This window comes from Mercenaria mercenaria, chromosome 18 (assembly GCF_021730395.1).
Source record: "Mercenaria mercenaria strain notata chromosome 18, MADL_Memer_1, whole genome shotgun sequence".
Classification (NCBI taxonomy): Eukaryota; Metazoa; Mollusca; class Bivalvia; order Venerida; family Veneridae; genus Mercenaria; species Mercenaria mercenaria.
The window spans coordinates 33,912,181-34,031,478 of record NC_069378.1 but is presented as its reverse complement, the minus strand read 5'-3'; the positions used below and the strand labels follow the sequence as shown (position 1 = coordinate 34,031,478).

Sequence of the window (119,298 nt, the reverse complement as noted above, 5' to 3'; positions counted from 1 at the left end):
TGTCAATTATGTCCCCGTAAGCAGGATTTGAAGCAAATAATTTTGATATTCGTTACTTTATAACAGTTAAGTTATCATAAAAAGCATCAGATGTCCTCAGATTAGGCATATGAGGTCAGAAACTTCCATTTTTGTTGATTTCATACTTTTTTCACGCTTCGTGTCGCCTGAGTTTTTGTGATAATGGAGCCGAATCATAAATTACAAACCAGATATTTTACACATATGATGTATTACTATATTTGTGTCGAATAGCATTTTGCTTTTTTCGAGAAAATTTATTCTTGTCTCATACTAAGCAAAATCATAACTTCACATACCTCAATTTCGTCTTTTTTTACGCGCAACACCAGCACCGGACGTTGCGCAACCCATTTTAAACGTATTCCCGGCGGGAATTGGATTGCGCGTTTACCACCCGTGTATTACTGTTACAGTACTGATTTTCAATTGAGCTATCCCTTTTTGAACTGGAAGTGTGAAAGTGTGAAAATTAGTTTTACAAGACATAAATTGTGTATGGTGTGAAAAGTATACTCTGCTTGACTGCGGAACGTTACTGACCTCCCAAAGTCCATCCTATTTTATGACTAATATATGTGTATAATTCATGATGATATGCATGTTACTTGTTTTGTTATGTATGTCGGTAAATAGCTATACATAGCTAATGTTTTCCTGTTTACATATATGCACCGACTTAAAATAAAATTTGTATTGTATTGTATTGTATTGTAAAAGTAAGTCACGACTTTTTGCAGATGACACTTTTGTCTATCTGACGGTTAAATCCTCCCTTGATTCCCAATCCCTACAAAATGATCTCCAATCCATAGAAGCCCGGGAAAAAGATAAGTGTGAGGTACTGAGGATTACTCGAAAGAAAAAGCCTAAAATCTACAATTATACACTCCATAATATAGCACTAAAACTACAGAAGCTGCTAAATACCTGAGCGTCACACTAAATAAAGATCTCAGTCGGTCAAAACACATTGATAACATTACATCGAAAGCAAATAACTCACTTAGATTCATCAAAAGAAATGTCAAAACAAACAACTGAAAAGTAAAAGAAACAGCTTACAATACCTATGTCCGCCCATACTGTTCCTCTATATGGCACCCTTGGCAAAAATCCCTCGCATACAAAATTGAACGAGTACAACGATCCGCAGCTCGATACGTATATAACAACTAGTGTCACCCAAATGCTTGAAGATCTCAACTGGCAATCCCTTGAACAACGCTGTATCAAACATTCTCTTACCATATATATATATATTTTTAAAATAAAGTACAGTCATATTGCAGTTGACCATAACCACCTCACACCTACATGGAACCTGAACTACTTGATCCCACGATCTCATACGCAATACCGTTCTAACTCCTTTCTTTCCAAGAACAATTCGTTCCTGAAATGGTCTTTCCTACACATATGGTCCAGCCCCAGTTTGATTCTATTCACTTAGAGGCTGGCAACTGTAACCGTCTAATCTATATCTATGTTTTAAATCTTAGTAATTTTAGTTCTCTTTAACTTTTCACTTTTAACAGTCTGTCCCAGACAAGCACCTCCCAGTTATAATCAGAATTGATTGTTGATTAGTACACAGTAGATGTAGATGGATGCTAGTCAAAACGTCAAATTTAGGTCTAATAAATCTTTTTTTTTGTATTATAAATACATAATCCATAAGTATCAAATTTAAAAGATAATTATAATATTTATGAATTAATTAAAACTTTAAAAAGAATATTATAAATAATACAAAAACCTACTAGAAGGTGTTTTGACCAAATTCTAAACTAAATGGGAGACATTTTGACCAAAATAGGGATGATTTGACTAGGAGGTGTTTTGACTTGGGGACTTGATACCTTACTGACATATGATTAATGAAAGGTTAAATTATTGTGTTAAAACAATTAGTTTTTACAACTCAATGTAATTGAATTAAAACCTTGTATTTATCTACTTGTTCCCATGCCGGTGTAATGAAGTATTTCGACCCCCATAGAATAATGAACCTCCGGTCATTATTCTATAGAAAAAGTGCCCCCCCCCCCACCACCCGGTCAAAGTATTATGACCTCCAGATCATAGTACTATGACTCCCCCACGTGAAGTAAACTGAACCTCACGAAGAATATTGACTCCCATAAAAAAATCGACCCCCGGTCGTTTGGTCAAATTTAGTGATAACTCATGTATCTAAGGCCTAATTGCTGCATTTTATGCCCCCACTCGAGGGAGGGGGCATATAGATTTGCCCTTGTCCGTCCGTCCGTCCGTCCTTCCGTTTGACCATTAGCCCCAGATTCCATCACTTGACACAGAAATCAGAGCATTCTGCAACGGGAAAAGGGATTCTATTTCTAGACGCTGTATCTTGGTGTATACATTTTTTTCAGGAAAATAACAATTCACAATACGTTCACAAAACACACCAGTGTCAATAATCTCTGCAAACTTCGGTATGAAGTAATTCTTCAGAAGAAAACTGCACAAGAAACTGCTAGCATAGAATTTAGTATTAATAGAAGTTGCAATACTTAGCAGTGGCAGTAAAGTACGGTAGCGGCAACAATAGAAAGTAGTAGTAGTAGTAGGCTAGTAGTAGTGGCAGTGGTAGTGGCAGTTGCAGTAGCAGCAGCAGCAGCAGCAGCAGCAGAGGAATAAGTGACAGCAACAACAGCAGCAGGAGAAGAAGAGGTAGATGTACAAGAAGTACATGTAGTAATAGCAATAGAAGCAGCGGCACCAGTAGGTAGTAGTACAATCAAAATGTTAACTATTGGCAATGGAGGGTATTAGAGTTATAGATCTAGTAAAATTGTCCATAAGGTTTGGTGGGGATCACTTTTTAATAGATATTATCGTCGAAAGTCTTTTTAGGAGCCGGTGTTTTACACGGAAAGAGTAACTTTTTTAAATAGAATAATGTCCGGGAATCGATATTGTATGAGAGTTCGAATGTAGTAATTTCGGCAGTGAGTATTTTAGATCTACATGGAAGGAGTCACTTTTTCTGTAGAATAATAACCGGGGTCGTTATTCTAAGAGATTCGAAGGGAATCATCTTTAGGGAGTCAGTATTTTACTTGGAGGGGTCAGTTTTTCTATAGAATAATGACTGGGGGTGTCGTTATTCTATAGAGTTTTCAAAGGGAGTCAATATTTTACAGGAAAGGAGTCACATTTTCTATAGAATAATGACCGGGGGGTCGTTATTCTATGGGGGTCAAAATACTTCATTACACCGGCTTTAAAGATATTTTCAAAGTGGCTACAATTTGACTTTTCTAGGTAAATTTTGACCAGATGAAGCTTAAAAGAAGTGGGTATATTTTTGGTATTTTTTGGTACATTTTGCTTTGGGTATGAGCGATGTCGGTCTTCCGGATATTTAATCGAAACGGAGTTTTCGTCCATACCAGGTCATTCCGCACTTTATTTTTTACATTGTTGTACAATTACAATTCCAGGTAACCAGACAAAAACCGCGGGAATGACTGTCATTTTGAAACTTGGGTCCATTGGGAGACAATATTCTTTCATGAATTTTCATTCAGATCTGATGAGACTTTCAATTTTGATAATATATTAATGTTCAAGCTTTCCTGACTTTTTTTGGTTCCCGGTTATCTCGCTATGTCAGTTGCCACTTTTACTGTTACATTCTGTTGGTTTATTTGAGTAACAAAAAGGTCCATTACAGCTACAGAGTCCTAGACTGACTCCTATTTACATGTATGTTTCATTGACTTTTATAATCATTTTTAGCCAGAATATAAGTATATGGAGAGTTATCCTACTTGACCCAAAGGGGTCTGACAAATGTGGGTCACATTAACAAATACAGTATGGCATGCAATAAATAGTCCCAAGCCACTGGGGACAAAAACATGGGTCACTGCATATATTAGTCAGAATAATTCGAAGATTGTCATACACCCAAAGGGACGTATTATGTTATATCCCCGGTGTCCGTCTGTCTGTCCGTCTGTTAGCAATTTCGTGTCCGCTCTGTAACTCTTGAACCCCATGAAGGATTTCAAAGAAACTTGACACAAATGTTCACCACACTGAGACGATGTGCAGAGCGCATGTTTTGGATGTCTCACTTAGAGGTCAAGGTCACACTTAGGGTTCAAAGGTCATATGAGTGTGTTTCGTGTCTGCTCTGTAACTTGAACTGCTTGAAGGATTTCGAAGAAACTTAGCACAAATGTTCACCACACTGAAGCACAAATGTTCACCACACTGAGACGACATGCAGAGGGCTTATTTTGGATGACTAGCTTCAAGATCAAGGTCACACTTAGGAGTCGAAAGGTCATATATGACTTTGCTGTGTCTGCTGTCTAACTCTTGAACTGCTTGAAAGATTTCAAAGAAATTTGTCACAAAATTAATGTTCACCACACTGAGGCAACGTGCAGGGCGCATGTATTACATTTTATCAACAATAAAATTATTTAATTATTAGAATGAAACGCTCTTTTCTATTGGTCCTTGTTTTCACATGACATCATGCTGGTGATTTCCTTAACTCTTTTCTGATTGGTTAGTTTTGTACTTGTTTACAAATTACTACGCACTATAGTTACGAACTTTTTTCTCACCAAATATCTTCACAGTTGTCGACACGTCGTTGTAGCAGTCGGTTCTTGAAATTGTTATATTCACCGAGGGTTCTTTACTGTGGCCCGCCATTAGAAAATAGTTTATAAAAAGTTTGGAGATTATTTACATCAATCATGTAAAAGAAGTGCAAGAGGTTTCATACAGGATTATTTGGACAATTAGACGGTGTATACATGTGTTTGTGTGGCTGTTTGCCTTCTGTGAACTTTATTTTATACTTTGTACGGAATCATGGCGGAGAATAGACGTTCTGAGAGACCAAAAGCTGATATGAACTACAGACATTTACACGAATATGGTAAAGGGTCTCCGTTGAAAATTGTAGAACTCCATCGGAGCCCAGGAAGATGCCATCGAACGCTCGCTAGATGAAAATTATCCTGCGTCTGGTGACCATGAGCAAAGCGATATTTCCGGTACTGTTTCATTTTCACTTTTGGCAGAAGAAGAAGAAAAAGTAAGGCTTCAAAAAAGGTTAGCACTCCTCAAAGAGAAGGAGAAACAATTACAAAAACACAAGGAGATTGAAGACTTACGACGGGAGGTCGAAGAGAAGGAAAAATCCGTGTCAAAACTAGAGAAACATTTGAGCCCCGGTAGAAGTCGGGCTTCGACTAGTACGACTACGAGTGACGATATACAGACTGAGCAGGAGAAAAGACGAAACATAAAAGAGGCCATACGTCGTCCGAAACAAAGAAACAGAGTTACACAAAGGACAAAGGTAGGGAACATTTCACTATAGACACTTTGAGAAATATCCGGGTCTTAAAAAACGAGCCAAAAAGGAACTCAAAAAATTAGGAGTGATAGACAATGACTCTGACAGTAGTTCTGAATCTTCCACAGATGATTCAGATACTGACTCCAGTTCTAGTTCTAGTGATTCAAGTAGTACTTCATCTCATTCTAGTTCTGATAATGCAAAGAAAAAGCAGAAGAAAAAGAGTAAAAAGAAAAAATCTGGAATCAAATCAAAGTCGTCAGATTCTGTTAAGAATAAACAACAGTATCCACAAGCTCACTTACGATTTGATTTTGTTAGTCGTAGCATTGAATTTAATAAGTTAGAAATGAATTTATTTGTAGCCGGTGAATTAGAAATAATTTCTAGTGCAAAAATTTCAAAAAAAGAAAGAAATGGTAGATTAGAATTTTTAAAGCGTCTCATGTATTTGAGCAGTGCCTATGAGTTTTCAGTTATCAGAACTTTGTATGCGGCGGTCTTAAGGGAAATAGAACTGGGTCATAAAAAATGGGATAGTGAATTTCATTACGTAGAAAATGCTGTTTTGTCAAGATATAGGACTAAATTTAGATCTACAGATTCTTCAAGTTCAAGTAAGGTCAAGACTTCAGTAGGCAGTAGTTCTGATACTGAAAATTTATGGTTCTGCTCCAAATTTCAAAGGAATAAATGTGATCACAAAATGTCGCATATGTTAACTCATAAAGGGAAAATGAGACTTGCTAAACATATTTGTGCAACCTGCTGGCAGACAGATCATAAAGAGCTGAACCATCCAGAATGTTCTTCGGCCTGTCCACATTCCTCTGCCTGACATGCGCACTCACCTAAACCTATTGACAGCATAGTAGACACTTTTCTTCCTAAATATTGGTCACGAGCCCTAGAAAAAGGAGCCTTTAATTTTAAGAACAATTCAGATAGTAAAACTTGCTTCACAAAACACCATCATCGTTGCAGAATTTGTAAGCAGTTAAAAAATTCATTGGTGTATGACACACTAGAAAAATTAGAAATACATAAAATAGTTCAAGATTCTGGAAAATATAATTTTGAAAAATGTAAAATTCCTGTCAACACTAAAGTTAACACAGATTACATGAAACGCATGTTATATGATTATAAAGATAAATCAGTTTGTGAATTTACTGAAATACGGCTTTCCAATAGGTTATTTGGGCCCCAAGTCTCAGTCTGACCAAATTAAAGTTAAAAATCATAAAGGAGCCAGAGAATTCCCAGAACAGATGATAAAGTATTTGGTTTAAAGAAGCTTCTCATAAAGCCATCATAGGTCCTTTTAAAGAAAACCCTTTTGAAGAAGACATTCATATTTCTCACTCAACACAGTACAAAGTCAGATCCTTCTCAACGTAGAGTGATTTTAGATCTTAGTTTCCCAAAGGATGGTTCAGCTATTAATGATTATATAAGTAAAGATAGTTATTTGAATGAGGAAGTTCAACTTATATTCCCTAAAATAGATGATTTCATTTCCTTAATCAAAAATAAAGGTCAAGGTTGTCTCATGTATAAGCTAGATTTAAAAGGGCTTACAGACAAATTAGTATATGTCCATCAAATTACAATTTAGTAGCATTTCATGGAAAAATCACATATTTTGTGATACTGTACTTTCAATGGGTTTGAGATCAGCAGCACATATATGTCAAAGGGTAACTAATGCCTTTGCTTATATGATGTTTAGGTTGGGATTCGCAGTTTTAAATTATTTGGATGATTTTGCAGGTGCAGAGAGAAAGGTTATTGCTCCAATAGCATTCTCAGTTTTAAGGCAAATATTCCTAAATAGTGGTATAGAAGAGGCTTTAGATAAAGCCTGTACACCATCTACAATCATGGTTTTTTTTAGGTATCTTGTTCAACAGTGAGGATATGATTATGCAGGTCACTCCTGAGAAATTAGTTGAAATTAAAATTATGATTAAAGAATGGTTACACAAGAAAAGTTCTACATTAAAAGAGATACAGAAGCTATTAGGGAAGTTAAATTTTGTAGGGGCTTGTGTACGCTCAAGTAGGATATTTATTAACAGAATTTTGAATTGGCTTAGAGAATGTTATCAGCTAAAGGGTAAATATTTCCCAATACCACAGGAGGTTAAAAAAGATCTAGTATGGTGGGAGAAATTTCTTCCCCTATTATAATGGCATCTCTTTAATTGATTATGGAGAGTGGTCAAAGGCTGACGAGGTTTTTTCTTCAGATAGTTGTCTTTCCAGTTGTGGTGGTGTTTTTGGCTCTCATTTTTTTCATTGTGAGTATCCCAAATTCATATTAGAATTGGGAATACATATCAGTGGACTAGAACTGTTAGCAGTAATAGTGTGTTTAAAACTATGGTGTTCGAATTTGAAAGGTAAAAAAGTAGTCATTTTTTGTGATAATATGGCAGCTTGCATAGTTGTAAATACAGGCAAAGCAAAGTGTCAATTTTTGCAAAGATGCTTACGGGAAATTTGTTTCTTAGCTTCTATAAACGAATTTCAGTTGAAAGCATGTCACATTGAAGGTACGAAAAACCGTTTATCAGATTGTTTGTCTAGGTGGCATTTAGATCAGTCCTTTCAAGACGAATTCTACAAACTAACAGTTCATTCAGGGCCTTTAAGTGAAACAAAGGTTAATGAGGACAGTTTCAGATTTTCCCATGATTGGTAACATAGGAGCTGTTTCATTTTGTTTTCAGAGTTACAGTCATTGAGAAAGGACTTGAAAATGACTACAGCTTCAGCCTTTGCTCAAGGTACTAATAAGAATTTGAGAATTCAGTGGGAGACCTTTTTAATTTTTTGTTTGTTTTTTAATCTTACGTTCTTGCGGCATCTACTGTCACTTTACAGTTATATGCACAGTTTTTAAGTAGAACTTTTAAATCAGTTGACAGCATACGCAATTATATTGCTGGAGTAAAGACTTTACATTTCATATTAGGAATGGAGATATCACATGTAAATACGTATTTACTAAATCTATCTTTAAAAGGCTTGACTAGATTAAAGCAACATACTGTTAAACGTGCAAAACCAGTCACCATTAAAATATTGACAGATTATATGGTATTTTTAATTTTAGTGAGCCAGCAGATACAGTGTATTGGTGTTTGTTTTTATTTGCATTTTTTCTGGTAGCTAGGAAATCTAATTTAGTACCTACTTCAAAACAAGACTTAATCAGTGGGCATTTTTTACATAAAGATAGCATTGAAGTTTTTGATGATCATTTACTTGTACATTTCAACTGGTCAAAAACAATTCAGTTTGGAGAAAGAAAGGTCATATCTCCTTTATTGAAGTTGCCTTCAGTGTTATGTCCAGTTACAGCTTACAACAATTTAAAACATTTACATTTGGAGAATAAGTGGGGAGCTGTTTTTTCATTACCAGGTGGTAAATGTATCACTTACCGTCTTTTCCAACAGAAGTTTAGGGAATGTATAACCAAAATTGATTTAGACTCTTCCCAGTTTTCCACTCATTCTTTTCGTAGAGGATTTGCGACATTAGCCTTTCAACGTAATTGTGTTACCAGAACATATTCAATTATTAGGGGATTGGAAATCTGATGCCTATAAATGCTATTTGGAATTATCATGGGAAGAAAAATTGTCCATACTCAAGAATATGTTTTCCATGTAATTTCAAATTCTAGAATGGAATTCATAGCTTGTTCCCTTTCTTTTTTACAGGTTTACAAGTTATAATCCTATCTGATTCCATTGCCAAGCATGTGACAGGAATTCGCCATGCCAGTGTTAAGGCTTTTCCAGGGATAGGGATTACTCGCCTCACTGCCAGAATTAATAATGATTTATCATTAATTTCTACACCTTTCACCATAATACATGTTGGTACAAATGATATTTTAAATTATTCAGAAGGTCAGATAATGAGCGCATACAATGATTTGATCTCCTCTGTCCGTAATAACTCCAACACATATTTGGTACTTTCCAGTATTCTACCCAGGCCTTTAGATTATGATACAACTGGTCAGAAAGTGAAAGCAATTAACACTCAGTTAAAGGCATTATGTGCTGAAAGGCATTGTCAGTTTATTTCATCCTTTCGCCCTTTTTTCAAATTTGGTCAACCAGTCAGAGCTTTATTTGCAATTAGGGATGGTTTACACTTAAACTTAGAAGGCACACGTCGTCTTAGGCTTTTTTTCATCAATACAGTGGCTCACTTAATTAAGTAAAATTCAATTTTATAAAATTTGGTGATAGTCTGCCGGCTGGTTGCTACAAATGGTATTATTTTTAGAAAATTATTTAAGTTTATATATTGTGAAGTAGTGATAAGGTATCAGTCAGTTTATATAAATATTATATAACATGATTTACATGTAAGAGTTCAACCTTTCTGAGGGTGGGTTTCCTGTATTAAAGAAATTATTCTTTCTTTTACAGTTAGGTCTTTAAAGGAGGTATGTGACTCCTGAGAAGAAATTCTGAAGTGACAGTGATATTTGATACTGTGCTAAGAATTCATTTTTTAGGGGGGGTCTTCTTAAAGGAAATAAAATTCCTTTGGAGAAAAGGGGGTCCATGTTAGGAGGTAAGTTACTCCTTATGGATCTTTCTATGTGTGGTAGTAAGTGATACCATCATAGAATTGGGTCAGTTATTTGGGTTGGTATAGTTATAACAGACAAGTTGAGTACAAATTTAAGAATTCATATAATGTGTTTTTTCACATGTATATATTTACAGATCTTGAAGTGTGTTTTGATGCCAGTATCTGTAAGTTTAGAATTTAGTTTTTGTCTTGTTGATAGACATTTTTAAAAAAAAAAAAAAAAAAAATTCTTTTTTGCTTATGCTTTGCTTTCTTTGGGCTGGGAGTTGGCGTGTTAGATGCATTTGGTGCATCAAATGTGAATTGAAATTTGAATGAGCTGTTTCTTGAATTTACAGCTCTTTGTGTATTTTAAAATACTGCTATATGTGCTTGATTGTGGAAATAATATTTATTGTTCATTTTGTATTTGCTACAATATAAAGCGTGTCGTACATGATTATACATTAAATCATAATTACATAATTGAACCCGTCTTCTGTTTTCGGCTTAATGAGAATAATTTATTACATTTTATCAACAATAAAATTATTTAATTATTAGAATGAAACGCTCTTTTCTATTGGTCCTTGTTTTCACATGACATCATGCTGGTGATTTCCTTAACTCTTTTCTGATTGGTTAGTTTTGTACTTGTTTACAAATTACTACGCACTATAGTTACGAACTTTTTTCTCACCAAATATCTTCACAGTTGTCGACACGTCGTTGTAGCAGTCGGTTCTTGAAATTGCCACTCCCACCCACCCATATTATTTTCTTTCATTTATTTGCTTCATTATCATTTATTTTCTTCAGTACTTTTATTTGCTTCATTTGCATTTATTCGCTTCATTTTGTTACAACGCAAATTTTAGTTGCTTCATTATTTCATCTTTATTCATGTTTATTCATTATTCTTTTTTTTCCCCCATTTTTTTTTTTTTTCTTCCCATTTGTTCAGTTTGTTTGTACTGGATGACTCGCTTCAAGGTCAAGGTCATACTTAGGGGTCAAAGGTCATATATGACTTTGCTTTTTGTATACTGCTCTGCATTGAAGTGCTCTTGTTTTTATTTGGCAGAACCCTTTTTTGTTCTCTTACAATAAATTTTTTATGAATTACTTCCCTTTGTTATTACTAAAAATAGCTTATTTTGAAACTTTTTTATTATTGACCATAGTGAAAAACCGAGACCACTTTTCTGGGTACAACATGGGTGGTACATTCAATTTTTAGATGTTTTTTAAAATTACTTTACCTGGTAAGAATTGTTTTTTTTCTTTTGGATTTCTTCTTTTTGTTGTTCCTGTCCTTTTGGCTTCAGCAGTCAAGTTCTTTAAATTTTGCTCCCATCCTCTGATGTAATCTTTCGGGTGTATATTGCCCCGCTTGGCGGTGCTCTTGTTTTATATTTGTGACGGGCAATCTAAATGTCAAAACTTTGAAGGACCAAAATAATGGAGGATAAATCACAGTACACAATCGTGTAAAGTTATTGGTGTTATCGCTGGCGCATGCATATTTGTAGACACGGTAAAAGTTAATTGTGTACAGTACATACATAGGTTTAATGATTAGAAAATTTGTAATTTTGGATATTTTTGATAATTTTTACCTAAATCAATGAGGAATTTTTTGATAATTTTTACATAAATCAATGAGGAATTGAATCCCCTTTTGATACATGTATGTAAGTTTTATTTGAATTTATGGCCAATTCGTGAAATAATCTGCGTTTAAACCTATGTAGCATGTAAAAGCGTTGGCAGCGATGAAAGTTTCATTGGAAATTGCTTCAACTATTTTGGTCTTGAGTGTTTGACGTGAGTGTGGATATTGCCCATATGAAAAAATTCTCTCAATATTTCCTTGGATCGCGTCAAATAAGTTGGACTACATATATATACATATATATGACAGTTAACAGTTATATATGCAGTGAGCCGTAGCAGTGGCTTGGGACTATTTATTATGCCATATTAATTTTAAGGTGACCCGCACATGTTAGTCCAAATAATTAGGGCGTTTCGGGACAGCATGATAACTTTTGACTGTTGCTGTCTCCGTCATGTCCAAACTTAATCTGCATTATTATGTCTCCCACCACACAGTGGTGTGGGAGACGTATTGATTTTACTCCTGTCTGTGTGTCTGTCTGTGTGTCTGTCACAAAGCTTGTCCGCACTCGTCACAAAGCTTGTCCGCACTCTAAGTCGAACATTTCTCATCCGATCTTCACCAAACTTGAACAAAATGTGTGTGCCAATAAGTCCTCGGACAAGTTCGATAACTAGCCAAATCGGCCCAGGCACTTCGGAATTATGGGAGTAGTAGTAGTGAGTAGTATAGGGGTCCTTTTGGCTCCAGGAATGTGCATGCAATCTGAGTAGTATAGGAGTCCTTTTGGCTTGATGATGCACTCTAGTAGGGCAAGTTCGATAATGAGCCAAATCAGTCCAGGCACTTTGGAGTTATGGCCCTTGAAATACCGAAAATCGGCCTTTTTACTCTTGTCTGTGCTCTAATTCGAACATTTCTCACCAAACTTGAACAAAATGAGTTTGACCATAAGTCCTTGGCCAAGTTTGGTAACTAGCCAAATTGGCCCATGCACTTTGGAATTATGGCCATTGAATTACCGAAAATAGGCCTTTTTACTCTCGTCCGCGCTCTAAGTCCAACATTTCTCATCCAATCTTCACCTAACTGGAACCAAATGTTTTTGACCATAACTCCTTGGCCAGGTTCATCACCTAGCCAAATCGCCTGATGCACTCCAGAATTATGGCCCTTGACATTTTGAACGAATGATGCTTTCCCCTAAGAAGTTAATTTTTATTCAGTCTCATCGTGATTACCTCTAATTAATCCTTATTAAAGAGCCCAACCGTTCAAACTAATTAATTCATTAGTTTAAATTAAAAGCAATTTTCATAACGTCTCAAAAACAAATGACTGCTGATTAAGGAAATCTACTGTTTACATAAAAAAATTATTATGGCGTGTGCAAACAAGTATGACATCATCTCACTTTGATTATCGCCACACCTTTGATATGTCGGCATCACGGCTTTCTGGTTAGGCAATAAACATGGACATTTGTTAGAAACCAACCACATTCACAATGACATGTGTGAACTTTTATCGCATATTTTTCTCACTTCGACTTACCAAGTTCACAGTGCACTTGAATTTTATTGACGGGACTGAAAATCCCTTTCGACACATCCGGAGTCTCGGTAAGTCAAATGTTGACGTAACCGAAGTTGAATTACAAATATAAAGAAGGAAATTTGACGGGACTTGAAAATTTCTTCGACTTAAGCGGAATTTCGAGGTAGGTGAGTTTGAGATACCGAGTTTCGACTGTATATATAAAATATCAGATCATAAAATAAGCCGATAAGCCAAATGAGTAAGGCTACACACGTGTCAGACCCTTTGACTTGACCCGGTGTCCGTGTTGGCGTCCATTTCACTTCACACCTTGGTTAAAGTTTTGATGAGCTTTCACTATGTCTCTGTTATTACTTGATGGATTTACTTCAAATTTAAAATGTTATTCCTCTTCATGATCCACACCATGACCCAAGGTCCATGACATTTCATGATTTATCCCCCATTTTTGCTTAGAATTTCAGGTTAAAAGTTTTGGTGCACTTAAATTTACCTCTGTTGTTACTATATTGATTTTGTTCTAACTTAAAGAAGTAATTCCACATTATTGCTTACATCATACAAGGTCCATAACTCTGACACAAATTTTTCATGAAATATATGCCCCCATTTAACTTAGAATTTCAGATTAAAAATTTGATGCACTTTCACTCTATCTTTGTTATTACAAAATTGATTTGATCCAAACTTAAAATAGTTATTCCACATCATCACCCACGTCATGTGACACAATGGCCGTAACTCTCACACCATGAATTACCTTCCCCCTTCTTACTTACAAATTTAGGTTATTAAAAGTGTTGTTAAAAATTATGTGACACAAGGGCAAAAACTCGCACCAGTATTTCATGAATTATCCCAGTTTTTTTGTTCAGGTCAATTTGGGGCCAAAGTTCGGCCCCAGTCCCAGTGAAGATAGTTTGTTTTTTTCCCAGTTTTACATCTAAAATTCCCAGTGGAAAGTTGGAAAAAATGCCTTTAAATTCTCACAACATGACATGAAAATTAGGGTCTGAAATCCATTGTTGATGTTGACATTACAGTTTCTCAAGTAGGTTATTGAATGTTGATGTATGCACCAACAACATGATTTTTTTTCGCAGATTTTATTAGTCCCCTATTGGTGGAACACACGGGACTGTAGGTATGTTCTCCATACGTCTGTCTGCAAATGTGGATCCTGCAATTACTCAAAAAGTATTCAAGCTAGGTTCATAAATGGGTATGTGAATAGAGGGCAATATGCTCATACATGACTTACCGGTATGCTTGGTCATAGGTCAAGGTCATTATTAAAGATCAAGTAAATTATCCCTCCTATTTGTGGATTATCCTAGTGCTACACTTAATGAAACATTGTGTCAACACATGATCTATGCTTGTTGATTAAAGGTCAAGGTCACTGTTTAAGGTCGGGTAAACATTTGTTTCCATTTCATACCTTTTATATGCATTGAAGGATTTTCTTACCACTACATGCAATTGTTCCTAATGACTAGATATGTTGCATACATGACCCATGCTTGGTGGTCAGAGGTATCGATATTGAAATTAAAGTAAAAATAGTGTTTGTTCCTTAGCTTTTAAATGCCTTGAATCATTTGATATACATTCACACACATGCCTTGATATACACACACAAATGCCTTGATTCATTTTGATATACACTCACACACATGTCTTGATTCATTTTGATATACACTCACACACATGTTCTCCATAAAATGATGTGTTGCTTGCATGACCCATGCCTATCTAGCAGAGGTCAAAGTTACCATTGAAAGTTAAGTATAAAGCCTTCTGGTCAATAACTTTTGATATCATTTAAGGGTTTTATTACTACTACACAGAACCTCCAGCATTAACAATAGCTTTCTAAAGTATGACTATTGACCTAGTTAATGGCCCTATTTGACTCAGTAGTGGACTTTTAAAGCTGTACACTTAGGTTGGTTGGTCCGTCCACAAATGCTCCAGTTTCCCAGTATATGATGCCACTGTGGTTGGCTAACACTGTAGCCAACAACTACAAGGGAGGAACACTAACAAAGTTTTCCACCGGATTGCCACTGCAGTACTCGGTCACTTGTTGAATTAGTTATTCAAGGACCCCTTTAATGCAGGCAAGCATAGTTTGTGATCCTTTTGTACAATGTACTAGTTATTATCACTTTTATTTCTTTTTAAATCTTGTATCTGTGGAGAGCATCAGGGGAGGTAGCTAGTGTCATAGACTGGGATGAGCATTGTACAGAATGGGAAGACAACATTGCAACGAATCCAGTCACAGTGCAACATGTATAGAGGGAGCAACACCGGAAAGAGTCAAGTGTGGTTGCTGTAAAGAGGTATCTGCTCTTGAGAGGTTTGATATATAAGAATTTTCACAAATGGAAAAGAAAATATCTGTCTTTGGAGGAGGTATTTGCTCCTCAGAGGTGTCTTTAACACTAAATGTTATACCCTTTGAAGTCGCCTTTTGATGTATACAAGGGTCCTCTTCTGGGTTTGTCAGCCCTTTGTTGACAATTCGTGGCACAAAATACCTCCATGTGTTCTTTCCTGTGACAGAGTAGTATTCAGTGGTAACTCTAGTTTACACTTCATTTGAACAATTTCTTTAGCACTACCAGTAACTGAAAATGGATTCTGATGGAACTTCCGACGGTGATTACCATGGAGTGTAGTTGTGCTTAATATAAAAATTTTTTTGAGAACAAATATGAGTGGGAGCGTATCCACACCTCACAAGTTTAGAGGGATTCCATTATGCTCGACATCAATGGTAAATGTGTATGTCATTTTGTAGGGTGTGGTTGGTTGGGTTAGGGGATCACCATCATAAGCCCCACCAGATATTTTCCTATCTTATTACAGTTTATAGGGTCATTTTATAAAGGTCAAGGTCATTTTATATACATTACCTAATCTTTTCAGTTTTTTTTTTTTCGAAATTTGTTATTTCCTTTGACAAAGTTCTATTCCTCAATACCTCTAGTGTATACTTAATTTGAACAGTTTAATTGGTGCTTTAACTGAGAGAAAAATTTATAATTGTATTGTTTTAGATTAAACCTTTCATATTTGTTTCAAATTTCATGATAAATTTTGACACTTTTCCAATTATGCGAAGGTTTTCAAACAATAGAAAGTCCTCTGGATTGTAGATACGTTATATTAAGTTGTCGTAGCAAAATGTGTGACAAATTTGAGTCACTTATTTATGACTTGCTAAATGCTTGGCTGACCATTCGGCTTTAAATAGGCGAACAATAGTGGTTTGAAATAGCGGGGGTTTTAAATTACTTTTCAAAGTTAATGTTGTGGTCATTTGAAGTGAATGCTTTAAAATTTTGATTAGATTTGCTATATGTGGTTGTGTTTAGTAGGAAGATACAGTGACTGATATATCTAAGTTGTATATTTGTTTAAGGACAGTGTGTTTTTTGGAATTTGGTTGTAGTGGAAGATTTGTGATTACCAGAGAATAAACCAGTACAGGTAAATATTGAAAAAATATAATCAGTTTGCTAAATACTTTGAAATTGCTATAATTCATTTGGGATTAATTTTTGTGGATTCAGTGGTGTATCAATCTGTAAGATTAGGTCTCAATGAAGAGTAAAATTCTCACTAATTTTATGTCCAAAAGTGAAAATTCATGAATCCATAGTCTCACAAAATAGCCGTTTAGTCCCAGACCATGAATTTTTTTTTGCCACTAAATGGATGGTTTTCTTTTCATGAGTGTGTATTTGACATCTTTCATATTGTTGAATATGTTTAGAGTGTGTGAAGATTCGATATGGGAGACACTTCAGTCTGGGAAAAGCATGGGTTGTGAACTTGTTATAATCATTCTCTGTACACTTAAGGTTCTAGATCATGGAGAGGTTAAGACAGAATAATTTGAACCATACACTCTATTTTCACATCTTTTTTGTATAATAAAAATATTTTCAAAAACAGTCATACCAGCGGTGGAGGGAAAAAAGTCCATTCATACAGATTACACAAGTAATTGGGTTTGAAATTTTGTTGTTTACAAAAGATACATTTTATACAGGACATTTATTTACTGATGTTTTCCATTGTGTTATATCTTACAATTTTTGGGGTAAACAAAGTTTCGAGACCTTGGTTTTATTTCAACTTCATGATGTTGAATGTTGTAGTTGAGAGTTGGAAACTTACAACCCAAGTTCAAATCTCTTACAGAAGTTATTTATGTCCGAAGTTTATTTTGATGCCTCGAAACATTACAGATTATGTTAAAGTACGTAATAGAAAAGAAAATGAACAATAATTGTGTATTTTTAGTTGTATACCGTGAATACTTTGTTCCATATTTCTTAAATTTTTTAGTTTGTATACACTTTTCAGACAGGGCACTAGACAACTTTTGGGGACAGGTACCCATACCCTCAGGAGGGGGAATTTTTCGACATTTTAAGACGAAAAGGGGAAGTTTAAGCCATGTATATGTAACTACTTTTCACACTTATTAATACTGTTTTCAATCATTCCTAACTGATGTGACTATATTGCAACAGTAATCTTCCTTAGAGGCACTATATAATATTAAAAGAAAGAGTTCATATCTATTTGTGTCAAACAACCGATCATTAGGGGAATTTTTATCTGAGAAAGGGGAAAAAAACATATTATTTTAGGAGGGGAATGGTACCCATATTTGGCCTCAGAAATGGCCAAACGAGTGCCCTGTCAGATGTCTTAGTTGTATACATTTACATGCTCCAAAGTTCTTAGTTGTAGACAATAGTATGAGTTGTAGACAATACCCTGTTTCAAATGCTGAGTAATGAAGGAAGTTTTCCTGAATGGAACTTCCATAAATGTTTAAATAAATGATCGTAAACTGTTTTTATATGACAGTTCTTCCCATATTCTTGCTGACATTAGTTATTTAGGGCTGTAAATTTGTAATAAAACAGGTGTTTTACAAGATGGACAGTGGTTAGAGGTCAGTCTCAATGTCAAATGCTGGTTTATATGTTACAGAGGTTAATCTAGTGACAAAAAAACGTCTGAAGTGGTTTGGAAATAGTTTGACAAATTCTGGTGTGGATTTCTGTATATATTGCTGTGTAAAAGCATATTGTTACATTACTCTGTTGTTTATTTAACAGAATATATCATTTTAGGAGCCCTCATTCTTGTTTGTTAATTGGTTGAGTTTTAAGTCACACTAACGTAAGGTGACATCGAAAGTTGTAACCTTTAAGATGGAGAGAAATACTACAACAGGCTTTTCTACAACAGAGAATTATTTCAGGCACGAACAAGCACTTTGATAAGCACAGTTGGCAAAGTGGCCTATTAACTTCATCATATTTATAACCCATAGCCCTGTATGGTTTGCAATATTGTAAATAGAAATGCTACTCTTTTTGAAAGGATCACTCCTGTTGCATTCAGTGAAGACATCCAGGGCTGATATTCATATCTTTACTCAATGTGACCCAAGATTTTTTTTGAGCTTCAAGCTAACACTGAGTAATTGTTATATTCATAGTATATTGCATGAATTAAGTGTTTGTTTCTTTGTTTTGGGGTTTAATGCCCTTTTTCAACAGTATTTTCAGTTATGTGATGGTGGGCAGTTAACTTAACCAGTGTTCCTAGATTCCATACCAGTACAGACCTGTTCTCTGCAAGTAACTGCTATCTTCCCCACATGAATCAGAGATGGAGGACGAATGATTTCCGACACAATGCCTTTTATCAAATTGTCACAGAAAACGTACGCCTCTCCTGGGGATGGAACTCGCGATCCCATGATCCATAGATCTGCACTCTCTCGATTGAGCAAAGCGGGCCAGTTAAATTAAGTTTATCGATATAATTTAATCGTGTGTGCTCATTATTTATTATTACATAGCATTCAGTTTGGTTCATAAGTTTTGCAGATGGTCACCCATGATTTGTAAATATATGTCAAGAAAAAAAATTAAGAAGGGCGTGTCATCCCTAAAGGTTTTCAGCTCGTGTTTGAGGGTACATGGTTACTGGGTACTTGTGTTCTGCAGTGTACAGGTCAATATGACTAAGTTCAGGTCAGTACAGAACTAACATTGTGTCATTGTGATAAGGTTTGGCTATAATCCATGCCAGGATTTTAGTGGTTTACTTGGCCAACCATTCTTTGATAAATTATTTGTAGAATTCAATACACCTTGGTCAAAATTGGAGATCAGTCTTAAAATGCAGCTTTTTCATTGGTAAATTCAAAGACTCGAGATGAAAATCAACCAATTATTCATTGGAATTTTTGAACCCTCAGCCCTGGAACATTTTGAATCTTTTCCTTCATTGGTAAATATTTTTAAGCTGATGAAAACAAATAAGTTCAGTATTTTGAATTTTTTTGCAAGCAGGAAACACATCTGTTCTGCTGTTGAACAAAATCATTCCAGTTATACCCTGTGGGACTTTCATGCTTAAAATAAAGGGTTCAATATTTGTCCCTAAATTTTTACTTGAGCCGTTTATAGTCCGGTTGATACCAGTCTAGATGAAGACAGAATTAAAGAAGTATTTTTAGATAATTATGATCATGAAGAATTTTTTTTCTGTTGTGGACTGGAATCTCTCTGGATTGCATTGTACTGGTTAAAGTGTTGACTAATATTTTGCTATATGCTTAATTTTGACTAGTCTTGTTCATTAAAGGTTTTCAAAGGAATTGACCTGATTTTGGTTTTGCATTGAAGTTTCCACCATGTTAAATAAATCTCATAAATACTTCCTATGTAGAGACTATCTCTTTGAGTACATGTATAAAGATCAAGAAAAACAATTATGTAAATAATGCAAAAATCTTTTGATCTTTTAATACTGTTACTCACTAAATTTTATATTATGCTAATGAGGTGAATTAAATCAGATTGTACTGGATTTTCACACTGACCAGAGGGATTTTAAAGTCGACCAAGTTTGTTTTGCACCAGCTTTATATTAAGATTCTGTCTATATTTGCTGTCTGCTTTTAGAGGTGCTAAAATAAACATTGATTTTAACACGTCGTAAAATGTTCTATGTATCTATTGAAGGAATGTTTTTAGGATAAATACAACTGTATTGAAAGTTAAATTTAGGATAAAAAATCCAAAGTGATGATCAAAGAAAAGGTAACATATAAAGAATGCCTAGGCTAAGCAGAACAGTGACGGCCAAAGCACAGACAACATACAATGAATGCCAGTCACCTTTTTAAAAAAAATGCAAAGCTCTTTTATACAATCATAAAGTGCTATTGGATTTTTATGATAAAAATCACCTTTATGTGGGTTTATTATTTCGATTTAATGATAAAGAAAAGGAAAAAAATTGAACTATAGAAAGATATGATTATCAGTATATTTAATCCCTTTAGAAATAAGTAGAACAGTGGATAATGTGTCATTCACTCCTCCCAGGGAGGCCCGCAACTATTCCTAAAAAAGCAGTACTTTTCCAAGGGAGTGGGATCTATTTTTTCCCAGCGTATTTATGATTTTGTTTCACTCGAGCTAGAAAAGAGCAGTACAAAGTAAACTTTACCCTTACATTCTCCAAAGAAAGTAGGTACCAATTACATAAGAACTGGCGTTTTTGCCAAACTGATATAAATATGGTTCCAAATTTAAATGATTTCCGATACACTTATCTCTCACCTAAATCCCTGTATTTGTTGAGGATTTAGATAAACAGAGCTAGATCAAAGGTTTTCTAGTGTATTTACATTGATGTCTCAAAGTTCAAATCTATGTATTGATATAATAGGTAAATCCACCAATGCGTAATAACTAAACTAAAACGAATACCTAACATAAAGGGAAGTAATTCAGAAAAGGAAATCGGGATTCGGGTTATTTGTGAATATCGAGTGGATTAATTAAATTTCTAAAATGTAGGTCTAGTAATTTCCTTGTGTCAAAGACTTTGATTAAATAGGATTAACAGAAATTTGTTATCCAGCTAATTATTATTTATGAAGCTGCAAAATCGGGGCTTATTGATCAGTTTCTATTCGATACTGAAAATAGGATTTTATTCTCCTGGACTGTCGTAGGTACCAAAATTTTAAATGTAAAACTTCTTACAGATCTAATAATGTTAATGAATGTCAAATTTTTGTTTAATGTTCACAAAGAATTTTTTTTATTAAAAAGGATAGATTAAAGATATGTAAATGTTTCTCAATTTATCTGAACAAAGTTGTCTATGAATAAAATTTGCATCTTCCATCGATTTTTAACAAAGATCGGAATTTTGATTTGTAAATCAGACACTTGTAAGGGTAACGGAGTATGAATAAAAAATGATCACCGACAATAAATGCGGCTGTTCAATACCGGCTACATCACTTTAATTGGATTTTAAAGTCCCTGGAATTTGATTTTACCCTGGTTAAGCAAACAGTGATAGAAAGTTTGAGCGTTTAGTCATTTAGCGATTCAGAGGATAAAGGGATGGTTAGATTCAATCAGTTACTTTATGGAATGGATTTGAAACTAGTATCAATATTTGATCCTAAATTGTCAGGAATTTACTTAGTTTTTAAAAAAATTTGTCTGTTTTGGAAATACTGAATGTGTTTGTTTTAAATTTTGCCTTATTTGAAAAATTTGCTTAGATATTTTTTCCACACTTAATGTTTCTTTAATAATTGTTTGGTGCAAAGTTACATTTTTAGTGATGGGTAAATTCTTAGAGTATAAAACTGTTTTAAATTGGTTCGTATTCGATTTTCTTTGCAACTTGGATAAAGGCTGTTGTAAATGAACCGTGTAAATTCAGTTTTAACAGTTATAAGAAATATAATATTTCATAATTAAATCACATTTAGTTGACAAAATAATGGTTTTATTTGCAATTTAAAGAAAGATTTTTTAAAAATTAGTAAGATTCCAAGTTTGAGGAGAAATAAGTAACTGTATATGGATCAAAAAAGAAGTTCTTTTTGAATAAAGTTGGGCATATCAGTTTTATATGAAGTTGAAGAGCGATTTTATCTTTAATCACTGATAAGTTTTTTTGTCAGATTGAGCAAAATTTTAATAATAAATAGGTTGACTTTCCATTACATTTGATTACTTCATGTGTAAAATATTCATATTATTTTAAGGGTAGAGAAAGATTGTTCAGGTCTATATGTATTTTGGGGGCCTCCGTGGCCGAGTGGTTAGAGTCGTTGACTTCAAACCATTTGCCCCTCATCGATGTGGGTTCGAAACCTCATTTGGGGCGTAGAATTCTTCACGTGAGGAAGCCATCCAGCTGGCTTACGGAAGGTCGGTGGTTCTACCCAGGTGCCCGCTCGTGATGAAAGTATGCACGGAGGGGCACCTGGGGTCTTCCTCCACCATTAAAGCTGGAAAGTCGCCATATGACCTAAAATTGTGTCGGTGCGACGTTAAAACCAACAAAATAAATAAATAAATATGTATTTTACAAGATTAACAGCTACCTGGTACTTCAGTCTGTGTTAGGGGATGTTGGTAATGTAATCAGTAGGACTCAAACCTGTTGTCTGGGGAATGTTGTTCAATCTTTTGTGAAACACCCCTTGTTTGAAGCTCTGGTTATCTGGAGCATTTTGTACATCCTGTTGTTACACAGAGCAGTCTTTGTTATGCTGTGTCTCCAATCAGGATTCAAACCTGAGACGTCTGGGTAAAGAGTTAGGCTTTCTAGCTTTTTCATGACTACCATGCTTATTTTTTGTTATTTCATATATATGCCATTTTCCAAACACAATAGGATCTGTGTTTAGCATATTCTGCTTTGTTTTTCGAATCATTTATTGGCCAGGCAGGAAAAACAGATTGATCTTTTAAATAGCTTCGTTGACATCTTTTTTTAACATGAACAAAGTAAATGGCTGAATTGGATAAAACCTTATATATGGCCTTTTCTTAACATTTTCTAAGTCCATGAAAATGATACCCTAGCTAGTTTTAACAATAAGTCAAACAAAATAGTTTATTTTTCACATGGAAATTACTTAAAACTTAACTTATTTATTTATGAATGAATAGAAACAGTCAGTCTTTATTACATTATGAAAATTTTTAACATTTTTCAGGGTTTTTTTTTCTATCAGACAGCTGAAAACCTTACTGCCTGAGGACGCTAAACATAGATCCAATTTGGTATGGCCTGCTGTGACATGTTAAAAGATGCTGACATTCAATCAGGTGTAAGATTTATGACCCTATACATGTAGAAAGATCCACATATCTTCTCTCATCTGTGATTTTTGGCAGATAAATTACAGGGATGACCAGGTTATATTTTGATTTCTAAATGTTATTTGCCCCCCTCAGGTAATTTTGTGATCAGTTTAGAGAAATCTTTATATGCTTCATTAAATAAAAAATGTTAATGCAATATAAAAAAATATAAAAAAAAGTAACCATGAAGTGAGTTTGCAAAAGATGTTCTTTGATCTTTGTGGTAGTTGATGTAATTTTACATGTTGATATTGTTTAATGGAGTGATTTCATTACACAATCAGATAGATCTGTGTTCTTGCCATAACTGGAACTGAAACTTTGTGGAATATGTTTTAGAAATTTGGTCATAGAGAGGTAAGTCATTTTAGCAAAAGGAAAGAACTTTAGACATAGTTTGAATATTGTTAGACTAACGTCTTGTTCTTGTGTTTTCTACTACTGTTTTGAAATTTAAAAAACAAAAAGAGAGAAAAAATGTCTGAATCATATTGCTAGCTTTGATTTTGACCTGAAATCTATTGGTTGTGTGTGTTATGTCTGGCATAGCGGAGAGACAGAAATCTTGAGTCAGGTTGACTAGTGTTCAAGATCAAGTTGTAAGAACTTTCTGATAGGTGAAAAACATAGAGATGCAATCATAGATCAAACTATTGGTGTATTCACTGTATTGTGAGTTATGATCCATCAACTCTCAGGTTTCAAGAAATGAGTTGTCTCCCTTGAATATTGGTATATCTCAAACCTGTCATTTTAATTGTTAATATTTAACACTTTCTTGTAGTTTCTATTATTATGGAAAATTATAAGAATACCAGTTTTTCAGAAGGAGAGAAGCAGATGTGCATTTGAAGTGTAAGAGATTGCTATTGTCACAAAAGGCTTTACCAAGTTTCCTACATGGGTGGGACAAATGAGCCTTTGTGTTGTCTAGACTATTTATTGTCAGTCATAGATGCAGTGTTAAGTTATGTTGTCATCAATTATCACACATTACTAAAAGGTGCTACGATTAACATATTTATTTACACATTGACATAACCTGACATAAATATGACATAATAACACTTATCTAGGCAAACAAAGACATAGCACGTAAATTATGTCATACAAATTATCGCCTGAATAATTAACATCGAAACTATTTTATCTGCTAAGTACATTAACATTATACACAATTGGGACATTTTTAATTTCAGTTATTGTAACATTTACCTAAAAAAAAATGAAACTGTCACAATCTGGATTTTATATATGATTAGTTAATTGTTGGAAAATGCATACCATAAGAAAAACTGTGAGTAATATTAATTTATATGCTTTTTAGTTCAAGTACTTAAATTTTTTTTTAAAAACTTTAAGTAAGAACCATCTTGACCTCATTTTCAAGCTAATTCGGAGGCCTTTAATTCACTAATTGTTCACTAAATTTACTTTGCTGGAACGATGAAGCAGTTTTCAAAGTAGGAAAAGGCTTACTTTGGGCCAAATTGAATACTTAGATATGAAAATGTATAATAATTTTTCGTCTGATTGTTATTGGTGTAAAGCTGGGGCATTTTGTTTTACTGATTATTAATTATTTGTAGTATATATGGCAGAAAGCGTGGTAAGTGCCATTTGGTATATGTATGTCCAATGAATTTGATTACTTTGGTACATTCTTGCAAATCTGCCCCTAATAAAGTTGAAGAAAAAAATGAAAACTTTCTCTTTACTAGTGTACAAAATATGTTCTGTAAGGACTTGCAAGTTGCTGAAAACTTGTCACCTAAACCTGCCAAATATTAATAATTTTAATCTGATCAGGAAAAAATAAGTTGCTCTATATTATGTCATTCATTAGGATCAAAATTTAAGTCTTTATCTCATTTCAAAATGACCGTGTTTTAGGGTCAAGTAATGATATTAAGTTACGACGGGTTTATCAGTGAAACTATTTCATATTTTAGCGCATTTTAAGTGTCAAGTTTTAAACAGTGAGTACCTGATACGAAGTTTAATGGTCAGTATTTACACCATACACTGGATGATAATTGTGAAGTGTTTTAAAATATTTAGATTTTGTAATTTTCCAAAAATTAATGTTCAAATGGCATTACAGCATGCTATGGATTTAATTTCTAAGATAAACGTAAGTTTGTGACAGATACTTTTATCTTTGTGTAGTATGGGAAGAATTACGTGCTATTTACGGTGGAATGTACGAAATGTTTGTATTCTGTATTTATTCTGTACTTATTCAAATACTCATATTCTTCATAAATCATGATGTACTTAATTTGGACATTTTAGAAGAAGCGGCTCTCTCTTTCAAAAAATAGCATCGAGGATGAACTTTTGTCTTCTATAACAAAATTATTGATGTTACTTGATCAAAGTCCCACTTGTTTCTATTGATAGAAGCGCAAGTTATTGCCTTGTTTGTTTGTCAGCTTGTTTATATTTAGTTCAAATGAAGGTTTTAGCAATACTTTGGTCAGTATTTAAAATTTTTTCAAAACAATTTTTTCCTCTTGTGCGGACAACTTCCCAACAAAAAGTGATAACTTGATACACTAGTTTATGAATTTGTACACAGAAGTTAATACTTGTGTTGGCGAGAAGGGGATTTAAATTATCTTGCATTGCAAGTCTGCCGTTCATATGAAATTCATATATCATAAAGTTTAAAATCTGACATGTTTATATCAAACTTAATGGAGATTTACTTGTATTATTCTATCACTTGTATTATATGCAATGCCCCATTATGAAGACAAGGGTTGTAGTTTGTTTTGCTGCTGCCGGTCAGTGTCTGTTGCTAGAATAAGGTTTTAGTTATTAATCAATAATTGAAGGAATCTTGTACCTAATGCCTTCAAAATCACTAGCATGATGGCTGGTGATCTGACTGGTTGACCCTGTTGGTTTTGGAGGCAATGTCAAAAGTCAAGGTCACTGACCTTGAGACTGAAAACAAATTTCACCAAATAACTGAAGAATGTTTTGACCTATGGCTGCAATACTTGATAAGATGATCTCCTAGGGTCATTAGGTGACCCCAGTTGTTTTGGAATTCAGTATGTCAAAAGGTCATGGTCAGAATCTGAAATGGTGTTGTTGGAATCAGTTTAATTCAATATCTGGAGAAAGCCTGGACCTACAGCAGTGTCAGTAGATGACCCCTGATGTCTTCGGGTCATTAGGTGGACGGATAGCTCAGTGGTTTGCACTGAGGGGTTCGATCCCCGGCAGCTGCTTAGGAATTTTCAGAAACGCTTTCCAGTGTTTCCCACCCAACTAGAAGTGTACTGGTCAGGAACCCAGGCAATCCTTGCATGTATCAGTGCTATACCCTGGGCACGTTAAAGAACCAGGCTGTCTATTCGCAACGAGCTAGGCTAAGTTAGCCGGACAAGCCTGTATCTGATTTCTGATCTCTCTGTCGTGGGGGCTTTGTCTCACTCTGTCCCTCTGGTCAGATCGCTCTGTGTCTGTACTAGTAGAGGATGAATTATGCGCCCTGTGTGGCTGCATTTGAGCTATGTAAAGCGCCTTTGAATGTGAAATTGATCATGAAAAGGGCGCTATATAAATCTGGTATAATAATAATAATAATTAGTGCAAAGGTCAAGGTCACATTGTACATGATACTGAAAATAACATACATCTGGCATGCCATCATCGGAGGCAGATAGATCTATGTTTAACACACAAGACAGATTGTGTATGTAAATGATGACATCTGTGAGTTGTGGACCAGATTCTCATAAATATATCACAACTGAAGGAAGACACATTTATTTTAACTGAGTTATAAATCATATCATACTGTTCTCATAACTTACCTGAAATATTGTTAATTGCTGCCTTAAGGACTTTTAAATCTACTTAAATGATAGTGACTTTTTTAAATGCTACAATGAATGGAAAAAATGTATGTAATCTGTCACTGGTAAAAGAAAACAGCTGAAAATACATCTGCAGTATTTGTGGGGTTTTTTTGTGTGTCATGTACAATTTTATCAGTAACAATCTTTCATATCAGATAAAATGGGTGACATGAAAAATCATGCTTTTCATCTTTCACATTTTATCATGCTGATATAGGTCTTAAAAGTGTTGTTATCTTCTAAAAATCATACTATTGTTTGTGTTATGTAACAAAAATGTATGAACGAGTCTTGTGTCAAATTGTGAGTGATAACATTTTGTCTGAACCTCTGGATTAAACCTGTAACCTCTATGTTTGGCAGTCCTGTGCTGTCCACAGAGCCAAGGGGCTGAACACACCGGTATGTATTGAATGGAACAGAATTTAAGCTGAACACAAGTTGAACTGAAGGTGCAAATTTAATACAAATTGTAATGCATATTTTAAGTTGAAGATAAGATGTACCGGTAGTGCAGAATTTAATTTGAACATTAATTGTAGTGCAGAATTTAAAGTTGAAATCTGAAATTTCATGTCACAGATTAATTTTAGTTATTGCCTGTTTCTGTATTTTCAGAATTGGTATCCATGTGTGAGAAGGACCATACGAAAAACAAGTTACAGGAACAAATGAAAGCTAAAGATGTATAAGCAAAACACATACTGAGTAAATGTAAAACTTATTATATAATAAGTGATTTTAAAAGAAGTAATTTAACAAGGGAATATCCTAAGTTTTCAATTTTGAAAGACAACACTTTCGAGGTAATATTATTAATAAAAAAAAGCAAACACTATTATTTGATTTGATCTAGTAATGGGGAAAAACATTTAACCTGTGTAAAAACATTCAGTAACTTCAATGCAGTTAAATTTCGGCCGTTTTTTGTCAAACATATTATTTGACAAACACAAATGAAGTGTTTTAGCTTAACAGGAGGAAATTGCTTGAAAGATTTAATGGAAATAGAGTGTTTTGATGGTCGTGTTTTAAGTGGATATTGCGTGAATGTGTGGATTACGGTTTCAGAGGGAATAAATTTGAGTGGATTATAGCAGGAAGTTCCTGAAGATGTCTGGGATCGTAGAGAGACTGAGGTCACAGTAAGTATATTGTACAGTTCTACAATTAAAGATTGCTGACTTCTATGTCTTAATGCAAAAATGCTACATACGTACGTCAGGCAGCTGCAAACATAAGTAATCACATTTTCTCACACTCACAGTATACTGTATTTAATTCTGAACACACTGTCTAACACTTACTGTATTTAATTCTGAACACACTTTCTAACACTTAAGTATACTGTATTTAATTCTGAACACAAGTATCGAGCATTAGCAAACTGCAAACACTACAGTTGTTGGGACACACTGATCTACAGTCCTGTTTTATATGTGGTATATGCATTATTTGCACTTGCCGGCAGTTATGTGAAGAATTTGTTTTTAATTGCTGAATAGTGTCCAAAGCACTACCAGTTTACTGAATTGTTTCCAAAACTGTTTCCAGAGGTAGAGTACGTAATTAGGCCTAAAAAAAAAAAGTTGTTAAAAAGTTGTTAAAAAGTTGAAAAAAAATATTTGTTAAGGCCATAAAAACAGGGTCTGCCCACAAATTTAGGGTAGGTCGGGATACTGGAAACAATTTTTTTTTTACGCCTTATAGGACAAGGATCAGTGGAAACTATTCAAAATGCCTATATATTGAACAAGAGTATGTCCTTTCCTGCATGTCAGATGTAACATCAAATATGACATTGAGAGAATCTTTATTAAATCTCACCAATTTGAAGTTTGTTTTAAGGAAATTGCCATATAAATACTTTAAAGGAAATAATATAAGCCATCAGCTCTCTGGTTAAAACTGTCAACTTGAAATACAGAACGTCATTTATAACTAGAAATTTCTTATTAAACATTTTTTGTTTTGCTGATTGGCGTGAGTTCAACATAGTTGACAGAATGGCTGTTTGGTAATGTGGGTGTTAGCGTGTCTGTCTGACTGTCTGACTTTGTCCAAAAAATATATTTGACACAAATGGAGCAAACTTTCTTATTTTGCTTAAATTTTTCCTTCATTGAGACTTAGTGTTACATTCAAACACCAGATCCCTCTGTCAAAAGTTAAGGTCACACTAGGGCGAAAGGTCATTTTAGAGATGTTGACAGTCATTGAGGTTTTTTGTGTCCCTCCATGAGTGGTGGGGGCATATGATTTGGTCTTGTCCATGCGTCTGTGTGTTCATCTGAAGTTCTTGAAGTGCCTAGCTCAAAAAGTATTTGATACAAATTAATGAAACCTTGTACGAGTCTTTATCATGATATGAACTTGCGCACCTCCTATTTTTCGCCTGGCCCGCCTCCTATTTCCAGAGTTATGGCCCCTGAATTTTCACCTTGTGACACACCTTGTTGGTACTGTAACCTTGACTTGCATGGAGCTTGTTCTCTTAATTTGCTAAAATGTTTGAGTCATTGAGATATTGTGTCAACAAATAACAGGCCTGAAATTACTGACCTATAGTCCCTAGCATTAACATTCTAGTATTGGAGACTACAACTTCTTCGCTACCTTATTCATCAAAGTAAGAAATTTTAAACTGTATTGGACGATAATTCTACATCTATAATATAACAATTACAATGTAAACACAAAATCCGCCCACCTGGTCACTTAGTTCAGGTTTTGTTGTTTAACCACACGTGGGCATTGTTGGGGTCCTTTACAACTTAAAAATGCTTTTAGGCAATTTTCAGTTTTACCATTTATGGTGCCCTGTGTGTCAAAAGCACAATAAAAAGGTGTATAAATGAATTGTTAGTTGTTTACAGCAATTTTCTTGGTGTGAAATTCTTAATGTATCCTGAATAGATAAAAGTCTGAAGGTGGCCATTAAGGTTATGTCAAAGGGCAGTAAAGTTGAGAACATTGTTTATGAAAATATGTTAATAGATTTACTGTTTACCTCATTCTTCAGTTAAACCTGTCACGATGACTTGCCCAAATAGCAAATACCTCTCTAAAAGGGAAGATGTTTTATTTTTCAACTACACGGGTGTTTCTTGGTGAATTAACCTCTCTAAAAATTACCTTTGAACAACAGGCATATTTCAGTCTTTTCAGTGTAGTTCTTTCAGAGGTGAAAGCAGTGCTTGCACAGCAGGTAATAATTATTATACATTGGGAGTTGTAATGTATAGAGATGTATAGGGGTTCACGTATACTTCCTAACTCACGAGTAGATATAAATGGACACCTTGGAACGTCCCACAGAGGTTCAAACTCCTGGAATTGGAGGACGAATTCTAAAATGGAGGGGTTGTATGTAGTAGGGTAGACTATAAGGGTTCACTTATACTTCCTAACTCACGAGTAGATATAAATGGACACCTTGGAACGTCCCACAGAGGTTCAAACTCCTGGAATTGGAGGACGAATTCTAAAATGGAGGGGTTGTATGTAGTAGGGTAGACTATAAGGGTTCATTTATACTTCCTAACTCACGAGTAGATATAAATGGACACTTGGAACGTCCACAGAGGTTCAAACTCTGGAATTGGAGGACGAATTCTAAAATGGAGGGGTTGTATGTAGTAGGGTAGACTATAAGGGTTCACTTATACTTCCTAACTCACGAGTAGATATAAATGGACACCTTGGAACGTCCCACAGAGGTTCAAACTCCTGGAATTGGAGGACGAATTCTAAAATGGACAGTGATTCATTTTGAAATCTGAAGATACGAGTCCATGAGACTCACATATTTTGAAACAATGAGTCCCAGCCAGTGAGTAATGAGTCAAAAAGGGACTCAATATATTATGAAACAGTAAGTCCCAAATTTGAATTGTTTGCTTTTTCACATCCTGTACATTGTATATTGGTTGACTGATTGATTGATTTAATGTGTTTTACATCCTATATATCTGCACCAGAATTGAACTAAACAGAATGAGGAGAAAAAAAACTGTTAAGGTTGTATTTTGAAAGTTTCTTTTCTTTAAAGCTTTGTTCATACCGTTCATTTTTATGTTGTCAGTACAGGTTGTGCAGTACATATAATCTTCACTTTCGTCATAGTGTAATCACGAATAAAGGTGAGCCATTTAGAAACAAATTTTCTTTTTTTCTAATCTTGATTTTCCGACGTGCTCGCAGCCGCTGCTTCATTTTCTGTTGAAGTGCTCACTTCGGTACCCAACGATTCACTCGAAGTTAGACCAAAAAAACCGGAAAGTTTTTGCTCTTTGTGATCTAACTTCAGCTGCTTTTTCAACGGCATCGTCAGATAGTTGAAATATTTTGGCCGAAATACACGGGTACTTTGGAAACAATACTCCTAAACATAATCTAAATGACCGTCACCGATTGGTTAAAAAAATCACTACTGTCCAATCAGAATATGCTTTACAAATCAAACGATGATAAGGTAGTTTTGACGCATGAAAATTATCCACAACATCCGTTCTACTTTTTAAACCATTAGAGTGAATGAGTTAGATTTTACGGCGAACCGACACAAAAAGGCCATATATCAGGAAGTAAACGAATGTACACATTATGTCAGTGAAATTGTTTGCGTCCCGCGGCTGCACACATTTCAAACTAATGCGTCCCCCGTGAAAAATATGCATCTTTGACGCAGGACGCACGGCAAAATGAATCACTGATGGAGGGGTTGTATGTAGTAGGGTAGACTATAAGGGTTCACTTATACTTCCTAACTCACGAGTAGATATAAATGGACACCTTGGAACGTCCCACAGAGGTTCAAACTCCTGGAATTGGAGTACGAATTCTAAAATGGAGGGGGTGTATGTAGTAGGTGGTAGACTATAAGGGTTCACTTATACTTCCATGCTGTTGAGCTAGCTTTTATAGCGACGTGGTAGAGTGTCCGCCTTAGGTGTGAGAGGTTCCGGTTCGATTCCCAGTCAGGCCTGAAGTATTTTCAGCCTGTTACAGAGATTGTACAATTTTTTTTTCAAAACAGGTATAAAGTTAAAAGCTTTGAAATGCATACATATGTCCATATATTTCTCAAAAGTAGATATATTTATAATATTTTAGTTATGAGCATTTAATATTTTCATATAACAGAAAATTTTGTGATCAAGAAAAAAAGTATGAACTTACTAACTGGCAGTACCAGTGAAATATAACATACACATAATCTTTTATAATTTCCCTTTTAGCTGCAGACTAATGGCGAAGACAAATTAAAGCAATACTTTTATGTTTCGAGATAGGAAGTTACAGTTGTAAACTAAATACCTTTCTGCATCACACAAAGTCATTTATAGCATTCCCTGTCAATCAGTATTATGACTAAGATCAACGGTCATTCATTCGTTCCCATGATTCCTAGACACTCAGTCCATTGTTTACATATACCATTATAATTTTAAAAAATCAAAATACGCAAAGAACTCTTGAATGTCTCTATAGTAATATGACTTTGATTTCTATTTTAAGTATTTGACAACAGTTGATCCAGAGATTGACAGAAATTGACACAAATCTTGCATATATGATAAATATTTCTATTGGGTGTTCACAGTGTTCTAACAGGTGCTCTTACACCTGTGGTCAATAAAAAAAATGATCAATTTAAGTTGCAACTTTTCCTTGTAGTTGGGTGACTTTTATTATAAGTTTCTCTTTGTTTAGTCATTATTGAAGGGATGCGGTTAAACTGCGATGTCATTTATTGCTGTAATTAATGAATTTTAAAGTGGAAATATTCAATGAATTGTAAGACAATAATGCATAATTATATGTTGTCTCATATATATGATTGAATATTGTCACAACTGATTAGTTTGGTAATCAGTCCACATGATGTTGGTTTTGATCGGAAATTATCAGTAACAATCTTTTCCAAGTCATGGATATTTTTGAAATAATCTATAAAAAGATCCTTTGTAGCACAGAACTCAGTCAAGCAAAGTAATAGTAGACTTTGCACCCTCTAGCACTGGGTTCACGAAGCACCCTCTAGCACTGGGTTCACCTTGCACCCTCTAGCACTGGGTTCACGAAGCACCCTCTAGCACAGAGTTCACCGTGCACCCTCTAGCACAGAGTTCACCGTGCACCCTCTAGAACAGAGTTCACCGTGCACCCTCTAGCACTGGGTTCACGAAGCACCCTCTAGCACTGGGTTCACGAAGCACCCTCTAGCACTGGGTTCACGAAACACCCTCTAGCACTGGGTTCACGAAACACCCTCTAGCACCTCTAGCACTGGGTTCACGAAGCACCCTCTAGCACTGGGTTCAAGAAGCACCCTCTAGCACTGGGTTCACGAAGCACCCTCTAACACTGGGTTCAAGAAGCACCCTCTAGCACTGGGTTCAAGAATCACCCTCTAACTCTGGGTTCACGAAGCACCCTCTAACACTGGGTTCACGAAGCACCCTCTAGCACTTGGTTCACGAAGCACCCTCTAGCACTGGGTTCACGAAGCACCCTCTAGCACTGGGTTCACGAAGCACCCTCTAGCACTGGGTTCACAGGAAGCAAAATTATAACACTGAGTCCAAGTTATGGGGAAAAACTTGCTTCTTACTGTGGTTTAAATTAACTTGTAAGGTAAAATGCTGATAATCTTTCATGACAGTCATTTTAAGTTTTTAAACTATCGGCCTCTAGATGTCTTTTATTTTGACAACGATTCCCATTCAAAATGAGACTTCTGACAAAGTTGTGAATCTGTTGATTGGATGGCCTAGGAGTGTTGAAATATGGTATGTGATGCTTGTAGGTTTGTAACAAGTCTTTTATCCTGAAGATATATGCAGATTGCATTAACTAATTATGAATAAATACTAATATGTGTGCAACATTTGCCAACAAGGTACCAATACACAGGGCTCAAGATAATTTTTTTGGCCAATGAGTATTTACTCAACATATTTTTTGTGAATGAGTAAAATGGTAAAATCTGAAATTGACTAGAAGTAATTTTACTCTGGAAAATTTATAAATGTGAAAAAAAAAAAACAGAAATCAGTTTTATAACATATTTATTGGGTGTAACACCCATGTTTAGTTTCAATTCATCATTTAAGTTTTTGCTTCTTTTTTTCCCTTGGCTTGCTTTGGCTTCACACTCGCTACCGAATAAAACAGAATATTCAATATACCTTTAGCTATGTTTTGGGGATCAGTTTTGTTGGTTTAAAGAATGCGTAGAGTGTTTGTTCACTTAGGCCTAAAAAAAAAATATGTTTGTTTCCTGTAACCCGACCGACCGTAAGTTTTTACCGCCGACCGCAATTTTTTTATGGGCTAAAATTCGAGATTCTGATCATATCTTTATTGATTATAGGGATAATTTAGTTGCACCCGACCTCGTCGCGCATAGTCATGAACGTTCCTGGTTCTGTCGACATGAAACAACATGGCGAAAAGCCTGTTTGTCGGTAGACTCGAGGTTCCGGGTTTTCACCCGCGAAAATCGAGAAGTTTTCTTTGATGCATATCGAGTTCAAAGTTCTGCCCCTAGTCAATCAAAATCTCGGTGAATTTCAATACTGTTCGCCGCCACAAGCGGAAGTATGGCAGTAGGCGGAGCGTCATATACTAATTAGCTACTGACAGATGTCATCACGCCACGCGCCGACTGACACGTGGTTATCTCGCGGTTTGTATTTAGTACTTCATTATGAAAGGTGTTTATTGATCAAGGTGTAAACGTTAATTGATAAACAATTCGTAGAAGAGCAGTCTATATCATGTTTGTACCACTTGTTCAGGGGTCACGCTGTCGGTTGCTCTTGAGCCATTTGCGACAAAAGATTAATTGTGGCCCCGAAAATCTCTAATTGGCAAAAAACGGCCCGAAGCTATGTCTGTCTGCAAAAACTATGAACTTTGCCTGTTACACAATGTTTACTGAAGGAAAGGAATCAGTGTAGAAAAAAAACTTGTATGAACAACATCTGTTATTGAAAGGCGGGAGCAAATTTTCAACAATTTTATTTGATTAGTAATTTAATTTATACAGGCCTCGACCTTAGCGGTGGACCGTTGGACCGACGCAACCAAAATCGGCAGGTCCACTATCAAAAGTGGGTAGACCGACGGTCAACCAATTTTCAGTCACGGTCTGCAAATAAAATAAAACCCTTAAAAGTGGAAAAATAGGGGTGATGGGGGGTGGGGGATCGTACCCATATCGGCGAATTCACAAAACGAAAGTTGATTTTGCCTTAGTACGGCATTCTACAGTTTTAAGCATTGGCGAGTTAAAGTCAGGATAGCACGAATGACTACTCCACCGATCGGGTGAGTGGTTTTTACGTGGTAACTTTACCAAATTGAGTAATTACATCAGGCAAATTTACCTGGATTGACTGGAATTTACCCGCGAATCGTAAAAATATCAAAACGTCATGCTGGTAATTTTCCATTCCACAAGCACGTGCGCCCTATCGTAATACTTAATTTACATCGCAGTTACTTTTGACACAAAAAACGCGCGTAGTGCATTCATTTTTTAATATATTCGCTTCAGATATTCAACACCGCTTGAGAACTAATACAGTTTGAATTCTATAACAATTTTAATAAGATATCGACAGGAATGTAGCAAAATTCTTTTAAAACGATCAAATTTTCATATAATGTTTTGTAAAATTTCAAACAGCGCGATCTGATTATTTATTTCCTTTTTAAAGTAAATAAACGGTACATACTATGGTAATAAAATTCAGACTTTTGACCAGAAAGTACAAAAAAAAAACAATTAAAAATCTTAAATAATGAAAAAAGCGGCAGCAATTAAATACATGGAGTAAAACGATTTTTTGGCAAACAGATTTCTGTTAACACGGCAGAATAGGTTACGTGACCTCATGAACGTAAATAGAAATGTGGTTTTAAAATGAGGCAGTATGATGTCGTTGCGATTTTTAATAAGTTTTAAATGAGTCTTCGTACATATATTTTTTGACACAACACTTTGTTAGATATTCTTCTCAAACAATAATGAAATTTCTTGAGGGCAAATAGGTCAGTATCGTTCACGATCTGACACATTTACATGTCAGTTTATTCGGGATATTGCACATTCGCTTTTTAAAAATTAAAGAAAAAACTTTTTTACTGATTTCTTCTCAACAATTAAAGGAATCGAGAAAGTACGATCAGACAGTGATGTGTCCATGGCGCGAAAACTGACGTAATGCAATGACAATCTCGTGGAAACTATACCGCTTTGATCTCCACTGCCAATAACCGACACACTTCTTCTAGCTCTTTGAGGGGGTGTTAATTGATGATGAAACGAGGCCAATTACTTAGTTTATCATCAGAATGATTACCGATAATTGTTGATGTTTTTTTTTTTTCACTTTCAACACTGGTGCTGATTGTGTCCATATTTTGGGACACTTTTCAAAATAATTATTTTTCGGGATAACAGATTGCTACAGTCTTCCATTTTTAATTATTTAGAAATAAGTCCTGTTTCTTTGGGTCATATGAAGTTATGACGTTTGGGTCATATGAAGTTATGACGTCTACAGCATCACAATTTATGAGATAGAATTGGAGGTCCACTAAAGTCTGAGGAGGTCTACTAGATTTTAGCAGTTGGTGAACCTGCTGGCAACTGCTGAAGAAAGTTAAGGTTGAGGCCTGATTAGGCAGTAATAAGGTTACTAAACACTGAAATGTTCTGACACCTACTAAAAAAAAATTAAAAAAAAAAAAAAATTCCCTACCTACCGACCCCCATTTTTTTCAGCATGTTACAGGAAACAAACATATTTTTTTTTTATGCCTTATACATTCTTAGAAAGAGACATTTTTGTTTATTCTGCACCGGAAGTTGATATTTTAAATCGACACCGCTTTAAAATACACTACCGTACATAAATATTAATTCCTAACTATTTGATATACGCAGACATTGAGTGTAAAAAATAGTTTAACCTAGAGGTTTATAGAGTACCATTCAATGCATGTGTACGTTCAATGTGGGAGAATTAATGCCGACTGTGCTCTGTTACATATAGCATCCAGACGATTCAGATTTTGTTTACGCCTATTAAAAGTCATTGCGTGCGTTTCTGTTATTTCATATACGTTTTTGTACGCTTAAAAATTATCAGACATGCGTAAATGCATTATTTCAAAGCGTAATTTACGCTAATATGCATCTTATCTGGAGCCCTGAATACATGTTCAACTTTTGACAATATGATACTAATATGCATGCCAGCTTTCCCAGCAAGGTACAAATACATGTTCAACTTAAGGCAATATGGTACCAATATGTGTGCCAGCTTTGGCAACAAGTTACAGTCATGTGCAACTTTTGGCAACAAGGTACCAGTATGTGTGTCTAATTAAGCTTTGCCAACAAGGTACCAGAACGTGTCCAACTTTTGGCAGCATGGTACCAATATGTTTGCCAGCTTTGGCAACAAGGTAACGATACAATCATGTGCAACTTTTGGCAACATGGTACCAGTATGTGTGTCTATAATATATAAGCTTTGCCAACAAGGTACCAGAACGTGTCCAACTTTTGGCAACATGGTACCATTATGTGTGCTAGCTTTGCCAACAGGGTAACAATACATGTTCAACTTTGGCAACATTGTACCAGTATGTGTGCCAGCTTTGTCAATAAGGTACTAATACATGTTCAGCTTTTGGCAACAAGGTTCCAGTATGTGTGCCAGCTTTGCCAACAGGGTAACAATACATGTTCAACTTTGGCAACATTGTACCAGTATGTGTGCCAGCTTTGCCAATAAGGTACTAATACATGTTCAGCTTTTGGCCACATTGTACCAGTATGTGTGCCAGCTTTGCCAACAAGGTACCTATACTTGTGCAACTTTTTGCAACAAGGAACCAATAATGTGCATTTAGTTTTGTCAGCACTTTACTAATACATGTGCAGCCTTTGCGAACAAGGTACTGATATATGTGCAACTTTTGACTACAAGGAACCAATACATCATGGTCAAGTTTTGCTGACATTTATTTTGTACAATAGGTGTGCAACTTTTACCAACAAGGTACCAATACATGTGCAACCTTTGCTGACAAAGTAATTTTGAATCCGACTACAATTACAGACAAGGTGCAGCCAAAATATTTTAAATGTGATCTGTTTAAAATTTCAAACCAGAATTGAATGAATGAATGAAAATAAGGAACTCTTTGAACTGAAAGGTTGATTAACCAATGTCTATCAAAGTGTATGTGATGACATAATTACAAAGGGGATTGAAAATGAAACACAATTAACTGACTGTCAAACCCTGTAATTTTTGAAATTGACTATTCCAGAGGTATTGATGTAAATGATCTAAATTGAAAGCTATTTTTGTAAAATACGATGATGTAACATAGAAGATATGTATCTTGATATGTCAGGTGATACTGAAAGCATAGATAGTAATCTCAGGTTTAAGACAGGCCAAAGGTCAGAAATAGTAAATTCCTTATTATAAATGTAAATTGAAATCTGCTGGAGATTTGCATAAAAGCAGTGTATTTTGGGATTTTTGAAATTATGCAGCATGTTGTTGGATTAATCCCTTGGTGTGTGATTACTTATGTTATCTTACACCAGTCTTCTGTGGAGAACATATTTTCAGTGAAATATGAAACCCATTATTTGAAAGTGTTTTGCAGTGAGTCTTAGAAAATGAAATTGTAAATTTCCAAACACTGTAAGTCCAGTTTTGATGTTACTGTAGATACTATAGGAGAAGCAAAATTTGGGTTTTTTCATCTATATTTGCATGGACGACCACACATAAATGGTCAGTGTGGGCGGCCAGCAATTCGAAAATGCATGTTTGTATACATTAGCTTAAAGAGTAAGTTATTTTCTTATTATACTTTATTAAAAGGCTCTCAGATATTTTTAATGGAGCTAGTTACTCATTAAATTAAAATTTAATAGGATTATTTCATGCAAAAATGCAGGTGTTAAATAATTTAAAACTCAGTCTGGCAAAGTGAGGCCAGACTTAAAATTATAAATGTTTTTCAGTAAATTCTGATGTTATTAATTTTCTACTTGTAACATCATCCTCAAAAAGGCATTACATTGTTATTAAATAGGTGTGTTATAATTTCCTTAATGGTTGAAAGTTGATACCATAATGTTAACCCTTACCCTGCTAAATTGCTAAGATGAACTGGTCCATCATTCAGTTTGGGCAGTACCACTTACTGTCCAAAGGTGTGTTCACTTAAAATTTACTGACTGAATAGCGAACAGTGCAGACCATGATTAGCCTGCACTGGTCGCAAAGGCAGAATAACTCACCGCCAGCAGGCAAAAGGTTAATGATTGAAAGTTGATACCATAATGTTAACGAATTAAAAAGAAATAACGTTTGTTTAGAACCTAATATTTCCTTATGTAGACAGATGAATCACATTGCCAGATTTCACTCTGACCTTTAAAGTAATTACAAATACATTCCTATTTATTGATATTCAATAAGTGTGCAAAAAATATAACAGAAAATTGTTTTAATCATGAAAAGTTTAAAACCTGCCTACTCTTTAGAAAGCTCACACGAGTGATTTCATTGTTCCAAATGATTTTTGATACGTGTAAAAGTTAAAAAACTGGTTTCAAATTTTTAGCAATTTTTAGCCCTAATTTTGATATCGGTATACTATTGAGTTGGTATTCAGAATGAGTTGTTTGTTTTTATTCTTTTATTTGGAATTTTGCGGTTATTTGTTTAACTGTGTGGAAAATGAATTAATTGCTGATTTTCTTTGATTTGCCTAAGATCAAATGGATTGTCAGTTTTTGAAAGTTTTAGGTCCAGTTTTGTTATTGTGTGTTTTCTGTTGCAAAAGAGAAGTGATTTTTTTATGTGATGTTAAAAGTGAGGTTCTCAGAATTTTCATAATATAAAAGTAAAATGGACTTTAGGAGTTTGATTATGATTTAAAGGGAGAAAAATCATGAGTTACTATAGGTGAGGTAAAACTATGATTATTTTTTTTAAAGTTATCTTACTTGGATTCAATTTAATTATGAAATGAGGGGGACCTTGTAGCCAGGTGACTTAGAATAACTTGCCCCTCATATATGTGGGTTTGTAACCTTGCCTGTGATGAAGATTTGTTCATCAAGCTAAGGTTATGGAAGGTTAGTGGTTCTGTTAAGGTGCCTGCCTGTAAATAATCTATCTTCACCATCAAAAGCTGGAAAAATTGCCATATATATGACCCATATAGTGTCGATATGATTCTAGAAAAACATCCTACTTCCAGTTCCGCCAAGCGAATGAAGTAAGATAAATATCTTTTATAGTTCTGTTTTGCTGAAAAACACGAAGTCTAGTGGTAGTAAATTTTAAACATATATAGCACTGTAACTCTGTTGAACTTACAATTCATAGGGGAAAAAAAGTTAAAAATATATCAAAGAAAATAGCAGGCTGTGTTATTCTATGTCTTGTAACAAATAAACCTGTATATTTCAGATCAAGTTCATTAAAGATGGGTCCTGGTAAAGCATTGAGTGTCTATGATGGAAGAAAATGGCCTGTGGTAAGTGCTATGCTATCTGAAGGATTTGTTAGAAATGTGATCTTAGTTGGACCTTAGTTTGTGCTGTATAGATCATTAAATCTGGAGCCACCATATTGGGGTATCAATCCATCCTACACCTTTGATAGCACATTTGAAAGGTTGGGTGAATACAATTCATATTTGGTACATGATCATAGAATGAGATTTTAGTTACAAACTACAAATTTATGGCTCCTTTCCAACTTAAAATCCAGAAAAATGTTGATGCCCATTTGGTAATCTTTGAAAGGATAAATGGGTTGAATATACTTTTGGTAGACAGGTACATGATTGAACAATGCAGGTCATGCTTGATGCTGGTTCAGTCTATCAGTTTTAGCAGAGTTCTGGACCCTTTTCTTTGGTGTTGCATTCAGTTTCTCCTGAAGAGATGAATGGATTTAATTCATTTTAAGTATACAAGTATATGATCATAGGATACAGGCCAAGTTCAGTTTAAGTTACAGTCCACAAAGTTTTTGCAGAATTATAGCCCTTTGCTGACTTTAAATTTTGCCACATGTCAATGCCCAATAACTTTTGAATGGATGAAAGGATTGAATTCATTTTTCGTACATATGTACGTACATGATTATAACATACAGGCATTTTTAATTTTAGTTTTTGATGGAGTTGTCGCCCCTTTTTGACTTAGAGTTTGGTTGTCCATTCAATAACAGTGGCTGGATTGAACTTTTAGTCATGTGACTGCTGTAAAACAGGTCTGTATTTCATACAGGGGGTATTGTTTAGGTCACTGAAAGACCCTCATTTCCAGTACTTAAACTCAACTGCAATTGTTGCTTAATGATCCTGAATTGAGGTATTCCTCCATTATAATGAAGATGTTTTGAAAAGGTGACTTGGAAAATAGAGGAAATGGATTTTCAGTAACATTTTTAGAAAACAAACCTTGAATATTCTGAAAAAGAAAAGCTTGGTGTTCCCATCAATACCTGTCTTTATTTCCTTTCTACAAGTGAGATGAAACTCTGGGTCTTTATATTTGTGATCTTCAAAAACGGTTTATATTTCTATGAATGAAAACGAAGAAGTAAAAAAGCACTAATGCATTGGGAAATTGTGCATGTTGGTTGTTTAAATGATACAAATAACTGTCTAATTATGGGAAAAGGTTGAATTACCATTCACTGCGGTTAAAGAGTGTCTTATCTGTTTTTAAATACATTTTGATGAGCACATAGCTGAATATAGATGGCAGTATAGATACTGGACTGCAAAAGGAAATTGAATTAAAAGGGCTTGTGATTTTTTGTAGTTACAATTAAAATGACATATGAATAAAGATGACAGTCAAGGTTTCGTTACTATAAACAAAGTCAAGTGCACCTTGTCACGACACAATTGCAAAAACCAGAATAACTGCTATCTGCTTTGTTCTATCAAAAAAAAAAAACCCAAAAAACATTGCATAGATGGAATCTTGATCTTGATAATAAAAAAATGAGCCGCACCATGGGAAAACCAACATAGTGGGTTTGCGACCAGCATGGATCCAGATCTGCGCAGTCCATGCTGTTTGCTAACAGTTTCTCTAATTGCAATAGGCTTTGAAAACGAACAGCATGGATCCTGACCAGACAGCGTGGATGCGCAGGCTGGTCTGGATCCATGCTGGTTGCAAAGCCACTATGTTGGTTTTCCCATGGCATGGCTCATATCAAACTGATACTCTGTATTTTTTGCTAAAATGTTATTATCTGCTATTTCAGAGTTAACCTGCATGTCTGGTTGTTTTGCTTTAACTGCATTTTATATGAATTAAAGTTAATTAGTTGTTTGGTAGAAAATGGGAAGGGTTTCCTGTAAGTTAGTCACTAATGCATGATTGTTATTTTGCACGAAATGCATTCCCATTTTTTGTCCATCTTAGAATATGAGCTATTTCTTATATAACACGGTTGAGTGACAGCTAGTGCAATGAATTTTTTCAATATTTTTATTTGGATATTTTTTAGAATTTAAATAGTGAGGTACAGTCCATAAAATAAACGGACGTGTTTTGTAAACATGGACAGATCCAAACGGAAGGGGAAGAAGCATTTTATAGAAATATTTTGATGTGACATACCTCAACGATGAAGCTACGGGATCACTTCGAATGACCTTGTTGATTCACTTATTATGTGTAATTAAGCATGTATTTTACGTTTTTATAACTGAAAAGATAAGTTTGATGTGTGAATGATATATTAGCTATTTGCAGCATTTTTCAAGATACAACGAACTAGTTACAAATACACTTATGTAAGCTACATAAATGTTGCATGGCCGCAACGATAACATACATTATGTGACAACGTCTCACATACAGTGTTGCAAAGTCTCAGCATCATAATTACCATTTGAACTGGTAGAAAATTACACTTATTGGATAGTACGTACATGCGTACGCCGGTAATCAATACTGTATAGATAATCAGGATCGTAAAGCATTACTTCAAGAACTTTCCACATAAATTAGCTATTTCGTAACAAATGTTTTCGACACCATGTGCAGGCGTATTGCTCATTTTGTCCGCATATAATAATTATTATTGCGACGTGCGAATGTATTAGGAACCTGAGACGTCATAACTCATAACCATACAAAGCGCAAGACAGTGCCCTCAGGACGGATATTTCTGTCGAGTTCGTAAACACATAACTGAATTTTTTCTTGCATATTGTATAAAAATTAGCGTTTCATTCTGACAGATCATTTTTGTTGCATGCCGTATTTTACAAATACAGTCGACATTGTATTAGGAGACCATCCAAGGGACTGCTAAGAAGTGGTCTCTTAATGGAATGGTCTCTTAATGAATTTCAGTCAGATGAAACGAAAAGTTATTTTAACTGTTAATTTAACTGTATTTGTTATGAACATACATGTATGATTTCAAAATCTGTTTTAACATGGTCGTGAAGTCAAAAAACCATGAAAATTATAGCTGGATTGTTTGTCAGTTCGACTGATACAAAGGTTGATTGCATTCAGTCACGTGCAAAACATACTCGCTAATTACACAGGCCAAGAAATGCCCGGTAGAATTTGGTACCCGGTTGCTTAATAGATACTTTTGTCGAATATTTTACCTGTCGGGACTACATTAATGTGGTCGCTAGTCGTTAATAAAAAAGTCGTTTAATGGAATGAATTTATGTACTGAAAACGTTCGGGAGGGATTTTGACCGGTCGTTTAATACAAAAAATCGCTTAATAGAGGTGGTCGCAAGTACGATGTCGACTGTAACAACATAAATTTTAAAAGCAGTCAGAAACACTTCATTTGGAGTACTCATTCTTATGGCAGAGCATGCACCCACAGCGCGGGAAATGAACGTCCGTAAGCCGAAGTGACGTCGTTACATTCAAGTGAAGCACTATAACACAGTTCCACTTTAGTTTTATCGTTTAAAACGTAACGTTATGTTCTTTTCGTAAAATAACGTATTTCAGACCGACAAAAATACCACATGTAAATAGGACGAAGAGAAGGTCTCAAAGTACATGATATTGTCTAAGTTCACATATACAATACCATATAATATCAAAGCAGCACAAGTTGTCATAACCAGTACGAGTACCATCGCATGGGGTGCCAGATGGGTTTTGCAGGCATTGGTAAAGTCGACGGAAAGGCCAGTTCGGTGTGCAAGAAATATTTTTCCTTATTACGTATCTAAAATTATTTCAATTGAGTTTCAGTGGACTGCGATCGAGCACTATTTTTCCTCATTATATACGTTACTATAAATAGTAACAAAAAGCCGTTTAAAACGGTCATTACGGCTTCTGTTTATGTATCCATAATGGCACAGTGCGCCTCTGGCGTCATAACCATAACGGCCCCGGGTAACCAGAACGTCAGCGCGTTCTGATGTTGACATCATGAAGCAACATTATTTATGGCGATTGAAAGGTCGCTGAATCAGATCGATTGCCAGATATTGATGGCATTGCTGATAAAAAAACAAAACATACAATTCTTTTTGGTGTTTGGAAAATATATAAAATGAAAATACCAAGATAAATATGAAGTGAACGTATATGATAAAAAAGTCAATAAACGGCTGGTTGTGCCTTCTAGCCGCAATGGCACACCTAGTTTCATAATGGTCCTCGGAATAAAGCCCTCGGGCGATTATAACACCAGAGGTGCCATTATGGCAAGAAAGCGCAACCCACTCGTATATTAACTTCGTAGCAATTCTTCATGAAATGATTTTCTTTTCAACCCTAGATTATGCTTTATGTAAGAAAGTACAACTATCAAGGCATTTGATTTTATACAACATGTAGCCTCTTATCCAAATGGTATAGAAACTGAAAAGCCCCAGTAAATGCTTGAACAAATGAAAAATGCACTTTAAACTTTCCTTACACGATTATAGGTACACGTGTAATAAACAGGTAAATAGATGGGAGAACGGTGTCTTTTAGTGATAATGGCCCTAAAAGAAAATAATAGCCCTCGGACTATTATCACCTTGGGAGGGCCATTATTACTCAAAGGCACCACTCTCCCATAATTAAATTGTACATATTGCGGACAACGCTTTCATATCGGAGAGTAATGTTTTCTAAACGTTTAAATGGAAAGAATCGCGTGATGTCCATGACGTTGCGACATCTATTTGACGTTTCAACCTGCGGAAAATTTGAATGCGCGTCAACTTGATTTGTTTATTAGATTTCCGGAGAAATTCATCTCGTATTTTTCCTGTTTTTCGTACCAGAACGAAAATTTAGACATTACTTGATAGTGGGTATGTAATAAAAACGTTATCAACTTTGTATGTGGATATATGCACTCGTTCTTTCGCGGATAATATTGCGCTCCTAAAGTCGCGCAATATTACTGCTGCAGAACAAGTGCATTATATCCACATACAAAGTTAATAACCTATAAATATTGACGTTTTAGTTTTATTTCGGGTGCGTGTCGTCAATTGTGACGTCAGTTTCATGGATGTCGCCACGTTTTTAAGTTCTTTAACTAGGACATTTTCAGTTCCAGTTGGGTTAAAGAACACTTTTTTTATCATTGATATAATGAATAATACATACATAGTAATTATAAAAAGATTTTTAGATTTGCATCGATAAATAAGCATTCATTCTTCATAAAGTCGCGCAATATTTCTCTATTTCCGCTGCAGAACGCGTGCATATACCTAGATACAAATCTAATAACCTACGATTACATGCTCACTTCAGGTTTCTTAGTTGCGTCCTGTGCTTCAAAAGAATCTTTTTACAGACTAAATAATAATAAAAGTGTGCACATGCAATAGTATAAGTCAACTCCGCGCTACCCCATACATATTGCTAGTAAGATATCTTGGGAAACCGTCAAATGATAATAAAAGAAACGGATAAAAATACTAGTACATATGTACATACTTTGAACAAAATCTGATTTTCAGTCACACACTTGCTGGTACATTTCACTCGAATATAAGTAATGTTCAGCTGCAAGACTTTGATGAGTGTCAGTAACGCTTGCCTATGTCGCGTTTAGAGTTAGCAACATCATCGGTTAGAATGAGGAACATGATATTAAATACATATTGCCTGTTTATGATAAAGCAGTTGCAGTAATATATTTCTAAGATTATAACTGGCATTGCCTTTAATCGATCACTGACTGTCAGTAAGTATTGCTGTTGAAAAATGTAGTATATTTGTTTTATTCTGGAAAATAGCAAAATGCTTCTATTTTCTAAATCACAGACAACTGTTTTTTAAATTTAAATGCTTTGATAAATTTATGTGATTACTTTTAGAATCTGAATACATGTTCAAGTCAAGACATAAGGAAATATCATAAAAGTAATTGCTATATATGAAAATAATATAAGCCGTGTCATACTGAGCGATACCATAACCAGAAGTCATTGAGATATGTCACATGATATCGTTGAGACATGACTTACGTTGGGACGTAGTTCTCCCGGAGTGTTTTTTGTGGTTGACGATATGGCCATTTTGTGTCAATTCCCAGTGAAGGCCAACTTTTTGTCGTGGAGGTGGTTTAATTTGTTTCTTGGTCCAGACTTTTTCTACACTTTAGCTGACAATTTATACAAATACACATGTAGATAGTAACTATGTAATGTATCAGAAAGTTGTTGCTTACTAGGTAGGAGTGTGTGTCGATATACAGGTGTGTCATGTTGAGAAGTTGTGAACCGTCAATTTTGTGCAGGGTAACTGAGACTCGTTTTGCTTCTGACATGATTTTTTACAAAACCACATGAAATCCAAAACTGGTAGCAGAAAAAGTATTAATATGAAGTCTGTTTTTAATTAAGGTTTCTAATAATATGGCGGACTGATTTAAATGATTAATTCTTTATTCTGTGTTTTGAATTATTTAATATCCTCAGTCAAATTCTATATTGCCATTGTTTAGATAATCGATTAATGTTCTTAAGTGATTGTCCTTCCATTCAGAACGTTTGTTACTCAATAATGAATGTGTGATGTCTAGTGGCCCGGCGATTGATTACGTTTTATGATTGATTGAGTATTATTACAATTTAGATATCACTTGCACAATCTTATTAACAATTTTACGCTTGAAAGATCAGGATGGGATTAGTAATCGATTCAGGTACGATGGTTTTGCAATGGTTTTATCTTTTTATCGGAACGTTTAGGCAAAAAGTATGCTTTTGTAAAACTAGCAGATTTGGACAGCTTGGTTAACCACAAGTACAATGTAACATCATTTGGCTATGAATGACATGTCTTTAAAAGCTTTGTAACACTTAAAGTCACACATTGTGATAAATTGGCTTCCTTGGCATTTTTTTTGGTAAATAGTGTTTTTAATGGGTTAACAAGTAAATCTGATGTACAATGTAAGTTCATATATGCTGTTTGGAAGCCTTGGAAGATATACATTAATGATCTCCATGATGACTAATTGAAGACAGACTGCCCCTCCCCCTCCAACCCCCATGTGTAAAGTCCATGGTCCTCCAGCTCTGATTCATGTTTAGAAGTTGCCAGATACTTGCGAAGGAGGTTAGCATGACTGTCTGTTACATCTTTGAAAAGATTACGTAAGTAGCTGCTAGTAACAAACTGTAAACTTAATGCCATTTTGACATGGACTTGCTTGGAGCAATGTTAGTTGCATTGGCTGAAATGTTTGACATTATGATGCCAAGTGTAGTGCATAAACCCCTTTGTCAAAGGTCAAGGTCACCCTTAGGGGTCAGTTTAAGATTTGTATGGCTAACTGAGCAAAAAAAAATTGTTTGGAAGAAATAATTCTCTCAGTGAAACAGAGTTTTGCAACATGATACAGGACTCTACCTCAAAGGTAAAAGTCTCACTAAAGGGTCAAAGGTCATGTCAGATCATGTGGAGGGGGGGGGGGGCAAGTAGGGGGTGGGGGCTTTAATGACTTGTAAGGAGCAGTTTTTACTTGACTAAAATGCACAAGTCATTAAGGGGTTGTTGCAACAAATAACAGGCTCTGCAACATTGTTTCTATTATGGCATCAATGATCTTATCTTAAACACTTTCATATATAACAGATTTTACTAAACTGCGACCAGCTGTTACTGAATACAATATATCTAATGCATGTGTTACATCAGAAAGCACAATGTCATGCAACAGGCAGATTAAATAGAAATTCAAGAAGAGATCATTGATTGGAAAATATTTACAATGGTTTTGTTTGCACTGATAATGATGAGACTGGGAACACATTTGTTCTGTCTAGCATACTGAACATTGTCATGAAATTGAAACTGCAGACAGCCTAATGTATTTTATGGATACTTTTGATCAGTTAACTTGATAGGGAAATATATGATATCCTTGGTTTTCATTCTAGATCACTTTAACTTTGTCCATTTACATTATTACATAACACTTATTTGCACGCATTTAGTGAAGGAAAACACAACCTATTTTCACCAAATGCACACATAATGAAAATCACTTTTAATTTTCGATTTCTTCATTATAAAGTTTGACAATATTGACATAGGTTGATTTATATTTCATTACCTTTTTATTGTATGGGTTTCTTAAGGACTTTCCTGGCAAACACCTGTGAAGAAAATATTTACTTTAAGTAAAATTTTTAACCCAATATTTGACAAAAGTATCAGAAAATAATTAGAGAATGGATCAGAAAAATATTATTTGCTTAAAGGGGCATACCTGTCTATTAATACATGTCAAAAATACAACTATGAATGTTGATCTCTTCTTCTGGATTGTCAATTTTAGAGTAATAATCCATGAACACAGAAGAAAAACTAACTTTTGTTACCGTATATTTCGGCAGTATCTCACTGCCTTCATCAGCGATGGTGTACTAATTTGCATCACGTGACGATAGAAGGTCACGTGACTGACCGTCATTGGCCCCTTAGCAGGGAAAACAGAGCATCATATCGTGAACAGTGTAGATTTTGTGCAGAAAATTAAAGGGCTAGAGGTACCACCTGGAACGAAATTAGTGTCTTACGATGTGTCTGCATTGTTCACAAGTATACAAAAAATGTACCAGTGAAAAAGCAATGGAAGTCATCCGGGGCAGACTTGAACAAGACTCTAATTTAAATTCAAGAACTGAATTGTCAGTAGGAGCCATATGTGAATTACTTGAGACTTGTCTCAACAGTACATACAGCAAAAACAGGGGGCAGCAATGGGGTCACCTGTGTCCCCCATAATGGCCAATCTGTACATGGAGCACTTCGAGAAAGAGGCTCTTGACACAGCCAGGAACCCGCCTTCGCTATGGTTCAGGTACGTTGATGACACCATGACGAAACTACACAAGTACGACATAGATGAATTTTCACAACACTTGAACCAAATAGATGAACACATCAAGTTCACGTCAGAGAGCGAGGAAGATGGGAAAATACCATTCCTAGACACATGCATACACATAGAGGACGATGGATCCACCAGAGTAACTGTCTACCGCAAACCAACGCATACAGATCAATATTTGAACTTTAATTCCAACCACCATCTTGAACATAAGCGATCCGTAGTCAGAACACTTCTCCATCGTGCCGACAAACTAGTGACAAATGAACAAGACAAAAAGGAAGAGGTTGCACATGTTCGAACAGCCTAAAAATGAGAGCTAATGGGTATCCAGAGTGGATGTTCTCAATTCATAAGAAAACCAAACATCAAAAAGACACTAACAAGAATAAAGGCAAAGAAAAAGCACCTAACATCGGCATGCCTTACATACGTGGTACCTCGGAGACCTTGCATGAATCTTTAAAAAACACGGAGTCAACATGTATCATCGCTTGTACACTTCTATCAGATCCCAACTGACCAAAGTAAAAGACAAAACTGACAAAATGAAAAAATGTGGTGTTATATACTACTCAAAATGTGAAAATTGTGAACAAGACTATGTGGGCGAAACTGGAAGAGCTTTAGACATTCGTGTGAAAGAGCATATGGCTAGATCCAACTCGGCCATATATGAACATTGTCAGCAAACTGGACATTATTTCAAACCAGAGAACACGCAGGTCATAACATCTGAGGACCATCACATCAAACGACGTGTCAAAGAGGCTATTAACATCAAACAAAGGCGACCATCGCTCAACCGGGACAAGGGGCTGGAGTTACCTCCAGTTTACAGCACTCCTTCAGTCACGTGACCTTCTATCGTCACGTGATGCAAATTAGTACACCATCGCTGATGAAGGCAGTGAGATACTGCCGAAATATACGGTAACAAAAGTTAGTTTTTCTTCTGTGTTCATGGATTATTACTCTAAAACATGTCAAAAATATTTTGAAATTAAAGATATATTGTTTTCAAAAGTCATGATGAAATAATTCAGTATACTCTAGGTATGATTTATTGAGTTATATAAAACAGATGGAATTTAATTAAGAGACTTGTGAAATATTGACTTAGGATTTTTGAAATTTCATAGGATATTGTATTGCACATCCAGAGGCATGCCTCTTTAAAGTCTATATGCCCAGTTTTTGGTTATTATGATTATAAATATTTTTTAGAAATTATTCATTTGCTAAATCTGTTACAATAATAACACATTTTGGGATATGAAATAATTATATATATAGTTACATGTTCAGAGGCATTCCCCTTTAAAGTCTGTATATATCCTGTTATGGGTTATTGCGATCATAAATATTTTGTAGAAATTATTAATTTGCCAAATCTGTTACAATAATAACACATTTTCAGGATATGAAATAATTGAAATAGTGAATAAATTGGTAATGGAATAATTTCTACCCTGAATAATGAAAGAAATAAGTAAATTCAAAGATTTTGCTCAATTCTTAAAGGGACTGGTCTCCAGATCATTCGACAACAAAAAAATATATATATATTTTTAGATATCTAGAAATAAATGCTATATTTATTAAGAAGGCTTTAAAACTTATTTACTGACAAACTTTATGTTCCGGAAGCACATGAGAAATTGCTGTTTTTACTACATTTTACAACGAAAATCGAAAAGCGTTTGTAACACTTTACTCCAGGTAAACTGTCTCGATTATAAATATATCTATATTTTGAAGTCATAATTGACTAATTCCGCGATAGCTCTATTGGTTATGATGACGGGAAAATTGTCTTTATTCCCGCTGCAGTCCGGGGTTCATCTATGTGGTCATCTTTTTTTCTTGATTTGGAATTTTAAAAATATTTTAGGAACAAAAACTCATACTCTAATGTTCATAATATGACCAAACTTCTGTTTGAAAGAAAGATTATTTTTTAGCCAAATCTGGAGGTCCAAGCCTTTAACAATTATAATAGCACTTTTATGATGCTTCAAACTTATATTTGCTTCAATAAAATATTTGTGAGATTTTATGTGTCTGCATTCCTATGGGAAAAGAGATAAAAGTTTTCTAAATGATTTTCAAAACATGTTCATTTGCATACCAAAAGAAATTTTAACTTTCATTTAACAATAGATAAAAAGAATCCGACCAAAAAAGATTTATTTGAGTTTAATGAGGTTTTCATTTTCATGTTGCCTTTATGATCTATGACTGTACTTTTTTTATTTATCAATGTATTGTAAATGGTAGACTGATTGTGTTTTGAATGATTTACATTAGTTCAATTTTCAACAGTATCCCAGTTTGTGGCCCGCCACTAATAGTTCGGATCTACAGTTCACAGTGCAATGAGTTTGATCCTTTGGTAAGGGGTAATACTGTCCTCTGTAATGATTTGGTAAAAGACATTGTGTCTGGAAATTATACATCCTCAGCCTGTAATGCTTGTGGAGAAATTGGCAAATGCTTGTGGAGAAAGATTAGTACTGGTACATTGGTTAGGTTAATGGTGAGCTAATCTAAGGAGTGTTTCTGGATTCTGCTGTATTCTCAGCAAGTAACTGATAACTTCTTCACATGAATATAATGTGGAGAATGAATGACTTGACATCTGTCAGAATGTTGCAGAAAATAGTCCTCTTTCCTGTATATGATCAGTATCTTGCTAGGGGAGTTTTAACTTACCTAAAAGACTGCTGCAAGCAGAAAATATATTTTAGTTGTTCGCAAACAACTGGAAAAAATCTGGGTAGAAGTCTTGTCTGAGACTGCCATTCTCGCAGTGCTGCCCCTGTGAAAAAGGTTTCATGAACAAATTCATGAAATAGTTCATGAATAAATATTCATGAGAGTCAAAATTTATGTTTCATGAATTTCATATTCATGAACTTGTTCATGAATTAAAAATAATACATGAACAAGTTCATGAATATTGAAATTCATGAAACATAAATTTTGATTCTCATGAATATTTATTCATGAATTTTAATTCATGAAGAAGTTCATGAATATCGAAATTCATGAAACATTAATTTTGATTTTCATGAATTTTTATTCATGAACTATTTCAGGGTCGTGAAAGCTTGTGACATTTTAAAAGGATTTTATAGTTTTTAAAATGAACGATTTATGACAACACCATAATTACTTCCTTGAAATTCAGTATACTCATGTTCCTTTTAAACCATTCCTAACTTAGTATGATAAATATTTCCTTCTTATTTGCTGCACAAACTTCTCAAAAATTGCTGAATCACATGTGCAAAAAATTTCCCAGCATGCAACAAAATAATGGAAACTGATCATGTGACATTATGAATTTAAAGTTCATGAACATTCATAAACAGTTCATGAACTTATTCATTAATGATTATTGTAAAAGGTAATAAACCTAAGTTTTATGTTTAATGAATGAACAGTTCAGAAATTCACAATTGGGTTCAAGATCTGGTACTGAACTAGAAAAAGGTTTTGAATTTTAGTACTTTCATTGAACCTGTGTTCATGAACAATTTTGGTTCTTACCCCTGTAAAAAATGTTCTAGATCTAGTATTAAGCTCTTGAACATTCAAGAACTTCTGAAGAATTTATAGAACTGTTCTTGAACCAGCAAAACAGTTCTTAGACTGTGGTTCTAGAACAATGATGGTTCTTGAACATTGGTTCAAAAACTGCAAAAGTTCAAGAACTTATAGAACTTTACCAGAGTTCTTGAACAGTTACTGCTGGTCTAGAACCAAAATTGTTCTTGAACACAGGTTCATTAAAAGTACTAAAATTCAAAACCTTTTTCTAGTTCAGTACCAGTTCTTGAACCCAATTGTGAGTTTCTGAACTGTTCATTCATTATACAAAAAACTTAGGTTTATTACCTTTTACAATAATGAATAAGTTCTTGAACTGTTCTTGAACATTAAATTCATAATGTCACATGATCAGTTTCCATTATTTTGTTGCATGCTGGGAAATTTTTTGCACATGTGATTCAGCAATTTTTGAGACGTTTGTGCAGCAAATAAGCAGGAAATATTTATCAACTACAGTAATTAATGGTTTAAAAGGAACACAAGTATAATGAGTATCAGATAAGTAATTATGGTGTTGTCATTAATTGTTCATTTTAAAAAATATAAAATCCTTTTAAAATGTCACAAGTTTTCACGACCCTGAAGGATCTGAATTTCAATATTGAGATTAAAGTAAATTATACATTGTTTAACTTAATGTTTTGTGTTTTATGCAGCTATTGTTTTTTCTTATTATGCCCCCAATCCCACTCTAGTTTACTGTTTTACTCATGTCATTTGTTGAGGGTGTAAAATGTCATTTCAAAGTGACTGAGACTAAAAACAGACCACAGTCTCTGGCCACTAACTGAACATCACTTTGACCTATAGTTGACAGATTTCATAGGATGGTCAGTCTGCTAAATAACAGTAATGTAGTTTCAAAAAAAATGTTGTTTGTAGCCCCTGCCAAGATCAGTTCATGAAATTTTCGACAGGGTTCTTAAATTAGTTCTTGAATTTGTTCTTGAATTTATTCTTGAATAGTCAAAGGAAGGGACTCAATTATATCGAACTTCTGTAATCATATCTAGAAGTTCTTGAACTGTTCAAGATTATTGCAGAATTAATACTTGAACTAGTTCTTGGATAGTTCAAGAACATTAAATTGTCATTCTAGAACTTGGAGTTCAAGAATTTGTTCTAGGTTTAGTTCTAGAAAAAGTTCTAGAACTTGGAAGTTCTAGAACTGCCATTTAATGTTCATGAACTATTCTAGAACTATATTCAAGAACTGTTCAAGAACTATTTCTTGAATTCCTCGCAGGGGTAGTCTAATACCAACAATAACTGTTCAGGAACTGGTAAAGTTCTGTAAGTTATTGAACTTTTGCAGTTTTTGAACCAATGGTCAAGAACCATCATTGTTCCACAGTCTAGGAACTTTTATGCAGGTTCAGGAACAGTTCTTTAAGTTCTTCAGAAGTTCTTGAATGTTCAAGAACTTAAATACTAGTTCTAGAAAATCTTTTACAGACCCTGTAGTTCCTGAATCACAATTTCAGTCATTATCTGAATTTCATTTTCAAGTTCATGAATTTCTTAAATTAATTAATGGATTTTCTGAAATGTTCATGAACTATATTTACAAGTTCATGAAATGAAAGTAATATTCTTGAACTTGACAGTTCATGAATTTAAGTAAGTGAAATTTTCCTTGTAGTTCATGAACTTTTTTGATAATTCATGAAATAATTCATGAATTCTTACAAATTCCTGAATAAATTCATGAAGTTCATGAACCTATTTCACAGGGGTGGTGTACAAAATGAATCATGTGCTTAAATTGATAGGGTTTCTTTTGATTAAGCACTGTTTTTCTCATTTTAAACAAACTGATTTAACTTTTTTTTCATATAAAAAGAGTAACTGTTGTTTTCTTCTACCTTCAGTGAAAAATGATGGTTTTTTTTTTGCGTATCTCATTTCTAGAAAGGATTGAAAAAATCTGTTTTCCCCTGTAAATACAACTATACAAAAAAACCTGAGAGTAATTTCAGTGTTTACGAGTGTCATCAACTACCTTTAGTAATTGAAATACGATAGCGATGACTGTATGGTAGTGTACAACAGGTGAAGGGTGTCTCACACTGATCATAACAGTCAAAATAGAAAGATAAAAATGCCGCTGTGATATATTCCATATTAGGATAAGGAAAAACCTTGTTTTTAGTTTACTGTGTTGGATTATGTAATGTGAACTTGGTTTTGGTGAGTGTTTTAGTTTTGTACCCTTAGAATTGAATGTTTAAAATGGAATATTAATTAGGTCAGAAGTGAAATAGACATGTTTTTGAGACATCTGTCACTATAGGATTAGGTTAATTATATAAGGCACATAGTGACATAAATTGTAAGGGAATATTTCATAGCTATTAATGCGGTTAAATGTGACAAGTTCAGAAAAGGTAGATTTTGTCATAGTTACTATGAAATCATAAATATTCATTAGGCGACTAATTTTTGTGGAGCTTTTTGCAGTTATTTCACTCCAGGAAATTAGATATAACAGTTCCGGTCTTTAAAAATCCATAAATTTATGCCTGCATAATTATAAAATTTAATATGGCCTAAAACTGCGTAAGTTTAAGGGTCATATAAAATAGTTAACTGGTATTGAAAGTTCCTGTGCAAAGTTCTTAATAAATTTGCTATGCTTGATAAAAATTACATGATTCTTCCATTTGTGGAATAACCAAGAGGTATTGCTTGCAGCTAATATTCAGGTTAAAATGTCAATTTTCAAGGACATAGTGACTAGACAGAAACTTATTTTGCTTTCTAATCCGAACCATTTTATGACCACCAACCATTTAATTGTACTTTTCAGTATCTGTCTGAAGGATGCACCCACTGAGCCTTTCACAATAGATATATGGTGGATTTTCACACCATTAATGGTCCTTAAAATTGTGAAGGGATTTCCTAATTTAGACATTTTCGTTGCTTAGTTAATGGCAAGAATGGCAAGAAATATATCTAATGTGTCTATAAAAGAATGCTTGGAATATAAATTTTACTTATCTGCAGTAAATCTGTTGTTATGCAAAATGTTGTCTTTTATTTCTGCAACAGTGGGTGCTATTAATTTTGTTTTCAAATTGTGGAAGATTTGAGCCTAATCGGAGCCTGGCAGTGATAATAATCTTGGTGCTGTTCTTAATGGTGTAATTTAGTGTTCATATAAATTTTATGAAAATGCTATTAGTATTTAAAGGCTGGAAGTCTGCATTATGTAGAAAATGTTGAAAATTAATATACATGTTGTAATTAAATGAATTCATTTTGTAATGTCTGAAGCCTGAAGTCTTAAAGCTCAGTTAATTTCACTTGGTGAGAAAAACCTGGACTTGAACCTGGGGTGTGGGGGGGGGGGGGGGGGGGTCAGAATACCATTCTGATGCTTGACTGACATAATATAGCCTCCTACATCATTTTCTCCCTGCTTTAATAATCAAATTCTATTCCATGACAAGATTTCACCATGATTTTTAAATTCAGCCTTGAATTTCAGCGGATACTTTACGCATCCAAGCATTTACATTTAGTTCATAGCATGTTAGTTTTTCAGTCTAAATTAGTCAGAAAGCAACATATGCAAATATACATGCATGTTTTATATTGATCATTTTAATTGTTGTCATTATTGATAACTGTTAGTAACATATGTTAACACCTGGTACCAGTCCTGGGATCATCAATCACAGTCTACCTGGACTACAGCATTCAGTAAAACTCTATATGGCAAATATAAAATTTGGTTTTTAATACCTATATGTTTTAAGATTTTTATGTGTTCTTCTTTTTAATTTTCGGCAGCGTAAACTGTTTTATTTTACATTCATACAATTATCATCAGCATCATCATCATATCAGTTAGATTCTTGTATGTGATGATTATAATAGAAACTGTAATAGAAAAACTTCACTGAAGCCAGTGATAGAGGGGAGTGGCAGTCTAGTGGTCACAAATTTCGTAAGGGTTGCGGCATCGGCCGCTCAATACAGGGTCGAGGGTTGGAGTCCCACATGGGTCACAATCACGTCTTCTCAAAGGACACCAGTACTGGTTTTCCCAGGAAGCAGGCCCGAGAATGGTTTGAATAAGCTAAATTAAAGCTTTCATCAAAATTGAGCTAAAATAAGTTTGTGTAAACTAATTAAGACAATTATTGAAAGAGTTAATTGTCAGCTGTATGTGATATGACTGTGTAGAAGTTGTCAGTTACAGTCAGAGAGGAGAATTTCGCATAACAAGAGCTGCTGATTAATGAATCATATTTTATGTTTAATGCACACCAGTTTATGATGCATTAATCTGATTCATAGAGAAAATACAAGGTTCTGTGCTCTCCCCAAAATGGAGCTTTTTCTGTCTCCAACAAAATTTGTGACTAGAACAGAAAGGACCACAGCCGCATGTAAAATAAATTGCACAAAATGTATTTTTAAGACTGCATCAAATCTTACTCTACTGTTATCAAGTACACTTTCTGTTATTAAGTAAAACTAGTGATTTAGTAACATTAAAGAATTTATATTATAAGCTTTCAATCTTACCATTTTTGTTTCATATTCAGTATTTTTCTTTTTATCTGTAAAAGTCATCACATAAAATGACTTTCACTTTTAATTTTTCACCCTAGTGAATTTCAAAACAGTCTATTTTGATATTTCTTGAAATTTATCTCTGTGTTATCAAAAGTTTTTTTTTTTCAACAGACTGGGTTAAATAGACATTGAATTGAATTGAGACCTTATATGGTAATAGGAAAAATTTACTTTTGCTTCGAGTAGTGTAATAAATTCATTTTAGAGGACAATTGAAGAAATTTGATTGATTATTCCATCAGTTTTTTCTGGGACTGAAATTTGTGTAAAAATAGTTTCTTTCGATTATTGATAATACAGTTGTTTTATTATGTCTCCCCCACCCCCACCTCTGGGGGAGACATATTGTTTTTGCCCTGTCCGTCTGTCACACTTCATTTCCGATCAATAACTGGAGAACCATTTGACCTAGAACCTTCAAACTTCGTAGGGTGGCAGGGCTTATAGAGTAGACGACCCCTGTTGTTTTTGGGGTCACTCCATCAAAGGTAAAGGTCACAGGGGCCTGAACATGGAAAACCATTTCCGATCAATAACTTGAGAACCACTTGACCCAGAATGTTGAAACTTCATAGGATGATTGATCATGCAGAGTAGATGACCCCTATTGATTTTGGGGTCACTCGATTAAAGGTCAATGTCACAGGGGCCTGAACATGGAAAACCATTTCTGATCAATAACTTGAGAACCACTTGACCCAGAATGTTGAAACTTCATAGGATGATTGGACATGCCGAGTAGATGACCCCTATTATTTTTGGGATTGCTCCCTCAAAGGTCAAGGTCACAGGGGCCTGAACATGGAAAACCATTTCCGATCAATAACTTGAGAACCACTTGACCCAGAATGTTGAAACTTCATAGGATGATTGGACATGCAGAGTAGATGACCCCTATTATTTTTGGGATCGTTCCATCAAAGGTCAAGGTCACAGGGGCTTGAACATGGAAAACCATTTCCGATCAATAACTTGAGAACCACTTGACCCAGAATGTTGAAACTTCAAAGGATGATTGGTCATGCAGAGTAGATGACCCCTATTTATTTTGGGGTCACTCTAATAAATGTTAAGGTCACAGGGGCCTGAACATGGAAAACCATTTTCGATCAATAACTTGAGAACCACTTGACCCAGAATGTTGAAACTTCATAGGATGATTGAACATGCAGAGTAGATGACCCCTATTGTTTTTGGGGTTACTCTATAAAAGGTCAAGGTCGCAGTGAACAAAACATGGAAATCCATTTCCAGTCAATAACTTGAGAACCATTTGACCTAGAACCTTCAAATTTCATAGGGTGATAGGAGTTACAGAGTAGATGACCCCTATTGGTTTGGGGGTCACACCATCAAGATTCAAGGTCACAGGGAGCTGAACATAGAAAACTCTTTTCAATCAATAACTTGAGAACCACTTAAGTCAGAATGTTGAAACTATATAGGATGATTGAACATGCAGAGTGGATGACCCCTACTGATTTTGGGGTCACTCGATCAAAGGCTAAAGTTACAGGGGCCTGAACATGGAAAACAGTTTCCAATTCATAACTTGAGAACCACTAAGCCCAGAATGTTGAAACTTCGTGGAATGATTGGACATGCCAAGTAGATGAATCCTATTGCAGCCAACCATCAGTGTCGCTTTGACTTTTGCTCCTGTCCCCTATGGACTTCCTGCCTATATGACTATGTATTGGGGGAGACATGCGCTTTTCTACAAAGGCATCTTCTAGTTAACTATTAGACATTTCATAAGGCATGGCAGATTTAAGAAAAAAATTCTGACATCTAGCTGCCTGTTGCTAAACTTTGCTTTTTTACACTTCAACCTGGTTTCCAAAAAGAGATGAAAATGAAGAACTCTACAGATATATATCACTATATGCATAAATTATCACAAAACATTGACTATAAAAACATACAAAAAGTTATTAAGTAAGTAATTTTCCTCACTTTTTATGGAAAAATAAACTTCAAAAGAAACTAAATACAGCTATTTTAGTAAAAAAAAAAAAAAAAAAAAAAAAAATCAATAGGTTAAGAGGAATTTGCTTATGCAAATATTTAGAGAATATATTTCATGTAAAAAGTTTGTATTTGTTTTATAAATGATTATGTTAGGTGCAATTTCTTCACAGTGTGTGTGAAGAAGAATTATGCACCAATATTGTAAGGGTAAGAATTTAAATGATCTTTTTTATGCCCCTCTGGGCATAATAGTGTTGCTGTTGTCTGTAGGTACATACGTCTGTACGTCCGTCTGTACATCCCGAAACCTTGTGTGTCCAACTCTTCCCACATTATTAGTCGGATTTGTGATCAGTAGTTATCCTAGTTGTGCATGGTGCATGTTAGGTTCTTTCAAAAAAAAATTCTGCTCAGTTATGGGACTTTGCTTTTTGTTAATTATCCTATATATGCACACAGTCTGCATACGCAATCTTGTGCGCGCTTAATCTCCCGAACCCATGCACACAATTTAATGAAACTTCACACATGTGATCAGTACCAACCCTAGTTGTGTGTGGTCTTTAATGTGAGAAGTTCTTCTTATAGAGTTGATTTATGAAACAAAACGGATGTAAATACAAACAACTTTTTGAGAAACCAAAAAGGACATATTGCAGTAAAACTTAAGAGCTTGTATTTGTAAACCACACAATATAACTTAATTTGAAAATGCAGTGTGTACACAAAGTTTTGTTTAGCACTATAGTTTCTTGAGTACTTTATTTATGTTCTTAGGCATTATGAAGCTTCTTGTTCAGATAAAATGGGACAATTTTATTGGTTAGACTCCTCCCCCTTGATCAAATAAATTACTAAATGCCTTATGATTATAATAAAAAAAAAATAACGAGGAATATTTATAGCAAAGATTGTACACAAATGCTTGGTTGTTCAAATGTCAATCAAAATTTTGAAATATTTTGGCATACTATTGGAAAGGGCAAGTTTTGACTTTTATATAGTATTTGAAAGCTCATGATCGTTGGAAAATATATAGGAAAAAATAAGGTAAGAAATTTGTTCATATTTAAAAATATGGTTGGTCATGACACATTTATGTTATTTTGAATATATATAGTTATTTATAAAATAGTGGTAGAATTAATTTTATTGGCATCTGCGATTTCTGGCTTTGGTAAAAACAGCTTTCAAAATTTTAACCATACGGAAATTCGATTTATTGATATGACCATTTAATTTGTGAATTGACGCAATTGAGAAATTCACAACTATTAGTCCTCCACAAATATTTATAATTTTACAACTATAAAAGTACTTCTTTAAGATATATTATATGTAAACAGAATAGCAATAATTGGCAAGTTTTACAAAATTTGTCAAACTGTACAGTCAAATGGCAATTATTTTAACAATTATTATTGTCATCTATGACCCTTCCTTACATGAATTTGGTAGTTCTTCCTGTATACGTCTTGCCAAGTTTTATCTTTACATCATGTACTACTTCACAGTATTCCTAAACAATACAGTATACCCCAAAGATATTTATCTGACAAAAAGTTGCAGTTGGGCCACCCATGCTTCAGGCGAAATCGGAAAAGTGGCTTGTATAAAGTACACGTTTATTTTGCGTGACCAAAAATCATTAATATGCCAACGAAATGCATTTTAAGATCAAAGGTCTTGGACAAGGGTGCTTAATCGGAAAAAATTGTATTTTATCGGTAATGTGATTGGCAATTGTATGATTGGCTGGCTAGATTTTGAAGCCGCTAGCATGTCAAGAGGGAATATATTTGTTTCTTGCCGCTATTTAACCGGGGAATTAAGTGTAAACATAGAATTTGTTGCCAAAAATGGACAAAGAGGTTGTATTGAAAGTGTCGGCATAGTTAAAAACAGTGTTGTAATAAAATACCTGTAAAAGGTAAATTTGTTATTGTTTTCAAGATTTATGGTTTGATTAAATGGTGAAAATTTCTTATTAAACAGAGTGTATTAGTTTAAATGAAAGATTTTTACTACTGATAGATCATTTGATATTTGTACTGATATTAAAAAAGTTATTGAACTGAAACGGGAGTTAATGAAAGTAAAAGATGATGTATTGAATGTAGATAACGTAGCTTTGAGGCCTACATGATGAAGATATATTTCTAATACGGTCTTGTTTATAAAGTTACAATTTACATTTGTAATTACAATTGATTGGATGGATTAGTTTTTCAATCACAGCAGAATTGACTGTTCAACACAAGGATGGGGAACATGTATTTGTAATTTTTCAGCAGGTAATTAAGGGTGAGTAGTTGTTATTGTCATATATATTCAATTCATGACTTAAGATTTGGTTTTAAATTCAACAAGAATAAGAATTTAGGGTGTAAAACCGATTTTCATTCATCAGTTTAGCTTTTAACTGCACCTGCCATGTTGACATCTTTTATCTGAAAGGTATTGTTTTTATCTATTATCTTTATGAGATAATCTCTCCCACTGTTTTTGCCACAATCTTGTTCTTGCTTGAACCCCTTATGGAGATTGTATCATAAGTTTGTGACTCATTTGTCAAATTTTTGATAAAAAGGTATCAAATTTGTTTAATGACCAGTTCAAGGTTTCTGTAATAAAAAAACTGTTACAAAAAATATTTGATAGAAGTGATTTAAGAGAAAGGAGGAGATAAACTATAGTGCTCTTAGGTTATCTGGTACAAACCATAACCGGATCTTAGGCCATACCAAAATGATTTGTCGTTCGTCGGAACTACCGCATCAATGATTTCATTCCCGAGAAAAAGAAAAAAAAAATCACCCGCCCGCACGTACATAAAAATCGCCGATTTTTTTTTTTTTTCTGATTACGCGGTCCGGAATGATAACGGTAAATAGGTTTTATCGCTGTTTTAATGCGTCAAAGTGATATTGATCGGAATCCATGCGTTCGTAATACATGTAGCTGATGACACAAACTCAAAAAGTCAGGAATTTATGGTGTTGTTCATCATTTTTTTTTAAATCTGAAGTGTCTGTACTGGTGCCACACATGGCCTTCGATGTGCCGGTAGGTGATGAAGTAGGCACGTTCTACGATTGTTCAAATTATTACAGTGAAAAGAACAAAGCCCGACTTGTAAGGGCGTGCACGGCCCCCGGGGATTCAAATTGAAATTTTTTGGATTAACATAGAATATTGTTCAGATAAAGCTTTCAAAAAACCCTTTGTTATCAGTGTGTTTAGTTAAATATTTTAGATCTAGAGCCAAAGCCAGTGCTTTCTTGAAAAAAAAGTTTGTTCAAGATCCTGACTGTTGGATCCATCACATTAATTGTCTCGGGCCCAATCGGTATGAAAAGTAACTTCTTTAGTACGGCAAATCAGATATTCTATCAAAATGCATATATTCATTTTTAAAAAATGTTCAGCTTTTCAAATAAGTTGTGTAGATATAAAAAATAATTTCTGTCGTATTGTAACCCCAATTTTCCCTGTTTGTATATATAATTGGCTGTTAAATTGATTGAAAGAAAGAATCTGAAAAAACAGACTTTCCAACTCAAAATTTCTTGGTCAATCAAAGCACAACAAAATAACACTTTTAAAGAGTGGCCATATTGGGATCATTTTTTGTCCGTCTGTTATCATTTTTGACTGAAATGAACCTCTACCACAAAAACTTAAGCTAAGCTTATCTGTTAAGAAATTATTCCAATGGATTCGAGCAGTGTCGAAGCATTTGTGTGCCCAACTCCGTTTGGTCTCATTGGTCAAGTGATTTATTACTTTCCCCTCACCTCTACCGTTTGGAGTTTCACTAGGGGCACAAAGTTGCTCATGTGTCGGAGCCATCTAATTGGGTTTCAGAAGATATGTTATTCCACTTGGGTGCCTGTTTTGTCTTAAATATTCCTCATCCTCTGCCGTTAAATGGGCACGCCTTCAGATTAATGTAGAACAAACAAAATTAAAAATAAGGACACTCATCCTCAGTAATTATAAATACAAAAAAAAAACAAAGTGATTCAGTGAGTTTTAGCAAGAATTTATTTGCAAAACCATTCATGTTTGTCTTTAAAACATACAGAAAAGCTATCTACTGTCTTAGTCACACTATAAATGTTTAAGTTCTGTGTTATTCTTAAAGAAATGTTAACTTCATGTATAATCATAACTGCAAAAAAAAAAAAAAAAAAAAAAAAAAATACCCGCTCGCTCCATGTAAAAGCTACCCGCCTCTGAAAAAATCAAAATTGAGAGAGAAAAAAAAAAAAAAAAAAAATTTTGCTCGCTCGCATCCATTTTTTTTTGAAAATTTTCCGAAGAACTATGAATCAATTTGGTATGGCCTTAATTCTGTTTTTACCCTCTGATAGGGAAACTTGAAACTTTAGGGTTGCAGTCATTGTTAAGATTAGTCATCTGTTTGTTTTGTTGGACTGATCATCTTTTGCCGCAGTATTAATATACTATTAAAATCTCATCAGTTGTCCATAATTCTAGTAAGGTTCTTACATTTCTTGCTCTCTAAGGAAAAGGGAATGCCAGTTGTAGATTTGCCTCTTTGCAGACTCAAAATCACCTGATTGGTAAGTCAGAGTCTCCTGTATTAGAAATGTGAAAGGATATTCTGAATTAATTGTAAAATATTAATATTATCACACAAGTATCTAAAGTCACTGCTTAAACGAAATAGGAACCAAATGTCTAATGTATTTATGAAGACCCTTCAAAGTTTTGGACTCAAGGTTTTCAAAGTGGACTTGTTTTCTGACTAATTGAGGAATGGAGTCCAATCATAGGCGAAACATATAAAAATTTAATCATAATTGTCCCATCATTTAATGTGGAGAGACTGTCCATGTCCTCTTTAGCATATTTTGTCATGTAAAACAATCAGTTGTTGATTACTATCAAGATTGTGTGACATGTTATCTCCAGAATCAGGTAGTACTTCATCAATATCCCCATTGTCTTCTCCTATTTCAATACATGTATCTATTATACTATCTACACCTACAGAAATGTTTTGTGGCTGTCAGTTATAGGCCATTTACTGAAAATTTCTCAGGACTAGCTGTCATCTAAATTCAGAGTCAAACCTCTGAGCTTCACTACTCAAGCTTGAATCTTTTGTATAAATGATTTTGTAACAATAAATTTTTCAAAAAAAAAAATGTGACCAAAAAAATTATTATTTTGCCTGAAGTTGTTTATGCCCCCATTTATAGTCTGATGATGTTTACCCGTCTCAAATATGTTACGAAATGCAACAGCTGTAGCTTCTAAACAATTTAGGGGAATCCAATGAAACTTTATACAATGTTAATCATACCATTGACATTAGATTCATGTCTGTAGCTCCAAGGTCAAGGTCACTGGAAAGGTCACTTACACATAATAAGTTTTAATTTTTTGCTTCAAGTGTTGCTATAAATTCCCTCTTAACTCTGGTGATTTATGTTTTGAGAAGGAAAGGAGCATAATTATACAAAATTTGAATAGTTTTGCATATGGTATGAGTACAGTCTTTCCACAGTGATGTCCCCTTGTTTAGGATCTTGTTGCAAAGTTTTGCACACTATATATAGAAAGGAGTGAATTAAAACAGCTGCATTGAGACTGACTGAAAATTGATTGATCAGTGATAAAAGAATGTTAAAGCATGCAAGAAATATTTCATTTTATCATTAAGCAAATAGAATTACAGATATCCATGTTTACAAATATGAAATATGAGATAAATAATGTCATTGGGGATTATGTTGAATGTCAATAGATGAGATAAGGTTAATTATTACGCAGAACCTTTGTTACAAATGGATGGTGCATGCTGTGTTACTTTGACTTTGTACTTATTTTGTTTGAAGTACTCGCCAGTGCGGTAAAATGCCTTATCCACACTTCCTAATCAGGTTTAAGCCTGCTGCATTTAGGAAATGACATCATTTGACACATCATATGTCTACTATGCAGTTGACAATAGAATGAACTGTATCAAATATTTGGCTTGGTTCAGATAAAATGGTGAGCTGTGCTACCTGTCCATGGGAGGCAAGTTAAATCCAGTATGCTGCAAATTTTGAACAAGGTCATAACATCTTATTTCATCCAATGTCATGTTAGGAATAGCAGTCATATATATTCTCTGAGAACTTAACCAGTACTTATTTGAATTCAGGATTTCTGTCATTATAAATGTCATATAACCACCTGTAGAAACAGACATACACAAGAAAAAGGTATACTACATAAGAAAAGACTACTACATACCAGAAAAGGTACCACACAAGGAAAAGGTACTAAAGAAAAATGCACTACACAGGAAAAACACTACACAAGAAAAGGGTACTACACAAGAAAAGGGGTACTACACAAGGAAAAGGTACTAAAGACAAATGCACTACACAGGAAAAACACTACACAAGAAAAGGGTACAAGAAAAGGTACTACACAAGAAAAAGGTACTGCATAAGAAAAAGCTACTTAACAAGAAAGAAAAGATACTACACCACACAAAAACATGAAAAGGTACTACCCAATAAAAAGGTACTACACATGAAAATAGATACTATACACAAAGAACTCATTAGAGCAAATGCTGCTGTACAAGAAAAAGATGCTACACAAGAAGGAAGTACTGCACTAGTTATATGCAAAAAATAAGGGTTAAGGGACATTCTTGATCGAGGTTTATAATTTGTTTCTGGCCATTGTCTAGATTCTTGTTGTGTGTGACACCCGGATGCCGCTGTTTATGTACAGAATTCATAATATATTATCATTGTTTACATGAAATTAAAACTACTATGCAAAGTAAAAGTTAATTTGTGACGGTATTTGTGTGCATATCTTACTATTAATGAAAATATGCCAACCATATGGCATAGATTGCAAAATGAGACAAAATGTAGTTAAAAAGTATTTTTTGTTGTCATTTTAATAAAGGAGCTAGTATGGTATAATGGATATTGCAAGCAGCTGAATTCATTTATCTTTTCAGGTGTAACATAATGAATAGAATATGGCATAAATGAGTGTTTTCTGCAGTTTTGGATGTCAGTTATGGATGGTTTTGTTGTCTGGACTTTGGGGCATATAAACTGCAGACATGGATTCAAGAGAGTAGAGATAAGGATGTTTGGCAGCTTTTGTTTCTCAGCCATACAATTTGTTTTAGTGAAGCTGAAAAATCAGGCAGTTATATAATTAACCACAGTGCCAATTCTTAATGTGGAAAAAAACTGACATGATAGATCCCATTTCTAGCTGCAATTAATAGGTAATAATCAAGTAATAGGTAATAAAGTCACAAACTTTATCATAGATATCCATATTCTTATGACATAATAGACACAAAAGTCTGAACTTTGTTTATTTATAAGTTACACATTATTTGTGTACTTTATTTATAGTTATACATTATTTGAGTACTGTCTCCCAAACTGTACTCCCACCAACTCTTGTTGATTAAAATATTGTTTGATCGAAAAAAGGACTTAAAGTTCAGCAGCTTTCATGTTAATTAGTCTTGCAAAATGTTGACATTTTGATTTAGCTTCTGTTGCAATTGCTTACAGTTCTGTCAAGACCAATTTAGAATAATAATTGAAACATTTTAATATTTAGCATAGTTGTTTAAAAGAAGTGAAAATTTACATAATTATATTATTAATAATAATAATAATTATTCTGGTATACATTGCTAATACTTTCATACTTTGCTTAATCCATCAAGATATTTCTTGCATAGGAAGAATTCAATTAAAGCTGTCGCTGTCTGCATCACGGAATGAATAATTTTTAAGTCACTTTTCATGTAGTAATTTGGTAGACAGAAGGTGTAAATGTTTAAGAAATTGTGCATTTTTGGTTTTGGAAATAACTCTGCTAACCTGTCTGTACCCAAATATTAGCTAAAAATAAATTGTCGCTATGATGAAAATAGTTGTAGTATTTGATATTCATGAAGTAGAGATGCAAATGTGGAGTAATGGTACTGGATACCCCCCATTGAAATATACACCATTTCCATATGGAAAACTCAATACCTATTTCCCTGTTTTCCTTTGTGAAACCTGACCCTTTATTCAAATGTAGCATCTCGGCAAGCAACTGTCATTCTTAACTCAGTCTCATTAATAAAGGTGCATTCAATTCACATCGGTTCACTTTTAATTCATGAAATTGTCCATGGTATGAATTTCATTAATGGACTGATAAAGAGATTAGTTTATTTGAATAATTTAGGTTAAAGTTTTGATGACTTTAATTCAGTAGGTTAAGAATATCTTCCAGGATCATATTTGGTATGTTTGTGATTTAAGTGGTCCAACTGCTTGTGAATTGTAAGTCAGTTTTGTTATTTTCATTTTGAATATCAAAAAATGAAGTTTTAAGTGTTGTTTTGCAGCGTAATGTATATTTTCAGCAATCTTAAGCATTGTAGTTGCCTGTCCCGTAACTTCAGTTGAAACAGAAGACTGTGATGATCTGGCAGAAGACAAGCATTCCTATGCCATTTGTTGTGGAGAAGTTGTCTTGATGACCTGGCACAAGACATTATACATTCCCTTGCCATTTGTTGTGGAGAAGTTGTCTTGATGATCTGGCACAAGGCATTATACATTCCCTTGCCATTCGTTGTGGAGAAGTTGTCTTGATGACCTGGCACAAGACATTATACATTCCCTTGCCATTTGTTGTGGAGAAGTTGTCTTGATGATCTGGCACAAGGCATTATACATTCCCTTGCCATTTGTTGTGGAGAAGTTGTCTTTATGATCTGGCACAAGGCATTATACATTCCTATGCCATTCGTTGTGGAGAAGTTGTCTTTATGATCTGGCACAAGGCATTATACATTCCCTTGCCATTTGTTGTGGAGAAGTTGTCTTTATGATCTGGCACAAGGCATTATACATTCCTATGCCATTTGTTGTGGAGAAGTTGTCTTGATGATCTGGCACAAGGCATTATACATTCCCTTGCCATTTGTTGTGGAGAAGTTGTCTTTATGTTCTGGCACAAGGCATTATACATTCCCTTGCCATTTGTTGTGGAGAAGTTGTCTTTATGATCTGGCACAAGGCATTATACATTCCTATGCCATTCGTTGTGGAGAAGTTGTCTTTATGTTCTGGCACAAGGCATTATACATTCCTATGCCATTCGTTGTGGAGAAGTTGTCTTTATGTTCTGGCACAAGGCATTATACATTCCTATGCCATTTGTTGTGGAGAAGTTGTCTTTATGTTCTGGCACAAGGCATTATACATTCCTATGCCATCTGTTGTGGAGAAGTTGTCTTTATGATCTGGCACAAGGCATTATACATTCCTATGCCATTTGTTGTGGAGAAGTTGTCTTGATGATCTGGCACAAGGCATTATACATTCCCTTGCCATTTGTTGTGGAGAAGTTGTCTTTATGTTCTGGCACAAGGCATTATACATTCCTATGCCATCTGTTGTGGAGAAGTTGTCTTTATGATCTGGCACAAGGCATTATACATTCCTATGCCATTTGTTGTGGAGAAGTTGTCTTGATGATCTGGCACAAGGCATTATACATTCCCTTGCCATTTGTTGTGGAGAAGTTGTCTTGATGATCTGGCACAAGGCATTATACATTCCTATGCCATTTGTTGTGGAGAAGTTGTCTTTATGATCTGGCACAAGGCATTATACATTCCCTTGCCATTTGTTGTGGAGAAGTTGTCTTTATGATCTGGCACAAGGCATTATACATTCCCTTGCCATTTGTTGTGGAGAAGTTGTCTTGATGATCTGGCACAAGGCATTATACATTCCCTTGCCATTTGTTGTGGAGAAGTTGTCTTTATGATCTGGCACAAGGCATTATACATTCCCTTGCCATTTGTTGTGGAGAAGTTGTCTTGATGATCTGGCACAAGGCATTATACATTCCCTTGCCATTTGTTGTGGAGAAGTTGTCTTGATGATCTGGCACAAGGCATTATACATTCCCTTGCCATTTGTTGTGGAGAAGTTGTCTTTATGATCTGGCACAAGGCATTATACATTCCCTTGCCATTTGTTGTGGAGAAGTTGTCTTGATGATCTGGCACAAGGCATTATACATTCCCTTGCCATTTGTTGTGGAGAAGTTGTCTTGATGATCTGGCACAAGGCATTATACATTCCCTTGCCATTTGTTGTGGAGAAGTTGTCTTTATGATCTGGCACAAGGCATTATACATTCCCTTGCCATTTGTTGTGGAGAAGTTGTCAGGATGATCTGGCACAAGGCATTATACATTCCCTTGCCATTTGTTGTGGAGAAGTTGTCTTGATGATCTGGCACAAGGCATTATACATTCCCTTGCCATTTGTTGTGGAGAAGTTGTCTTGATGATCTGGCACAAGGCATTATACATTCCCTTGCCATCTGTTGTGGAGAAGTTGTCTTTATGATCTGGCACAAGGCATTATACATTCCTATGCCATTTGTTGTGGAGAAGTTGTCTTGATGATCTGGCACAAGGCATTATACATTCCCTTGCCATTTGTTGTGGAGAAGTTGTCTTTATGTTCTGGCACAAGGCATTATACATTCCTATGCCATTCGTTGTGGAGAAGTTGTCTTTATGATCTGGCACAAGGCATTATACATTCCTATGCCATTCGTTGTGGAGAAGTTGTCTTTATGATCTGGCACAAGGCATTATACATTCCCTTGCCATTCGTTGTGGAGAAGTTGTCTTTATGTTCTGGCACAAGGCATTATACATTCCTATGCCATTCGTTGTGGAGAAGTTGTCTTGATGATCTGGCACAAGGCATTATACATTCCTATGCCATTTATTGTGGAGAAGTTGTCTTTATGATCTGGCACAAGGCATTATACATTCCTATGCCATTCGTTGTGGAGAAGTTGTCTTGATGATCTGGCACAAGGCATTATACATTCCCTTGCCATTTGTTGTGGAGAAGTTGTCTTTATGTTCTGGCACAAGGCATTATACATTCCTATGCCATTCGTTGTGGAGAAGTTGTCTTTATGATCTGGCACAAGGCATTATACATTCCCTTGCCATTTGTTGTGGAGAAGTTGTCAGGATGATTTTGCAGAAAGACTTTACATTCCTTTGCCATTTGTTTGGGGGTAGTTTTCATGATGGTACATGACATTACACATTCCCACCTCGTACGATGTGGAGAAGCTTTTAGATACTAGCAGAAGACAAGATTCATTCCTAAGTTGCCATTTTGTTTTGGAGAACTTGACAGATTCATGTCTAGTAGGAAATACAGGAAAATTTGAAAGCACTAAAAAAGTCTTGCATTATATGAAAACGGCATTAACCTAAAAATCTAGATAACTATGGAAAATAAACAATCTGCCTATCTTAAGCAAAGGTTTGCCAGTTAATTGGACTCATAAATTTACATGATAAACCTAATTACAGGTAATGATGTCTATTCTGGGAGCATGTGTATCAATGTTTTATGACTTATCTGACTAAAGCTGGTAGCTACCTCTTTCCTATAGTGCAGTTTTGATCAGATGGTAAAATAAAGACAAATTTTAGCAGTGTATATAACCTAACAAAAACTACCAATATACTGGTTTATTCTGGGTCAAAAAGGAGAAGTGTCAAATATACTTTAATTTGATATCTGGGCAAGGTAAATTTTCTGGTTGTTCATTTGACAGAAGACTATGAGCCATTTTATCCTCCGCTGGAGAAATGGTAAGTTAATGATGTCAGTACTATAACACTCCATGGTTAGGTCACAACTAACCACATTTTCATTAAAATTTGCTAAAAAAAAGTCTAAACCTAAATTTTGCTAAATTTTGAGATCAGTTGAGTCTTCTGGTAAAGTCCTTTCATCTGTTATTGTTGTTCCTCTATTGTGTTTAAACCCTTTGAAGTTTGATATTCAATATTTCTTCTGGTGAGAGGCTGATAAAAATCTAAATCAATTCCTAGAAATAATAACTGAAATTCCAAGGTACCCCTACGCAGCCACTGAAATGATTAGATCAAGTACAGGTTTTATAGATTGTCAATACCTTTATTTATATTACATGCTGTTTGTTTTCCTAAAAAAAACTTGGCTATATTGATTACCCATTTGGATGTATGTGACATTCCTGGGTAATTGTTAGCACTTAACTAAAAGCTTCTAGTCAATCAAAATAGAATAGCATCTCTCTATTATCTTCAGAAATATTTTGCATTTTATCCACACAATGTAGATTCGAATCCATGCTCTTAACACATTTTCCATAATGCTTAGTCTTGAGAACATTGTTACTATAGGTGTTGTCCGTTGTAGCAATAAAGGCTACCTGTTGCATGCAACAGTGTGAACAGTAGAGGTTATCTTTTGCATGCCACAATGCGAACAGTAGAGGCTACCTTTGCAGGCAATGATGTGAACACTAGATGCAACCTTTGCAAGCAACGATGTGGACACTGTAGGTGCAACTTTTGCAGGCAATGATGTTGGACACTGTAGATGCAACTTTTGCAGGCAACGATGTGGACACTGTAGATGCAACCTTTGCAGGCAACAATGTGGACAAAGTTGACGCTACCATGGCAGGCAGCTGTGTTGACACAGTGGGACTGATTTTTGCAGGCAACATTGTGGATAGTAGAGGCTGTCCTTTGCATGCAACATTTTGGACAATTTGATGGCGTTGGTTGCTCTTTTCCGGGTTTTTACAGACAGACTTGTTAACACTGTGGTGGCTGTCTTGTGAACAAATTGGAGACTCTCATTTGCATGCAATTTTAAAATAATTATCAAATGTTGCGATGTGAAGAATCCTTCCTTAAATGTTAAAAAATGTTCATGGTATATTTGAAAATTCATGAAGACAGCTGATATGGCAGACTGTCTAATCTTTAAAACACACAGCTAAACCAAGAGTTTCCACATTATCTGATTTGATACGCATTTGAGCCGTGCCATGAGAAAACCAACACAGTGGGTTTGCGACCAGCATGGATCCAGATCAGCCTGCGCATCCGCGCTGTCTGGTCAGGATCCATGCTGTTCGCTTTTAAAGCCTACTGCAATTAGAGAAACTGTTAGTGAACAGCATGGATCCTGACCAGACTGCGCGGATGCGCAGGCTGGTCTGGATCCATGCTGGTCGAAAACCTACTATGTTGATTTTCTCATGGCACGGCTCATTTGTTGTTGTAATAAAAAATGAATGAATGGTCAGTTATTGATTAAAAAATATCACCATGTTATTCTGTTGTCATTTGTTATACAATCAATATGTTGCCACAGGAATGGTGTCAAAGAGACACTATATAGTATAGACCAAACTGATATATGAAGCGTTATCTGTGATATGCGACAGGTTTCCTGTATCAATTGTATGTAATTAGTTTTTACATATTTCTATGTGTTTGGTGGAAATTACTTTGTACTTTCATGAAATATTGCAGGTACGAATTTTTAGCCATCTGCAGTTGGATTATGGAAAATTTTCTGTGCAGAAAAGGGATTATTTGACTTACTATTATGAAAAATTAGAAGTTTGTTTAGTTTATTCATAAATTGCTTTGTAATTATGGAAATAGCAAAACTAGTTTTTTTTTAGTTTATACATAATTTATATTTGGTCGATTGTGAAGGAAGTTCTGCAACTTATATTAATCACTCTCGACACATTCCTGATGGAATCCTTCGCCACGAGGGTATGAGAAAAGAGGCCAGTTTCCCTTTTAATGCTGAGCGCCAAGCAAGGAAGCTACTGGTACCATTTTTCACGTCTTTGATATGACACTGCTGGGGATCGAACCCATGATCTCCCGCTATATTTTGACAGAATGTATGGAACTTATTAGTTGCGTAGTTTTAATTATGTTTTTATTTGGCATGGTCTAGGAAGTACTTTACTCCATTATTCACTTTATTTTATTGTGACTTGCAGTTTTACTATTATTAGGCCTAATTTACCCTTGGTTAGTCATTCCTCCAGGGATGTGCCGAGCCTAGTACCAATAGATAGTGTAATTATTTACTTGAGATAAAACAAAGCAATATAAAATATACTCCCCATGACGCTTTTATGATACTGAGATAAAACGTTTTGTTACGCTGATCAGCATTATCTAGTCTACAGGGCAACATAAATAGTGATACTCTGTGGACTTTATATTTTTTCATTTGCTGATTTTAGTACTATTGCAACTGTGCTGGAACTTGTCAAGAGTGTTATATTGTTAAATAATTAAGCCTGAAGTTTTGTTCTTCTTAAACTTTCTAACAATATATCCTAGTCACTTGTTGCCATTAATGGAACATTTATGCATAAACTGGACATAATCATGTGCGTGATTTGTGCATTGCAAAATTGCTAAATTTGAAAACTGTTTTCAGACAGTGAAGTGTTTTTTACTAAATGAAAGATACTGTGATTTCATTTTCGATAGATAAGATTTTTTTCCTGTTGATCTGTCTTGAGAACAAGGATGTTAAAAAAAGCATTAGTTATAAGGTAAAGACATTGTGTTAAAATAATTTTACACAGATGCTTTTCTGGCTTACTAACAGTGCTTGACTATTGTGAAAATGATTTGATACACAATTTAATATAAAAATGTTCGACTTTGCTGCTCAGCACTTAGATATCACCCTTAATTGACTTTAACTGTTGACATATTCTATGGACTTTATTTCAAAATGATATTCAAATAATGGAGTAACTTGAAGATATAACAAGTGCATTATCTTTGGTTTTGTTTAAACGCCCAAGGTCTATTGGATGGCATCCTGCCGATAAATAAACTTAATTGTGTGACTTTGTTTCTGTTATCTATGATATCAGGTGTGAATTTACATATCAACCCTGTGTGGAATTTAATTTACAAAATTTGTATACCAAGTTATTACTGGATTTGATTCTGAAACATTATGATTTGTTTTGCATATTATAATTTTTTTTTTGTATTCTTGTTCAGATATGATAATGAAGTTGCAGCTTAAATGAGTGTGCATAATATTATGGTAAAAGTATCAGTGTACAATTTTATAGGAAGTTGATTTTATCATGTTACTCATAATATTACCTTTTTGTTGGATTTTGTTTTGGTATTAAATTTTTTTTTTTCTCAAGATCTTTGATGTTTTAGTCACCTTCCATATCATTAAGAGACTGGGTTTTTGTTAGATGATATGTCTTTAGAATTAGAACTGAAAAAGTATTTCTTGATGGTAAAGGAGATATTAGAATGAGCCATTACAGAAATTAGTGAACAGTGAATATAACTAGAGAGATTAAAATGAGGTGTTACAGAAATAAGTGTTTGTGAATAACTTAGAGTTGATCATGTAATGTACATAGTGCGAGCTTAGAATGAAATGTTTCAGAAATTAGCGGACAACTGGAGAGAAGCTTCAATGAAATGTTTCAGAAATTAGTGAACAACTGGAGAACTTAAAATGAAATGATTCAGAAATTAGTAAACAAATGGTGAGATCAGAATGGGAAAACTTTTAGAAATCAGTGAACAACTGTAGACCCTAAAATGAAATGTTTCAGAAATTAAATGAACAAATGGTGAGCTTAGAATGAGATGTTTCAGAAATGAGAGCTTAAAACAAATTTAGCAGTTAGTAATATACTGGAGAGCTTAAAATGAAATGTTTTAGAAATTAGTGAACAACTGGAGGTTTTGATAGTATAAGATGTTTTAGAAATTAGTGAACGGAGAATAAGTGAGATGCGGTAGTGACAGGTTGAGAATGGTGTGGATTGTAGCTTATTCACAGAATACAAGATCACTTCACAGTTCTGACAATGACAATTTGAATACTGACAATGATCAGGTGGATCAGAACAACGATACAAAGGTACCTAAAATGTTTGACTGTAGAAAGCTTGAGATTTTCATACTGTATGCTGTTGTTTTGAACTTTTATTATAGATATATATTGTTTGACAATTCCATTCCTCCCCTTGTAAATACGAGTAGAAATCGGTTCTGCATAAGTGGAAATTGTTCTAGTACTCGTCCTGTAGCTGCCAGCTTAAAATTAGCGCAATAGGGAGAGGGCAGATCTGTTTGTCGCAAGTTTGATCCTCAGGTCAGGCGCATATTCTCTATGATGACATTAGAATTTTAGTCATATAGCGGGTATGTTTGACTTAGTTGAAAAGCAGCCCAGGGATGTAAAAAAAGAATAAACACTCTCTGAGAAATGGAAAACAAGTTTACTGGTTTCCCAGTAGTTTCCAGACCCAAGTAGTTTTCCGGACCTGTTACATTTCGTGCTGTATAGACTTTATGCCGTCGTAAAGCATCTGGGTAACAATATCATATCATCTAGAGTTTTGTTGCCTTTACATAGCAGCGAAAACCTAGCATAACCTACTTATTTATTATTTGAATATCCCGGTTGTTTTTACTTACTTCGATGTAATTGTTTACACAAGTGTTTATCAACTGCAGGGGAATTCCAGTTACAGTGCGCATGCGCAGAAATTGAGGCCCATTGAAGGTAAACATCACCCATTTGCAGGCGATACAGTAAAAACATTCCGATAGTAATAAAGTAAAACAAAGAAAGTCAGAAAACCTATTCACTATACTACGACATTAAATTATCGATTACATGTAAGAATAGGAACTAAAATAGACGGGTATTTACCTATGATACCGTAGATCAATCAAATGTTTAGCAGCAGTGTCCATGCCCGAGTGGTCAGGGCGTTAGACTACCAATTTTGAGACCGGTCTTGTTCTTTTTTTTAAAGTTGTTAATTATATTAAAAGTTCTTAATTTCTTATTTTGTTATATTACCAGTCCGCTCAGTACGTTCTGTCATTTTTAGCATAATATTGCAAACGTCATTCAAACGTAATTAGACGTAACTGTAATGAGCGTATTACATATATCTAGTATTTGTTAAATTCTTTAAATATACTTTGCAAACCATCATCACGCCTTAGAATTATGTTTTAATTTTGAATATATATAACGAAATCGAAAATGTTTGCTTTTACAGAAAGGGTACAACTGTTACAATGAAAGGTCCAGAAAACTACTCGGAATAACTGAGATATTAATGGAATTAATTGCCCCTTTTGAGGCCTCACCTACATTTGTGTTAATGAACGCAAGTGTAATATGAATTTTGCATGGTGTTTATGAAGAGCCTAGCTTGCTTTTTTCTGTGAAAATTTTATGTTTCTACTATGTTTTGTTTGAAAGTTATTGGCAAAATATAGCGATTTCGGTCCGGAAACTATTGGGAAACCAGTACTGGATATTAAACTAAAAATTTAAACAGAATCCGCAACAGACTATCAATAAACAACAAACTTTAGTCAAACTGGGGATAAATTTGGGGATGATATGCCTTCAGTGTAAGATTCAGAATTCAATTTGCATTTTTTGGATTTTCATTTTTAACATTTAGTCAGTTTGGAAAAAGCCATTTTGTAATGTAGTGTTTTAGCAGATCACTCTGTTAATTAGAGGGGTGGGGGGGGGGATACAATGTATAGATAATTCATACAAATTTACCAAAAGCAGACAAGAAAGAATTTATATTTATTGATTTTGAAGTTTTTATACCTGATGATTAACATTAATCAAAATGGCAGCTTAAAGCAGGACTTAATAGGACGGTTTAAAAAAAGTTGAAATGAATGGAGAAATATATATTAGATTATTTACTATTGAAATAAAAATATAATACCAATAATATAAAATAGGGGGCCTCCATGGCTGAGTGGTTAAGGTCGTTGACTTTGAATCACTTGCCCCTCACTGGGTTTGAGCCTCACTGGGGGCGTTGAATTCTTCATGGTGTGAGAAAGCCATCTAGCTGACTTACGGAAGGTTCGAGGTTCTTTAACCCAGGTGCCTGCCCATGATGAAATAATGCACAGAGGGGCACCTGGGGTCTTTCTCTACCAATTAACAAAGCTGGAAAGTTGCAATATGACCTATAATAGTGCCGGTGCAATGTTAAACCCAACAAAAAAAAATTAATTATATAAAACATGATGTTCATGCTGGTAGCCAATTAAGATCCGTGCAATGACCCAAATTGGATTAAACTAAAATTTGGCAAGGAAGCCTGGGATCATCAAAACATCCTGGACAGGTTTCAAGTAACAGTAAACAACCTAGCTGAAGATTTAAATTAAAAGTAAATTTACAACTTTAACAGGATATATTAGATCTTGACTAACACTTTACAAGAAAAATACTGAAATTATTTGAAGAAAACAAGGTGTTTTAAAAACAACTGAAAATGGCAACAACTTTGAAAGAATGATAAAAAATATTTGCAATGCTAAGTTGTAAGACAGTGTTTAGGATGCATAGATATCATACCTGTGATATATAGGTGCATGTACTATCTTTTGCTGAGCTTATATGATATCATGGAATACCCAGAACTTTTCAGAGTCATTGCCCTAAATTATCATGCCATTAACCCTTACCCTGGTAAATTTCTATAATGAACTTGTACATCTTTCAATTTGGACAGTACCATTAACTGTTCAAAGGGGTGCTTACCAAAAATATACTGACTGAATAGGGAACAGTGCAGGATGTGCAGGCTGATCATGATCTACACTGGTCGCAAAGGCAGAATCAGTTGTGTCCAGCATGCTAAAAGTTAAGAAAAGAATTTGTTTATAGTATCTACATTAGGTTCAAAAGAAATGTTTATGTGACAAACATTTTATTGGGCATTTAAAATCGTAGGATTAAAAGTGAATGTTCAAAACAGGCACAAAAGTCCACAATACAATGGAATTTTTAGCTTTCGTTTGTCAAATAATTCAAGAATGACATGTGGGCAATCTAGGGTTTAAAATCATAAGTAATTGTATAGCTTTTACCTTTTATTAAATTATAATGTCAGTAAAGGTAATATATTAAACAGTCATTGTAGGTGTGGACAACTACAAAAACAGCTTCATATTTGAATAAAGTTAATGTGATTCCATATCATGTATGACTAATTAATTTATCTTTGTTTATCTTTAACCCTTATCATGCTGGACACAATTGATTCTGCCTTTGCGACCAGTGCAGATCATGATGCACATCCATGCAGTCTGCTCATAATCTGCACTGTTCACCACTCAGTCTGTATCTTTTTGATAAGCACCCCTTTTAACAGTTAATGGCACTGTCCAAATTGAAAGATGGACAAGTTCATTATAGAAATTTAGCAGGGTATTAGGGTTAAAGTGAAAAGTTTTTAATGTAATATTAATTGCCAATAGGTTCTAAAATTTATGAAAGCTTATAAATGACGATTAAGGTTCCTTGACCTTTTAAGGCATGTGGCCATTTAACAGATTACAGGGTCAGCATTTGTGTATATATTTACCATGTAATTGTTGAATTTATTTTGACGATTTTGATTTTAAGAAAACTTTCCATTTGTTTGTAAAATTTACATTGTTAAAACCAATAATCGAAAGTATTAGTGTTGTAATACGATGGGAATTTTTGAAAAGATGGTAAAGTGAAAAATTAACTTTTAAAAAGGAAGAATTAGGCTTTTTCAGATGATTCTGCAATATAACATAATTATATCATTGAGTACAAGTCATAAGGGATATAAGCATGTTGTTAAATATTGATGCTACAGTGACTTACAGTGAATAAAAAATATAGGCAGTTCACATTTATGTAACAATTATTAGTACTGAAAACATTTCTTTATCATTGGAATAGTTACTTAGGACATAGAATTAGTAATGTCCAAAGGAGGCTCAAACAGGCAAGCATGATTGTGCTGTTTCACTATACCAGGAAAAATAAATACTGGTGAGATAGAAGGAAAACGAAGCAAGCAGTGTCTTATATGGTGAAATGCTCAATTGTTTGGAGCAAAATTAAGCATAAATAAGTTTGAACAGGTATTGATCAATTCTGTATGTTGAGATGATTATTTAACCCTTTTATATTTCTTTTTCAGGTGAAATGTGGTGCTGTATATGTCACAGATGAGGACAAGACTAAAGCTGTAACAAAAAATGTGATATCATTGTCATCCGCATCTGAAGAAAAGAAGAAACAGAAATCATCAAAATACACTGTCGCCATTGGTTCAAGTTTTGGTCATGGTAAGACGTTTTCATTATTTTTCTCCTGCTATGTCTTAGATCTCTACAATAAAGTTTGTTTTCCCTTTTTTCATTACAAATAATGTCTTTGGACTAAAAGCGAGCAATGTATTAACTTTACCCTGCTATATTTCAAAATGGACTGGTCTTTCATTCAGTTTTGGCAGTACCATTAATTATTTGAATGGGTATTCACTGAAAATTTTAACAACTGAATAGCGAATAGTGCAGACCAAGATGAGCCTGAACAGGTGTGCAGGCTCATCTTTGTGTGCAGTGGCTGCAAAGGCAGATTCACTTGCCACCAGCAGGCTAAAGGTTAAATGTACTGGCAAGGGTAACATTTTCTAAGTACTGTTATAGATCTTGTTAAAACATAAATAATGTTATGCTTCATATTTCAGTTCATTCATTCTTGAAGGACTCTGACAATGTTTTGAAATCATACGAGAAAACAAAAGTAGAAGACAAATGTTTGTTACTGATAAGAAAACCAAAATCGGCATCAAAACAGGTAAGTTCTTTCTAGTTTTGAATATATGTCTACAAAAAAAACTATAAATTCCTATTAATAAGTCATTTAATTTCATGGATGTAAAATTTCATGGTTCTGGTGAAAAAAGCTATTTTGTGGAGTCAAAAAAAATTCTTGGGAGTAAATTGAAATTTTCTGTGTTTTATGGGGGATTTAATTTCATGAAATGGCACAACCAGAAAATCCATGAAATTAACTCCCCACACAAAGTAATGACTATACAGTATCTAAAAGAAAATATATTTTTTAATATCACCGTAGTATTGTGGATTAGCACCATTGTTTTTCTATAGTGGAAATAAATCCCTTGTGAATACACTCCGGTTGTTTTCTGGATCAGCAATAATTTTTAGCTCGACTATACGAAGTATAAGGAGAGCTATCCTACTCGCCCCGGCATCGGCGTTGGCGTCTTTCCGCGTCCCCACCTTGGTTAAAGTTTTGGTGCACTTTCTCTTTTTTCAACTTATCTCTGTAATTACTTGAAGGATTTGATTCAAACTTGAAATACTTATTCCTCATCATCATCCACATCATCTAACATAAGGGCCATAACTATGGCACCAATATTTCATGAATTATCCCCCCTTTTCACTTAGATTTTCAGGTTAAAGTTTTGATGCACTTTCACTCTATCTCTGTTATTACTGAATGGATTTGATTCAAACTTAAAATAGTTGTTCAACATCATCACCCACATCATATGACACAAGGTGCATAACTCTGGCACCATTTTTTCATGAATTATTCCCCCTTTTAACTTAGAATTTCAGGTTAAAGTTTTGGTGCACTTTCACTCTACCTCTGTTATTACTGAATGGATTTGATTCAAACTTAAAATAGTTGTTCAGCATCATCACCCACATCATATGACACAAGATGCATATCTCTGGCACAATTTTTCATGAATTATTCCCCTTTATACTTAGAATTTCAGGTTTAAGTTTTATGCACATTCACTCTATCTCTGTTATTACTGAATGGATCTGATTCAAACTTAAACATTTGTTCAACATCATTACCCTTATCATATGACACAAGGTGCATAACTCTGGGACCAATTTTTCATGAATTATTTCCCCTTTTTACTTAGAATTTCAGGTTAAAGTTTTGATGCACTTTCACTCTGTCTCTGATATTACTGAATGGATTTGATTCAAACTTAAAATAGTTGTTCAACATCATCACCCACACCATATGATGCAAGGTGCATAACTCTGGCATCAATTTTTCATTAATTATTCCCCCTTTTTACTTAGAATTTTAGGTTAAAGTTTTGATGCACTTTCACTCTGTCTCTGTTATTACTGAATGGATTTGATTCAAACTTAAAATAGTTGTTCAACATCATCACCCACACTATATGACACAAGCTGCATAACTCTGGCACCAATATTTAATGAATTATGCCCCTTTTTGCTTAGGATATACTTATATAGTGTTTTGATACATTTTTTCTTTACCTCTCTTATTACTTAAAGTTGATATTTTTGACATAGACTCAGGCTATTGTGCAATATCTTCATCCACAATTGGAGTCATTAAACACTCCAGTGACAGCTCTAGTTTCCTCAGGTGTGCCCAGTTTCACTATCCAGCATCAAAATAGTCGAGCGCGCTGTCTCCTGTGACAGCCCTTGTTATATGCCCAGAAACGTATTATGTTATGATGCTGGTGTCCGTCGTCCGTCCGTCCGTCCATCTGTCCGTTAGCAATTTCGTGTCCGCTCTGTAACTCTTCAACACCTTGAAGGATTTCAAGGACACTTGACACAAATGTTCACCACACCGAGACGACGTGCAGAGCTCATGTTTTGGATGTCTCGCTCCAAGGTCAAGGTCACACTTAGGAGTCAAAGGTCATATCAGTTTGTTTTGTGTCTGCTCTGTAACTCTTGAACTGCTTGAAGGATTTCAAAGAAACTTGGCACAAATGTTCACCACACTGTGACGACGTGCAGAGCACATGTTCCGGATGACTTGCTTCAAGGTCAAGGTCACACTTAGGGGTCAAATTGACTTTGCTTTGTTTTTATTGCTCTGCATTGCAGTGCTCTTGTTTTTATTTGGCAGATCCCACTTTTGTTCACATACAATAATTTTTTTTTTAATTACTTCCCTTTTACCTTACTATAAATAGCTTATTTTGAAACTTTTTTATTATTGGCCGTAGAGAAAAAACGGGACCACTTTTCTGTGGTACAACATGGATGTTACATCCAATTTTTAGGTGTATTTTGACATATTTTTACCTTTTAAGGGTTTTTTTTTTTTGTGGACTTAAATTTTTTTTGGAATTTCTTCCCTTTGTTGTTCCTGTCCTTTGGGCTTCTCACTTCAAGTCCTTTAAATTTTGCTCCCATCCTCTGATGTAACCCTTCGGGCATATATTGCCTCGCTTGGTGGAGCTCTTGTATTGGTATGTTGCAGAACTGTTGAGCCAGTAGGTTGGATCATTTTAGCAGCAATTTTATTTCAAGTTTAATTTTAATTCTTGGTTATTCTTTCGGAGATGACCTGATATAATATTTCTTAGTGTCTTGAATTCACACTGTGGTCAAGCTCTGTTTATAATGGAAATAACACCAAGGGTAGTACCAGATCTACAATATACAAAGAAAAGTTAAAAAAAAAAAAAGACTTTATTGCTTTAAATATACAACAAGTTAGGGAGGAATAAAGATGAAGTGGGTTTTAGTTGAGCAATACATTTCAGTCTGCACCTTTTCTTTGATTTCAGAATTTTTTCTCATTAAAGGTATAAACAGAATACTTTAGTGTTACCTGTAGTTACAATTGTATATGCTCCGCTTTGATATTATATTATATCTGCATAGGCCAGGGCAAATTAATTTTCAGTGCAATCAGTCGGTAAAGATTTATTTTTTTTTTTTTTGGTAAATTAATGGACTGGCAAACAGTTAGTACGATACTCTGAAAATGACACGAATGACAAGAATCACTTGCCCAGCAGGCTAAGGGTTAATCTGTCGAAATTCTTTATTCTTGAACATCAGCTCCAGCTTATAATATTGTAGACCCCAGAAACCATTTTTTTTTTCTAGTGTGGCTACCGACTAGATAGTCTGGGGGTTTTTTTTTGGTTTTTTTAAGAACAATTTCTCATATATTCTGACCATCTGTCTTGATAACAAAAGGGACATAATTATACAAAATTTAAAGAGCCACAGGAGTTATCTCCTGTGAACAAAACATGGGTCTGAACACAGACTTTGTTTTTCCCTACCATGTAAAATTGTAGAGATGCAAATATAATTGCCCCATTATAAATACTTGTCAGATAACATCAGTCATCTGTACATACAGCAATTAATTTATGTTTTAAAATATACTTTCCTCCATGATCAGTCATTTTCTTAAATTCCAAACATATCTTTTTCAATAGTGGTCCAATTTTAAAAATTCTTTCAGCATTATGACAGGCTTGAAGAAGGCTTTCATATCAAATGAACTTATATTCAGGCATCCCTTGCCCTTGAAAATATCAGACTTCATTTACTGTATCCCATTGTCAAAAGAAGGGAATTTGGTCTGCCTTTTCCATAGCATGGTATTTTCGTGGTTGCTGTTCAAACATAAAATGAGCCGTGCTATGAGAAAACCAACATAGTGGGTTTGCGACCAGCGTGGATCCAGACCAGCCTGCGCATCCGCGCAGTCTGGTCAGGATCCATGCTGTTCGCTAACAGTTTCTCTGATTCCAATAGGCTTTGAAAGCGAACAGCATGGATCCTGACCAGACTGCGCGGATGCGCAGGCTGGTCTGGATCCATGCTGGTCGCAAACTCACTATGTTGGTTTTCTCATGGCGCGGCTCAAATAGTTCCTTTCATTTTTAGCGTCATTTCAAAGAACTTTGATGATGGATGTAGGAACTTTCTAAATTTTTAAAATGTTTTGATTAGTTTTGGATTTATCATCAAAATAAATTTGTGTATTGGTTTTAAAAAGTTCAGGATTTCTTAGTTAAGTTAAAAGCAACATTTTTATGCTAAAGATTTGTGAAATTTCTGAAAAAGTCTCTTGTCCATTTTTTCACAGCGGGCCATAAAATTGACATTATCAAACATATCTTAAAAAATTCAAAGGGTCCTACTACCACTCTCATATACCTTATAGAGTGATGTATAGTTTATAACAGAGTTGCAATTCACAAAAAAACTCTGTTATGGATTAGTTAGATCAAACAATAGTTTTTGTCTTGTCTGAAAACCCATGACTGTTATAGTCTTACAGACTGAACCAAAATAGTCCTAACCACTGTAACCAATTAGATTTGATTTATTATATACCCAAATATATATACCCATAATAGCTCTTTAAAACATAAACATATACAATATATATTATATATGCTATATATCTAGTATAAATCAGCACTAGATTTTTTTCACATGATCTAATAAACTTAGTGTGGTTAATGTAGCATAATAAATTGAGCCGCGCCATGAGAAAACCAACATAGTGGCTTTGCGACCAGCATGGATCCAGACCAGCCTGCACATCCGCGCAGTCTGGTCAGGATCCATGCTGTTCGCTAACAGTTTCTCTAATTGCTATAGGCTTTGAAAGCAAACAGCATTTATCCTAACCAGACTGCACGGATGCGCAGGCTGGTCTAGATCCATGCTCGTCGCAAAGCCACTATGTTGGTTTTCTCATGGCGCGGCTCAGTTATTGAAAACCGGCTAATGATAATAACATGTTCACATATACTGATTGTTATAGAAACAAATTGCCAATAATTAAATTAGTTATTGATGTTTCATTTAATCTAGCTAATTGCTTGAGTTATGAAAAATGAATATGATGTTTCAATTACTGCCTCTTGTTGCCCAGTAATTTATATTTGATTTGTCATTACTGTAATTACTTGAGTCTATGCTATTAAGCAAGAAGATGGTTTTTTATGCCCCCAGTATCTACTGATGCGGGAGGCATATAGTGATTGTCCTGTCCGTTCGTCCGTCCATACGAGGATAACCAAATAGGAACGTTTTGTCTAGCATCAATACCGCTTACAAGAATGAATTGAAACTAATACATATGTAACCTGTGACATTCCTCATCTTCAAACATCACCTGACCTCAGTTTGACTTTGACGTCATTTTAGCCTTAGAGTTACCTGAACCATAAGGTGCAAAATCTATCGACAAGGATGCCACCAGGGGCATGAAGCGTTTATTGAACGTAGCTCCTTGTTTTATTATAAAATGGCATAAAAAGTTGTTTTGTTTTGGGTAACTCCATCCTATCTAGCGAAAGTCGATACCCTAGAGATAGTTTTCCAGTTTCGTTGCAAAAAATTCAAAAAGGGAGTTTTAAAGGGAAATAATGTTTTCTGTCTGTTTAGTATATAACACCAACAGTTTTAGTTTCAAACTTTGTAACAATGACATTTTTGATGTTCTGTGAAAGAAAAAAAAAGGAGTCATCCAGATTTGGGGACATTACTCTAAACAGTTTTAAGGCCAAAGTTGCTGTCTACAAGCATGATTTGTATTAGAAGGTTAATGATTATTTCTGAATTAGGCAATTTGTGAAGAATACAGAGGCCAGTTTATGTTCAGAGTTTGTAAATCGGTCATTGTTTATTGATCAGTTACATGTTCAAAAATACTATTTTGATCTGAGGTCAAGGTCAGGAGTCATTTTGAAAGGTCTATGTTTCATTCAGAGTGAATATTGAACTTGAGGGAATGCTATTTTTCACTTGTTTTAGATTGAACAAATAATTCACAACATTTTTTTTAATGTCTATGATTCAGTTATTTACAGTTTGTTCGAGAAAAACCAAAGCCCCAATAGACTACTTTTTAATACAATGAAAATTCATGTAAAATATCAGCTGACCATTCAGTATTTATTTTCTAGATGTTAAAGGCACATTCGTGGGCAGATGTCAGTGTGAAGGACATGCATCTACGACAACCTGATGGTTCACTGAAACAAGATCCTTATAAAGCATTCAAAGAACGGGTAACAGTATTTCTACATCTTTTAGAATTATGAAAATTTATGGACAACATATGTCATGGATCATGATCTTTAATTTACTAACATGAAGATGGGTATTTTTGAATTTTGCCCACTTTATTCACACAATTTAAAGCAGAGAATAAAAACAGTTCCAGTTAGATAATTTTTTATAAACTGAGAAGTTTTTAGTTTTACTATACTTTCATTGTTTCCTAGCATTTCCTTCTGTTTTTGTTGGATTTAACAAAATCCAGTTGAAATTAGAACAGAAAGCTCTAAAGCATTATCTGATATAGGAATAGATGCCTAAATTTTATTCTAATCAGTTGTACTTTGTAGGTGCCTAAATTCTATATTCTAATCAGTTGTATTTTGTAGATGCCTGAATTTCATTTTCTAATCAGTTGTACTTTGTAGAATAGATGCCTAAATTCCATTTTCTAATCAATTGTACTTTGTAGATGCCTAAATTCCATATTCTAATCAATTGTACTTTGTAGATGCCTAAATTCCATTTTCTAATCAGTTGTACTTTGTAGATGCCTAAATTCCATTTTCTAATCAATTGTACTTTGTAGGTGCCTAAATTCTATATTCTAATCAGTTGTACTTTGTAGATGCCTAAATTCCATTTTCTAATCAGTTGTACTTTGTAGATGTTTAAATTTCATTTTCCAATCAGTTGTACTTTGTAGATGCAAAGAACAAATATCTTAAAAGTTTTTCATCACTTCTTGTCAGGTCAATAAAATGTGTTTTCTTTATAGTTTTTCCTGTAAGTGATGATTGTTGAATTCCTTTTTTTTTAAGTTTAAGAAGAAATCAGACCTTAGTCTACCTCCAGATGAGTTGAACAGCCTAGCCAATCAGAACACTCCTTTCAAAGGACCAACAGGCAATCAGAGCTCATCCTTACAGTCACAATCATCAGCAGACAATGGAAAAGAAGAGAGTAAAAGTGATATAATACCTCCACATAAACTTACTGAAGTTGTCCCAAATATATCAAACTCTTATCCTTATATAAAGAAGGGAAGCAGACATATCTCTCAAAGTCTTGCTGATTTGACAGACGCTGGTAGAGAAATAAACAATAATAAAAATATGGGTGGAGCTTTAGGTCAAGGTCATGCAAGACCTAAAGGACCACCTCCTGCCATTCCTCCAAGAACTAATGCAAGTTCTGTAGAGAAATACAGTAAAAATGATAGAAATGCTTCTAATATTGAAAATACAGGCTTTATACACAACAAAAATACAAGTAATGAAAGAACTGAAAATAGACCAGATATTATATCTAATGTGAATGTAAGAAAAAGTCCTGGAGGTAATGTAAGAGATGGCAGGCATGATGACAGTATGCCAGTAAGAGTGAAACATGATTCTGGATTCCATAGTGAGGCTCCATTATCTAGTGATGAAATGTATGATTCTGGATTTAAACAGGATTTAAGTAAAAGTGTACGGAATGGAAGCCTTATGACCAGTTCTCCAAAGTCATCTAAAAAGCAGCCACAAACTTCCAGAAATATGCCGAGACATAATTCAGATCCAAGGCAGCCAAATGCTACTGGGCATCAGTATAATACAAGAGAACCTAGTCCAGGGAATAACAGAAATCGCCGACAGAGTCCTGGAAATAGGGCTTACAGTGGACAAGGAAATGTGAATGGTCAAGAAAGACCTAAAACACAAATGGAATCTGTTAATGTGAGACCAGTGCAAAGAAATCCGAGTGCAGGGTCAGAGAATAGAAACAAGCACAATGAGCAGATTAAGGGTAGAAATATGCCAGTTGGTCAGACCTATCCTGATACAAATCAAATGAATAGACTTCATGAACAGAAGCAATCAAATTCTGTTACGAGAACCCCACCAAATCACCATCAGACTGGTACTAGACACAATGAAAGTAGATCAAAATCTTCAGAAAAAATAGTGCAGAGACGATCAAATGAATTTAGGGAAAGAAAGTCATTAGGTGATGTGAGAGAGGGTCAGATTTTGACTATTGATAACAAAGAATCTGTGATAAAGGCTCATTCGTTAGGGGACTTAAGTACTGGATGTGCATTCTCACTGGTTGGCCAGAAGAAACCAGATTTACCTGGAAATGTACATGAGCCAGAATTTACTGGGACCCAGCTTATGAAGCATATTAGAAATTACAAAGAAATGACACAAAATGGAAGTAGTGGAAGTTTACCATTTAGAGGTAAAGCTTTAGATGATATGGACAATTATAGGCAGTATTACGGTCAAGTGCAACAATCTGCAAAGGGTGATAATTCTGACTATAACAAACTAAAGCATTATGGGTCCTTGCAGCATCTGCCTATGTCTGCTGAAACTAGCAAACAGCAGAATGGTTATCATCAGCCCGTGCCAGTAAGACATCGAGAGAAAACACCTCTAAAGCCACGCCGTTGTTTGCCACAACCTCCAGGAGACGTCCATATGAAGAAGAGACAAATGACGGACATAATGATTAACAGAATGAGTGTAGACAGCAATAGCACAAGCCCTAGTTCTAGTAATTCTAACCGGGAAGGTTCCACTGAACCTAGATTAGGTGGAGTCAGTGCCACACCCTCGGTATCTGACCGTGAAGTTTTTGACCTCCTTCATGGTAACAGAAATGATTCAGCATGGACTGTGCAAGGTGTTAGAAATGTGTGCAATAATAAAAAACAGACTCCCACATCACAAGTACCTCCAAGTTACAGTGACAGTGTAAATAATGCTCTACGCAAGTCAGGGTCATTCGGGTCACATGAACATGGCAGTGTGCCGCCCTCTGGTGGCCGACTTAGTGAATCAGGGCAGACAACATTGACTTCTCAAAGTACAATTGATTCAGGATATATTACAAATGACCCTGACCCTGAAACATTATCTACCTCATCCTATGCCAAAACGTTGAAACAGTCTGCTCATAATATGTACACAGCACACAAACTTTATAAATCAGCTAAGGGAGAACACTCTCAGAAACAAACGACAAATGCAAAAGATCACTCAAATAATTCCAATATTAACCAGTATAATCCAAAGTATGCCAAAGATTCTCATACCAGAACATGGCTAGAAAATCACCAAGGAACTTACATGAGTGATCATTTGAAACTTAATATGAAAACGGGTGCAAACAGTGAAAGAGTGCGTGGAAATGACATGGAGAAAACAGATAAAAACAATAACAGACATCCTAAGATTCCTGAAAGTAATGTTACTGAGTTAGACCTGACACAGAATCCACCAAGCAAACCAGAGAGAACTTTCCAGTATGTGAAACAACCTTTGGCTCATCATAAGTCTGAACTGTCATCGAAGGACATTGAAAAAATGAGCCAAGATCAGGGCCAGTTTACATGTAGATCTAAGGGCAAATCAATTTCCATGGCACAAGGATTGAACCTCATAGCCACTAACTCTGCACCTGCAAGTGGAGGCTTCTTATCAAAGTCTCAGCCAAAGTTTACAGGTTCACTGAAAGACTTGATAGGAACAGATAAACAAATAGTGCCAATAGAAACACTTAAACTTGAAAGTGCACATTCTACAAATACATTACCAGGAAGCTGGAAATTCCAGGCCCAAACTCGGCCAGAATGTAGTTTGAAATTTTTCGGAAAACCAAGTTTGTTTCAGTTACTTCAAAACTATAATCTGTATGCAATACGGGTTCGAATTCCAGAAAACTTTGTTATTATGGAAAATGTTAGACTTATCGAGTGTGAAGTGGTTTTACCAGCACCTTGGATGTTTGGAAAAGACACTTCCTCGCCTCTCAGTCCTAAAGGAAGTTATGCAAAACTAGGAGGACCGAATAGTGCGTTCCGGCCAGTATCTGTTGCTAGTGTTTCACCTATCAAATCTGTTTCCATGATCACCATCATGGAATTGTCCAGTCAGATGACAGAGCTCATTGAATCAGGACAGCTTCAAAAAGGGGATCTTATTATTGAGGTAATCTTTAAAAACGTATCATTATCTTAAGTGTAATGACATTGTGAGCATACTAGTATATTTGTATGTGATGTATGTTGATCTGTGAATTACTTTTTATAAATCTAACATTTTTAGCTCACCTGAGCTCAAGGTGATCTTTTGTGACCGCGCGATGTCCATCGTCCGTCGTGTTACTACAATTTCTAAAAAAATCTTCTGCAATACCACTGGGTAGATTTACACCAAACTTCACAGGAATAATCCTAGGGTGACCTTTTCAAAATTGCCCAAAGAATTGAAATCCATGCAGAACTCTGCTTGCCTTGGAAAAAAACTTTGAAAATCTTCTTGTCCAAAACCACAGGGCCTAGGGGTTTGATATTTGGTATGTAGCATCATTTAGTGGTCCTCTACAAAGATTGTCCAAATTATCCCCCTAGGGTCAAATATGGCCCCGACCTAGGGGTCACATCGTTTATATAGACTGGTATAGGTAAAACTTTGAAAATCTTCTTGTCCAAAACCATAGGTCATAGGGCTTTGATATTTAGTATGTAGCATCATCTAGTGGGCCACTACCCAGATTGTTCAAATTATTCCCCTGGGTTCAAATATGGCCCTACCTGGGTGTCACATGGATTATATAGACTTACAAAGGGAAAACTTTGAAAATCACCTTGTCCAAAATCACAGGGCCTAAGGCTTTGATATTTTCAATGTAGCATCATCAGATGGTTTTCTACGAAGATTGTTTAAATTATGTCACTAGGGTCGGATATGGCCCTGCCCAAGGGGTCACATGGTTTGTATAGACTTGTATAAGAAAAAAGTGAAAATCTTCTTTTACAAAACCACCTTGTCTAGAGCTTTGAATTTGTATAGGAAAAAATCTTTTAAAAATTCTTGTTGAAGCTACAGGATTGAAATTTGGACCACATATATAATTTTGATGCAGATTTGGATACATATCTTGAATATTCTTAATCGTGACCTAATGACCTATTTTCTTGTTTATGAAGGTTCAGCATAGAAATTTGGACCACATGTATAATTTTTTAAAAGATTTCAGTAGTTATCTTGAATAATCTTTACCATGACCTACTCGCCTAGTTTTTTGTTTTTGAAGCTTTAGCACAGAAATTCATTCAGCAAGCAACTAAACTCGGGTGAACGATATAGGGCCGTCATGACCCTATTGTTTTTTATGCCCCCACTTTGGAGGGCGGGGGGCATATAGATTTGCCCTTGTCCGTCCGTCCTTCTGAGAATGTTATGTCACGCCTAGCTCCAAAAGTATTTGACGTAGAGTCGCAAAACTTAACAGGAATGTTGGTCAGCATATGTAGTTGTGCACCTGGGGTTTTGTGTCCAGATTCATTGAGTCTTGTAGGAGTTATGGCCCCTGACTTAGTAAAAAATTGGTCATTTTAATGTTGTGTCGCGCTTAGCTCCAAAAGTATTTGACCTAGAGTCACCAAAGTTTACAGGAATGTTGGTCAGCATGTGCAGTTGTGCACCTGGGGTTTCGCGTCAGATTCATTCAGTAATGTAGGAGTTATGGCCCCTGACCTAGGAAAAAATTGTCATTTTTGTAGCTCCGAAAAAATAACAACATATTGTTTTCCCAAAGTTGATCTGTGTCCTTTGTCATGTAGTGGGGGCATCTGTGTCCCATGGACACATTTCTAGTTTGTACATAATCATGTTAGACATTGACATTTGATAACAAGGGTTGAATGGAAAACTGTTGTTGCTCCTGTCATAGAAGTAGTATAGAGATGGTCTCAATACTTGCTCCATGCTCCTACTAAATAAAGAGGGAGTTACTATTTTTAGAAGTGCTTATAAAACCATTAAAGAACAAGTAAGATTTATCCATCTTTTTTTTTCAGGTTAATGAAAGACTTGTGATTGGAGATGACTTGCCAACATTGACAACTGTGTTCCAAGCTTGCCAAGGCGAGATGTTGTTGACTATTGCCCGAGACAGAGCAAGAGATAATCAGCCAGATAGAAATATGGTAAGATACCAAGTTTTTTTCTCTTGCCAAGACGCAGCGAGAGATAATCAGCCGGATATAGATATGGTAAGGTACCAACAGTTCTTAACTGACACAGACAGAGACACGGTAAGATACTAAGTTTTTAAGCTCAAATATACGAAGTATATGGAGAGCCATCCTACTTACCCCGGCATCTCCATCTTTCCGCGTCCCCATCTTGGTTAAAGTTTTTTTACACTTCCTTTTTTTTCTCCTTATCTCTGTAATTACTTGATGAATTGCTTTAAACTTAAAATAGTTGTTTCTAATCATCATCCACATCATATGACACAAGGGCCATAAATCTCACATCGATGTTTTATGAATTATCCCACTTTTTAGCTCACCTGTCACAAAGTGAGAAGGTGAGCTTTTGTGATTGCGTGGCGTGCGTCTGTCCATGCGTGCCTGCGTCTGTCCGTATACTTTTGCTTGTGACCACTCTAGAGGTCACATTTTCCATGGGATTTTTATGAAAGTTGGTCAGAATGTTTATCTTGATGATGTCTAGGTCAAGTTCTAAACTGGGTCACGTGGGGTCGAAAACTAGGTCAGTAGATCTAAAAATAGAAAAACCTTGTGACCTCTCTAGAGGCCATACTTTTGAATGAATCTTCATGAAAATTGGTCAGAATGTTTACCTTGATAATATCAAGGTCAAGTTCGAAACTGGATCACGTGCCTTCAAAAACTAGGTCAGTAGGTCAAATAATAGAAAAACCTTGTGACCTCTCTAGAGGCCATATTTTTCATGGGATCTGTATAAAAGTTGGTTTGAATGTTCATCTTAATGATATCTAGGTCAAGTTTGAAACTGGGTCAGCTGCATCAAAAACTAGGTCAGTAGGTCTAAAAATAGAAAAACCTTGTGACCTCTCTAGAGGCCGTACTTTTCAATAGATCTTCATGAAAATTGGTCAGAATGTTCACCTTGATGATATCTAGGTCAAGTTTGAAACTGGGTCACATGCCTTCAAAAACTAGGTCAGTAGGTCAAATAATAGAAAAACCTTGTGACCTCTCTAGATGCCATATTTTTCATGGGATCTGTATGAAAGTTGGTTTGAATATTCGTCTTGATGATATCTAGGTCAAATTCGAAACTGGGTCAACTGCGATCAAAAACTAGGTCAGTAAGTCTAAAAATAGAAAAACCTTTTGACCACTCTAGAGACCATATTTTTCAATGGATCTTCATGAAAATTGATCTGAATGTTCACCTTGATGATATCTAGATAAAATTTGAAACTGGGTCACGTGTGGTCAAAACTAGGTCAGTAGGTATAAAAATAGAAAAACCTTACCTACTCTTCATGAGATCTTCATGAAAATTGGTGAGAATGTTCACCTTGATAATATCTAGGTCAAGTTCAAAACTGGGTCATGTGCCTTCAAAAACTAGGTCTTTAGGTCAAATAATAGAAAAACCTTGTGACCTCTCTAGAAGCCGTATTTTTCAATGGATCTTCATGAAAATTGGGTCATGTGGAGACAGGTGATTGATTCAGGACCATCATGGTCCTCTTGTTACTTAGAATTTCAGGTGAAAGTTTTGATGCATTTTCACTCTCTCTCAGTTATTACTAAATGGATTTGATTCAGACTTAAAATAGTTGTTCAGTATCATCACTCACATCATATGACACAAGGGCCATAACTCTTGCTCCAATATTTCATGAATTATCCCCCCTGTTTACTTAGAATTTCAGGTTAAAGGTTTTGATACACTTTTTCAGTTATTACTAAATGGATTTGATTCAAACTTAAAATAGTTGTTCAGCCGTATCACCCACATCATATGACACAAGATGCATACATCTTTTACCAATATTTTATGAATAATGCCCCCTTTTTGCTTAGAATTATACTTATATAGTGTTTTGATACACTTTATCTTTGCCTCTCTTATTTAACCCCCCCCCCCCTCCCCAACCCCCAACATCAAAGTTGTAAGGGGTGGGTATACTGGTTCCAGGTCGTCTTTCCGTAGACACAATCTTGTGCGCACCATCTCTCCTCATTCCCTTGACACAATTTAATGAAACTTCACACAAGTGATCAGTAACAACAGTAGTTGTGCATGGGGAATGTTAGGTTCTTTCAGAAAAAAAAAATGCAGAGTTACGGGACTTTGTGTCTATGTATATAGTATAACAATCTTGTGCGCACCATCTCTCCTCATCCCCTTGACACAGTTTAATGAAACTTCACACAAGTGATCAGTACCAACAGTTATTGTGCATGGGACATGTTAGGTTTTTTCAGAAAAAAAAATTTGCAGAGTTACGGGACTTTGTTTTTTGTTTCTTTACTATATACATAGACACAATCTTGTGCGCACCATCTCTCCTCATCCCCTTGACACAGTTTAATGAAACTTCACACAAGTGGTCAGTAACAACAGTAGTTGTGCATGGGGCATGTTAGGTTCTTTAAACAACAAAAATTGAAGAGTTATGGGACTTTGTGTTTCTTGTTAACATACTATGTACATATAGTCTGCATATGCAATCTTGTGCGCGCCTAATCTTCCGAACCCTTGCACACAATTTAATGAAACTTCACACAAGTGATCAGTACCAACCCTAGTTGTGCATGGTGCATGTTACATTCTTTTAGATAAATATGCTGCATAGTTATGGGACTTTGTTTTTTGTTACTATACTGTATACATACAGTCTATATACATACAGTCCACATAATTATGCAATCTTGTGTGCGTCAAATTGCAATGTACTGTGTCAGTGCATGCGGGGGTACATTCATTACCTTTAGTGGTAGTTCTAGTTACATAATATTTTTTGACACAGACTTAAGCTATCGTGCAATATTTTCATCCACAATTGGAGTCATTAAACACTACAGGGACAGCTCCAGTTTTCTCAGATGTGCCCAGTTTCACTGGTCAGCACCGAAATAGTCGAGCGCGCTGTCTCCTCTGACAGCTCTTGTAACTCTTGCCGAGGCAGAGCAAGGGATTATCAGCCAGACAGAGAAATGTAAGGAACCAACAGTTCTTAACTGTTGCTGTGACAGAGCAAGAGATAATCAGCCAGACTGAGATACGGTTATGTACCAACAGTTCTTAACAACTGCAGGAAATCAGGCAGACAAGATAGGGTGAATGAAAGCAGCTCAAAACTGTTGCCTATACAGAGCAAGGGATAATCAGCCAAACAGATACGGTAAGCTACCAACAGTTCTTAACTTTGCAAAGCTTGAGCAAGAGATAATCAGCCACACAGAGATACGGTAAGCTACCAACAGTTTTTAACTTTGCAAAGATTGAGTAAGAGATAATCAGCCACACAGAGATACAGTAAGCTACCAACAGTTCTTAACTTTGCAAAGATTGAGCAAGAGAAAATCAGCCAAACAGATATGGTAAGCTACCAACAGTTCTTAACTTTGCAAAGATTGAGCAAGAGATAATCAGCCAAACAGAGATATAGTAAGGTACCACCAGTACTTAACTCTTGCCGAGACCGAGCGTGAGATAATCAGCAAGACAAAGATATGATAAGGTACCAACAGTTCTTAACTATGGAACTTTTTCTTTTGCATTGTAAAAAAAAGACATTCAGTTATAAGGTACTCTGTCACACGATTAAATCTTTGAAACATAGATTAGAACTATTGGTGTAAAGATGCATGACAATTAGGGAGTGGTTTCACTCAATGTTTTAGGTGCACAAACTTTTGCCAATAAATGTAAAGTCAAGTAGGAAGTACTGGTAAACATAATGTCCCTTGATACTGATGGTTGGTCAACTGTAACTACTACATCTACTACACATTTTCAAAGATGATTTGTTGGTATTAATCTCTAGTGTGAGTGTTGTTTTGTTCTTATTGAAAATGTACCTTGCTTGTCTTTTTCAGCATTCTACATCCCCCACTGATGAAGATTTCCGACGGATGGAACAGAAAATCAATGAACTTACCACAGAACTTCGTAAAAAAGACCGGACTTTAAAACAGTTGAGTGCATTGTTGCCATGGCCATTGCCTTCATCAAAGGTGAAGAACTCTGATGGAAAAGATGAAGAAGCTTACGTGTGTTCTCTAAGTGAAGATGAATTCATTGTGTGATATTGGATAATAAATGTCTAGCTTGTAAACATGGTTTGCATTGAGAATAATGACGAAAAACAACACTAAATGAGTGGCCGACTCTAAAAAATGTTTGTTTAAATGCACGGATCTTGTATTATTCTCAATACACAGAGTAAACTAACAGTTCCTCCTAAGTGTCTTTATTTACTTTTAGGGTCACCCAAGTTAACTGCTTTAGAATCATTCATCTATGAATCATCATCATTCATCATTCATTTTTCTTTTACAAGTATAACGAAATGACTGCATATCTTTTACAAAATTAGTGACAGGCAATGTAATTTTTAATCTCTATGTGTATAAAAAGATTTTAAAGAATAATCATGTTGACGAAAGCGCCAGAGTTAACTGAATATGTGCGTAGTCCTCGAGAAAGCAAAGACCCAAGCTCGCATATCTTCATATTTATAGCAATATTTTTGAACCGTGCCACACAGAATGTAATGAAATTGTCTCCCTAATTCAATTGTCTTGGACCAGATGTTATTTCTTTACTTCATAACTGATATTACGCGTAACTTGCAGATTAATGAAAATCTGTTTCATGCAAGTGTTTTGTCATCAATACTGAAAAGTGATTGTTACATGTCTGTATCGAACATACACATGCATTGCTTTCAGTTGAGATCTTGAAATTTCATGAGAATGCCTGATAAAAAATATGGTCTTAGTGCTTAATATTTTTAACTAATAAGAAGAAAAACTTGCAGTCAAGCATTTGGTTACTGTAGAAAGTGGTAAAGAATATATAAGTATGTATAATGTATATTTTTAATTAAAGTATTTATATTTTAAACGGTTTTCATAGGGCTGTGCCTTTTGACTTTGTATTTCCATTTGAGATTTATGATATAAAAATAAACTAGATATGAACAATTATCTTTAGTTTGGCATTTCCTGTTGTCTTGAACGTAAACCCCAGCCGTCAGTTTGCACCTGTCAAGCAGTCCAACTTCCCCTTTCACATGATTACGTAATATTGAATTTTAACTTTTTATTCACAAAAAGATTCTAACTCATTGAATGGAAAGTTCATTCATACTTGCGAAATGTTTATGTTTGTCTTTTTCAAAGTCTCTGCATCTTGCCAAAACAATATTGCAGCATCGAGTACATTATTTTTGTTGAGTGGCCCGCATTCGTTGAGCTCCGCCGAACGGAAAAAATCTGCTTTGTTTGAACATTTCGTATTCAGTTTTCTCTAAAACCGTGGTGGTAGTATAGAGGTATTTTTGTAGCATTTACAGACTTATTGCACCTGTTGATACCCATTTTCAGCTGTCAGTTCGGAAGATGTTCCATAGTGTTGAACTACGAGACAAAGAGATCTCGGAGGAGATACATAACCCCTACTTTTCTAGGTATTGTTTGTTGTCGGTCATCTTGTAATTTATTTTAGCTCACCAGAGCACAAAGTGCTCAAGGTGAGCTATTGTGACCGGTCATTGTCCGGCGTCCGTCAACATTTGCCTTGTGAACACTCTAGAGGCCACAATTTTGACTCAATCTTTATAAAACTTGGTCAGAATGTTTGTCTTGATGATCTCTAGGTCAAGTTCGAAACTGGGTCATGTGGGGTCAAAAACTAGGTCAGTAGGCCAGATAAAATGAAAAGCTTGTCTAGAGGCCGTAATTTTGACTCAATCTTTATGGAACTTGGTCAGAATGGTTGTATTGATGATCTCTAGATCCAATTTTAATCTGTGTCATTTAGGGTCTAAAACTAGGTCACATGGTCAAATCAAAGGAAAAGTTTGTGAACACTCTAAAGGCAACAGTCGTGACTCTATATGAAACTTGGTTAGAATGTTTGTCTTGATGATCTTTAGGGTAAATTTGAAACTGGGTCATTTTGGGTCAAAAACTAGGTCAGTAGGTCAGATCAACTCTGGTGAGCGATATAGGGCCATCATGGCCGTCTTGTTTAAAATTGGTCTAGCTATGTGTGACAGCTCACGGAAGATTGTTAAATTTATATAGAACATAAAAAATATTTTTAATACTGTGCTACCTATATTGATAGATAATCATAACCCGGCCAATTCTCCATAGTTGTTGCCCATGATTTAGTAAAACATTGGGAACGCACTTTTGATACTTGAGCAACCATTTTGGCAGGGCAGAAAATATTCAGAGGGGAAGGAACTCCTCGCTGATGACATGGCATCGTTGTCGACTAAATTTCAGACTGCAGAACTATTCAGCGTAGTACAATTAGAAAATTTGTATAAATGTGGGACATTGAGATGGACGTCAGCAAGTGTCCGATATTGCACATCCTAGAAACCATTGAAATTTTGACCGCTTCGGTAGTTTGATCCCCGGCCGCGTCATACCAAAGACGTAAAAACGGTACTAATAGCTTCCTCGCTCGGCGCTCAGCATTAAGAGGATAGTGCTAGGATTGGTCAGCCTGGTGTCAGTATAATGTGACTGGGTGGGGTATCATGTCATGTGTCTACGGCGTGATATTCCAGTGGGGCAGCACTATAAAGTTGGGCATTGTGCTCACTGCTACAAGTAGACACCATCGTTCATATAACTGAAAAGTTGTTGAGAAAGACGTTAAACCCGAACACACACACATTGAAATTTTGAATATACACTTCATAGACTAAACAAACCCGCCCACTTAGCTCTGTACGGAGAGCGTTGGTCTACGGGTCGCGAAGTCGCAAGTTCGATCCCCGGGCGGGGGCATATGCCCTCCGTAACGATTTGATAAAGACACTGTGTCTGAAATAATTCGTCCTCCACCTCTGATAATTCATGTGGGGAAGTTGGCAGTTGCGGAGAACAGGTTTGTACTGGTACAGAATCCAGGAACACTGGTTAGGTTAACTGCCTGCCGTTACATGATTGAAATACTGTTGAAAAAACGGCGTTGAACCCAAAACAAACAAACAAAATTCATAGACTAAACAACCCCTTAAAATCAGTACCACCTGCAAAATAGTTACATTTCAAAAGCACATAATGAGGTCGGCACAACAGCCAATAAAACATCCCCAGAAACCGTGTTAGTGACCGCCTCGGTAGCCTAGTGGTAGAGCGTCCGCTTCGAGTGCGGGAGGTCGTGGGTCCGATCCCAGGCTGCGTCATACCAAAGACGTAAAAAGATGGTACTAGTAGCTTCCTCGCTTGGCGCTCAGCATTAAGAGGGTAGTGCTAGGACTGGTCAGCCCGGTGTCAGTATAATGTGACTGGATGGGGTATCATGTCACGTGTCTACGGCGTGATATTCCAGTGGGGCAGCACTATAAAGTTGGGCATTGTGCTCACTGCTACAAGTAGACACCGTCGTTTATATGTCTGAAAAGTTGTTGAAAAAGACGTTAAACCCGAACACACACACAAACCGTGTTAACAAGTACGAAAGTTGCTGCAGGATCTCCGCGCCAAACATAGCAGTGTACTTAGTACTGATAGAACAAGAGATGATATCGCGACACTAGCGTTATTGTTGTAGACCCTAGGCAAACAGACAGTCTGATAGGGTTTCATGAATGTAGGAGAAAAGACATTGCCGTTTTAGTAAGAGCAGGATTTGTGTTTTATTCAGTGACCAAATTATTGACTGATCATGACCCATATGCGAAATTGACCTCTAGGTTTCGATATATGGAATGAACTGTATTGCATACACAAAGATAATAGGTAAGGGATAGGTTTCTCTGAAGCACAGAGCACCACAAACACAGCCTCAGAGCACGCATTTGCAAAGCAGGCCCAAAACGAAAAGAAGCCGCGGCGTAACGGAAAAATAAAGACTGGTTGCTTCAAAAATCCAACAGATAAATTTTAACTTTATACAAAACATAGGGTGTATGTGTTGTGGGGGGTGGGGGGGGGGATGAAGTGGAACGTGCGACAAAGATGAATATTCCTTAATCACAGTTACGCAGACACTCGCGTACAAAAGACGCACACATTAAGTTTATATTCTTGCATAAAAAATACTTTTTTCACTGGATCCGCCCATATATAAACGGGAGAAAAATCGTGTGCAAACAAGGCAATTCACGTGCTGTTAATACATGATTTTTATTTTTGAAATGCTTTGCCAGGGACGTATGTATGTATTTCTGCGCAGACTGATATTTGGCATCTGCATCTTGTTTCTTCCATAATAAACTCTTCCTGTAGCATTATAGATACACTGTAATCCATAGTATGTTTAGCTGTATCAGTTTCCAACCCCAAACATACTGCCCCCATCAATGTACGCTCTAGCTTCTCTTAGAGTTTACTCCCTTTACAAAGCGTCTGTTCAGTTATTGTAAATAACTGTGAATAAATAGGTATCGCGTGTAACTTGTGCTATTGCCCGTTTTTAGGTATTATATTAATGATTTTTGTTAGTATCAGTCGGTTTGTTTTTACCTGATTGTTCGCAGAATTCATATAATAAACCTCGAAAGCTAGTCACTAGCTTCGTACTCATCCGTACTCTGTTTGTTCGTACTCAAAATAATTCGAATGTAAAGTTGTTATTCTTAAAATAATTGTGTTCCTGTTTATCAATTATTTTAGTTATATGCAAAATTATGTGTAATGTAACGTTTGTAATAACTAAAAATAAAAATAAAATGCTCAAAAACCTTCAAATCACGCTTTTAGTAGTGTTGTTGTTAAGTGTGCCCCGGTTACGGATATTTAAAACATGTTTACCGTTTCCAAGAACAACAAGAATGGTAGGGTGACACCAATGACCCTGATAATTATAGAGGGATAACAATATTGAGTTGTCTAGGCAAGTTATTTACTAGTATACTTAACACAAGAATCAATACTTTTTTAGAACCCTCTGGTCTGTTGTGTGAAGAACAGGCAGGTTTTCGTAAGAATTATGGGACCGTTGATCACATATTTTCACTTAAGCTACTGGTAGATTTTTATTTAAGTAAAAAAAACAAGACTTTATTGTGCTTTTATTGATTATAGAAAAGCATTTGATTCTGTGAACCGTATTTGTCTGTGGAACAAATTGTTACAACATAATATAGATGGTAAAATTTCTAAAGTCATATATGCTATTTATGAAAAGGCTAAGTCCTGTGTTAAAAGTAATCAAGGCCTTTCTAGCTTTTTTTTACTAGCTCCACCGGAGTCCGCCAAGGTGAAAATTTGTCGCCAATTTTGTTTTCTATTTTTCTAAATGATTTAGTGTCATTCATATCACATAGCTACAGTGGCCTTGAATTACTTTCAAACTCAGTAAAGACTGTTCTTAGTGATAATACAATTGAGGTTTATTTTAAACTGTACCTGTTGCTATATGCAGATGATACTGTTATATTTGCTGAGTCACAGACTGATCTACAGATAGCTCTAGATTCAATGTCAGATTATTGTGACGTGTGGAAGCTAGAAATGAACACAAATAAAACTAAAGTTGTCGTATTCTCTCGAGGGAAAATTAGGAATAAGCCATCTTTTACTTATAATTACAATGAGCTGGAAATTGTTGATGACTTTAGTTGCTTAGGAGTAAAATTCAATTATAATGGTAGTTTTCATAAAACTAAGAAGTATTTATGTGAGCAAGCTAGAAAAGCAATGTTTAGTTTACTCAAGAAATGTCGTAAATTGCAGTTAGGAATTGATTTGGTTTTACATTTATTTGAAACAATGGTCAGTCCCATCTTGTATGGAAATGAAGTGTGGGGCTGTGAAGACCTTAGTGTTATATGCACTTTTCAGATGAAATTTCTAAAATTATTAATAAATGTTAAGAAATCTACGCCTAATAATATGGTACTTGGTGAGCTTGGTGTTTTACCATTAGATTCAGTTGTTAAGAGTAGGGTTTTGAATTACTGGAGTAGAATTGTGAACAGTAGAACAGAAAAAATCAATGTTATTATGTATAGGTTATTATACAGACTAGATTTTGAAAATGTATATTCATGTCCTTGGATAAAGTTTGTGAAAACGTCATTAGAACAATTAGGTTTTGCAGATTTTTGGATTAATCAGTCGGCTCCTAGCCCAAAATATTTTAGTACTATTATTAAGCAAAGAATCAAAGATCAGTTTATACAGAAATGGAATGAGCAGTTGCAGTCATCTGGCAAATGTATTAACTACAGAATATTTAAAACAGATTTCACTTTTGAAAATTATTTTAATTTACTTCCAAGAGACTTGGCTTTATCATTTTGTCATTTTAGATGTCGTAACAATAAATTACCAGTGGAAAAAGGTGTAAGATATAATATTGATCTTAGTCAGAGAACTTGTCATTTGTGTAATAATAACTCTATAGGGGATGAATTCCATTATATTTTTGATTGTGTACACTTTATTTCAGAAAGGAAAAAATACATACCAAAAGAATTAAGAATACGCAATATTGTTTCTTTTCAAAAATTGTTTCAAAGCTCGGATAGGACTGTATTATTAAAACTTGCAATATTTCTTAAAAATGTTATGCAAAAGGTAAGGTAATATTACCACCTTCCATTAAATGTAACTTTACATTCAATTATTTTTACACATGTCTAGTCACGCTTAGATAGAATTATCATTTTGAATATGTTTGAACTGTCTTGGAACTGTTTTGTTGAAATTGTTATGGTATTATGCCATGCAGATGCCCTTATGGGCCTTGTATTAAATAAACTGAAACTGAAACTGATAAAATAAAAAATGTACCGGAATCGTCAAGTCATCACATATGAAAACAACGCATTAAGTCGTCGTGTAATGTTTTTTTTTATGCAAGAATAGCGACAATACACGTTTGTTTTGTGTATTAACGCCTGCAGAAGCCCTTGGGATATGTTTGTGACCTCGACCTTCGGTCTCGGTCACAAACAATCCCGCGGGCTTCTGCAGACGTTAATACACAAAAAACGTGTATTATCCCTACATAGATAAAAAGAGAAGTAAGATATAACAACACTGTAGGGCACCGCCCAAGAGATAGGCGCACAAGTACACACATAAGCAGGGAAAAACAACAATCGGGCAACAAACTTAACAAGACAACATACGCAACACAAAATACAAGACGGACAGAAAAGTTGAAGATAGGGGCACCGCCTTGGAACCTAAAGTAAGGAAATTGGGGATATAAACGCGTTTAGGGCATGCCAACCTCGCACTTACCCTATTTTCAGTAAGATAGACAACACAATGTAAATAAAGTCATTCCCCGCTGAGAAAGGCTCTAACATTAGCGAACAAAGCTCCGTCAAGCGGGGCAATATACGCCCAAAGGGTTACATAAGAGGATAGAAGCGAAGTTTAAAGAACTTGAATGTTGAAGCCAAAAGGACAGGAACAACAAAGGGAAGAAATTCCCCAAAAAATCTAAGTCCAAAAAAAAATCGTTATAAGGTACAGGTATGTCAAAAAACACCTAAAACCATTGGAGGTACCATCCATGTTGTACCACAGAAAAGATGTCTCGGTTTTTCCCTACGGCCAGTAATAAGAAAAAATTCAAAATAAGCTATTTATAGTAACATAGAAGGGAAGTAATTCAATTTTTTATTGTAAGTGAACAAAAAAGGGACCTGCCAAATAAAAACAAGAGCGCTGCAATAAAGAGCAAAGTCATATGACCTATAGCCCCTAAGTGTGACCTTGACCTTGAAGTGAATCATCCAAACAAGCCCTTTGCACGTCGTCTCGGTGTGGTGAATATTTATGCCAAGTTTCCGTGAAATCCTTAAAGCAGTTCAAGAGTTACAGAGCGGACATGAAACAACCTGATATGACATTTGAACCCTAAATATGACCTTGACCTTGAAGCGAGACATTCAAAACATGCGTTCTGCACGTCGTTTCGGTGTGGTGAACATTTGGGGTTCAAGAGTTAAAGAGCGGATACGAAATTGCTAACGGACGGATAGACAAACGGACACCGGGGGTATAACATAATACGTCGGGCGTATAAAAATACCAGATCATATTAAGTAAAACATAAAATTATGGTAAATCTGAGGTATAATTACACCAATGTTCTCAACAACATGTCTAAAATCAGAGCACCATGAGCCTAACTTTTAAGGGCACGGCTAAGAAAGGTTGTGCTTAAATTCAGACTTACGTAGTTTTTCCTCCGAAGTAACTTAGTTTCAACTTAAGCGCAGATGTTATCAAGACCATTATTCTGATAAATGTCTAACCAGGAATGTGGGCTTTTTATGATACTTTTAAGTTAAATGATGAGGAAGGACTAAGATATACAGTATAGGGACGTGAAACTCACAGTTTAAAAGGAACAAGAAAATTATATCCCAAATGTTTAATGTTGACGATAACGTTGATGTATTTACTTAGAGGGTGTTGTTGTTGTTTTCTTCACATCCTCCACAGTGAATACTGACTAAGCAGTTCATTACTATAAACACCGTTACCACTATTATACAGCCATAATTATACTGATCAGCTGGTATTTTGGAAGGACAAACAGTCAATGTTGTACAATTAGCAACCTCTCAAGAAAGACCATTGTTCTGATATTGCTAAAAGTAAGCCTGTAAGAAACCTACATTGAGATGATAGAGCAAGGATACAAAATGCAAGTCACTTTGGTTCAAAGGCCAGTTTTGCCTTCTTGTTAACATTTTTGAAAAGTTTGACTATAATTATGCATATCAAACATTAAACACAAATACTTAACCTTAACAAAAAATCATAGTAAAAAGCTAAAAATATAAGAACACTGTTTATTCCGGACGTACTTACTGTGTAATAAGTTTGGTGTTGATTACCAAAAGAGGAATGAGTATCATGCATAGCATGACAGAGCGTACCATTCAGGAATTGCAGTGCGAGTTACAGTGGCATAGCAACAAGGACATAGTAACAATACGAAACACAACAATCCTTAACAAATGCACAACTATCCTTAACAATTGCTTATACAGAAATAACAGTTTAAAACTTACTTATATACAATCCAGTAAAGTAACACAATATAATGGGTTTAACAATTTACATAAATTAATTTTGTATACCCCATCATAGAATTATCGCAAATTTCATGAAATAAAATATTAAATAATATGAAATAAATTTAATGAAATAACATGCCATATAATCATATAATAAATGAAAAAGAATTATTACACACGAAAACGGTAACCTTTCTGGCGCATTTATCAAACTGAAATCGAAAGGAATTTTCCACGTGGTGCTAACACGTGCGCACGTGATAAATAAAATATTTCCTATGTCCCCTCTATGCCACCGTAGAAAAGAAACGGTAACTATAATAACTGTTATGTAAAAAGAATTTTTATTCAGTTAGCAGACGTCTTGAGATGTGAAATATAACTTGATTATAATTTTTGCACGGGTCGAAAATCTTCTCGATTTTTGGTTTTTAAATCATTAATACCAACGTCTGCTTATTTCAACCAAAAGCTTTATGACGGTCATTTAGGAGGTCTAAGGTGGAATAATAGGGCTTTACACCTCTATAATTTGTCATACACGCAGAGTTAAAAAATTGCCGTTAAAAATCTCATAAATTGGTGCCTATTTTGCAAAAGTCACACACATACTCCTTTCATCCCAACACAAAGAAAATTATTATTCATTTAAATCAAAGTTATCACAGTAACTTTGAATCCAAGTTTTGCAAAGTATCTCCAAAGTTTTCGGCTAAAAATGATCTTTCTTTAATTGTTTGGTCTTATTATGACTATATATGCCTATGTCAAACTTTAACTCAACATCATTCAATATATTTTAATATTATTCTTAAATATCATTCTTTTATATAAAAACAAATATTTTTTTGCAATACATGCTGCTGAGGATACATTGTTAAATATATTTACAAATTATGTTCTTACATGTGGATCACACTGTTGTATAATGAACGGTAATTGACTTCTTATCTTATTATGCGCAGAGCTATTAGATCTAAACAATTTATACATATTCATTAATCTAACCAATAAGAAGACTATTTAATATGTTTTCATTTAGGTATCATACTTTTACATAATTGTAATTGAAGATTAAGAGCAATTCAGACCTTTATGATTGTTTTGGTGTATGATTTAAACTAGCGAGATTAGTAACGCAAAACTGAATCTGAACTCACGAAGACGCGCTGACCACCTGTTAACTAATTGTTGATTAAGATCTTATTGCAAAGTCATGGTTCCCGGTAATAACTGTTCGTAAAGTAGTGGAACAGATAAATTCGAAAACCAATCTGTATAGACTTGCATTCCTACATGTATTTTTTAGAAAGAAAGAATTTCAATCGCTAATTTTGCGTGAAGAAGATCATTTCAAATATTCTATTACCTTATAAATATATTTACATTTTTCACTTAAGTTGTTTTATGATATAAAAATATGCGAAATTCACGGAAATAACTATCAAATATATCGAATAAAGTGTTTAAGTAGAGGATCCTCAACCACTCTACAAAAATGGGGAAAAGTTCTTTTACGATTGTTGCTGACAATCTATTGTTATAATTATGATTATGTACCTGCATTAAAAAGAAATTGAATGATTAAAACAAAATCAATTAAATTTTTTACTTTCAAATTTTATTAGATCATTTCATGTTATGTACAATTTTTATAATCTAAACACAACAGGTAATACAGCAGCTGATCCTAAATTAATGACGTCCTCTCCATAGGAGAAATTTTTAAGCGTACCTACTGAAGCCGTCCCCTGGCGGCTTCCAACAAATAATATCGAGATTGTGCAGTGCCGATCAATACGATTGGTGTAAAGAAATGACTAGTTTTCTTTTTCAGTGATTCAAATACAGATAGTCATCAGAAGTATGCAATAAATCCTCCACGGAACTTCTCTTCCCAAACATTTCATAGATCTTCGTTTTTTAGCAATTTTATTCTCGTACGGACTGGAGTAAGAAGTCAGTAAAACGGAAACTATTCGATGTTTTCAGAATGTACAAGATGCTACTACGTAAAATATATTGAAAATGCATATTTGTTTGGACATTTGTCGAAATCGATTTTCAAGCAAAATGTGAGGTTTAGGAAACTGAAAAAATGACGAGAAAGTTGTGAAATGTGCATTTTAGTAGCAATTCAAATTGATTTTTTGTAGGAGGTATGCTGATATCTTAAACTTAGCAATTTTTGAAGGTTAACACTGTTGTTCTATAACATATAGGTTTAGTGGGATTTTAATTATATTGATTTTATGCAATATATAAGAGGTCATGAATTTTGTTTTCATATACCAACCCTTGACTTTTATCCTTTGTGCTCTTTTCTTTGTGTTCCCAAACCCGAGGGACAGAGTGAAATTGAAAACCGAGCACTAAGCGTGTAATTATGACGTCAATATGCGCACATGTTCTCCAGCCCGTCTTTCCCTGCGCGGTGGCAAACATCAGTTATTACATTCCAACTCTTAGCAACTTATACCCTCTGTTGCCAGACTATGTGGCACTGAAAATGCAACCGATGTCAACCAGGTGAAACGAGGATGCATTCTAGACAAACTTAGAGATGTACATGGGATATGAACAAGGTCTTTGGAGAATTCAGTATTTTTCTGCCTGTTATGAAATGAAAGGGGCTAAAAGGGTGTCCGATATCAGAAATGATAACTGGACATGAAAAATGGGGAAACAAAACTGCTCAAATGACGTCCAAACAACAATCATTGCCACCTACATTAGAAATAAGAGCGAACATACAGACATGCATATAATGGAGTGCTTTGGACTCAGATCCTTCAAATTTTGATACTATCAGTTTTAGATGAAGTAAGGCTTGTACCGATGACAATGCTTGAAGACAACCCTAAACCCCGGCAACAGATCTGTCCTAAAGTTCGTCCTTTCTTGATCAGAACAACCATGTGCAACATCCCGCTGTCTTTCAGTGGCTCACCTTGCCTGCACAATATTACGCAACTGCCATTAAAACTGTAACTGTTAGAAAAGATTGGCGAAGGTTGTAGATGAAATATTCTCAGTGATGCAGTTGATGATTCTAGTGATTCTGACGGAGAATACGAAAACTCGTTCAATAGTTTTTTGTGAAGTCAAACAGAATGTATCATGTAGACAATAGTGTACTTTTTTAACATAACATAATACAAAGATAGAACAAGTATCAGTTAATTTTATGCAGTAACGTTGTGATGACACTCGATATTTGTTATAAAATTTCTGAAGAAACATTTAGTGTTGGAACATTTCTAATCATTTGAAGTACCCATATACCATCGAAAAAGCCTTTTTGTTTATTTTGTTTTGGGTTTAACGCCGTTTTTTTAACAGTATTTCAGTCATGTAACGGCGAACAGTTAACCTAACCAGTGTTCCTGGATTCTGTACAAGTACAAACCTGTTCTCCACAAGTAACTGCCAACTTCCCCACATGAATTATCAGAGATGGAGGACGAATGATTTCAGACACACTGTCTTCTATCAAATCGTCACGGAGAACATACATGTTGTAGAACCTTTCCATGTAAAAATATTTTGTGCATACTCCAATTTAGGGATTTTTTGGTCGGCATACTGACTATTTTCTTGTTGATTTTTATTTGAGATTTTTGTTGCGGTGTTGTAATGAAAGGTTTAGACATAATCGAGAATCCTTACGACCGAAATAACTATTCTGATCGGCGACTTCAAATAATATGCTGTTAGGTAGAAAATCTCGTTTGGGATATAGAAAGCCTTAATGCGAAAGTTTAGCTTTCAGGAGGTCGGTGGTTCTACCCATGTGCTCTTCGGTACCTTAAATAATGCCCGGAGGAGTACCTTGGGTCTTCTACTGCAACGAAAAACATATATTTATGTCGTTGGGATGTTAAACTAATTCATACAACAAAAATGAAATATATATATACAGTGACGTATATTTGACAAAGGATAATTGTTTCAAGTCTTGTCACAAAATTCGTAGCGCATACTGCATAACAACTGAAAATCGAAGCCTTCAGATTACGTGTCAGTTAAATACAAGTATAGTCCTCACTGTGCATTCTTTTAAAAAGTGTTGAATAATGACACAGTTCCGACTGACCAAACAAGTAAATCGCATGTGAGCGGTCTTGTACCCAAGTCGATCGAGCATCAGGATGGTATTTTGGCATTTAAGTTGTATTTTCTGGTCTCGGGTTCGAATTCCAGTCATGTTCATTTTTTTCTTTATGTAACATATTTCGCCCTGTGGTTGTTTTCAACGTCATTTTCCACTGGTATTTGGTCTGTTGAATGAACTTTTGTTTTGTTTTGTTCCAAAGTTTAAACTTTGATTAAAAGAGCTGCTATCATCACGAGTCCATTTTATAAATTAAATGAAACGTAAAGGTTGCAATATTTCTGAAAAATTGCTAAATTGCTCTGGCGACTAGCAATAATTAATGCAACCACGCTTCCAATCGGGCTGTTGCTGCGAAGTCAATTTTGCGAAACCTGCGACGTTTATTAATAGTTCAGTTAAGCGGCAGGTAATCCAGACATTTAAATGGTACATGGATATATCTCTCAATTTATGCAGTATTCTGCAATTTTGCTTTCTTGCACTATAAGGAAAATGTTTGTTTGCTTCGCCCACATTCTACTATAAACAGTAATATTTGAAACTGATTTAATTTCATATTTTTTCAATGTGAGACACATGTTATAACGAAAGGCCTGTAGTGTCATCACAAGATCCTCTGGTTTTGTTCACACGGAGACTACTGGTCTTTTTTAGGGGTCGCCAACGCTATAACAGAAGAAAGACCGTTTACTATGTACTTACTTCTCTTGAACCGCGTAATGGAACTTAATCAAACTTGGTCTTGAGAATCATTGTAAGGCCGTCTCTAAAATTTGTTCAAATGGAGGCACGTTGCCACTTTAAAGGGTCGCTGGAGCAAAAAAACAGAATAACCTATTATCGGCAGCTTGGTCAGGCTTGGTCCGTCGCATCAAGTAAGATCCTGTCTCAGTTTTGTTTAAATGGGAGTATTGTTTTCCCTTTTAGGGGCTGCTGGAGCTAAAAATACTTTAAATTACTTTTCCTCATGAAGCGATTGGTGGATCTTTATTAAACTTGGTAAGTAGTATCATCTCAATTCTGTTCAAATGGTGACACTTAGCACCTTGTAGGGGTCACTACAGGTACCCCTTCAAACAACTGCTTCTCGTGAACCGCTGGACTTGGTAGGTAGCATCATTATATGGCACTCTTTCAATTTCGTTTTTAAAATGAAGCACTTATTCCTTTCAAAGGAATTAAGAATGAAAAATAGAAAAATATTCTTCAATAACTTCTTCTCATGAGCCGCTTGATGGATCTTCATCAAACTTGATCAATGGCATAATTATACGGTCCGCTCCCAAATTTCTCAAACGAGGCACTTGGCCCTTTTGACTGGCCACTGGGGTGGCGTTGGGGGTGGGGGGAGATTTGACCTCTTATGTTTTTGCACTGTGCTAACAGATGTTACCATTCATGATGCAGTGTGCCATACATAATTATAGTCAAGGTTTAATAGTCAAGGTCAGTTGAGCATCTGTTGTTACTGTGGTCCTCTTTTTATTTTCGTGTAGGCCTACTTTAGTTTTAGTTTTTCTTTGTTGGTAGTAAATAGCTTATGTACGAATAAAAATTAGTACTTTTAAATGGTAGTTATAAACAGCTTCTGCATGAATTTGGTCAAATTTTAAACACTTGAAAGCTTGGAAGTAATATGCAAAATCAATAATTCACATTTCACTGAGCTATGACCGATGTGAAATTAGTGTAATTGGCAACCATCTAAGAGTAACGACGGTTTGTGTAGTATGAAAGGCAAAGTGTTGAAGCGCTTATTGTCAGTTATAATGATATATTCTTGGAAGTTTGTGCTTTAATGATGACCATCTATCTTCATATTTGTGCTACGTATTTCTTAATTGTGGCGGTGATTCACTTTATAGGAGCAGCACTATCTCAATAAGTGGCGTTATTAAGGAGTAACAAAACCTCACAATATTACAAATTATGCCATTTAGCATACTGTATTGAACGTTTACCTTAACATTAGCATAATTTGCAAAGCTTTAGTTCAGGCAAAAAAAAAAAATCGAAGATAATAGGGAGAATGCGATTTCAAAAACATGTCCGTATCTTTGTCACTGAGTAAATCTTTGCACATAATGAAATTATTAGATAAAAGATTTTTTGTCCGGTAAGTGAAGTTTTGCTTTAAATTTCAGAAAATAACAGTGCTATGACTCGAACACTATTCTTTAGCAAAATTGACTTTATAGCCAGATAACGACCCTTTCTTCAGCAACATATATAAGTCGGTGTAAACAGAATAAGTCCCTGCTAAGAAATATAATAACATAAGTGACAAAATTACCAGATCGTATCAAGTGAAACCTATAAATAGGGTCAATCTGTGGTATCAGTACACCAATGTACTCAACAGCTTCCGAGTATGTTCTCCGTGACTATTTGATAAACGACATTGTGTCTGAAATCTGAAATCATTAGTCCTCCACCTCTGATTCATGTGGGGAAGTTGGCAGTTACTTGCGGAGAACAGGTTTGTACTGGTACAGAATTCAGAAGCACTGGTAAGGTTAACTGCCCGCCGTTACATGACTGAAATACAGTTGAAAAACGGCGTTAAACCCAAAACAAAACAAACAAACAAAAAATCAACAGCTCCCGAAGTCTAAAAACAAAGAGCCTAACTTTTAAGGGCATGGCTAAGCAAGCAAATGCATAATTCCACTCCCCTCCATCCATCCATCATATTGTTCCAGTTTCAAAATTTCAATTTTGTAATTGGCTATGTCCAATGTCGCACTAAAATTGCATGACGATAATAGTTTCATTTATCAAATATTAATCTTTAAACAAACCCAGCTCATTTCCATTAATGTATCTCCCCAATAACTTTGCCATTTATGCGCTGTGCCAATATAAATGGGTTTGCTTGCACTGAATCAGTAAACGACACTTTTATCATATCTAACCCCTGTGATAATGACTTTTATAGTGCTGGGAAAACAACATCCATATGAAATTTAGTATTTCTATAAGCAGTTGAACTGACGAAGTTTTCTCCTCGAACACTCCTACAATTTGTATACGACGAAAGCCTAATTACATATTAGACTTCAGTTTTATTGTTTAATGAGTTTTTGAAATGGGTATTTACAACCATTAACTAGAAGATGCTTTTGTAGAAAAGCGCGTCTCCCCAAAAGCATAGTAGTAATAGGCAAGAAGTCAATAGGGGACAGGAGCGAAGGTCAGAGAGACACTGGTTTGCTGCAATAGGCATCATCTCGGCATGTCCAGTCATCCCATAAAGTTTCAACATTCTGGGTCTAGTGCTTATCAAGTTAAGAATTGAAAACGGTTTTCTATGTTCTGGCCACGGTAACCTTGACCTTTGAGTGACCCCAAAATCAATAGGGGCCGTCTACTCTGCATGTCCAATCATCCTATGAAGTGTCAAGATTCTGGGCCAAGTGGTTCCAAAGTTATTGATCCGAAAGTGTTTTTCATGTTCAGGCCCCTGTGACCTTGACCTTTGCCCCAAAATCGATATGTGTCATTTACTCTGTAAGTCCTTTCACCCAATGAAGTTTGAAGCTGCTGAGTCAAATGGTTCTCAGGTTATTGATCGGATACGATTTTCCATGTTCTGGATCCTGTGACCTTGACCTTTTATCGAGTGACCCCCAAAATCACTAAGTGTCATTTGCTATGCATGTCCAATTATTCTATTAATATTTCTATTTCAATATTCTGGGACTAGTAGTTCTCAGTTATTGATCGGAAACGGTTTTCCATGTTCAGGCCCCTGTGACCTTGACCTTTGTTTGACTAATCCTAAAAACAATAAGGGTCATCTGCTTCGTAAGCCCCATCACCCTATGAAGTTTAATGTTTTAGGTCAAATGATTCTCCAGCTATTGATCGAAAATGAAGTGGCCCTTGTGATCTCGATCTTTGATGGAGTGACCCCAATAGGGATATAAACTCTGTAAGTCCTATAACCCTATGGAATTTGAAGGTTATAGGACAATGGTTCTCCAATTATTGATCGGAAATGGAGTGTGACGGACGGACGGACAGATGGACGGTCAGGGGCAAAAACAAAATGTCTATGGGGGGACATAATCGTCTTTCAGTTATTCTTCCTTGAAGACAGAAAGTATTATTGCGGAAGTGTATTGATACGAGATACATTTCATTAGTTAGATTCAATTTTAATTTTCTTTAAGAAAGAAGCACAATGAGAAAATTAATGTCTTTTGAAGTACAGGATAACATGAAAGAGACACCCATGAGACTGATATAAGGATCTATAAAGGGAATGTGTGAAAATAAAACTGAGTGGGGCCTCTGTAGGCGAGTGTTAAGATAGCTGACTTGGAATCAATTGCCCCTCACCGATTGGGTACGAGCTTCGCTCGGGCCGTGGAATTGAGGAAGTCATCCAGTTGGCTTACAGTCCTTGATGAAATAATGCACGTAGGAGCACTGGGGTCTTCCTCCACCATCCAAAGCTGGAAAGTCGCTAGACGACCATAATTGTGTCGTTGTTACGTTAAAATGAGACATGTTTTTCAGTGCTCATTTGTCGGTTTATTTGGAAGATATTCAGAAGTAGAAGATACTTGTAAAAGACCAAAACAAAACAAAACAAGAAAAGGAATATGGATCACTGTAAATGCATGTGAGCTGAAATAGATTAGAGTAACGGAAATCACTTTTACAAGATAGTTGACGTAACCAGTGAAATTTACCATTGCACTCAAGACCAAAACTGTAAAGTATTTGACATGTAAGTTAGATTTTATCATAAATATACCTGAAATTTCTTTATCAAATAAAACATGACATTGAGGTCTAAAGGTGACACGGAGAGGACTGTCAGCCAAATTGAGCTCAACTTATTTCTACGTTTGTTTGTTAGTTATTTCCGAAGCAGGCTTATATATTGACTAATAGAAAAATATGGGAATTTGTTACGATGAAGTAATACATCAGATAGACAGTTTTAAAGCCACAATTGCCGTGTGTAAAGGTAATATTTAGAACATCAGGTACGAGTTTATAAAATTCAAAAGTTAATATTGACCAAAAAACATTGTCGATCACCAGGTACTAATAAACTTTGATAATGTGGCAGTTGAATCCAATAAGTCCATGGGTGTTCAAAGATAAAGATAATCCGTCATAGATCTAGTGTAAAGCAAATATTGGATTTACCTGTATTGGAAAATAAACAGTGTCAGTTGGATTTAGGTCAACTGCCACATTATCAAAGTTTATTAGTATTTACACTCCAATTATCACAAGAATATTTGTTTTCTGAAGAAACAAAGTTTACATTTTTTGTTTTTGCCGATCAGTAAACTATTTTTATGACCTTTCGGCAAGGGTTGTACTCCACATATTTATTGGACGTTGATTATATTGAATAATAGGAAGACCACATGTTATTACAGGATTAGCCGTTATCTTGATACGCATAAAGATGTTAAATTTTTGTTAAAGACGCACCACAAAATAACTGTATTATTTCATATTTCCATGATGGTAATTATACATGCTTTGCATGAAGAAAATGAGAAATAACAAGTATCTAGTTACAAATTGACAGTGAAATATATAAGGCCAAGACAATGTGTTTAATATCTAATATATTATCAAATTAATGTAGTAGTATGCACAGTACTTGATGTTTTAAGGTGAGTTTAGACCACACTTTGTTTTTGCAGTGTAAGATAGTTATTATTCCTATACTGAGAAGAGAATGACTGAAAAAGGTTGTAGATGAAGTAGTGAAAACACATTAATTCAAGGAAGGCCTAAAATTGTCCGCCTGTCATCTTGTAGAATAGCTGTATATATACCAGTATTATCAGAACGATTTGCATGAAGTTCATGTGGGAGGAAAAAGTAGTTCACTAGGTCGTGGTGGGTTTTTAATAGAAACTCCTTACTTACAGGTAAATGACCCTTGTGGGAAAGGTCATTTTTGATGTAAAGAACAGGTTAATTATATCGACATATATCCGCAATTAAAATGACTTTATTCATTATACTTACGCGCAGTGATTATTACAACTATTTACATATGTATTTGACGATATTGGAATTTTGGAAATATTAATCTTATTCTGGACCTTAATTGTGGCTTTAACTAAACGGGAAAATAAAAACAACTTTTTTTTATAGACAACCATTGTTTTACTTACATTTCTGAACTAAGAATTCTACGACAACATATGTACACATTTTAAAGAACCGATAAAATTACAAATTAGCTAAATGTTAGTTTTAATAAACATACCAACCACAGTTCTGCCGAAGTTTTGTAGTAGCAAATGTATTTAAACACCATACAGTCTTAGTCTACAAATATGGTACACCTTATAGGTATAAAGTCAACAAATATCTGATATTCAATTGTAAGTCATGTAACTTCTGTCTTTTAACCCCTGTATTTTCTGCAGCATGCTATGGATTAATAAAGTAGAAGATAATGGTCTGAGGTCTTCGTAAGAATGTACAACAATTTTATCTGTGTATTTGCGAAATAAAGTGTAACAATGCAAGGTTTTCTTATATTTCGATATGTTAAAAGGGTTTTAATTTTAAACGTAATTCTGTCTAGATGCAAATTTAGTTTCTTTCAAGGCAAGTGGTTTACATAGATATACGTATTCAGATATTTTACAAATTTTAAATTTCTCTTGTTAAAACTTACCTCATTGTTTAAAATAAACAGACAAAATAAAACAAAATCAATGAAATCATAACTACTAAAAACAGTCAAAAACCGGTAAAGAGCCAAAAAAATCGACATCAATAAGATTTTCCATACCGAATGTAATATACATTTAGAATTCCTAGCTCAGGTCAACACTTATCTCATAGGTTTGCAACATTCTGCAACTTTCTATGTCTATAATCTAACATATATTCAGGTATAGCATTAAAAAATCTCAATAGAAACTTATCCTTGCCTTTCATCTAAAATGTGATTTATACTAGCAAACTTTATGCTCAGAAGGTATCTGTTATAAATTACCGTACTGCATGGTCAGGGAATAATTTATCTGTAAACCGATAAAACGAATAAAAATAAAACAATGTTCGATTGAATATAATTTCAGCCGATCTTTCTTCAACTTTCAATTTTTCTTCAATATCAAAGTTAGAATTATTTCATCAAAATGTATCTGTTTCAGTTATGCATTTAAAAATATTGAAATATTTCTTATAATTTAAGATGATCGGCTAAAACAAGTTTTGAATGAATAAAGTTACACTCCATGACTGTCACATGAAGAGTACAAGACGTGTATACTGCATAAATACATGGTATCATCAGTCTCTAACGCTTCGACGACCTGGTACCAGTTTATCACATATCATGAGAAACATGCAATTAATTTGCTGCCACACAAAGAAACTAAAACGACAATAGTTTTAACAATGAAAATACGAAACATAACTTAATATCAGTTTTGATTACAAAATTATAAATGATTTTTATTATGTACAAAAACAAATAGCGCACATTTGAAAATATCTGTATGTGTTGAAAGTACAGTAAAAGGTACAATAACATAATAAAAAATATAAATGGTACATTCCAAACATTTGACATCTAAACGCGCTGACAACGGACATACGATGTGTGATTCAATAATCATGCGATTAACAAGCTTGTGAATGTTCAATGTCATGAATTAGATATACTAGCGCAACAAACGGTAAGAGTTGTAACAGAGTCAGGGAAAGAAACGGAAAAGGACGTGTCTGCTATATCCGATGAAATTTATCATTATGATCAACTGGATCTAACGCAGAATGTGAAAGATCGTGTGACCGTAGCCATAACAACCAAATTGATGGTACGGTCTGTCTTTTTACCCGGCATTCTTTGGTTGTCCGGTTATGATACCAATATTTGTCACTTTGGAACTGGTAGATGTGCTTTTGTAAAGTAGAACTTGTGGGCGATCAACTGATTGTAAAGCAGTCTGTGTTGGAAATCGCAAAAGGAATCTTAGCCATGTCAGCCATGAATCCCGCATTTGGGCGTCAAGGGTTATGAAATCCCCTTCTATCCCCACTTCATAAAAACATACAAGAAGAGATACTCGTAGAAAATGCGAAACACGCGTATTTAAAAAAAATGTACATGGGAGTGTCCAGTCATTCATACAGTTATAAAAGCCTGTTTAGTCAACCACATGAAAGATTTTTTGCATTTCAGTTGCATTTAATGTTCTATAAATTACTGCTTGATGGTTGCTAGGTTAATTGTTTCGTGCACCAATTTGTGTGACATCATAGAAACAACTCCCGAATCATGCCGCCCGATATTGCTAATTTGTCGAGTTGGACATGGGTCTACAATTATTTGCTTTACATGTTTCTTTCTATCCTAAATTAGGCTACATGAGCCGTCGTCAGGACGTTATGCCTTACCATTGAAAATCATTGAAGAATGTTTCTCTTAACGAGTGATACTAAAATTATTTCTTATGTTTTAAAATTTTGAGTTGAGGGTACACTAAAAATATGAAGTGACCTCTTTTGATATCTGACACGCGCTTCGCATACGAAACAGTCTATCAATAGATCTTGACTTAAAGCAAGCTTGTAGCATCTCGCTGTGCGGACCGTATTACTGAATACTGGTCCAAGGTATAAAACCTCATGCTTGCGGTACGGTCACGTTTTGCAGTTCTAAATTCAAATTCCCTTCAACGGGGCTAATATTCACATTACGTTCCCGTGAATGCCAATTCCATCGGCAAATAATAGGACACGACTTGTTTCTTTGGCAGAAAATTCTTACGACCTCAGCTCTGAATCTTGAACCACTGACGAAATATAGAATAGGATTTACTGCGTTATTAGTGTAAAACAATGCACTTACTATTGCCCAAATAAGTTCTAAAACAGCGTCACTATAATCGTCTCCATGTGATAATACCCAGCCAGCATAGGACGCTAGAAAAACCAGTATTGGGGTCACGCAGATCATATAAACTACGTTCACTGCGATTAGCGTCGCGGTTATCTGATTATTTTTTGCTTTTCTTGCTCGTGCTGCAGTGGTCAGTGCCTGAGGTATAACCTGTATTTGAGCCCTCCGCCTGAAAATCAAGACACGAACAATGATGGATATATTTATTACCACCATAATTGTTAGTGGTACTAGGAAAAACACGCTTAGTTGTATCAGTGACCATATGTAAGAAAAGAAATGTGCATAACTGTCGTCAATCGGGTAACATAAATTACCTTTTGGGTGCCCCATACCATAAAGTAAATGTGCATTCAATACAATTAAGAAAGTCAACAGGCTTAAGATCACGATATTTGCTTTTCTTACAGTACAAATTGCTTTTGCTTTGGTCGCCAGCCATGTAGCAATGAAGCGCTCAATGCTTAATATAACTACAAACCAAGCAGAGCACTGACCCGCAAGGTAGACCAAATAAAAGTGTACTTTGCCTACAAACTGTGACCTTGATCTTACGTCAATACCATACCCGAAATGCAGAAGGTTTCTCGGTACCGCGATCCATAACATCATTAAGTCGGATACAGCAAGCGCTGTCAGATATCTAGCTATACTTGAATTGCGGTTCCTACGTTGCATCAGAACAATTATTGCCATAAGATTTCCTATTGTTCCGAAAACAAGCAATATT

The 119,298-nt window shown here is 35.1% G+C and overlaps 1 protein-coding gene across 7 annotated transcripts; it reads left to right on the top strand.

Annotated features, from left to right (window-relative positions):
- Positions 1-15,356: 15,356 nt before the first annotated feature.
- Positions 15,357-97,510, top strand: LOC123539311 (uncharacterized). Of its 7 annotated transcripts, none has more exons than XM_053529642.1 (11): positions 15,357-15,511; positions 16,597-16,664; positions 27,895-28,421; positions 40,806-40,872; positions 79,842-79,989; positions 80,394-80,503; positions 83,265-83,282; positions 86,421-86,525; positions 87,336-90,494; positions 92,369-92,497; positions 96,401-97,510. In XM_053529642.1, exons 3-11 carry the CDS (start codon positions 28,390-28,392, stop codon positions 96,608-96,610), a joined length of 3,978 nt encoding a protein of 1,325 aa, XP_053385617.1. In that variant the 5' UTR covers positions 15,357-15,511; positions 16,597-16,664; positions 27,895-28,389; the 3' UTR covers positions 96,611-97,510. The 7 variants fall into 7 exon arrangements, with proteins under 7 accessions (XP_053385617.1, XP_053385620.1, XP_053385619.1 ...); XM_053529645.1 differs by lacking the exon at positions 15,357-15,511 and having other exon boundaries at positions 16,451-16,664; positions 27,895-27,984; positions 28,348-28,421; XM_053529644.1 differs by lacking the exons at positions 15,357-15,511; positions 16,597-16,664 and adding an exon at positions 25,389-25,406.
- Positions 97,511-119,298: the final 21,788 nt, after the last annotated feature.

Coding starts and splice junctions, on each gene's coding strand:
- LOC123539311 (XM_045323877.2), top strand. CDS start 75,632: ATGGTGTGGATTGTAGCTTATTCACAGAATACAAGATCACTTCACAGT. Junction 86,526..87,335: donor ATAAAGCATTCAAAGAACGG/GTAACAGTATTT, acceptor TTTTTTTTTAAG/TTTAAGAAGAAATCAGACCT. Junction 90,495..92,368: donor AAGGGGATCTTATTATTGAG/GTAATCTTTAAA, acceptor TTTTTTTTTCAG/GTTAATGAAAGACTTGTGAT.